The sequence below is a fragment of the Pagrus major genome, chromosome 8, assembly GCF_040436345.1.
Source record: "Pagrus major chromosome 8, Pma_NU_1.0".
Taxonomy (NCBI): Eukaryota; Metazoa; Chordata; class Actinopteri; order Spariformes; family Sparidae; genus Pagrus; species Pagrus major.
In genome coordinates, this window is record NC_133222.1 from 21827147 (window position 1) to 21971325 (window position 144179).

The window sequence follows — 144179 nt, forward strand, 5'->3', positions numbered from 1 at the left end:
GGTTTAGGCACATAAACTACTTGGTCAGGGTTAGTAGAAAGATTATGTTTTGTCACCACAAACGTGCTGGAAAATCTCCTGACATCTGATCAAAAATGTTCGGTTCTGTCACCACAAACACAGTTGGAAAATGTCCCAGCATCTCTTTAAAAATTTCCACTGATTTCAAGCTTACGAATATTGAAACACCACCCCAAACATCGGTCTCTCATCTGGCAGTCGTCTCGCCCAGCTGTCACACCACCGCCGTTCCGTCTCCACCTCCACCACCTCACCTCAACTGTGTGCTCTTCACTGGATAACAACTGAAAAAGTTTTTATCTCTCGTGTGGTTGAACACTGACAGCTGTACCGCTTCACAGAACAAAACTCCTTTGTTCAGATAACTGGCTGATTGTTGTTTCACCACCTGACCAAAATGGGTCCTGTCCTCCCCTACAGAAGTGTTTAAAGTTATGTATCTTTTGTTAATTCACAGACTTGAGAACAAAGACAAGCAGGAAGTACAATGACGTCGAGCTGTCCACTAAATCAACAAGACAACATCCTCTATCCTCTCCAGAAATAAGGCTTTAAAAAAATGTAATTTAATAACGAAAGTGTGAATATTCACTTGGAGCTCAAAGATAACAAGAGCACAATTTGTCCACATCAAGATCGTCAAATAAATACAAGCACTTACAGCACATGACTTTTTGCATTGAAGTAGAAATAATGAGGAAAAAGGCAAAAGAACACCCATCAGAAAGTCCAGATGTCGTGCAGTGATTTCACTGCCACTTGAGTGTGGTTTATTTTAGTCAAAGCTTCCAAAGATAAACAGCCAGGACGGGAGAGTTTAAGAGCTCTTGAAGGCTTCTCATAAACAGTTTAAGACAAGAATGACACAGCTGAGGAAGGTGGAAATGGAGCATACTGAATGCAATAACGGATTTTTTATTTGTAAGAAGAAAAAAAAAAAGAAATGCATCTCATCGCAGTTTGATTATGTTATAAAAACAGCATGTCACAAGGAGCAGGGAGGAGGAGTTCAAAGGGCAAAAACACTTGTCTTTTAAATTTGTAGCTGTTATTTCAACTGTGCTTGAGTAGGTAAGAGAGCGTTTTTACAGTGTATTTACATAGCAAATATCTCATTAAATCAAAATGATCATCTTATAATTATAAAGCATGTTTTGAGGTTGGTTTTCTGACATTTGAAACCAGCCACTTTCCAAAATCTTTGGTGTTTGAGACTCATGTAAATATTTATCAGAGCTGCATAATAAACTGAAACTTCGGACCTGTATCTCTTGTAAAACATCTCGTCACGGGGATACGGATGGTCTAAAAGCCATATGTGTACTTTCCTAAGTTAATAGTGCCTCTTCTTTATTACGCTTATTCCGCTGATGGCCTTGATATGAGCTGTGTTGTTGCGACTCCATCAGTGACGGATCAGCAGATACAGACGCAGCAGCGACTCATTGACTGGCAGTTTTCTTGCCAGTCTGCAGCAGTCACCATTTCCTCTAATGCAGGAGATTATAATCTTTTGATTTCCTTTTTCATTAGGAGTGCCTTTATCAAACACACAGGCAAGGTGACATGGGAGCGCTGATCTGTCTCTCCAGACATGAAAATGTGGAGCGTACCTTTCCAGCATGGAGGTCTGATGACTGGCAGGCTCTGAAAGGTGACAAAAGGTTCAGTGAAGGCAGAAAACAAAGTGAGCATCAGAGAGAAAGACATGCATTAAATGTTTTATGTTAAAAAAACAACATGGCAGATAGTCTTCTATTTTCTGATCATTTATTTCCCTTTTAAAGAAATTATTTGAATAGGCCTGGTCTAAAGCCTGAATGTTAGTATTTATTCATTATGTATCTGTTCAGATATTGGGGTCTTTCCGTCAGAGTGTAATTTAGGTTCTTCGCAGCATGTAAAAGGTCTTAAAAAGGTCAACGTTTGCACTAACAGAAGCTCCTCTCTCCAGCAGAAAACTCTGCTCTTGAAACCTCTCATCAGTAGTCCCGCCTCTAATTCCGTGACTTTGTGACATCACACTACGACACCGTGTCACACATTTGCATAACTTTTGGCTAGTGGGTAGTTTGGCATGAAAGAATTGATTTAGCACAGCTGCTCTGTTGTGAGCAGTGCTGGCTCAGGCATGTGTGAGCTGACCACTCAGAGCAGACTAGGTATTCTAGGGGGGGTCTTAAAGAGACAGGAGCTAAAACAGAGCTTTTCAGACAGAGAGGGAATACAGTGCTGCATCACTGGACAGTAGGAGGAAACTGATGTGTTTTTTTTTGCATTAATACATGTAAACCTATTCTAGTAGTAACCTAACATAAAACATATGAAGCTGAAAATGAGCATAATATGTCTCCTTTAAGCTTTTGTGTTTTATCTAGCTAAGTAGATTTTCACATCACGTGCTGAGGATTTAAGATACAATATGTAAACATCACATTTACGTCAGCCGGGTGAAGGCAATAATTTCAAAAACATCTGGGGATAAAACAGTAGTGTGAAAGACTTTCGTGACCTTTTTTCATTTAAAGGTCAGACTTTGACATCTATTTTTCTATTTGAATCTCGTCATAGGCCTTTGAAAAATCTTCCCATTGTGGGTTTAGTCCAAGTGGTACAAAACAAAACAGAACATTTTCAGAACATACTATATCTAAACCCTCATCCCCCCACCCTCATCCCACTCAGGTTGAAACCCATAAAAAAAAAGAGGCAAAAATGGATTACGTTGAATTCTCTTCTATGTCAGGTGAAATGTTGAGTGGATTAATGGGCTGACATCTTTCTTTCAAGATCAATGAATGAGGGTGTTTCTTTTACATTTTTGGCAGATCAACAAAGCAGGTTTCTACCTTAAGAGTAGCAGAAAATAAACCAGAATGCAATCCTGTCCAGACATTAACTGAATACCCGTCTACACTTCATATTTGTCAGCAATCTCCTTTACAGTAACAGCATCGACTCCTGTAAACACTGAAGTGCTCTCCTGTTAAGGTTTACTGCAGTATAGACAAGAGCATCAACTGAAAATCCTCCCTCGACCGCCTGTTTTCATGTAACCTTTTATGAAGTCGCTCTGTCGTTATCTGTCACGGACTGTAAAGATCCTGCTGAAGAAGCCTGTGTTTGGAGATACAAGGCTGACTGATGAAGGCAGCACACACTTAATCACCGCTGCATCCGTGAGCTAACGGATCCCGAGAAGTTAAAGAGTCCATCCGCAGAATGAAGCAGCCGGGGCCTCTGGTGGGTCAGGAGCATCAATCAGAGTTTACTGTCCTGGTCAGCAGTTAACCAGGGTTTGTATTGACCTGCAGGTGATAAATAACCTCTGTTGGGCCAGGTTTAGGTGCACAGGAAGGGTTGACAGAAACCGTAAAATCAAGACTGAGTGCGGCTCTGCTCCTCCCTGACAATCATTCGCTTTTGTCTGTGAGATTACTCTCCTCACTTTCTATTCGGTAGCTTGGAAATTGGCCTGACCTGACGCTCCCTTCAGCTCTCTGGAGAGCGTAAAAGATGTCTGTTCATCTGGATCACCAGCAGATGGCACCATACTAAGCCAGATGCCTGCAGATGTAGTAGGATTTAAAGGGTCAGTTCACCCAAATGACAAAAAAAAACAAACATATTCTCTCAGTGGTAGTTAGTCATGAAGATACTTTTGGTTTTACTTAACAGGTATGGAGATACAATTCATGGCCAAAAGTATGTGGACACTGATTAATACAATCTTCATCATCATCATCATCACTACAACCTTTATGTGATTGTTGTACATCTCAGTCAAAACCCGCAACAACATTTTTCAAGATGTTAGAGATACTTTTAGCCAGATTTTTAAATTGTTTTTCCCGGCATGTCTTTTCTTCATCTTCTGTAACTGAAAAAACATCTGTCCACTACAGTGGACATTATGCATCAAAGGGTATAATAGCCTTTAGATAAAGTGGGCTTTATAGATTAGGTACAAACACTGTTTAATATTACTCCTGAATTCACTATTCAAGTGTAAATTATTTCATAATTCTAAATAAAACATGCAAAATAATAATGACATCCTCTGGAGTGGACGGACGTTTCCTCAATCACAGAATAGAAAATGTAAAAGAAAAATGTGTGTAAAATCTCAATTTATGTAATTGCATCATTTTTAATTGAAGACTTTTTTTTACCTGTCTGGTTTTCTAAGAATGAGAGGGTTTAACAGTTATTCCAAAGGCACTTGGTGCATCTCATCGTCCCTCCGCCATTTTGAATTTATGATGCCATATCTTAAAATTACAAAAAATAAAAATAAAAAAAACTCCAAGATAATAACTGTATGGACTTATGGACAAGACCTTGGGGATCTGCCACCTGGTTATTGTGACATGGTGCTGCAACTAAAATGGTTAAAAATGCCTTCCAAATATCTTTGGTGGACACTATGCATGAAAGTGTTAAGTGTAAACCCACTGTGTCCATCAGCTCTGCAACCTTGAGTTTGGCATTAAGCCTGTCGCCATCTTCTTTTGTTTTTTTTGGGAGCCAGAAGTGACCATATTTGGATGAGAGGGTTGAGGATTGGATCTGAAAGAGGACCAGCGGACGACTTGTCAGTCACACGGTAGCCAAGCTGTAAGTCACCTTTGTTATTCAAAATGGGACCATAAATTACAATCATGCTTATTAGAAGAAGACTGAGGTAATAAATCAAGTGACAAGTAGCATCAATTTCTCATAAGCTTACATACAATCAGACACATTTTTGAAACCAGTGGAGTTGCCCCCTGCTGGACATTAGAAAGAATGCAGGTTTAAAGCAGCTCTGCATTGGCTTCACTTTTCAGGCCCGGAAGCTCCGTCCATATCTTAAATAGTCAATGATTAATGTGTTTTCTTTCTTCAGTGATGTGAAGCTCTGATGTTCAGCGATAACGCCTGGCTCACAGTCACTGTTCCAGTTCATTTATTTAAAACAATCAACAGACACATTCACTTCCAGTAACTGTGTCCCTAACCCTTCAACACCACTTCACACCATCGCAAACTACACCACCAAATCTTCCCCTTTATGTGTTTATCTCAGCTACCGTGCAGCCGCAACCAAAACACACACAGAAAATAGAAATTGCATAGTTGTTGTGCTGCAGGTGTCGTGGTTGCAGGATGCAGATCATTCCTGCAGCACGCGTCATGTGTGGGGTTTCCACAGTCTGCATGCCAGCAGTGTGAGGTTCACCACCGAACCAAGCTTTTTCTTCTTCTTCTTCTTCTTCTTCTCCTTCTTCTGCTTCTTCTTGTTGCTCCCCGCTAGCACAAGGGCCAGAGCCAAAATGTTTTACTACCACAGGAACCACACAGACACACCCCTCGGGTATACAGTCAGACACACACGCCCTGTGTTGAACACACCCCTTGGCAAACTGCGTCAGAAATGCCCCGAGGTAGGGCAAAACACAGTTCCTCCAACAAGACTACAAACAGTGAAGGAGTGTGTTGTGAAACTTCTGGCTCATCAGTAAGAAGTAACAGCAGAGTGAGCTTCAGACAATGAGCTTTTATAAGAGCACTTCTCTTTTTTTGCAAGAACACACTTGAAGTTAATTACATTTGGGGTATTTTCTTGATGCACTCAGGCAGATTCTTATGCAAATAAATTGGCAGGTCAATTTAATCACAATTATGTAAAGTTTGTGAACTTAAAGGAGGAATTCAACATTTCTTGGGAAAGATGCTTATTCAGAGTCTGCGTTTGTTGACTCAAAGAAGTCACAAAGAATATTCCTGCATATATTCCCCTTCATAACCCTGAATTGTTGTTTTTACTCTTCAGTTTTTGCACAAATTAAACAAAGAAAGATGTACTATATTAATTAGTGATCATTAGAAGGTGCTTTTGGGCAGATTTTGTCACCTTAGAACAGAACTGGGTCAGGAGTTTCTCCCTGTTTTAGAGCCCAAAAATGTCCTCTCTCTTTCTGTTTTGTTTCCTCAGTGTTTCACTTTTAAATTAAACTTATTTATTCATTAACATGTTATTGATATTGTGCTTTTTTGTCACTCACCTTTGGAAGCAAAGACTCCTCTCCAGTGATCCTTTGAGATGAAATAAAGGTTGATGATGCACACTGACAGTTTAAGGGCTCTCTGGTGTGATGTCAGAGGTAACAGTGTTGCCCTCTGGGAAATCAGGGAGTTGAGAGGAGAGAGGTTGATGAATGTGCGGGGTTTGTCCAGAAAACGCCTCTATGTGAAGTCAAAGATGATCAGTTTCAATTCTAATGATGACTGTAGCAGACATTTAAAAACCAGCTGAGCCTTGCTATCTTTAAAACTGGAAAAAGCAGAGAGGAAGCCATTACTCTGTAATGACACTGAAACACTGCACATACAGAGTGATATGTCTAGTTTTACATGGAGGATGTCACAGATTCTATCACATCACTCGTCTACCCACTTGAACACACTCATCCCCTGACTGTCCGTCTCATTAAACCCTCACATGTCACTGCCTCTGTCAGAAAGTGAGTGCGAACAGCCTCTGTGCTGCTCCTCAGCAGCTCTCTACCTATTAATTCTCCATCTACACTCTGTTATCAGGCTCTCCAGTCTTCATTCCAACTGCCCTCCATTCAGGAAGTGGGACAAAGGAATTTTTTTGTGCTGGCCACTGTGATTCATTGCTGAGAGACACACACACACACACACACACACACACACACACACACAGTTGGTTTAGCCTTTATAACTTAGCTCATTATTTATGGCTGAGTGAGCCGTTTAAACATGACAACCAGTAGTCTGACTCACAAGGCTGCTGGAGGAGTCAGGTGGAAGCGAAGGAGAAACAAAGACCTTCCCTGAATTAGCACTTGTGACCTTTTCTGTGGGTTTTGGTTAATTTCGAAGATTTAAGGAGTTGGAATGGACAGCCGAGGGCACATGCGCTGTAAAGTATGCTTTATTTTAGGTTTAAAACTCCTTCTTCAGAGCTTGTTTCAACAAAAAATGTATCTGGTGGATAAATCCCTCCAAAACAGTGTAGTTTTAACTTTATGAATTTGCACCTTTTCTGTATGCTTTAGTACATTAAAGTTTATCTTAAACTAGAAAAGAGATAATCAAAGTATGTTAAGTTCTATGAGGCCCTTTTATATAAAGTAATCCATTAAATCATACGTTAAGAAAAACTTAAAATAGTGCTTCTTTGAAAATCTGACTGATTTTGTTGTAATTGGTGGTTCGGCGCCACATGATAAACACTAACTACTGGAGCTCATAATTTACTATTTGCTCAGTTTTCCATCTCTTCTTTCCTACCAGTGGGTCCGTCTCACCTGAGCTCCACAGACAGGGGAGCCGCAGCAGCACCTGGACGCGTCACAGAGTTTGGCGAGAAAGAGGCGGAGCCTTTACGCGCCACGAGAGGAGCGCGGCGGCAGCGGCAGCGTGTGTGTCCGCTGGATGCAGTCAGTCAGTCTGTGGTGGAGTCTCACAGGTTCCAGGAGCGCAACGAACTCGCGTTTAACTGCTGGAAAACAGCAAAAGTCGGATTGAGAAAAAGGTTTGATTACTTTTTTCTGAGCGTTTTTTAACGGAGAAGCAAAGAAAAAAATCCACAGCGATCACTTTGGACTTGATGAGAAAGTCAAGAAGTCCCGCTCTTGGAGAGACCAGTGGAATATGATTTGAATCAAAGGAGTGTACAGCACTGTTGCTCGCTAACAGGTGAGTGTATGATCCAGAAATGTTCTCCCAGTTTCCTGTCTTTGCTCTTATTTATTTGGACTCGAACTGTATTTTCATGCGTAAAAGCGCAGAGATCCCGACGCTAAAACTCCTCACTCTCTCCTCTCCTCTCCTCCTCTCCTCCTCCTCCTCCTCCTCTGGATATCACAGCCTGTTTTGAAATGTTTTTTCTGGCTCCTAACACCATTTCACCAACTTCCCATTTGTGTTTTCTGAGACCTTTCGCCATGAGTCACTTTCCTCTCAAAATGAAAATATTTTCACTGTTTTCCGCCGCCTTTTGTCCTTTAAAAACACAGCCGTGCGACGAGGCTGTAAATTTATTGTGTTTGGTGCAGGTGCGCGATAATGTGCACACTATTACTCATAATTTTAGACCAAAAACAAGACGATACTCATCTCACCAGAGCCTTAAGAAAAAGAATATTGCCTCTAATACTGTGTTATATTCCATAACAGAAACTTAACATGTGTTTTGGGTTGTAAATCTTTCCTCCTTTTTATCTTTATTTTCTACTATATCATGTTTATCCCCCTAGAGTGCTGCCTCAGTCTCTTGTCGTTGTCTTTGGCACTCATTAGTAATATTTTCTGCTCTCAACTTTCATAGGAGTTTGCCTACAAACACCTGTTGGCTCTGTCTGCCTGTAAATCTTCTCCCTGAGAAACTGATTGCATGAAAAATAGCTTAATCCCTCAGACTTCTAAAAAAAAACAAATGAGTAAGACATCAGTCTTAAATCACTCAAAATATGCACACAATCTCAGTGAGTTTATTCGTCACTGTGGGCATGTTATTGCCGTGTTTTGGTTTACATCTGGAGATCCTGTTAAAACCACATCCAGACAGGGAGCATGCAAATGCACATTTTGCAAATTCTCTGGTGTTGCTCTCCCTCCCTCCACTAAAAGCATCTCCCAGAGGACTACCATTTAGTAGCTGAGGTTATTTATCATTTTGCACGACGGTCCCCCTCGCCTTCTCCCTCCACCCTCTTTTGTTTTAATTGAGTTTATCTCCGCTCCCTTGGGGCCCCTGCTGTCTAAACTTAGGCTCGTGGTTGCGCTGCCCTGCAGAGCGGCCCGCTCTCTGGGTAATTCACCGCTTTGCCTCTCGCTGTGGTCACTCGGGAACGGAGCTGAGCGCCACAGAAGTGCTCACCCAGGTCCCACTGCTGGCCTGTTGAGGGTCAGTGCAGTCAGATGTTGAAGTGCTGATGATCAGGAGGCTGATATTAAAGCTTTGTGTCACCATAAAGCCTCCAGTCACTTCAGTATGAATGGTTTCACTGCTTGTGGTGAAGTGAGTAAACCGTGGTTTTATCCCCTGACACAGTTCTGTTTATGAGTCTGAAAAGGGATTTCGATGTCCCTCTTGTTTCTCCTCAGTGGTCCCTATTCAGCACAGCTTGCGCCTTTTTCCACACATTCACACTTCAGACAATTGAGGCCACCTATTCTAAGATATGATGAATGTTTTGAGTTTTTTCTGTTGGAACATTTTACTAACTCATTTGTCACGTCTCTTATTTCTGGAACAGGATGAATCTTCACTCGTTTCATGCCGCCATGCTGCTGTGGGTCTTGTGCCCCAGTGTGCAAGGCCAGTGTGATAAATCACCGGAGACCAACAAACTCATCCCCTCAGTCACCTACGAGCTCCCAACGTTCACTGCAGACTTCCCAATCCAGAACATGGTGATGCTGGATGGGATCATCTACGTCGGGGCTGTAAACAGAATCTACGCCCTGGCCCCGAACCTCACGAAGCTGTCAGAGTACCACACGGGGCCGCTGTTTGCCAACCAGACTTGCGGCCACAAACCGACCAACACGAGCAGCGGTGGCAGGGTGGACAACCACAACATCGCCTTGGTGGTGGAGAACATTTACGACAAGGGGTTGTACAGCTGTGGCTCGGCAGACAATGGTGTTTGCCGCCGTCACGTCCTGGATGACGGCATTAGCCCAAAAACCGTAGACGAAGATGTCTACTGCTTCACCGACACGGCGAGGCAAGGCAAGGGTCAACCTATCGACTCGGATGTTGTGGTCAGCCCTTCAGGCTCCCAGGTTCTCAATGTGGAGAGCAACGTCATCAAGTTCTTTGTTGGGAACTCTGAGATCCCAGGCTTCGGAAACATAACAGGCAGTGCCACAAATCCCCATACCATTTCTCTGCGGAAGATGAAGACAAGCCAGAACGGCTTCACCTTCTTCTCCAGCCACTCACACATGGATCTGATTCCACCCCTACGTGGAAACTACTACCTGCGATACGTTTACTCCTTCCACAGTGGACCATTCACCTACTTCCTCACAGTGCAGCGGGTGAGCAAAGACTCCCAGGCCTACCACACCCGCATAGTCCGTATGTGCTCCTCGGACCTTGTCATCCGCCGTTACATCGAGATGCCCCTTGAGTGCATCAGCACCGATAAACGGCGACGACGCTCCACGGAAGAGGTGAAGGTATTCAACATCCTCCAGGCGGCCCACATCGCCAAGGTGGGCAGTGACGTTGTACTGCAGAAGCAGCTGAAAGTGGAGGAAGGCGATGACGTGCTGTTCGCCGCCTTCGCCAAGGGAAAGCCGAACTCTCCGGAGCCGACCCCGAACTCGGCCGTCTGCATCATGTCCCTGAAACACATCAACAACATGTTCAAGATGTACATGCAGAAGTGCAACACGGTAGACCCGTATCACTTCACTGGATCAGTCAAGAAGTCCTGCTACAATGTGGTAAGAGCTGGGAGGGGGCAGGGTGTCTGTGGGTGGGGAAGCCATTGAACTCCTACTTTGCATTTGTATTTTTTTGGAGGGAAATGCAAATTCTGCACTTTTCTCAACTGTCGAAAAAAGCACAATGACTTTTTAAACCCACAACTTTACTTAGGAAAGATGGAAATAAGACATTTGTCCTGCAAGTGTCTTCTTTCCAGCTCAAGTCTGATAGATTTTCACCAATTGTTTTGCAAAAACAACTACATTTCTTGAAAAGAAAAAGGGAGGAGATTGGTTTACACACTGATAAGTTCCTGGCTTGTTCTCTTAATTAAAACTTAAATGAATTAAGCCCTATATCTATTCAGTTTTAATTTATGATGTTTGAGGCTGAATAAACTTGGGAGGCTGCATTTATGTGTGATGGCAACCTCTACAACGGCTACTGCTGTATTAGGATGCAAAATGTGACACTTTTTATTACTGAACAGAGCAATTTTTTGAACTACGATGGATTTGACATGGTCTGTCTGCATAAAATAAGTCTCTAATCAGTCATCTCCTGTACATGCATGACTTGGTTTTTTATCTGTAAGAGTTATAGATCTTGGCTGTTTACTTGCTGCAGGCAGGTTGGCTTGTTGGCTGGAGAGAATGTCTCAGTAACTGGGTGGTCTCAGGTTCAGGCAGCCAGTGTGTCTACTGGATTTCTGTCCTTGTGTCACTGTGTTCAAGTGTCCTTGAGCAACACGCTGAAGCATGACCTGCTCCTGACCTCTGACCCCTCTGGTTAAGAGCTTACATGCAAGTCTTAGTGGAGACACAAATTTCTGATTAGTGTGTCTGATATGACGTTTTTATGGATTGATTACAGGAAAGTAGCACATTTTTCACTGTTCTGGCTCTGTGCTGCAGCATGTTGGATTTGAAATGAAACAATGACTGTGAGGTTAAAGAGTAGACTCTGAGCTTTAGTTTTTCTGTTTACACCCATATTTGGTGTGGGACTCATAGCCAAGTATCAGGACAGTGATCCTTAACACACTGGGGGAAAAAACAGTGGAGACATCTCTGATTAGATCGGTCACCTGACCTCAGTTGATCATGGTGTGTGTTACTTGTTGAATACTGAGGGCAAAAAGTCAGTTAAACAGGCAAAAAGTGAGGATGATTGAACTACAGGCCTGGCAGAGCACGACCAGGAAGTATTCCAAGTGCCTGCTGATGTTTTTGGGCTGGAGACTTCAGGCAATTGTTTTATTTTGTCCTATATATTTTGGCCCCCCAAACTGGGCAACAATGCAAAGGTGAGGCTGTTTTCCTTACTAAAGAGAAAAATACAACTGTACGCCTTCAAGTTTCTCTCCTTCACCAAAAGAAAACGAGCTTAACTGCCTTGTAAAGTCATCGTAACACACACTTCATACAAATTCGGCAGAAACAAAATAAAACTGACCAAAACATTCTTGGTGGGTCTTCTGCTCTTCTGACAATCACCAACTTTGGGTTGGCCAAAATAAACACATAATATGCAGAGTCAGATGTTACACTTTCTGGCTCTGAAGCTGTTTTCCCTGCTGCCTCTCTGCTGTTGCTGGCCTCGTTGTGCTGCTGAGTTAACCCACTGAACAAGAGCCTGATGTTCAGTATTGGCTATCGTTCTTTGGAGGCAGACCATTAAATTAGCAAAATCAAACGACAAACTCACCCAAAATATCGCCCCAAAAACAACCACATAGAAAGTTGGCGATAACCAATATCTTCATCTAATCACCCGACCCTACGGTACCTTACGTGCTACACTTCCTTCTGATGTGGATGAAATCACTCTCAAATTAAAGCTGAAAAGCAGCAATTAAGTCGGAAACACAGTCATTCCTTTACAGTAATTGATATGCATTGTGCTGAAGTAACCACCCCCCCACCTATGCTACTGTAAGCCAATATTACCTCCCCTGTACTAACTCACCTCCAATCCATCAACACTGACTCAATCAATCAGTTGAATCACCTGATCAATAACAACATGAAGTTAACTGCCGACCGCCTGGCCAAAGGGTCCGTCAATATGTGTGCTAGTGGAGCACTCGCACCCCCCCCCCCCCTCTGACTTCATCTTTACTTAACCCTCAGCATCAGTCAGTTCTGTATATCTCCAGTCAGGCAGTGGATTACTTTAGTCTCCTGGATATATTATTCACTGAATGCTGTCAAAGGGCAAGCACATACAGGAGTAACACCAGAGTCGTGTGCAAACACCCAGCACACTTCTGAGGGAGACTTCCGTCAAAACACTGGGTGTGTGAGTTTCTATGCAGGTGATTTTTTGTATGATGAACTAGTTTGAACGCTTCACGCGTCTTCGTCAGAAAAAATTTTATTGCTGCTGTAGCTTGGTAGAAAACCACAACCATGCACCACAACGCTGTGGGTGAAAACCATATGAGAATTGGCTGTGTCAGTGTTCTTACATGTTTTATACTATGTATTATGTAAGTATGTACACTTTGTGACCCAGTTGATCATTTCGAAAACTAGGCTGCTATGTTTTTGACATTTGAACTCATTTTGTTCCATTACAGACATCCATTGGTTTCCATTCATTTTTGTATGGTAGAAACATTTACCTTAATTAAGTTGTATAATGCACATCAAGTTTGCAGTAATGTACCCTGTGAAGTTTTATTTTTTACCTCTTGTAAACACATTTATGTTTACATTCACTGTTAAAAGTACAATATGTAAGAACTGGGCACCACCTGAATTCATACTCCAAACAAGTAAGCGGTAGCATATCACAAGAGTAACTGCTAACTGCTGCTAACTGTAGCTAGTTAGCTCAGTTAGATGTACAGCTAGTGGTCCCTTACCAGCTGACTCTGCCTGAGTTTTACTATCAGACTATCACCTCTTGAGGTACAAAGTGGTATTATACAGGACAGGCCGGGGCTAGCTGGTTAGCATGCTAACCTCAGAAGACACAGCATAAATGTGTTTGACATAACGCCAACACTTGTTTCTTCACACTCTGTTAATTATTTAAGTTAAATCTTGAATGTTTTAAACTAAAATGTGTACATATTGAACCTTTAATCATATTTGTGTGTGTCCTTGCAGCCAAACACACAAACTAAATTCATTTTCTTCCTCATGAAACATTTGCAAAGCCAATTTTTGATCTACTGTTCATTTTTTTTTATATCGATGTTTATATCCTTTTTTGACTTCTCCTTACCTGCTTTTTTACACATTCCTTCATTTCTTGGGGTGTAACAACCACTTAATGTCCATAAGTGGAGTAGCATCACCTGTCTCCTCATGTGGTCACTTGTTCAGATACAAAATAAATGTGCCCTGAAATATTGCTCCATAGCACCCCAGGTGGTCAAAATATCCAGAGAATACCTTTAACAAAAGTGGTAACAAAATGAATGCAGATCTGTTCACAATGATGTTGATGGATAATGGATTACACACCAAGTTTCATGCTATACAGAAAATAATGGGAAAAAAATGGTTGCACAGAAGGATAAAAATAATCTAAAACTGTAAAGTGCACATTTCAGAACAGTTGGCAAAAGAGTAAAGAAAACATGATTTGTTGTTAAGGAGTTATAACTTTTAAATCAAGCTGCCTGGTCCTTAAAGTTCAGTTCTGTCTGTAGTGATTTTAAAGACACAAGCTGCAGTGAAGAGATCAGACACACACACACATGAGGAGTGACATGTGGTTAAGTTAAAACAGATTTAAACCAGCTTTGCAGATACATGCAAATACATTGTGGGTGGGTGTTTGGGTACATCGGCACGGCCCTGACAGCCATCAGTGGTGAAGATCCACCGGGGAAAGTGAGGAATGCTGGGCGCTGGGGGGTTCGGGGGCAGCGCATATCTGACTCTCAGCGAGCCGTGATGAATGGCTCGGGGATAACAGGGCATCAGCAGCTGGGCGGAAGATGATCCCCTGACCCGCTGTGGCAGCCGGCTACGCTGGCAAGGCCTCTTCCCTTCTCCCCCCCGACCCCCACCTGTTACCAGCACCTGTGGGAAAGTGGAAGTGTAACACCAAAGAGCCTCTTTATCTGGGACCAATGTTTTCATGGGTGATCATCATTGGGTATGATCTTTCTGAGGCATCATATCTCGATCACATAAGTCTTTCATTATTTTTCTCTGGTTCTGAGTTGAGTTTAGTTTATTTTTTTGTCATGGACACAACAGTAACACTGGTGTTGCAATCATGCACAAGCCCCAGATGCACTGAGTGTTTATAACAATGCTAATTTACAACACCTGTCCACGGGAGGCTATTAAAAGTTAGATATGCAGAGGCTGTGTCCTTGCTGCAGCGGCCCAGGGCTTGAGTCCGACCTGTGGCCCTTTGCTGCATGTCACTCCCCCTCTCTCTTCCCCTGTTTCCTGTCACTCTTCAGCTGTTCTATAAATAAAGCCAAGAAAAGGCCTAAAAAAAAACCCTAAAAAAACAAAAACAAATATAGTACGAGCCAGCAAAAAGGACTGCTAGCTTTGTTGCACGGCTAACTAAGTTTACTACCATACAGTGGGTACATTTAGCGGCAGTTAGCAATCACTTTGGAAAGGCAGCTACCCGTTTAAGTCCATCAAGAAACTCCATGAATCACCTCGTCACTGTAACTGGCCTCCATCCCCGGTCTGGAGGTGTTCATTGGGAGGCTGCCGGTTAGATCACATGATCATGTGATCTCACGCATCACATGAGACGGATGTGGAGCTTGTGCCAAAAAAGAACTGTCTTCAATGCAGAGGTTGTGTTTCAATGATGCAAATGGAGAAGTTCAGATAAATTAAAATTATTTCTAGTCTAGCTGTAGTCTACAGCGCAATTCAGAACTGTGTCACTCGAGTGTCTTTGGCGAACAGCTGTGAGTTGTGTAACCATTTTTGTGGAAAAGTCAGAAGTCTTCCACAGCTACGAACTGATAACTGAGCCTGTCGAGCATCTGTGCACAGGATCAAAGCAAAAATCAACCTGTTACAAATCAAACAACTAATGCCTCGTGCCTCTCCTTCTTCAAACTCTTTAATAAGAGCTGTATTGTACCCGGTGACAGAGGCTGAGAAAACCTTTCTTTCCTGAAACCCCAAACAGTAATTGTCTGTCTCTACCTCTTGACAGTGACTGTCGGTATGAAAACGTCTGTTTTGATCACTGAGTGAGTCTACTATTCTTTTATAAGACATTCTTTCCCCTTGACTCACTTGATTACGGGGTCGACGTGAGGCATGATGACATCAGTTTTGCTTGGGGTACAGGAGCATCTCTGCTGTGTAATTATCATAGGATCGTTCTGTTTCGAACTCTGCATAGTTCTCTGTGTAGTTATGTCAGCAAACAATATGATTTAAAAGTTGAAATTATGCTGACTTCATTCTTTTCGCAGCTGCAATACTGTCCTCGCTCTTTGATCCCTTTTTAGTTCCCCCAACTCATACACACACACACACACACACACACACACTCAGAAGCGGAGTATTGCCTTTTTTTCTCTGCAGGCCTCAGCAGAGACAAATGGCACAAAAATCTGCTGTTTCAAAATGTGTTTGAGCTTGAGCCTCCAAACACGCAGACGCAGCAGGTCAAGTGCTGAATCGCTGCAGCCAAAAGAGCTTTTATCTCAGTGCGACTGAAGCCGTTTTTTCCAACTTCTCTTTTATTGCTGACAGTCTCACTCGAATCCTCTCCTCCCTAGCTGCCAGGTTAGGAAACCAGCTCTAATGACAACAAACCATTGAACAAATGCCCATCTGACACTCGTGCTCCGAACCTGGAGTTGAGTGATCTAATCATAGCGCTGCTTAATTTATTTATGACTTGTATTCAGTGGCATATGGCAGGTAGACTCTCTGTTATCATGAGCTTTAGGGCAGATAAGCGTAGCCCATAAATTCATAAAAGGTGTAAACACTCGGAGGAGGCACAGGAGGTTATTTTTGCAGTTCGCTCCGCCAAACTGTGTGTTTCCTGTGGAAAACTCCCAGTAGGGATCTGGATGAGTTTGAAAGCTCGGTGTAAGAGCATGTTTGAAGTTTTTAAGTGGTGGTTGTCAGCTCAGACGTACCTCTTAACTCCAGTTTAGGCAGCAACATATGATAAATGCTGTAATGACGACTGGCTCTCTTTTCGGCTGTCGACGTGATGGATCGGATCTGTTGTTCTTACTGTTTCTGTCTCCAGGCTGAACTCAGTAACATGAGGAAACTGAGGAAATAATTACTATTCTTCATCATGAGACGTTGAGTATAACTACTGATTACTGTGCTTTAGTACATTTTTTGATTATGCTACCTTTGTAGATGTAGTTATGAATACAACAGTAGTTTCTTTCACAAATGCCTCAGTTGTTGATTTGAGCAGAAGGAGAGCTGATATTAAACAGTTGAACTGATTGCGAGTCCATTCTTTTATTTGCAAAGGCCAAACGGATATGAGTAACCACTTATCTTGGCGCACGCGTTAAATACAAACAAGGTTTTGAGCCAGTAGGATACTTTTAAAGGAACAATTCCCTCGTGCAGATGGAAAGTCGGGCGATGTTTTGTAGTCCACAATTTCTGGAGCGTCACAGTAAAACAGCGTTGCACCATTCTCCTACACAACTGAAGAAGATGGGGACTTGTTTTAAAAGTTAAAAAAACAACCCCAAATATTTTTTAAGAAACATGAATTGGCTCTAAACAGCTTGTCTGGCGCAAACCAAGCTTAAGGAAAGCCCCAAGATCCCAAATTGATTAGAAAAGATTTTGTTTACACCCTTCTTTAAGCTGAAATCATCACTGAAGTTGCTAGCATTAGCACAACCCCACCAGAAGTGGATGCACAAGCTCAACCAGGTCTGGAAGTTGCAATTAATGTCTCTCAAATCACTTTGGCATCTCAGGGCTTGCGGAGACATGCATTACACTGGATGAGCTGTATAGAGCCATTTTTTTGTATAATCCTGTTGTTCCTGTTGTTTGAAACCTTATCTACTACTCATCTATCTAATTACGTTATGTTGGAGAATGTTGCAACAGTGTTTTGCTGTGAAGCTCCAGAAATGTTTCGTGGACTAAGAAACTTCACCTGACTTTCAATCGGCATGGGGATGAGGAGATAATGATTGGATTTTATTTTTGGGTGAATTTTTCCTTTAACCAAAATTTTCCCCAAGCATTTATGCCAAAATGTAATCTTGAGATGCATTTCAGTAGCTCTCCTCTCCACCTCTTATATCAAAAGCACTCTTTAAGCTTCCTCCGACCCCCACAATGTGCTGTTGCCTGACAGTATCGCTTTAAAAAAGCCCATTTTGCTGGGTAATGTAGTGTGCAGAGCCATGGCAGGGACTTGGAGCATCCCCAACATGCCTGACTGACACCCATTCCCATAAGTCTATTGAGGAAGCAGGAACATTTGAGACTAAAAATAAAGAAGCGCCACGGGTCAAAATTATCATCAGATTACTATTGATTCGAGAAAACCCACCAAATGCTGATTGCTTTTAAATTGAATCTTTGCCCTGATTGATTATAGAGCTTGTAATATAATTCCAGCTGGGAGAGACGCTTTTGACCGACAGTCATTTTAATTAGCCCGCCTGTTTTAATGAACACGCTTTAAACGCTGCCTTAAAAAAAAAACCCGCAGCAGCACATCGATTTTATGTTGCTCTGTTTAGGAATTCCTTCTAATTTCTGATTATGAAGTAGAATAAAGATCCAGCTATGTGACTTCCAAGATATATTTGGCTTTGACAATTAGTTATTTGGTCACTAGATAAGATTTCAATTTATTTGCACATAAGAAACTCACATACAGCACTGAGTAAAGAAACGTAGAGATGAGCATGCAGCAGAGGTTTTGATAATTACGGGTCATTGCCAGGACAATAAAGACTTTGTGCTTCGTAATGACAAGATGTACAGCGCGCACATGCAACTCTTAAACAACAAGGAGCTCACGGAGTCTGTAGTTATGTTATAAATCTATAAAAGCCACAGCTGGTGGCTTCTTGGAGGTCTAGTGGGGAATTAAGTATGTCCAAATACTGTCTACTGTTTTCATTTAACTTGTTATTATGTGTCATCATGTACTACAACCACTTGATATATATAGAAGAGTGAGTACGCCTTGCATGTCTGTCAGCCCTTTTCCTGAGGTTGCTCCTGTTTTTACAATTTAGGTTTTTTGTTTTGTGTAGATTTACATTATTCAAATTGAGGCTCTTAAGGAAAGTATGTGTCTTATGTACTGTACATAGGGCAACATAAATAAAATTGACTACCTAAATATATGAGAATGATACTAGAAATAGAAAAAATGGCCAGATTATTGACGTGAGACTCAGGTTTAAAAAAATACTTCCCTCTGGAAAGTGCAAAAAACTGGGCTGTCTAGGCAGTAGAAAGGTCTTCCCTGTTACTCAAAAGGTAGAAAACCTACAACAACCAGAACGCACTGCACCAGACCAATAAACACTCCCGCTGATGGGTGAAGCACTGCGAGTTAGAGATGCTTTGATTTTGGCTCATCGTCCGTGTTAAAACAAAAGACAGTACGGCAGCCAGCTGGTAACAAACACTGTGGTATTCCAACTAAACACTTCCATAAAATATGTTTTTAAAAACATTTTTGGTGAGAAATAGACATGGAACAGGACCACGGGTCATATTTGATCAGCACTGCCTTTACAGTTTTTTACTGTGTGATCTGAGTTTAGTGAGATGACAGCTCGATCCAAGAGACAGAGAGAGAAGGTGGGCTTTCTCTCTTGATCCTGTAATCTTTATGTTCGTGGAAGTGCAGCAGTACAGTACCACCAGATGACGTGTTTATACTTGATTTTCAAACCTTAAAGACCTTGAAACTCAACTTGGAATTGACCCAAAAGCATCTCCGGAAATAGCTGCATTACTTTCCAACTTTAGATTTCGGTGAAATAATTCATATTGCACTTTTCAAAACATTATTCAGAACAGACAAGAGGAAGAAACATCAGCGTAAGAAAAGCACAAAACTACAAAATACATCATATCAAGAAAATACTGCAGGGGAACATTTAACAAACTCTTCAGCCCTATATGCCTCTAATCTGTATTTAACTTTTGTGCTTTGACATGAAGCTGACATATAAAATGTACCATTTACTCTCTCAGACATGTATGAGTTTGCATCAGTTGCCTTACAGCTAAAACACACGCACACCGCATCTGTCAAAGCTTTAAAATCTCCTGCTGTAAGAACTGAAATTACTGATCAATCAGTCATCGGTTCAAGTGTCCCTGATATTTCATGCATTCCGCGTTGTTTTCCAGCGACAGATGATCAGACCTGCAGCAGCCTGACAATAGAAGGACTTAATACTGCCAATCTCTCAGTAATGCTGCTGATTCAATGGGTTCTGCTGTGGATGTCCCTGTTTTTAGCCCCACATGCCCGAGCCTGCTCATGCCCTCACTAAGCTGGTATTTGTTCGCTCAAATTCTCCCTCCGCATGAACCAGATGTACAGAACAGGAGGCTTTATTGGAGCTGGCACACATAACAGCAACGTCACCATCATCTAAATATTCTGGACCTGCCGCAAAACATATCGCACTCCAGAAAAGATGCATGGGATGAATAATGAGATGTTCATGTTGTTCTTTGACCTTTTAATCTTATTTTTGAAAATCTGTCATCAACATGTTGTCCTCAAGTACTTTGACTTTATTTATAAAGCACAAAACTCGCAGTATGTAAACATTTAGCACGATTGGCAGCCAGACATCGCATGACTAATCACTCTAAATCTACTGTTTTTTTTAACTCACTACGGTGGATTAAGCTCTCAAACTATTTTCCATTTCACTTCCAGAGCAGACAGACATGCAATGGGTGGCGCATCTGCAGAGCAGACAGAAGAAGATTAACAGTAAACATAATTATAATATCTAGTAATGAAAGAAAAGAGACTGAATCAGAGAGAAAACCCCCCAAAATTCACAAACTTTGTCACATATGAACTCAACACTTTGAGAAAAAGTTCAAAATCTTGCCCGATGTGGAATCGTGCTCAGTTGTTTTGATTTGTATGATGAGGGGAAATGATCCGTCAGATTTTATGTCTGTTTCATATCACAGGAAACATCAAGTCAGCTTTATGTTTATTGCCCAATACCACAGATCAAAACTTTGCCTCGAGGAGGTTAACAATCTGCACAACACTCCAGCTAATTCTTCCTGAGGTAGGATGAACATAAACATATAAACTCTGAAAATTAGCAAAGAGCCACCACTGCCCTATCCGAGGTTTTTCACCACATATGTCACAGATTACGTACCACATGCCCGAGCCTGCCCATGCCATCGCTGAGCAGGGTGCAGAACCCAGCGGTGCTCTTAGCAAGCGGGCGGGCCTCCAACAGTGTACAGGCATCGACAAAAGACTGAAAATACTACGTTCTTGTTCTGTCCTGTCCTTTGCATTTCACCGCCCGCAAGTCTCCGTTTTGATATGGAAGACCGCATGTGAGTGTTTGTAATGAGAGTGAGATTAGATGTGCTGTAGTTTGCGTCTGTGTCATAACACACACTTTCACACAGATCTTCACATGTGTGCACGCAGGAGCAGCAGCAGCAGCAGCAGCAGAGTTTGTTGCTGATGGATCAGGGTTTTTGTGTCAGATCATCTGGCCACTGACACATTTAAAATTGATAAACAAAAAGACATCGATCACAGCAAAATAATCGGTGTGATCGATGTCACCCTAACCCTAACCCAACCCTAACCCTCAGCTAGAAATGTTCACAGCTGAGGTCATGGTATAAAGTTTTATTTATGTTACTGTATGTTGAGTCACGTTTGCCAACTTCCTTCCTCACTCTCTGACTCTCATCGGGAAGTCATGGTGACAGACCGTTGCCTTGAGTAAAATGACATATTTCTCTGTGTGCACATTGTCAGAAACATGCAAAATAATTACAGTACACAACTCAACAAAATATGCAACAAAGGTCTAGTCATTTTTAGACTTTTTTATTTTTTAGACCTAAAACAATCATTTCACTGTGGAAAAAAGCAACAAAAGAAGTCAAAAAAACAAGATACTAATACAGTAACTGGCAGCTTTCAGTGCAACCGTCACTCATATCAGTGAGTGCAAAACAAGTTCAGGCTGTTATGAGCTACTTTTTCTATGTTACAACATCATGGAAAATGGTCCTGCCCCATCACACTCTGACTGGCCATGTGAAGATGTTTTTCCAGTGAGAGCCGGCAGCTGTGTGTGCCCGCTGCCCCTCCACCCTCAGGTGGGCCGTTGCGTCACCTGGCAGCCATGTCCAGGCAGGTTCCTCTGCATGAGGAGAAACTTGGTCAGCGCCCACCTCCGGCTGCACAGAACACGTACTTGTATCCAATTTCAGGTACAAAACAAAAGTTTATCCTTGAAATGACCCTCCCTTGAAGTTGTGCCAATGTTGATTTGTGCTCCAATGAATCGTTACTCCGCATTGATTTTGTTACCAATGATCACCTCACAGACTACCAGATTTCATAATCTTTGAAAGTAGAAGATAAAACTATCAGGCATGAGTTGCAGCAACTTTATTTCAACACTCAGTCCGCAGTAAATCAATGTGAGCCTGTTCATGTCTGCTGGTATTTCCTGCACGATTTTCTACACGATTTCACATCCACTCAATGTCAGTGTTTAGTTTTCAATCCGCAGAGTTAATGATCAGCCCAGGAGTTTGGTTTCTTGTTTTGCTGGAAAGCTGGAAGTGTGTGTAAATCCCTTTGCATGGGCTTTTGTATGCACATCTTATCTTTGTTCCTTAGATAAAGAGTAGAGTAGTAAATATGCAAACCGTCAGTGCCTGCAAGCTGTCTTCCAGCAAGCAGGGTAGGAAATTACCATCGGCCATAAACTGTTAAATTTAGGCCGTGGCTGATTTTTAGTGAACTACCACTTTAGAACTGCCACTATGTCAGATAAACAACCATCATGTGTTGTTATTCTTTCTCCTCCTCTCGATTGTCACTTGTTCAGCTTCTGAAATGTGAAATTGTGCTGCTTTTCTGTGTTTCATATCGTGAATTGAGCATCTCTGGGTTTTGGAGCACTAGTGGGACGAAAGACGCAATTTTATCAACATCAAGTTAGTCATCTGAAAAGTGGTTCTTCCCTTTTTTTTTTTTTAGGATGTATGGACTAATTGATTAATCATTTGTCCAAAAAACTCTGCTGCTGAATTATCCTTCGCTGTGGTTGGCTGATGGATAAAAATGGCGATCATTATGGCTGAGTCATGTTCTCCGTCCGTTGTGTTGCAAATTAGATGTTTTCTTCAAATACTATCCTGCTGCCAGACTCATCCCTGATTGGATTTTCGTAAATGCTTTGCTTACCAGCATGAGAGCATTTGCCAGCAGTGCCAGAAGCCATTCATGATACACTTGTTCTGTGTCAAATATGGAGGAGCTTTGCTCCGCTGAGCGTATGAGTCAAGGCCCCCGAGCTATTTCCTAATCAGTGGCATGCCTCCTACTCTTCTATTTCACCACATGGTGATATCCTGCTCTCTACTGAAATGAGGCGTGTGGATGCTTATCTGTCAGCCCCCCCACTCTCTACGAAGGACCAAATGCAATCTCCTTTTCTCCTGCCGCCGTCCTGAGCAGCGGCCTCACCTCGACCCCGGATCAGTCTCATTTCCTTGGCTCGGGATCCTTCCAGCTTTGTCATGTGCTCTGTGTCTGGCCCTTTGAAACGCTCATAATCACAGAGGTCATTAGAGCAGCAAATGGTCCCGAATGAAATCTTACCTCATCTCCAAATTTCTTAAACTTCAAAACTTATAACATGGAGTGCATGAAAAAGACAATGTGTGTATTGTTTCAGTTGTAATTATAAGAGATTTTAAAGCCAGGCAGCGTCTCCAAAGTGCTTTAAGAAGAAAACAAGAACAGTAGAGAAGGAGGCACTTGTTTGGCTGATGGAGCAATTTGAGGTTCAGTGTCTTACTCAAAGACACTTTGATATACAGACAGGGGGAGCTGGGGATCAAACCACCAATTAGGGTTGCAACTAAAATGCTCATCACAATAACCCAGAGACCAAAGTGACGTATTTAAATTGCTTGCTTTGTCCAACCAACAGTCCAAAACGCAAAGACTCTGATGAATGACAAAGAAAAGCAGCAAATCAACACATTTAAGAGGAAAGAGGAGGGAATGTTTGGTATTTTTGCTTCAAAAATGACTTAAATGATTAATTGATTGTAAAAAATAGTTGGCAACAATTTTTCTTTGATCAGCTAATCAATTAATCTACTTATTGTGCAGCTCTTCTTCCAACTCCTCCAGCTGCAGTGATTAACGGAATAATGGATTAGTTGTCAACTCTTAAAAGTTTGTTTTATTTCAAATCAAATTTATTTGATTTGAGTAATTCATCAGAGAAAAGGGTCAAAATTAGCTTCCTAAATGTGAATAAATTCTGTTTTGTTGACCAAACTGATTATCTTTGGTTTGTGGACAAAACAAGACATTTTAGGATGTCATGTTGCACTGAAAATAATCATTAGTTGCAGCCTTACCACTGACATACAAACAATTTGGTTTCCCGCCCCCAGATTTAGACATAAAAAATAAAAAGTCGCCATCGTCAGCCCTATGTGCAGTCGAAGACTCGAAATCCTTAGTCAGTTCACACAAGTGACATATTTTCTCACTTCACTAGATGGGTTTTTTTCTGTGTTGTATTACTGCCAGTGGACATAATTGGAATTTGGTTTGTGGTGCATAAAAAAAATGAAACTGTGTCCTTGATTCTTGATGCTTGAGATGTCACAGGGAACATTTATTTTTGAAGGAAAGTGGTTCCAAAGACATGCTGCTTTTTGAATTTTTCAATGCCTTGGGCACCAAAAATGATGGATAGTTTAAGATTTGGACAAATACAACTAAAATCATCTAGATACCAACAGAGGTAAGTGAGAAAGTGTTTGTCATTTGGGTGAACTGACCCTTTCAGTCTGTTTTGATGATGGCAATCTTCTAAATTGGCATTGACCTGTGGCCCCCATCAACCATTTCAACATCCTGAATACACAGATATCAAGTAAACTAGCCCGGATTTCTTGCCCAAATAGAGGTGGACAACACGTCAATCCAGTGGAAGGTCTCACCTCGGATGAGGACTAATCCCCCCCATTCAATTCAACCAGTAATCCCCACACAATGCAAGCAAAGGATTGTGCCTGGATGTGTACTCAAGTAATGGAGGCAAATAGAGAAGAAATCCTCCTCCCCACCTCTCCTTCCCCACACTTGTATGGCTTTTATCACCCTGCTGCGCTCCCAAACAATGCACCACAAACAGAGAAGCTATCAAGTCAATCCCCGGGACAGTGCTGATATTGTCTCCTGCAGGCTTTGATCTTATCGTCCTCATCGGTGATCTGGACTTGAATCATACATAGGAAGGCAAGCTCACACCTGAGAGGGCTGAGCAGTTTTTCTCGGAACTGAGTGATGTGTTTTACGGTTAAAAGACTGATTTGTGTCACCAGCTGGACTCTCTCGGAAGCATGCTTTTCCTATTCCCTTTTTTTAGTTTTACGGTAGCCTACTATAGAATTAGGTTTTGTTAGGTTTGCAAGCCTGACTAAATTGTTGTTTTTATTGTTTTGGGGGAAATGATTACCAGTTTGCTTTCAGGTTGAGAAACCACTGTTATTGTTAGGTTGCATCACACACCTTTCAGCCTGCACATTCTTCAAGTCAGACATGGAACCGAGCCCTCATCGTGAAGTCAGTACACTGAGATCCTCCAGTCCTGAGCATTAAAAATTCTGGCTTCAGGCCTGGTGGCTCAGTAAGTGAGCGCAAGCAGATGCAGCAAAATTATTCAGAGCCCGATCCCTGAAGATCTTTGATATGTGTGTAAAAGTGTGTGAGAAGGAGGTTGAGCAACACTGCAAAGCCAGATGCCAACCTCCAGCAGTTTTACAAGTGTGAAAAAGTAGCACAATGAGGCATTGTTGCAGTCATGGTCAGCTCTCTGAGGACAGAGGTGATGCTGATTTGTCTTCTGTTTGCTTCGTCATGCACGCGAGAGGCTCTGAAGCACCAGATTGGCTGCCACCTGCGAGCTCTCACGACACGCAGTGAAATAGTTTATGGTGAGTTCATAAAGATCAGCTTCTATAAAAAAAAAGTCTGTTTTCTGAAGTGTTTTGATGAGGGTTTGGCTGTTTGTGTTTCCACTGGACTTCACAATTATATTTAGCTCTGTCGGTTTCCATGCAAAGCTGCTGGAATATAACAAATGCTTTTTTGGTGTCACTTGGTAAAAAGGGACAGATATGAAAGGCAGCGCAGCTGAGCAATAAAAGGTTGAATCCCTGTGAAGGACAGTTTCTTCCACGCTGCTACTTTCAGATTCCCACTCTTGCGCTGTTGCTGGCGCTCTGCAGTCGTTTGTTTTTCTTCATCTGGCTCTGATCTGAAATCCACTACGAGTACGAGCGCAGTGTTTTTGCCAGCATGACGCCTGCCAGTGATCTCATCCAGTCCAGGACCTTGCTGAGATGACGAGGCCCGCGTGTTCAGACCTAATGTTGACCCTGGCTTCGATAAGCTGCCTTGCTGCTGAGGCGCAGGCCAGTGCTGTTTACAACCTGAGGTTATCTGGCTGCTCCTCAACGGCTGCTGTTGGGCTGCAGCTCTCCAGCTGCTGTTGCCCTGCTTTTACCTCATGTACGAGCCCCCGCACTTCTCCCAGATAGAAAATTGCCTGTCAGATGTGAAAAAAATGAGAAGCAGAGAGAGCCACTTATAGTCATGAAGGCAGTATGCTTTAAATGGTAGCGAGGAGGCCTGAAGAGCTGTTTTTTTGGCAATTTCTGCTTACAGTGAAATCTTCACTGTGAAGATTCTGCCAAGTGTCTGCACCGGTGGATGGATCTGATTATTCCAGACTGCTAGGAAGAAAGAATTCTGGGAAAAAAAAGAGATTTGGCTGAATAACTTTGAAAACTGTCAGTTTGTATCTTTGAACTTGTGTGCATATACTCGCTTCAAATTGAATATCGCCCTCCTCGACATAAAGGCCCAATCATCTTGACATTTTCAGTGAAGCTGTTATGACTCTGCGCGGCAGAACAGCTGTTCTTCCAAACCCCCCTCCGACTGCAGTAATCAATGGGAGAAGGTAACGCTAAGGCTAATAAAGTCATGCCAGTAGATGATTGGTGCTAACTCTCTGAAGCAGCCTCGACGATAAATCAGCCCTCACTTGCTTTACGTTCATGTGTTTCTATAATTAAGCGCACATGTAGGAATGGCTGCTGCTTTGGACTGATCGCTCCACTTAGCTGTCACATCTGAAATTGATCTGACCCCAGAAAGACATTAATGCTCTAAAATAATGGCCTGAGAGAGTAATACGCAGGCTGAAAAAGCAAGGCATGATGTGGCGCTCATTTGCACCCTTAAAATTACCTCGTGTCATTTCTCATGTAGTTACAGTGCAGTCAGAAAGTATTTAGACAGTGTGTTGGGGGATGTTCACATCCATATTCATCCACGTTGTACCTGTAGCTCTTTTTACCCTTCGGGAATATATATATATATATGTATAAAAAGACCTCTGATACCTCCACCATTCATCTAATGTGAATGTAAACTCCTCCAAATAAAAGGTTTGACCAAAGTATACCTTCTCACGCACATACCCGTGGTGGTATCTAGCTGTCTAAATAGTTTTCGTTATACAGTATATATGTCCAGGTTTTTAGATTTCTGCCTTCTCCCAGTGCAATGGAGGTAAACAAATTACAAGCAGAGTCTTTTTGGGAATACTTTCTACCAGGAAAGGAAAGGATTGTTCTGAGTAACCTGGATGTGTTTTCCTCATTTATTGCGGTGAAGGCAGAAATATAAGAGACATATCCTATAAAACCTGGACCAATCAAACAAGAACTACCAACCTGTAGAGCAGTGGTTCCCAATCCCCAGGCCATGGACTGCCAGTGGGCTAGGGAGCATTTGCAACTGTGTCGTGAGGAAATGATATGACGATGGATACCAATTATAGGAAATATTAGGCTATTTGTGCAGTAACCACCTTAAACTTGGAGTAGTCTCTGTGATGCATCTTTCCTCATTACTCTATATCACACCCACAACAACAGGATTCTGATTTCAAAGTACGAGAGGTCATGAACACACAAGGTGTGATCAGTTCCTCATAAGCTTGTGCTCACGATCTGAGCGAGAGCAAGAGGTAGAGGAGTTAAAGATGAGTGTTTGACTTGCGTTATTACAGTTAAAAGTTCAGTCCTCCCATTCATTTTGAGTGTGGGTCGTGCGTGCAGTAGTTCTGCGGCGAAAAGTTAAAACAGAATCAACTTTTGGAGAAACACAACGTGATGTCATGTGGCCGATCAGACTGGCTGCTGGACAGTTGAAGCTATTTACACTGAATTTATTACTGAATTTATTAAATGACACTTTCAATAATGGTTTCTACTACGATACTGAACAATGGAAGTTTTGTATGTCCTCTCATGACACGTGTTAAGGCGAAGTGGATACTTTCAGAGTGGCCAAAAAAAGACACATGCACAAACATTCAGAGGTCCGCCAAAGTGCTCCAACTTTCTATGGTGTTGCTTGATGCCTCAAACAACATAACGCTGCCAGGGAATGCACCAGTAGGGAAGGAGAAATACTCTTGTTGGAGAAAGCTTGTAGCTCTTAAGTCGGGAGCTGTAAACCGAGTTGCAGGCCTAAACGATGATACTCTCCTAGTTGTGTCCTCCCAAATCACCGCAAAACACTGCATTAATCACTGCAACGCTTGATTTGGTCTATATACAGCCTAAATCTTATTTCAGTGGTGATACCCAGCGTCTGCAACTCTGTTGATATGAAAGCAGCCTACAATGAAAAGAAATGGTTGGGAAGCTGTGTATTAGGAAAAAACACAACACGAGAAAATTCAAATGGTGCTTCTGGTCATCTTAATGTAAGTTTGACCATAGAATAAGCTTACTATCCTGTGTCAGCATCCTCTGAGCAGATGTCACAAACATCGATGTGACCTCAGTCTTTAAGCAAATAAAAGTCAGGGAGAAACGTGTGAGTCCGGTGGGAACATTTTACTGTATGTTTCATGCGGAAAGTGCAAGCCAAGCATGACAAGCTGAGGTTTATATGGTGTAATGTATCTCATATGTCAGGAGTTTTTATGAAACACCTAGGATAAGAGTTAACCTAGTATTAATCATCAATGGAAAAATGACCCATCTGTTATGTAAATACGCCCGAAATTGGCCTTATTGAATAATTTTAGAAACGTTTCCATGTGAAAGATATTCTCTCCTCGTATCTCATCTCAATCTGCGAGTGTAAGAATGTATTAAGGAGCTGACCTTTCTAATTCCCTTTGATCTGCAGACTGTAACTCAAGCTACTGTGTCAGTCTGACCGAAATGTGGATTTTGCAGGGCAACTCTGGAAAGCTCATCTGAAGAATGTGCTGTCGCCTTTAAGTAGAATCAAAGAGGTTCTCAGACAGAGCAGAAATAGTGTCTTTTGGCCCCCGATCACCGAACTCAGCGGTCCATCATTCTGCACCTTGTTTAGAATTGCATAAATCCCCGAACTCCGAGAAGAAGACGAGGAAAATATGTTGAAAAGAAGCCGCTGTGTCAAGCAGTGATGAAAAATCATCCCTAATGCTGTTCTGAGAGATGATATTTTAGTCTCATATTGGAGGCAGAGGATGCAGGATCATCATTCACGCAGCCGGGTTTCATACAGTGAGGGTGATTTAGTGGCGCTGAGAGGCTGGAAGCTGCATTGTTCCTGTGTGGGAGACTGGGGAACACACACAAACATACACACACACACCAGCAGATTATTTGACTATTAGAATGGGCCGTGCATGTGTGTGTTTGTGTGTGTGTGCAGGGAGGTAAAGGAAACAGAAAAAAAAGAGAGGAAGGTGGTCAGCCAGAAGAAGAATTGAAGGGGAGTGATGTGGCAAAATTTAACTCAGGACTGTGTGGAGGACAGAGAGGAGACATCTGTTTAACATTTAACTAGATCCTTCAAATCCACGATACCATTTGACTCTAGATTTTAAGGTCAAGATTCGATTCAGTGTTCGATTTAAACATTTTTTTTTCATTGCTGACAGCTATGCTATTGTTAGACTTGTATCTGGATTTGTAAAGATCCACAGATCATTTGTTTGGGCTCTGTCGACTATCTACTATCAACTATTCTCAAATTCTTCTTTGAAAAGATAGATATTTTACAACAACAGTTTGACTTTATGAATAATAAATAATATGTACCAAAAAATGGAGATTTGAGAGTTCAACAGAAAAAAAACCCCTTTAGATTCAACAGTAAACCACAAAAGATAGGAAATACAAAGTTCCGTTTCTCAAATTTGTCCCGGGTAAACCCTCCTGCCAGGCAAATCAATAAAGGATCTCTGGCAATTTAATAAGTTCTGTTGAGTTCAGTTGAATTTCTCAGTTTATACGCTTCTCAAAGAATTGAATAAAGGATCTTTGAAACTCTAAAAGCTAATTTCAATTGATTTTCAGTTAGAATCCAAATTGCTACACCCCTACCTTTAATAATTATGTATCAGTGTCAGGGCTGAACAAGAGAATATCCCTCTGCTGTTGGTGCGTGAGAATTCCTGGTTTGTTCAAGGAAGAGATTTTGCACAGGATGTGATTTGATTGTTTGAAAAAAAAATGAAAACAATTACACCCTGATCTGTGAGCTATTTTGGATTGTTGTCTTTTGTTGTTTTTTAGTTCTTGCCCATTCTTCTGAACAAGAAATGAAGCAAAGTCAGGCGATTAAAGGGTGTTTCTTCCCTCAGAAACACTTTCCCAACACCGGCTCAAAGATTGTCTTAAAGTAAGCATGGACTCTCAAATTACATGTTGTGAGCATGAATAATGTAAAGGCTGCATTCTTTCAAAGGAGAGGATTCAATATCTCATCATGGACACATAAAATGGTTAAGGATTGGTGACTTGAATATCTTTGGTTAAAATAATGCCCCAGCCATGTTTAATTGCATATCTATGTATTTTGAGGACTCGTGGGAGAAAGTTGTTTTTTTTTCTTTTTCAGAAAAAAGTCTAAATGGATGTAACAGAGCCTGAGTTATTCCCTACAAGTATGGTTAGAATCCAAAAACACTGGATCCAGAAAGTGGATAGTTTGCACATCGTTCACGAGCGGAGCCATGACCTTTCAGTAGTTGCTACGTGCAGCCTTGAACGAGAGCAAAAGACAGTTGCGGACATGAAGGATGTCTTATGGAAACCAGTGATTTAAGAAACCTCCAGTTTGCTGCATTGCTGCACTGAGCCGGCCACACTAAGCGACATAATGATGACTGTCATTTCCAGGACGGTGTCTAGTTTGGAAAATATTCTTCTATGCTAAACGAATCCCAGATCCCATTTGAGTGTCTGTTACCTGTAGATATAACAGTCAGGAAACAGGAAGTTGACAAAATATCATTGTAAAATGTGTCCAACTTGAAAAAAAAGAGCACAGGTTTTGTTTTTTAGCCCGGTCTATTTTTGCAAAGCCAAAGGTCCAATTTTAGAATCAAGTATGTCGGGTTTGTAACAGTGTTTCAGAGACTACAGTGCGTCTGTGGAAAGTTCCCACTGTCTCATCTGAAATCTTCATCTATTAGACTAGACACTGGAGCTGAAAACAATGGTAACAACATTTTCTGCCAGTATAATCAGAACTTCATCACCAGAAACATTAAAACATGCATTAGATGTATAGATTTCTAGAAAATGTGTCCCTACAATCTTCTTTAAGTAAATGTAATTTGCTACCAGTCATTCTATATGATGTTTAATATGTCTAATTTTGCTATAATCTCCACACATTATTCTCACTCCACTTGTTTATGTGTGAGGGCCTCAGAGCCCCGCTGTAAACAAAGCTAGTCCTGCCTGGCGTCTGAGGGGGGCCACTCGAGGGCGAGGCCAGCTGCACTGTGAGCGCCAGGCTCTGTCCTCGGCTTATTGTCAGATTCTCTCCCTCCCTTAACTGTCCCTAACACCCTGACAGTCCCCTACAGCAACACACACGCACATTAACACATGGCTACATATGCTCAGCGCGACCAGCCACCTGTGTACTGTGTAGACGCACACACACGCCACGGTCATTACAGCCTCTGAGGGTCAGGTTGCAGAGTTACGTGCACCCGAAGTCCAGGTGGAGTACTGTAATGTGTGTCCCAACATTACCACAACAATGGACTCCCCCCCCCCCTCAACACACACATACACATGCACAGAGAGAGAGAGTGAGGGGCCTATATGTGCACTCTGCATTCCTTTGCATTTCACTTTCTCTTAAAAATGCATTTCCACACACCCCAACGACAACCAAACCTCTCCGCTGTCTGGAGCGCACAATTGCACATGCAATCCGGAGGTCAAAGGTCTGTTATTCCAGTGCGGGAGCCAGCTGAGCGTCCAGCAACGAGACAGACTTTGTGCATGTGTGCAAGTCTGCTAACTCTGGCTAAGCCTTCGCAACATGATGTGTATTTTTGTACATTAGCAAGAGCGCCTTTACCCTATTTTTGCACGGCATTGACAGTGTTTGTATCCAAACCCTCTTCTGGCAGTAACCCAGTCCATGGTTTATAATTCAGGCATTAGTGTGTCTATTCACACGGGACCCAGGGGCCACAGCGAGAGTATGAAAACGACATTAGACCACGCGGATCACCTTTCACCCCCCTCTTGACTCTCCTGAGCTGTGCCGCGGGGTTTAGGAGCTCCACGACACCGAAACCCTATCGCCGTGCCGTTGTTTTGGGGACAATGGCTGCTGGTTAAGTATGGGGCAAAAGGTGTTCAATATTTCACACATCTGCCCCACGGTGCCTGTTCTACGGCTGAAAGACACGTTCACAAAATGGCCTGAGAGATGTAGAACATCAGGAGCACTTGCCAACGCCGTAAATCTCCCAAAAGATGAATGAAGAGAAGGGTGAAAAGTTTGCTTCAAACTCTCCTGAATTTTTTTTTTTTCTGTCCATCAACTATTGTTTCAATTCTGTGGTTGCCAAGCGACATTGGTTTAAACTTAAACTTTAATGAACAATATACATTTAAGTGCTTTATTGAACTTTATGTAACACTTTCTCGAGGAACCTGTTTGCCTCCATGTGACGTCCTCTAAATCTCTGCCTCGGTGCCAAGAAGCAGCCATGGATAACAGCAGCGGAGCTTCAAACGAAGCTTGTCAAAACAGTCTTTCCACTGTCCAATTTCATTGCCTTGATCCTCAGGAATACCTTAGCCGAGGCAGAGGAATGCCTCCAAGACCCCTCTGGCCCTCCCTCCCATCGTCCTGCTCCGCTTCAACAAACACCCCAAAGTCCTGTTTGTTTGCTCTGAAAATAATCAGCCCACGGTCTGTTTTTTGAGCCGCGTGGCATAATCTCTCCGCAGCGATGACATCTCTGTCTGCCGTAGTTTTGAGAAGTGAGGGGAGTTTTGGAAGATTCCCATGTTTTTCATATGTGTTCAGTGAAAGCTTGGTCTGTTCTAAAGTGCAAACAGGAGACAGGATCACGAACTGAATTTCTGGGTAAAAGTAGATATCGTAAAGGTTAACAAACACACGCAGGGTCACACATCAAAAGCAGCCTGTCCATCATATTTGAAGAAAAGACATTTCGTCTGCTCGCAAACCCTCCTCTCCTGCTACGTGTCCATATCTTTATCCAACTTCAAATCAATTTCAGTCACAAACTGTCATTTCTTGTCCGGACTGCGCTATTTCTCCACTCGTCAACGCTGAGTAATTCAGTGCAGATCAGCTTGCCGCACGAACAACCTGACAGCTGTGCATTTGGCATAAAAACATCCAACCTTTCAGCCAGCTTTCAATTTCCTCCACATTTTCCCTGCGCTTGACTTAACCATTGTCTCTCTAACTGCAGCCACTGGCCTTGAGGACATTTAATTTAACCAAGGTTTGTTTCTGCGTGCTTGTCAGTCAGCCAGGTTTCTCTGCTTTCCTCGGCTTTCCTCTTCGTGCGGTCCCGTTCGTCTCGGCTATGTAATGTCACCAAGAAAGAAACTTTTTTCTGATTTATCGCTCCACCATTGTTCCCCTCATCTTCAAAGCATCTACACTAAACAAATGATGCAGCGGGTTTCACAGAAAACCCACAAATAATGGCCTTATGACCCAGGGAGTGCTTTTGGTAGAGGCAGAAAGAGATCATTAGTCTGCAAATGATTAAAATGAGCTTTGTTTGATGCAACAAGATCAACTATTACCCCTTGAGTCACAATAAAAGGTCAAAACTAAGGTCACAAACATCTCTCTGACGAAAGTTTCCTGCTAAAACTGAATGCATATGTGAGATACGGAAGGGCATCCACATCGTCATAATCGTTCTACCTGCACTCCCTCCCCCCTCCTTGTGACTTCAGTGAAGGGGTGGTCATCCACTGAAGCTGAGAAAACAACAGAAAGCTCAGGCCTGGTCAGGCGGCCAGGTCAAGGACCTTAAGAGCCACAAGAGGCCCGCCACCCTCTGGGTCATTAATAATTAATGAAACCTGAGGCTGGGACAGGAGGCCATGACTAAACACAAAAAGAGCCGGAGCAGCGAGAGAGCAGGGCTGGGCAGTGAGAGGAGAGAGGGAGGGGGTTACTGATAGAGAAAAGGCCCTGAATCCAGCTCTGGCTACAGCACAGTCTGTGCTTTCACTGTATGCTCCAAAGGCTCCAGACACAACAATCTGCACAGCCGAGCGACGCTTGAAAACCAAAGAGGGGAGCTGGAGGGACAGATTGTGGTTAAAACTGTGCGAGGAGACGGAAGTAGAGAAAGAGGAGGGTGGAGAACGGAAAAAAAAAAGTGGGGTTGCCCAGTCGGAGAGAGAAAAAGCAACTCGTGGAATGAAAAACAGCATGAATGTCTCCTCGCTGTTTCCCATGAAATCCTGCCGTCCGCAAACTTCTACCCAACAAAGCGTGCACTTGCCCTGGAGGTACTATCACGCCGAGACCTCCATTACGAGCACAGCCTGATGAAAGAGTAGCTAAGGGGGGCTTAGGAGGTTTGGCTCTTAACCCTCCCCCATCGGGCCAGATATGAAAGGAGATACTTCAACATGATATTATATAATGGGCAGTTTTTAGAGAGCAATCTGTTTGGATAAAGTGATCCAATCTTGCTGAAGATTCCCAGAAAGTATGATTAACAGTTCATCATCGAATATCTGTGGCAATCAGCAGTCTTTATTGCTTGTTACACATTTTTGTTCTTATGCAGTACTACTACTATTAAGTGGCTGTTCTTCAGTGTTAAACATGACCACATTGACATTTCTTGGCTGCGCTTTATGCCATATCAATATCATGCTTGTAACCGCAATGAAAAGCACTCTCTCCACTGTTAGTCTCTCTTTATTTTGTTATTCTTGGAGCACACTGCAGGTTTTTTTTGTCTTACTGATGCCTTTGGTTTCTCTGCAGACTTCATCAGACGACTGCGACCCGCATGAGGGAATCCATGAAGGCAAAGAGGGCAAGTACCGCCTGCAGGTGACCCAGTTTGTCCAAAGGTTGGAGTTCTGGCACAAAGAGTTGACCAACACCTTGGTAACCTCTATCACTGTGGTGCCCGTCCATGGCCGCGCAGTAGCATACCTTGGCACTGCCGACGGACGCCACATCCAGGTAAATCACTCCTTTATTTACACTGAATCTCTTTGAAAGACTGACAAGAACCTCATTTGCATGGAAAATACTAGCAGTTAGGCATAAACAGAGACCCTGAGGCTACAGTGGCCGGTGCGGTTTCCCTCTCTCATTGTTCATGTAAATGCAGCAGGATGTTGGTGCATGACGAGTGAAAGCGCTCTGCTGGAGACACAACACGCAGTCAGCTGCAGGTGCCTCTGCTACAGGCAGGTTGGGGGAAACTACTAGCGCAGCAGCAGGACCTTTTTCTGTTTGCACAATTTGCTTACCTTTGACCTTTGCTTAGTGAGCCTCCAAAAAGCCCACGTTCCAGTCTGCCATCTGAGCAAACACAGGCCATTTTGCCGATCATTGTACAAACCAACAGTTGAGGGAATTAACTGTTTACTGATCGCTGGTTAGCTGCTTTCAGCGTCTCACACAAAAAAACGGCTTATAGGGGATTTTAGTGAGGTGAGAACTTGAGTTAGGGTGTGCCAGTGACTAGAGGGTACTAGTAGTCACATCTTTGCACTTTTGGATATATTATGTATCCTGTTTAGGGAGAGTTTGAGAGAAAACATGACTGCCTCTGCTCACAGGAGGGGGCTTCATTTTGTGAGTTTAAATTATGTGGAGCAATGATTAAATTTCCCTTTGAGCTATTTGTCTTGGATTTGCATGTAAAGACTAAATTAGAATCAGAAAAAATAAATAATAGACACACTTCTGAAGTAGAGGCCACCCCATAACCTTCTTGCTTTCTTCCGTGAGGTTAAGTGACTATGTACTCTTAACCACTCTTCCTTTTAGCAGGCACTTAGTAAGTAAGCACTAATTTTGTAATTTGCATGTCAAAGGTTTCTTGGACAATATACATACAAGTCTTTCAAATATGATCATTATAGTACTTTTCAAACAATGCTTGTAAGCCATTTAAGATATCTGAAAGAAAAACTTTAAACCAAATTTTCTCCAGTTTTACATCTAGACACGCAAATCATCTAATCAGTGTCAAGAATATGTTTGCATGACTTTACAGAGTTAGACCTAATGTCTTTGCTTTTACTGCCAGTGCACCTGCAGTTCTAATGTGGATTTGGCCTCTTTGTGATCTATTAATTACAATATTTTGTTTTGAAGAGTCATTTAAGTGCTGATCGTCAGGGTGAAATATAACATTTTGGCAGTCAACTTAATTAACTCAGTATGACCAGCCTGTGACTCACCGTAGACACTTTCCCACTTTTTTCATGTGGTGTTTAAGTCTTCTTTGGCCCATCCACACATGCATGCAATGGTCACGGCTGCACAGTAAAGTGCATCAAGTGTCGCACCGGCGCATCAGTATGGCGCTGGACCAAAAACTACGACGAGTGGTATGAAACGCATGAAGTAGACGCTGAATTACCTCACGTGTTTTTGAAACACAAGAATGAAAAGACAGGCATGGAAAAAAAATAAAAGGCAAGAGAGACGTGGAAAAAAAGGGTCGACAGCTGCACGGAAAGGGAGGGGAGGGAGGGATGGAGGGAGGGTAGAGACGTTGGTAGTGGGGTGCGAGGGGGCTTACAAGCCGAACAGCACGTTAATGGTGAACGGCGGGCTCCGCTGACACGTTCCCTCGCACGGCATTTTCTACTCGCTGAGCATCCCGTGCAGCTGTTGCTGTGCGTTTGCCCTACCATCAGCCCCCCCTCCACCCAGGCCCTCCTTCAGTTTTTTTTTGTTTTGTTTTGTTTTTTGTGGTTGGCAGCATTGGCTGAAGTTCATTGTTTTAGACGAAGGGTTTTAGAAGGTCTGAAGAGAAGAGCAGCTGTCCTACAGTGCAAGACTTTCCATTTTATCGAGTGTGTTCTGCCCATCATTGAGACAGAGAGGGAGGGGAGACAGAGACTTCTGACGGAGTGAACTGAACACTTCTTAACCTCTATTAGCTATCAGATTAGTAAATGTCATAGAGAGGGAGAATGAGACCAGTTCCAAGAAGCGGAGAGCAAGAAACCAAGAGAAAGGAATAATTACAACGGACAATGACAAGGTAGTCGAGAACCTGGAGAGAAGAATGTGTACAAAGAGACAAAAACGTCGGCAGTGATTGTGTTTTTAATCCTCCTTCTCATGGAGCTTTACATTTTCAAACCATCCAGTACAACTAAAGCTTGCAATATGGTCTTTTTTCATAGCTTTGCCTCTTTAATAATCATATCAAACTCACCAAGATGCAATAATGGCTGAGTCCTGAAAATGTGTGAAATCACCAGATGATAGCACTGGTTTTACACATGCTGTTCCTGCAGGTTAGCCAAACTTAAACAGAAAACAAAAATGAACAGTAAGATTGTGACCCAAAAATCCATCACAGGCTGAATTCCTGGTACAAGTTTCACCTGCTGTTTGTACTTGCTGAAGTTGTGTGGACACGATCGGGCACATGCCTCTCAAACGAGGGATTATTTACCACATTTCAGGTGGGCTCACTTTTGTTTTTTTTGTTTTTTGTCAAAATTGGAAACGTTTCCACCCGAGATTGGTTTGTTTGGGCACATGTGAGCACAAGAATCGGATCGGATTTTGATTTCCCAATGTGGGTCCTGATGATGCAGGATGAAAATCACCAAAACTGTAAAATCAATGAGCTACATTTCTCTGTGTTACTTGTATTTACTCCTCTTGGTTTGCTCAGTGTGAACAGCAACTGGACTAGAACTCCAATTCAACAATGTGTATTTCTTTCCCTTTTTTCAGACCGAATGAACCAAACTACAGTTATGAATACACCCTTAGATAATCTGGCTAAACTTGTTTCGAACCCAAGCTGTACCTTGCCCGAAGATGGTGTGACTGCAAGGTCTCATTCACTTTCCCAGCCCTGATTGCCCAAGGCTTGCATTTGAACTGACGACCCCCCGGCCACCTGCCCTCTCCCAAAGCTGTGCCACAAAAAGAATCTGTGAGAGTGATGGTCTTCTTTGCTCCGGCAGCTCATTTCATTGTTAGAACGATAAAAAGAACTTGTCAACTTTTCATGTATTTCAGTTTCCTGCCCGCTCCCAGTGGAGGGAACAAGAGGGAACATGGAGTTGAGGCAGTGAAAGAAAAAGAGCGTTGTTCCCCCCCAATGGACTTCATTCTGGCTCAGGAAGTGTTTCCCTCGGCTTCACTCGGGCCACTGTGGGAATAACACAGTGGCCGTGTTTATAGGCCAAACTTCCCCCCGCCTGCTTAATACAATAAGCTGTAATTTACACCGCTATTACCTCCAGAGAGATGCCTGTTGTATGGCCTCGTCCCCAGCGGAAAGCCACCCATTATACTCGCCGTTACAAAGCGAACGTTGATCATGAGGCTCAAACAGAGGGAGGAATGACGCTGGAAAACAAGGAGTATGTGAGGGTGAGGCGAGGGCGAGCAGTGTATCAGCCAGCCGACTAAATCACATTTAAAATGTACAATGCAGAGATATTTACTGGACGCTCTGACGCTCTGGATGCTGTTTAGTAATAGATCACACACACATGCCATAACTCCCATCCCTGCAGTGTCTCATCAGTGTGTGTCACAGCCAGGTGTGTGCTGTACTGCATGTGTGCTTTGTTTTTGGAGGATACATGGAATTGTAACTCCATCTTGACATGGCAGAAAGATTGTGTGTGTTCATTGATTGTATCTTTTTGTGTGTGTTGGTGTGTGTGTGTGTGTGTGCGCGTGTATGTGTGTGTTTAATAGGTTGAATGGTATAATTTAGAGGACTTCATGTAACTGGAGCAACCACACACCCCATTAGAGGCTCTGTTCGGTTCTGTTTGCTCCCAGGCCTGTAATTGCAGCGTAACCGCAAATGATAAATGCTGTTCCAGGTGTGTGTGTGTGTGTGTGTGTGCGTGTGTGTGAGAGAGAGTGAGTGTGTGTGTTTATGTTTGAATATGTGTGTATATGACTTGCGTATTTATAACATATGACGTGTGTGTTATTGAAAGTGTTTGTGTGAGTCCTGCATGTGTGTGGTTGTCTGCAGAGATAGGGTTATGATAGTGTGTGTGAGTGAGAGAAAAAGTATATTTGTGCGTAACGAGGAGTGTGTGTTGTATATGTGCCGACTTGTGTGTCTGAAACACCTCCCAACATGTCAGAGAACACCATGTTTCCTCTGCCAGCTACATCTTTTTCTTCTGCGCCCCAAAACCAGGCTGCTTCTCTCTCAACGCCGTCGACTATGTAAGAAGTTAACAGCTAGTTTGAAGGTCTCTTTGTTACCTTTTACTAAAGATATTTAGTAAAGAGAGAATGAAGTGAAGTGTTTTGTAACCTAGTTTAGTACAAAGACTGGCAGCAGCTGCAGGGCTGGCCTCTGCCAAAACACAAAATAAGTTCCTTCCAACAGCCCCGGAATGGTTTTATTTGCATGATGCATCTTGTTAGCTAGAAAGGTAGTCACAAGCACATCCAACAGTCACATGAGTGTTTTTTTGGCACAGTTGGAAAAGTTTTGTGAATCAGCCAACTTCATGAAAACTCCAGATATCCAACTGCTGTTTGTCAAGAGATGAGTGCTACTTGTTACATCACATTTCTTTTTCTACATACGTTAAATACATATGGAAGTTGTTTGAAGTCACTTTTGACTGCTTTTGACTTACTTTACTCGACCTGGACCAGTTTGTTTACTGAACACTCAAGAGATGAAACTGATATTGTTCTTTTCATCAAACTCTCAAAAACAGGGAGTGTAAGGGTGTTTACTTGACTTTGTTTACCCATTGTAAGGGGCAGAACTCACATTAAACAAATAACAAATACTTTACTATTCCTTTGAAAGCACTAGAAGATGAAAAACACGATGTAATCGAGTTCAGTTTTCCAAGCTACTGTAAAATCAGATCATTCCTGATAAGGTTGCTTCTAACCAACCCAAGACCTTAGGCAGGGCGGCCATTTTGACTTGCCAAACATGGCAAGAGCCTTGATGTTGGATATGCAGGCTGACTTTAATGGTGTTAGTTACAGTGCTTTTCCTGCTATGACAATCCAAAATGTCTGAAAAACGTTGATGTCTTCTTCTACTTTTTCATCCTGAAGGCTTGTTTTGTCCTCAGGTGATGGTGTGGATCTATTGTTGTCTATTCCAGACTCCGTATAATGTTTCCCTCCTATTTGATTAACGATGTGTATCAGTGTACAACATTATGAAGCGTTCCAGATACACACAGCAACAATGAAAAACGCCACCTCCTAACCAGGTGTCCTCAGATGACCTGTGTGCTGGTAGATTTAAAAAAATACAGGTCCTTTTCATGGGTACATGTAACACATCTCTTTGATTGGATTAAAGCAACATTATGTAACTTTTACACCTTAAAATTACATCTTCGAACTCATTTCGATGGTACAGTGTCTTGTAATAGGATGAATGGTGTCTTGGTCTCTATCACTTGTTTCTGCACTATGTAACTTCAGTGAGAGGGTAGGATCACAGCGTTACATACATGGTTACTGGGACCTGGGATTTGTGATGGTGCACTCAGAAACTGTAGAGGGGTGCCAAATTGTACAAAAAGCTAATTTCTACATAATGTTGCTTTAAAAGAAATTGCAATAATGTGTCCTCTGTCTTTTAGGTGCTGTTCTCCAGATTCGTCTCTCCGCATGTAAACATCCGTCTGGACTCCAGACCGGTCTCCACCAGTGTAGCACTGCTGGATGGTCACCCCTCAGAAGGAGCTCTGCTTATGGCCACAGGAAACAAGGTGGGCTTGGCACCATAAAAACGCAACTCTAGCCCTAGCAAAGTTTGATGAGGTTTAAGAAGAAAGTTGAGCTATGTAGGGTACAGATTGCTATTCTACAGATGAGACTGTCCTGTGTTCATCTCTGTAGCATAATATTAACATAATCCTGACACACCATATAAACAGCAACAGATAAAAGAGAACAATGTTCCTTGAGCAAGGGCGTAGGTTTGGTCTCAGCTTTGGTAGTGACATTACCAGGGGTGGACTGGGACAAAAATTCAGCTCTGGCATTTTCTGTCCAGACCAGCCCACTATATTATCAGCGGACACCACGAAGAAGTCCACAAATCTCGTGGCGTCCTTTCTCACACATACTACAAAGGAGAGTCATATTCCTTGATAGCAGTTAACAAATAAAGCACGTAGCTATGAACTCAAGGACTAAAACTGACAGCTATAGCAATCAACCAATCAATCTTTGTTCATTATAGTGTCAAATCACAACAGAAGTTATGTTATGACCAGGGGTGGGACGAGACTAACGGGAAGAACCCAAAACCAGAGACGGGGTGGAGTTTTTCTCACATCATTACTTACATTTGCACAACAGTTGGTGCATTTCTCAAAACAATTAGTACAAACTGCAAAACCTTGTTGATAACCTGCAAAAGCATGTCACATGCTCAAAATAGAGGTCATTCCTCAAAACCAAGTATTCCTATCAATGAAAGTGTGTGTGTCATAAAAAAAAGTCCTGACACCATCATTTATGAACAAGGTAGTCAAATGGCTTTGTCGTGTTTTCATTAGGACACTTTACTAGTGTTTCCCAATGCAAAAAAGCCAGATCTTTGTGACCTGAAAATGCTCAAGACTATACACTAACACTATACACAGCCATTTGAAAACTACAGTAAAAGTAACACATTTACACACAAATTATACCTATTAGATAGTTATCACCTCAGTAAACAATAAATGAATTGAAAGATTACAATAAATTCAATGGTAAATATTGCAAATTAAATTTATTATTTGCTATAGGTTTACTTGTGTTTTGTATCTCTGTTTACAGCTCATCAGGCCACGTGAATGTTTACTGTTGCTATGGCAACAAGAGACCGCTGACGTTAGCATCTGTTAGCTAGCTTAGCTAAATCATCTGAACAATAATAACCCATAATATCACAATTCGGCGTATTTGAACAAAATCAACCACAACTACCAACAGTCACAGCCCTTTAACTCTGGGCTGATGTGCTGCCACATGTTAGATTGTCAAAGTTAGAAAATAACGACTTCAGTCCCTGAGGAGCTACGTTAGCATTAGCGGCAGCTACGTTAGCATTAGCGGCAGCTGCGTTCATCAGTATGCAGTTAGTGAGGTCGCATCACATTCAATGTAAAAACGTTTTTTTACTTTGTTTTGGACGTGTCTCAAACATTTAGCCGAGCCAGCCCCAGGCTGACGTTACTGACCCTGTCTGCCTCCACTCGCTCATCATCGTCAGGTCCTCCTCCCTCGTCTCCCGGCGCAGCAGCACCTGTGGCTGCTGGCGGGTCGGTGTCACTGGTCCCGGCACCAAAAAGCTCCGTCAACTTCGCACATTTAGCAGCCTCCACCTCCAGAGACTTCAACTTTTTAATCGCTGTTTCTCAGCTGTTTCTTCCTCTTATCCATTTCAAGTAGCGGACACAGTTTGGAAGATGCTCACTACTACCACTCACTAACGTTACTACTGGCTCAGCAGCAGACAAATATTGGTAGTGACTATTTTGCAATCCTCGAACATTGGTTGTGACATGTCACGACCATCTATATAGAAACCTACGCCCATGTCCTTGAGGCATACTGCCAGCATTACATGATGCTTTCTGTCCTCTTCCTAGATTACTAAAATCCCTCTGATTGGCCCCGGCTGTGGTCAGCTGACCACCTGTACTTCCTGTTTGCTGTTGTCACGGGTGACAGAATGCGGCTGGTGTGATGGACGCTGCACCAGAGCCAGCCAATGTCCCTCCCCCTCTGTCTGGAACCAGGACTACTGCACACCTGTCATCACTAAGGTAAGTGAGTTAGTTTGCTGCGACACCCATCATGCAATGTTCAAACTCTCTCTCACTCCTCTCTTCCCAAAAACATCTCATATAACCTGTCTGTTGAGCCTGTGCATCTGTATGTTTGCACTGTATTTGTCTCTACAGTGTGGCTTTTGTGAAGGTCATGGTCCTCCCTGAAATTGTCGTCCTTTTACAGCAGCACTGTCCTACTTAACACAGCTCCGACATTGTGAGACTTTACTGAGCTCCGTGTGGGTGGTATACATTCTTTCTGACTTTAATGCAGCACCCCATGCTGTTAGGTTGTCTCCAAATAAAAAAAACCCACAATAAGCTAGCTCCACTGTCCTGAATGCAACAAAATGGATTAATAGTAGCAGAGCCTGTAAAAACACCTCTTTCTCTGGGACTGTTTTTACAGGCAGTATATTGAAAAGAGCAATGAAAGGTGGCATGCATGTGTCTTCGTTTTCTTTTCTTAAATCTGAAGTCGGTATACATCTTTATCACTTACTTGCAGTGCTGTTGATCCTCAATTAACGTGAAATAAAGCCTCTTAATTTAAGTATATATTTAAAATAAGATGGCTATGAGAATCATTGTTTTTACTTTTTAAGTCTCAGAATGTATGTTTGAAGAAAAAATGAAGAGAGCGCTTTAGGTTCAAAGATCAAACGGCAGATGGTGGAGGGAGTTAGAAGCTAAGGGAAAAGTTGTAATGTTTAACCTGTCAGTAAAGACGAGCCAACAAACACACCTGGAACAACAGCAGGCAGGTGGAGCTGCAACAATATCCTCTTCGAAACAGGAAGCAAAGAATGTATGGAAAACAATGTTATAACCTTGAGAATCATTCGTTCTGCCCCAATAGTGCAAGTTAGAGACCAGAAGGTTCACTCCCAAAAGGTTCCTGCAACTGAGGTTGTACTTGCTGGAGAACAATTTGTCACTAGTATCAATATTAATCCATTTTATAATAACGATGAATTTTAAGGGGCTTTAGGCACCTTTCAAAGCCCTTAAATTAGACCTCTTATGCTTTTTTGTTTTTTTCTTTTCCTTCTTGTCGAAGTAAAAGATCTTAAAAGTTAAAAAGGTCAGATTCTGTGACTTTGTGACATCACACTACGTCATCATGTCACACATTTGCAGTTTGGCACGTAAGAATTGATTAGGCACAACTGCTCTTTTGTTGTAAGCTGGTTCAGGCGTGTGTGGGTTGACCAATCAGAGGAGACTGGGTATAAAGGAGGGTAATGTGATGTGATGTGAGCATTTCAGCTTGTAAACCTATTCTATGAGTGGCCCAAAATAAAATTCTGAACCTGAAAATGAGCATTTTATGTCTCCTTTAAGGACACTTTACAAGACACAGTTTAAAAAACAAGCAGCGATGTACTGAGAGGACTTAAAATCAAACAAAGCAGTTATAAACAATATTAAGTTTAAGGGACAAATTGTAAGATATGGCCAGAATTTTATTTTAACATATCAACAAATGAACTAACATGCACGGAAGCTGAAGAAACAACAGTGATGAAGTTGTGTCAAAGACATCTGTGTACTGTAGTTATGATGATGGTCATGGTCTTAATCGACACCACGATGCTGATTCTGTAAAAGGTTACACATACAGCATGAAAGTAGAAGGAGCAGGTCACCACTGATTCTTTATTTATTATCATGCTCTCAGACTGGGTAAATGCTTACACTGTACATTTTCCTTGTGTGTGCATTAGATTTTTCCAACATCTGGACCCATACGAGGTTCCACAGTGGTGACGATGTGTGGGGACAACTTTGGCTTCGACAAGACGGAGAGCTTCAAGGCTTCAGCTGTAACGGTGGAGGTGGCCGGAGCTCCCTGCAAACTGGCCAGACAAGACATCAACAGGTATGTGTGGGTGTGTTTGTTTATTTCAGGGAGCATACGGCTTCTACGTCTTGCTCCCATGCCTGTGTGTGCTTTGTGGAAAGTTGTTGATGCACTAGTTATTGTGCCAGTCAGTGTGCGCGTTGGGCTGGTGTTCTTGCATTTTGCAGTGAGCACTGTTCCTAGACGGTATCTGAAAAGCCACCTTTGAGAGGCAGAGAGAGACAGAGTGTGTGTTAAGTGGTGGGTGTTTACAAGATAAAGGCACCAGTACACTGGCGTCCTATAGGGGCAGAGCAGGTTTAATGGAGGTTATTGTGTTGAAGAAAGAATGTTAAGAAGCCCCCCTCCCTCCACCCCACCCCCCCTCTCCCTCAGCCCGCCACATTCAACACATGACTCCTCTAACTGAAAAATTGCTGGGAAAAATCGCTGCATCCAGACTTTCCACTCGCCCAAATCCACTGGGACCATTTCCCATTACAAACTCCCTCTCGCTACAAACAACCTCATTACAAACTGGGAAAAAAATAAAAAAACACTGCCCTCCAAATCCCAGATGAAGATGGCCTCTTTGTGTGTTACTGCAGGGCAGTAGATGATCATTGAATTAAGATAAATGCTGGGTGGCTCGTGGTATAATGCCTGGTCTGTGTGTTGTTTGGGGGGGTTGTGTTTAGGTGGACTGAGATCCAGTGTTCCCCGGTGTTCAGCGGGAACTTCACCCCATCAGGTCACACAGTGAAGGTCACCAGTGGCCACAAGGTAGCCACGATGGAGGGCTTCACCTTTGTGGTAAGAACGGCACTTTGTTTTCGATTGCACTTTTTTTAAACAAAAGAAACAAACATAACGTGAAAGATGGTCTTTATGTTTAGGACCCCGTCATTCACGAAATCTTCCCGACATTCGGGCCAAAGTCCGGTAACACCATGCTGACCATCAGAGGAGCCTTCCTGGACACTGGGAACAAGCGAGAGGTGACGATAGGGAAGTCAGCCTGTAAGATCCAGAGGTCAGTTCAGTCACATTTTTATCCCTTCTCTTCTTCTTTTTTGTTTTCTCCTCATCTTTTCCTCACCCACTGCATATCAGAGAAAGCTTTTCAAAAGTGTGTACGTCAAGACTGCCTTTTTCTTTCTTGCTTGAAAGGGCTTGGGGGGACTGGGGGATTGGTTAATGGTTCCAGTATTCTCGATCTTTTCCTTATTCTGTCTCATTTCCCGCTCAAGCAGGAATCAGAACCAATTCAAGAGAAATGCATGAATAGGGGCCTGAACAATGGCTACCACTGTATACTAACTCAACAGTATGTGTGTTTACTCATCCCCCTCACCCCCTCTGCCATCAGCTTGTCATCGAGCATGCTGACCTGTAAGACGCCTCCGAACACCTTTGCCTCCAAGCAGTCCGTGAAGCTCACGGTGGATTCGGTGGAGCGCCTCGCCCCTGTGGAGTTCACCTACAACCAAGACCCCATCATCAACAGCATCCAGCCCTCACGCTCTTTTGTCAGGTTAGAGTTATATTCACTCTGAATGGGGTTTACAGTCTAGTTATAGATTTATTCACCACATCTGTATGGTGGCCAGCACTGCTTTCCAGAAATGGTTTTGATATCACTCTTTGTCAATGTCAGCTCGACTAATTTCCTTCAAACTTGAGCCCTTTAATGTTTCTTCACCCAGATGGAGGTACACGAGAGAGGAAAGCGAGGGCGAGTTTGACTGAGAATATCTGCGAATGAGCAGAGACAGATTAATGCTTCACTTTTACAGCAGGAGGAAATGAGTAGGAGGTGACGAGTGGCTAAACTGCTAACGCTAACAGCAGGTCCCTCCCAGTGGGGCTCTACTGTGTCTACTCTGTCTGACGCTGACGCTGACATCCGTTCTCATCCCCCTCACTGTAGCGGAGGCTGCACGGTGGCTGCTCACGGCTTCTTCCTCCAGTCCGGCCTCCAGCCCCAGATGGTCCTCACCACCGGTCAGGATGCTGAGGTGTTTCATGTGGTGAGTACAACAAGGGTTTCATATCTGAAATGATGGCAATCTGAGTTAATTTTAAGCTTTGGCTTAGCAATAAAGCCACCCATCAACAGAGTAGAGAAATAATTCTCTTCAGGAGCATTTTAAGGTACTTTCCATACATTACATTTTACATTACATCACATTTATTAACCTGCTTTTATCCAGCGAGACTTACAATAAGTGCATTTTGACGTCAACAACTTCTCCTGCGTCCAAATAACATTCCTGCTACTGACGTGGTACTCTCATCTCTTTTAGAAGCATATATCGTAATACTGTATCAATATTAGCACCAGTATGGCACTTGGGATGGAAATTTCTTTTTTGTTAAAGAGAATTTGCTGTATTTTTATACCTGGCCATTATGTCTACATATTTTGTTGCATAAATGACTTACAGGTTCAGAACATTTTAGAAGTGGTCCAGTCAATAGCCTGAGCCCGCAGCTGCAACATGGCTGTAATGGTTGCAACGAGAGTAACCGCTATCGTGTCATTTTATGCCAAATCCATTTACAATAAAAAATTTTGTGCACATAAAACACACTTCCATCCATCCAAACTCGACAGAAACAAAAATAAAACTCACTGAAACCATCGTGGTGCATCTTTCCACTTTTCTGGTTTGGTTGAAGTTAACCCCTTGATTCACAAGAGTGAGAGCAAGGGTGGATATCAGAGAAACAGCAGGGACAAAAAGCGTGTAGAGCTAAACATTTTCACATTTAACGGGGTGAAATAAGGGAATCAAAGGAACTTTTTGTTCCTGATGTAGTTCCCCCGTTTAGTTCCTGCGTCTTCTTATATTCTGAGTCGACAGGTTAAAAAAAAACACTAGAAATATCACAAGATGAGGAGCAGGCAAAATGTAATAATTCTTTTTCAAATACCTCGCTCTCATATATATGGTTTTGTCATTATACATACTGACGCCCCCCCCCCCCCCCCCCCAAAAAAAAAATCTAGAAGAAAAAAGAGTTCTCAACAATGGAAAAGAGCTAAAGTGTCAGACAAACATGAGAAGAAAGGAAATGGAAAATCCACAGTCTGATGTGTAGGATCCAGCTGTCACCTCTGACTCTTGCACGGTAGCTGAGCGAAGACTTTAGGATGCTTTGGCTCTCTTCACCTCCGTCAGACTTTATTCTACTTACTGTAGTAAATTGATACACACACTCGCACACACACAAATGCTTGTAGCACTTCATCGCTCCATTAGACTGGCTGGCCTTTACAGCGACGGCCCGGAGGTGTTTTAAATTATCCGACCCTAACACTCGGCAGGCTTTCACCACGCTGTCTGTAAGCCCTTAAAATGTCTCAAACTGATGTAGCTTCATTATAAAGCCCTTAAAAAGGTGTTAAATGTTTAGAACATGCCATTTATGAGTCTGTGCAGCTTCTCAGTCATCTGGTCATAAGTTAAGGGCAACAGGACTTGTTGCTCTTAGCCATGAAGACATTTTGAGGTTTCATCAGGGATACTGACAGATTCAAGTCAGTAGGAGCCTTTAACTGCTCTATTATATAACCTGAGCAGGAGGATCATAGGTGAACAGAAGAAGGCCTGCAAAATGATATCTTTCCTGATAGATTTGCTTGTTTCCACCAGTCACTCATTGCAAAAACATATCAAATCATTTGTTGTTAAGATTTTTTTAAGAATTAAGCGAACAGGATCTTCCAGGGCAAAATTTACAGTAGGGACACACAAATATTTTCCCTTTAGGGGCTAAAGGAAATTTAATGGTGGGCCACGGGCCAATTCAAACACAGATTGTATAGTATTGTGTAGTATTGTATTGTTAAAATGCAAAATGGTCCCAAGATCCCAAGTTCCCTTAATCGACTTACTTCCTGTGCGTCACTCTGTGCCTGGAGCTCAGATTATGAAAATTAATTCATACTAATTCAAAAAAAATGTTTTAATCTCAAAAAAACAAAACTGCATAAGCAACGATATTATAATCTATTTGACTTTTTATTGATTTAGTTTTTTAGAAACATCTGGTGAGCCAAAATGAACTTTGGTCAGCCCTGTTTTAAAGTGTTTCAAGTTGTATTTTTCTTGATTCTAAAGAAAACTCTCATTCTTTCATGTTTCAACATACTGAAGATACTCATTTCAAGAAAGAAATGTTCACACATTCTATTAATTTTAGGTTTGCATATCCTTAATGTGTTAGCAGATTTCTTAACTTGTAAGAAAATAGTTCTTTTATGACTCAATGATAGCCGGAGATGACCTGATAATATGCCGTGCTTCTCTCTGTCTCTGTTTTTTGGATCATCTTTAATAACCCAACATGAAATTCCATGAGAAGACCCCCACTTCATAACGCAGACACAACATTCAGCAAGAATAACAGTATTCCTTTTGTCCAGTGTTGCGCCGAATGACGTTTTCATGTTGTAGCCAGAAAAGAGCCGGCGCTGTCTGAAGAAATAATACTGACCACAGAAACTTCCCACCTCTGTGTGAACTTTTTGACCTTCTGATCCACTGTTATAGTGCTCTTGGATAACAGCCTCACAGCTTGGGTTTCATTGCAGTTGTTGCTGAAATGATACCCCATCCTTTGAAAGAAAAGAGAGTAACAGAGTGCCTTTTTATTGGTTGAACTGCACAAAATTCTCCAATTCTTTTGAAACTAATGATTATTTCGTTTGGTCTATGACATGACAGAAATCAGTGTTTCCAAGTCCAAACTGACTGCCTCATGTGTTTTGTTCAGAACTCAAAGATATTCAGTCTGCTGTCATAAAATAGTAAGGAAACCTGAAAATATTCACATTTAAGAGGAAAAAATGACTTTTTTGATCGATTATCAAAATAGTTTGTGATTCATTTAATAGTTGACAATTAACAGATTAAATGATCAAATGTTGCAGCTCTAATTTAACCTCAAGTCATCTCCTACATTAGCTGGACTGAAACAGAAAATATATGGCAAGAGAGTTGCTAGAAATGTGGTAAAATCTTTCAAATCTTCTAACAGAATTCATGATTTTTACAATTTTCGAGGAGTTTTAACAACATGTGTCTTATTTGACGTTACAAGTAGCTTTTTTGAAAACATAGTCTTTCGGAGTGAAGGTGACATATTTCTCCGTGAGTCATAACAAAGAGCCCTTTTTCAAAGGTGTGTTGTTCTCCGAGTGTGTGTGATGTTTGCCTTTGGGAGGCGGTTTGAGGACAAGCAGTGCTTTGTAATGATGTTATCTGTCATCCTGTGGCACACGCTTCTGCAGGTTCAGTCAGGAGGTTGTTATGCACTCCGTAAACACACACACCGATAGCAACGCACACGGAATAAGACCTCCATCTCAAACCTTAGTGACTCACTATCCTTTTAGCTCTCATCTATGTTTCTTCCTCTGTTTGTCTCCCTCTCTTTTTCTCACACACACTCTCCCTGCAGTGTCTCATCTTTCAGTTTCCCTTTCCCTGGTCATTGACCTGTGTTCAGGTCAGCGGCTGATGGCTCTCTGGGGAGCTCAGGCTTCGTTACACACAAGCAGCGTGAAGAGACACAGCTCGAGGGCGCTGAAATTAGGCTTACGATCCAGAAATTGCTCGATCGAATCCCTTATTCACCTGACAAGAATCTGAACTTACATCCAACGCTGCCCCTCCTCCCTCTGCAGTTTCTATCAAGGCACCTTTGAGCACTTTACTTCCAACTGCTTCAGTGAAAGTGCTGTGAGGGTCAACACAGAGATGATTGTTGCAGCACGTTAATGTGTGTAGTCTGTGTGAGGTAAACCAGGATGTTTGGTCATCTCCCTCTTGATGAATAAAACAAAAAAAAACATTGAAAAGTCAAAAAGGCAGGAAAACTGGTCATTTTAAGGCTATAAATACGGCTACATGATACAGAAAAGAATATAATTTATTTTGATCTTGTAAATAAATATGTAAGGCGATAAAAACAGCAACATCAACCAATCACATTGACAGCTAACACCAAATTCATGTCCAAAAAGGAGTAGGAAGAAATAAAATACTCCATCCAACCCAGTTTCCGTCATACACATCTTATCCAATAAATATCTCTGTGTTCATCCTCTTTACACAAACATAACATCCAATGCCCTGAGTGTGACAACAAAGTGTCCTGATATACAAAAAATAAGACATTACATTTTTCTTAAAACCATGACCACCTTCAGTTGAACTCATGATCACGTCTGTTTCACCTGAAGTGCTGTTGCTATGGTCACCTGCAGTTTAATTTGCTTCGCTCACTGATTTAGAAAAACTAGTTAACAGACTGGAACTGTGTTTCAACCAGCCAGCCAGTCAGAAACATTCTCTGTGGCCAAGATATCATCTCATTTAACACCTTTCTTATGGATAGGCTCTGAACAAAATACAAGAATCAGAAATTCTACAGCCAAATAATAAACGACTACAGATGTTAAAAGGTTTTAAATGTACTAGAAGAAGTTTCTCACTTTGTATGAAACAGTCTCAACTTAATACCTACATAAGTAAACCATCAGCAAGAAGAGTGGCTACTACGATATAGTGATTTTAGTTATTCTTAATGCTTGTCACCGGGTCAGTTGATAACTTCTTCTCTCTCTGGCTTTTCTCAACAAAATTACTCGTAACAAGCGACTGAATCTGTTAACTGTAGGCTAACCTAGATGTTAAAATGGCACTGAAACTGAAAGTTTGTTTTACCATCATCATATTACACAGTATTAATCTAACACAGCTTCAAATAGATAAATTGCCTCATCGCCATGCATCCTGCAAACAGTGGTGCTTATTGAAAAGACATTTCACCTTTCTTTCACTCACTTCATCTTTATATCCAGATGCGGCGGTGCTCATACCGCTTTTGTCCACAGGGGCCACCAGAAACAACACAAATTTGAAGTTCCCCGTAGCTGCTTTATATTTCGGTTTATCCGAGTTTATGTTTTCACCCGTGTCCAATGGTTGGTTGGTTTGTCAGCAGGATTATACATAAACAACTGAAGGGATTTCCGTGAAACTTGGATGGAGGATGGGTGGATAACTTTTGCTGCGGATCCGGATAAAGGGATGAATCCAGGAATTGTTCTCACTTTCTTGAACATTACGAGAACCTGGCCTCAGAGGAGGTATTCACTCTAGTGCCATTCTAGTTCTGAAATGTTGCTTTAAAGTTTCAGCCAAATTTACCGCGTGTAATTTCACCAGTTATCTTAGATGAACAGGGTCATTGAGTGTGTTAAAGAGCTCTTTATGTCAACTGAGTTCACTTGCCTTTCAAGCGTAAAACACATGCTGACTGTCTTTTATTTTAAAAACCTTTTAAAACCCTTTCTGTTTAGATCTGAAGAATAAATAGCTATGGGATGACTGAAAGACAGTGTGTTGTAGCAAATCCTTTCCCTGATGGTTTATTGTTCATTTTAAACTGGAATAACAGACCGGAGGGAGAGGATTGATTCAAAACAAATTTCTAGCTTCCTAGAGAGAGAGAAAGAGAGCAGCCTGTATAAAATAAGGCTATCATTACTAATGATTTAGGATGGGATCATGCCCCGTAGGGCCCCAGCTGTCGCCTGTTAAATTCCTTCCAGTAAACGGGATGAGTTAAGGCTCAGCCTGGGAAGGGACAGTATAAGTGTCTTATTGTCTTAACCCCGCAAAATAAAGGCGAACGGACATCCCAGAGGTTTCCATCGCCAGTGGAACGGCGCTGTGGGTAATGTGAGCCAGTCTGTCATGCCTCCAGAGCTGCGTTCATAAACTTAAACGTCGGCCGTGTGATCGGTTTTGTCTCCAAAAAGAAGCCACAGCAGTTGAATGATGTTCTTTTCGGTCGGTGAAATCTGTTTTCCAGTCGAACAAGAATCTAAGAGTTCTTCACACCAGAGCAGGTTGGAGGGAGGAAGCAACCAAGACTTGCTAACAGGCAGCAGCAGAGGTTCAGGGTTCTCAGCTGGAGCCGGAGCATGAAATAGGAAGAAAAAACGTCCACTGTTGACTTGATATCTGTTTCTCAGATCTCCAGTAAAGCCTGGTCTCAGCCAATCTCAGCTTTCCCACAACATGAAAGAGATTTTTTTTTAACGATCCGTCGTGAAAAGCTGGCATGGCCACAAAGCCAACGGGGGCTGCACATACACAAAAAAACAGCAAAAAAAGTGATCCGTGAACACACACAGATCACTCACAAAGCTCAGGGAGTAAAGTTTTTCATGCCAGCGCTGCTTTGCCAGGCTGCACCATCTCAGATAGTTAGTGGTCTAACAGGAGGCTTCACCATGGCCAGACACCTGTCGCCTGCTCTCACAAACTGGCTTGTTTCGTGTCCGACTCCTCTTCCTATCTCGTCCCAGCGGAGCTAAATCCCTCCAGCTGACACCTGAATGCCTCATGAAGCCTCTTTCCTTTCCCATACCCCCCACAGCTGGAGGGTGTCCGAGAGACGGAAGTGAATGAAAGTGAATGAGCTTTGCCCTCTGTCAGCGGTTAAAGGTGCTTCAAAGCTCCAACTGCTTCCAGCTTGTTGGCAATCAAAAGACTAGACTGTTGTTGTGCAGTGCTGGTGTGAATGTGTGCCAATTTATTAATGTAAAACAGGATATGAAAAACGATATCTATTGCATATAAACACATCAAACAGTGTTGTCATGTTTTGGCCTCAGTTGAAGTATTTCTCATCGCTCTGTCGGATAAGAAGTTATTCTTTCTTCCAGACGTAAAAACCTTACAAACCATAGACTAAGCAATGGATGTAACCTTGTCTCTTTGACGTCACCAATATGTTTCTGAAGAGCCATTGTGAAGCTCAGTGTGGTGGCTCTGGCCGTCACAATCTATCCACCTCTGCCCAAAAGTGGGCCAAATGCAGCCTGGTTGCTGACAGCTAGCTTGAGAGCTAGTGGCTAGCTGTCACTCAATGCAGCGTTGTTCTAATTATGTAAAATAAGTAGGTTATCTAAAAATGTACCCTCTCACAGTTGACATGAATAGGGAGATTAGCTATAGAGGTCAAAATCATTGCGCGAACCAGGCTGTAACCGTGTTAATTTCTGTTTGTTGAGCATTTTAACATGCCGTCTTCTGGAGACTGACTCAAGCCAGCCTCAAGTGGCCATATGAGGAACTGCAGTTTTTGGCACTTCTACATTAGCTTCATTTGTCTGCCTCAGAGGTTGCCGCTTGTTTCAAACCTGTTGGATAAATATTGCATTGAAGCATTAAAGGTCCAATTCGTAAGATAGTTAAGCAAGTCAAATACTGATGCTTTGGGTTGGTAGGTCAGGCTGGCCACCAACCCAAAGCTTCAGTATTTGATGAGTTGGGAATGAGACTCAACAATCAGCTATCTTTCAAATTGGACCTTTAATTCCAAAAACAAAATGTATGTCAGAATTTTTTTTAACTTATGTGCAACAAAAAGAGGCACTCCTTTTGTTCTTGTGTGTGCTTTTTTGTATTTGAACAAATATGTTCTGTGTGCCATTGAATATCTGAATATCACAGTATCATTGTGATATAGTACATTTTCTGGAATGATGTGAATCACATAAACATTTAGTGTTTTGGCGACTCTAGATAAATTAAAAATCTAGATTCTGAATCCGATACTGGCATCAATATATCGTACTAACTGATTTGCAACATTGACCGCAATGGCAAAAGAGAGCAATCTCTTATTGTTGACAGATCTTCTCTTATTCTCTTATACTGCAATCTAGTATTTTGTGTGTGTGTGTGTGTGTGTGTGTGTGTGTGTGTGTGTGTGTGTGTGTGTGTGTGTGTGTGTGTGCTATTACTACCCAGGTGTCCATGATCATTTTGTAAATGCAACCAAAATGCAACATAATACTGAAAAGAAAAAGCTAAGTGTTGATCTTTGGTTTCACACATGACTCAAACCCCAGTCTCCTGGGTGAAAGACCTGGGTTTGGCCCATTCATCAACACAACCTCATCTCAGCATGGACTCGCTCTTTATATTTATCATAGAAGTCCTTTTGGGACATCATTCCAAAAAGTTGGGTTTTGGTTTGTGGTCACTCAAACTTAAGTCAAGGAAAGATTTTGCAGATTTTGAATTACCACCGGGCAATCTGTAACTCAGAAAGTATCCACAAATGATTAATGATTGTAGTTTAGTATTGGTCCTTTGCAGAATGGTTAAACACACCAGCGAAAAACAAACAGAAGAAGCAGTCAGTTTCAATAAAAGTGTAGGATGCAAAACACATTATGTCTAGTTACAAAAACATCTGATGCAGAAGAGGAAAGAGTGAAATTTACACCTAAAAAATCAACGTAACAAGCAAAGACACATCTGAACCACAGACCCTTAAATCCAAAGTATATGATAGCAGAAAACAGCATGGTAGGAAACAGCAGAAAACTCCACTGGTATAAATCACTCTAGATTTGACAAGCACTTCTGTACGTGGGAGCTCCGTTATGACTTGGCTTTTTCGCAGGCTGTTACACTAATGATCCTTCGGGGACGGCGGAGGTTTTCGGGATCGCTGGTTCTCTCATCACCCCACAGTAAACCTCTCGGCCCGCTCGCTGCCCGGCTCTCTGACCGATTGTATTTACAGCTGCTCCCAACATACAGCCCCTTCACCTCCTCTGCCTTAAATAAGAGGAGACAGCGCCTGAACAATGAAACTGACTGAGGTTTCCACTAATTCACAGGATATTTTTCCTTTCGCTGCCCCTGGGAGAGTGGTGGAGAGGGGGTTTACCCTACAGTCCTTCGACTCGCTCCTTATTGGTGTGTGGAGGAGGAAGGTTAATTGGATTGCTTTTGTTAGGTGACCCAACGCTACCTTCACACACATGCATTCTGCATGCCTGCATGTGTGTGTGTTTAAAATGTGTTCAAGCGCTTACGGATGCCTGCGACTTTGTGTTCGTGTGTCCATCTGGGCTTCTATCGCTCACTGGGGAGTCAGACTGGGAAGTGTATGAGGAAGTTTCAGCGATACTTGGACGGGGCTGCTGCTACTGCAGTCGGAGCGACTCTCCAGGGAGTCAGATATCAGTCAATGTGTTGGAAGTCAGATTTCAGCCAGTTCGTTGAGCTTTATTTGGAGCGTAACAAACTTTATGGGCCATGGTCCCTAATGCAGTGGTTCCCAACCAGTCAAGCTTCAGTTTCTTCTTTTTCATCAAGTCTTAGTTCACAGTAGTGTCCTGGTCCCCCTCTTTTTCTGGGTTTTACTGTGTCTTTTGCTCTGTTCCCTTCCTGTGTTCCTCCCCAGTCTGCTCTCCCTCCACACCTACACTGCATCATCTTCATTCCCAGTATTTTTCCCAGCCTATCAGCTCCTTCCCTGCTCTCTTGTTTCCCCTACTCGTTCCCCTCACCTGTGTTTCTCCACCTCGCTCCACCTGCACCTCATTCCCTTATTTAGTTTAGTTTGTATTTAAGTCCAGTCTTTCGTTCGGTCTTTGTCGCGTCGTCTGTTGTGTTTTCCTGATCCTGCTCCTGTGGTTTATTTTAAATTAAAAGCGCTGCAGCTGACCTGCCAGCCTTCCATCACTTGCACCTTCTTCTGCTCTCAGCTTTTTTATTTCAAATTAGAGCTGCAATAATTAATCGATTAGCTGCCAACATTTAAAGTAATCAACTATTTTGATAGATTAATCAGTTTGAGCATTAAGAATCTTTAAGAAAGATTTTCATATTTCAGTTTCTTAAATGTGAATACTTTCTTGTTTTTTTTCTCCGTAAACTGAATATCTTTGAGTAATGGACAAAACAAGACATTTGAGGGCATCATCTTGGGCTTTAGGGAAAACTGATAAACATTTTCACAATTTTTTGACATTGTATAGACTAAACAACTTATCTATTAATTAAGAAAATAATCAACAGAATGATCAACAGTTAAAATAGCCATCAGATTCAGCCCCATTTTCAGTTTTTCTTTTTTTATATAAAGCACTAACAAACAAAATTGTGATTTTAAATGTTGCTGCTTGTGCATGTCTTGGTGTTGTTGGTGCTTTTGTACCAAGTACACATGGCTTAAAACTTGAAAAACATTAGGGTCATTAGGGGTCAAAAACTATACACACTATACAGAGGTCATGTTTTCACCCGTGTCCGTTCATTCGTTGGCAGATTTACACAAAAACTACTGAACAGATTTCCACCAAACTTGAGAGGAGGATGGGTCTCGACCCAGAGTAGACCCAAGGAACCTTTGGTGCAGATCTGAATTGCTTTAACATTGTGAGATTCCGGGCATTTTTCAACATTTTCAATTATTTATTGATATTGCATGGATCTTGATGAGAGAAATCAGGCAAATTTAGGTGATTGGTATATATAAGTCAGTACAAAAGGGGACTGTAGGGCATTGGTGGAGGTATGCGCTCCACAGAGTGCCATTCTAGTTAATCTATACCATGGCCAGTATGTTCAAAAGGACCTAAAACACCAAACCCTTCCCTCTCTGCTCTCTCAGCACAAATTACTCTTTGTAAATGAGTCAATCAAATGTCCAAAACAACAATCATCCTCTCACTAAAGAGCGGTGTGAAGGTGGCATTTGTTGTGTTCAAAGGTCACAAAAGGGTGTGTTGATCTGAGCGACTCAAGGACACATGTCCCATTGCAGCCCAAAAGACAAACACACACTATCGTGAGGCGACCACAACGCAAATATCAACATTGATCTGTCAGCGTGCAGCCAAACGAGTCTGGTTTGTTCACCTGTGTGCACCTGTGAAGAGGAACATCGTGCCATCACACTTTTTAACAGCTTTTGTAACTCTCACGTCCCACTGATATTTGCATTGCTTAATGAATAAACCACAATCTCTTTGATGATCAAACACATCATCATCTCAGCTTAATCACAGAAGTCACAGAGTGTAGACATAAACAAGAGGTGTCTGCTGTGATCCAGGGATAATAGATCATTTTATTATCACTATTGGCGTCTTAAACTGCTCCTTTTATTGTTGCTTGTCGAAGTCATATGAACAACAGCTTTCAGATTAGCGTGCCCATTTATTTTCCACATCCCCATTACTCTGTCCATTAATTTCTCCTTTCTGGGAACGTTGCCCCAGATCTGGATCCCAGTAACACCCTGCTTTGGACGCTGTTCCCTTCCAAGACGCCTCCCGACCCAAATGTCTTCTAAGTCTCTGTTTGGACGGTTCAGTAACTTTACTGTTTACTACACTGTGTAATAGTGTGAGTTTTACAACACTTGCTGCTGTTGAATTTCAAGCCTTTAGCAATGCTGTACTTTTCGCTTGTGTAGTCATGTGTGTCTTTATGAAGCTGTGGCGGAGAACAGGGAAAGATGAGCCATATTCTCTAATCTTGATTAACAGCAAATGTTTCTTCCTAACTGGAAATCCTTGAAAACACTTTAATTTAAATGCTGTGTTTTCAAGGTTTGAAAGTGCTTGAATTTTGGATAGCGCTTTAACTCCTACAAATTGTAATTGCCTTATTTTCATGATACATTGTTGTATAGTGACTCAGCCAGCTCATATAAGATGCCAAGTCTTCTTAAAGACAGGCGAGACATTTTGAAACATGAAGCTTTTGGGGTTTTTCTTTAACTTGTCACCCTTCTGTTGAATGCTATCACAAAACATACATCAGTGTACATTTAAAATGTTGACTTTACTTTCTAAAAAAAACAATTACCTCATAATTACCAAGTGAAGTAAAGTAAATGTAAAGTAAATGTATGTAAATATTTATTTTACTACAGATGTTAGCTGCTGTTAAACTTGAAAATGCTTGAAAGTGCTTGAATTTGACTGGAAAAGGTATAGCTGAAACTGTAACTGAAAAATATGACAAAGTGACTTTACTTAAAGAAATCTAGAAAAACTGATTTAGTAGAATTTGAAGTTGTTAAAACTAATTAGCTCGTAACTTAACTTAAATGAAATAGTCTACTTTACTTGGTAATTCTGAGGTAATCAGTTTCCTGACTCTTTCAAAGTAAAGTCCACTTATTTTAAAACTTAGATTTACTGTGTGTATAGTGCATCAGGGAAAATACCTTAAAGGAACAAAATGCAGATAAATTCAAAGATATTTGCCGATGAGCCAGCAGATGAAACTGCAGCCATCATAATAAACTTCAAAGAGGACATTTAAAAAGAATCAAGGAGCTATTTTGAGTTACAGTATACTGAACATCTGGTATCTGAGTGCACACCAGCCTATATTTGGTTAGTGCTTATCTAACCTCTGACTGGCATACTTTCTTCTGCACAAGCTAACTTTCCTAATGTGAGTCTGTGGCTCGGTGCCACCTGAATAATGCGTGCTGTATTTCCCCTCATAACTGCATGACTAGCAAACACGTTTGCACACAAACAAATAAGGAAACACAGAACTAAAGTCCAGCTTTCAAAGAGATATTCCTCTTGATCAGCCAATAGAAGAGATGTCAACCTCATCGCGTCTATCTTTGTTGTTATCGATACTCTCTCCAGACAAGATGAAAATCTGCCACACCTCAATAAAAAAGGGCTTAGGGTGTTTTCCAGGTTTCTATCTCTCACCGGGCGGTCTTAATCAGCACAAAAGCTGGGAGGCTCATGTGGGTTGAATCCAATGTGGGATGAAATATTGTTGTGCCCTCGGGCCACGCGTGTAAACACAGCAGTGGCTGAAAACAAGTGGTGTCTCATACAGAGTGTTGAGTATAAAAGAAGCTGCCAAACTGAGGATTAGTACACGGTTGTTCTACATTGTGACGGAGATAAGACCAGGAGGGAACTGATTTTACTCTGAGTAGTAGGAAAGTTCAGAGGTGGAGGTGTTTAATCTCTTTGTGCATGTATATACAGAGTATGAGGGCCAGATTGTATAACCAGGAGATGTAGATGCACATCGTGTGATGTCAGAACTAAAGGTGGGGCTACTGATGAGGCGTTTCAGCAGCAGTGTTTTCTGTGGGAGAGAGGAGCTTCTGTAGGTGCTGACTTTGACCTTTTTAACTGTCAAAATCTTTTTACATGCGGAAGAACTGATATAAAACACTGAAGGAAAGGAAAAAGAGAAAAAGCTTAATAGGTCTCCTTTAAAGTACCAAAATGTAGGAAAGGAACATTTTTTATTCAAGTGACTTGTTTAGATGTAGGACCAGGTTAATATAAGATATGAATCAGGATCACATGGATGATGGTTGAATTTAGGCTGAGGTCACTAGTTCTCTAGTACAGCAATGAAAATGAAATGTCTTTGTGTCTTTTACAATGATTGTCTTGTCCCAATCTCAATAGAATCTAAATCGGGTCTTATGAATGCTTCTTCCCAGCCCCGGATACACACCATTAAATTAAACCCAAATCGGTCACGCCTCATTTTACAGTACACTAATAAGACATCACAAGCCGTACTTTGAGTCGTAAAACTAGAATGAATATGTTCTTTATTAGATGGTAAAACAGTTTTATCCTAATAAGACCCCATAGACCTAAAATATGCTGTAACTATAACCTGAATTAGACCTTAAATTCCAGGTTTTGTCTACTTTTACTCAAAGTAAGGCATAATCCATCTTATTTTCCATAAAATAAAGTGTGACCCCAAGCTGGTCGGAAATCAGTTCTACTTGACTTGTGATATTGTTTGTTCACAGTCAAAATGCAGTACATACTCCCACAGGAAGAACGTTTGTGTGCACATACAGTACATGTCATTATATGTGATATTTCTGTTTTGTTAGCAAGAAAACAGGAAAGATACAATACTTCACTGAGGTATGAGTAAAAAAATAACATTCAGTAGTAGAAAATAGGAGCTTTCTGTAGCTGTGCTCATGTGGCTGTGACCCACCAAACATTACTCTCCAACTTCCGTGAATACATCAAAACATGTGCCAACATCGTTTCCTAAAAAGGGTGCAAACACCTGAGCTTTAATGAGGAAAGTGTTCCTGAACACGCCACAGATCTGAACAATAGCTAAGAAGTGTGAAAGTGCACAAGTGGACAAAAAAACGACAACAACTTGGACAGTGTACAGTTTTTCTGACCTACAACCAACATTTTGTCTCACTGTGTAGAGCTGTGTGTACGGGGAGAACCGGACCTCCATCCAGTGCACCACACCCTCTCTGGCCAAACTGGGTCTGCAGCCTCCCGTCTTCACCAAGGTGGCGTTCGTCCTGGACGGCTACTCCACGGATCAGTGGGACCTGATCTACGTGGAGGACCCCCTCTTCCAGGACCCCAAGCTCACGTCTAAGGACAACAAGAGCATCGTGGAGCTCAAGGTAAATGCCACAACAGTTGGTTCATACCTGCCAACACTCCTAATTTTCATGGAAGTCTCCCGTATTCTCAACCTTTCCTCCCGCTGGGCTCCCGATGGGTAATTTCTCATGTTAATCTCCTGATTTTATAGTGATACAAATAAAATATCAGTTTGCCAGTGAAAATGGATGAAAAGGGTCCAAGAAGAGTTAGTTATTTTGCTGTAAGTTAAGCATTTAAGACTAATTGAAAGTCATTTTACTTTCACATTCTTGTGTCTATTCTTGTAATCTGTGGCGTTGAGGGTAGGTCATTTATCAATATCCCAGAAAATCTTGCTTTTTTCACAACCTAATCTTAGCAGGTATGTTTGCTCAATTTTGTTGTTTGTAGTGGAGTTGACTTGTTTGCTTTCATTGCCTTTCATTTACTGTAATGTTTGAAAAAATATCACATAACAGCAAAAGGTTAGAGCTCAGAGGTGTGAGCCTGCTACAAAACTGCGCCGTTGGTAAAGATTTCTTGTTAAAGAGAACTCCAGCAGGGAAGGCACCTGCAGAAACAGGTGCAGAAACTCAAGACACCTGCAGAAACTCCAGTTGAGTTGAGTTCAAGGTTTTCTATTTATGTGCTGTAGCGAATTTCAAACGCTTAGAAGCAGAAACATATCAAAACTGGAACCGGAATACAAGAAATACTAACCCCCTGCACCAGTCTGCTAACTGACAAACACACAATACTGGTTCAGGTCTGCAGAGTTTGATATTTGAGATTTGTTTGACTTCTTTATTCAGAGATGCAGTTTCCAGGACTTTAATGAATGGGATGTATTCACAATATGAACCCAGGTTGATGTTCATCCTGCTGTTCGCCGCACTTTGCCTCCCAATCGACACATTCACACGTACAACCCTCAATGGTCCAGGTCAAGTTGGGAAGGAAACAATACTGAAAGAAAAACAGGAAGTGGAGTCTGTTTCCCATCGTTTGCACCCCCCACCCCGTCCTCCCCATCCCTTCTCAGATGCTATACGTCTCTACATATTCTCTCTGTTGACTTGCATTGTTCTGGCTGCCGAGGTCAAAGCTCTTGACATATTAATGCTGCTTTTCAAACAAGCCACCACATTCCCCTGAGCCTGTTTTAGGAACACAATGAAATACATATTTCTCCTCTTTTCTTTCTTTCATTTTTTTGTTGACTGCAGCTCGACGGTTTGTGGCAGCTGTGCTGAACCTCTCGCAGGGTATCCTGGCTGCTTTTTTTCTTCTTTCTCTCTTTTCCCAGACGTGACCTTGGCCCCGATGCTAAATCCACCACCAACCAGACCTCTATCCCCCCTTCATCCCTCCCTTCAGCCCCAGACAAACCCCCAGTTTTTACCCAGGGGGGATGGTACCAAGCATTGCACCGAAACAGGTCCACATTTAACGCCATCTGATAACCCTGCCCTGCAATGGTCTCCAGTAAAGGGCGAATTCTGGGCTCATTTAGCACCATCTGATAACTCTAGCTTCAAACTGGCAGCCAATAACAGACAAATAAAGGAATATTTAGCTCTGAGTGACAGCTATGCACCAGTACGACGGCTCATGCAGGAACCAATTTGCTGACTTTGGCATGCGGCCAGGTTCTTATCGCTGCCAATCACATCACGGGAGACTGGGAAGCATCTCACTTTTAATCATCATCGTAAGAGTTTATTTAGAGTGACTGGTATTACGGTGATGGCTTGTTAATAACTTTAATAACTGGTCTCTGCTGTGTGTGCAGTATTGTGACGCCTTCAGCCGGGAAACACACTGAATAAGAAGTGTATTGGATGATCTTGTTACGAAATCTTGTCTTTGTGCGTAAGCTAATTGCAAATTAGTGGTTCATGTTGCTTTGTAGACCGCGAAAGTGCAGTGTGTGTGTATGTGAGTGTGTGTGTGTGTGTGTGTGTGCGAGAGAGAGAGAGAGAGAGAGAGAGAGAGAGAGAGAGAGGGTGCAGGAACAGGTGCGAGCCTCCACTCTGTGTCAAATTGGAAAATCCCAAGCTGTCACGCAAGGAATGTGATCATTCTCTTTATTGCCTTCTGCTGCACTCAAACAAGTGTGTTTATGTGTGTGTGAGAGAGAGCGAGGGAGGGAGGGAGACGGAATCACAGAAACAAAAGTGAACTAGAAGAGAAAGCAAGGGAACAAGAGCGAGTCAGAGAACAAATTATGCTGCGTTGTTCTTTCGCAGCTTCCCGTCAAACAGCGCACACACACGCGCTCACTAACTCGGTTACACACACTCACGTGGTTAATTGCTGTGTGTGCTTCCAGTCAGATCTCAGAGGGGGTGTTTGTTGTCATCCCGCTAGAGGTCACGCGAACAGAATAAGTTGCTCTGTCTCACTCATTTTCTGCAGCGGCAGGCTCGGTTCATGCTTTCAATCACTGTGAATCATGACAAGCTCTGCCAAGAAGACAGACCTGCACCTCATTTACTGCCGTATACTTCACGTCTCTGAGGACCATCTTTCCAACACAATTGAAGCCCTCTGTTTCCAAATTCCAGTATTTCCTAAACAAGCCATGGCTTCAGGCTTTTTGAAGATTTCAAGATGTGTATTGTCAATTGTGTTATAAATTAACAAAAAAAAAAACAGAGTATGCAGAATAAAAATATAGGACAGCAGGGATAAGGTGCATGTGGATATACTATCTATACATGTATATAATATAACGATAATAGAGACGATAATATAATTACAGAATGTAAAGATAACAACCGTACACTCATGTCACATATTCACACTCTTCAAGCTTCTGTGTGCAGCTTTTAAACTATCTATTAAAGGCAAATTTGTAGACCCAGTTTTGAGGTTGGTAAATCGATTAATAAATTGATAAATTGATTTATACCAAAGCAGAAAGCCAAATCCCAGGACAACCTTGGGGAAAAAAATCCTTACCTCCCCCTCAACCATCCTCACCAGCAAGAGAGCCCTCATTACGCTGACATAATGCCGCCCCACTGTGTGATTTTGGATAGCATGCCAGCTTTCTGGAAGCAAAAAAGGGCAAAACAGGAGGGAGGGCAAAACAGGGTTGGCGTCCAGTGTGATGAGTAACATACATATCGAGCAGCAACATTGCTTTCTGAACAATAACACTGCCGCAAAGTTGCTGTGCATTATATACAACATGATGCAAAATACAGTGGATTTGTTCAGGCAACGTGTTTATGCAGAAATGGAATAATTAAATGAATTGGCTGTTTCTCGTCTTCTTTGAGTTAGCTGCTAACTGCTGCTAACTGCCTTTTTAAATCTCCCAGTGCTAGGCTGCACTCATAACACCTCTCCAAAATATCACACCCCTCTCCCGCCCTCCCAGGGGTTCTGAACTCAGGGCCCAAAAATGAATAAATTGCCCTGTGATGGAACTGGGCTCAGTTTTATCTTGTGCCAATCAATTTGTGTTAATTTGATTAAATACAAATCTTTTTAGGAATGTGCACCATACAGGCAGGCATAATAGCTATATCATGTATAAGGACCTTGCCAATTCATCTTTAAATAGACTTGCTTTACATAGCAGGGACTCAAGGCTGGCCAGTAATACTCCTCAGGCTCTTCTCATTGTGTTTTAATTGTTTCTATTCCCTAACGGGGAAAAAAATCATATTTCTGTCCACTAGTTTATGATGGTCAAGCTTGCTCTTTGATTTGTACTCATCCTTCCTGTAGGCAGTGAACAGAGCTTACCTGAGAGGAAAGAGGTTTAATGTGAAATATCCGTGATGCTAATTCTTTGACTGACAGATATCATTTCATCTAAAAATCATAAACAAGCTTTTTGGTGTTTTAGTTTGCATTTTTGTGTGTTTCCAGTTTATTTTGACAAGATACATTTGTCTCACTGTCTGGCCTCACTGACCTTTGACCTCAGTAATAGTAGCTTGTTATGTTGCTGAGCTGGAAGTGTTGACCTCCACCCTTTTGCAAACTGTTGACCTCTTATGTCTCTTCCCTTGCTCCCTCCTTCCCTTTTGCTGTCTTTCCTCCCATCTCCCTTTTTTCCTCTCCATCTCTCTCTATTTCCTCCAGGGTGACCGGATGGACAGGGAGGCGATGAAGTGCCAGGTTTTGACTGTTTCCAACCACAGCTGTGAGAGTCTGACTCTGGTTGGAAACACTCTGGAGTGCACCGTTCCCACCGAGCTGCAGGCCGTCCCCCCCAGGGAGCTGCAGGTGGAGGTGAGACACACCTGCAGTTTACACTCTCACATAACCACCTCAACATTTTAAACATTTTGTTCTGCCTTTTAGGCCCTTTGTTGCCTTTGTTATTATTTTCTCTTCTTTTTAAACTTTGTTTAACTGCTCACTGACAGAAACACACAACTTACTGCTGTATAGAGATAGACAGGTGCTCACACCTCCAGTTGGTCAACAACTATTTAATTAAAAATACAGCCTTTTGTTTGTAGAACCACCCAGCCCACCACAAATACACATCCACACCCAACACACACAGAGATATAAACACGCACACTGACTGAAAGGGCTTCTTGTTCCGGTTTTCCTGCATGAGGAAAGCTTCAGTGATTGGTTGAAGTTGTATTTGGATGGCAGTGCGTGTGTGTGTGTGTGTGTGTGTGTGTGTGTGTGTGTGTGTGTGTGTGTGTGTGTGTGTGTGTGTGTGTGTGTGTGTGTCAGGGTGTGTTCAACAGTTTGTTGACAATCAGGTTAATTTCATTTGCATGTTATTGAATTAGCTCATTGTCCTTTTGAAGTTTAGACCACAAGACGATGCTAACAGTTTTATTTCTCAGTCGTATGTTTTAAAGACTCACCTGAATGGACAAAAAGTAATTTTCTCCTCTAAGTCTGTATTATCAAAATCTTATTTTCTTTTTTAAAATCAACTTGAAACAAGTAAAACTAACTACCAAAGTGGTGAGAACATTTTGACCTGCATCCAATTCAGATTGGCTTGTTTCAAACGTTGAATAGACAGTGTTAATTATATTAAAACAAGTGCACAGATCAGCCTCATCCTGTCTCAACATAGACAATTCCTGACAATGAAACGAAGGAACAACTGGGAACGAGTGGACTGAAAGAACTAATCATGTTTGATTACCCCTTACAAATATGTCACTGGTAGAAAACTCCTGCGTCACATAGCATAGATACAATTCAGTGGTCCTTTTTTGATGATGTTACTTCGAAGCGTATTCATTTCAAAATCTTTTGAAATGCATGTTTGATGCTTTCATATGATAACAACACTTTGATGTTTAATCAGATATTCTGTATCAGATATTTGCTGGATCCAACACAGCAGAGATCCATAAAGCCTCTTATAATGCATTTATATGAAAATTCCCCTCTGTTTGTATTATCGGGCTCACAGGAAGAATTTTAGCAATAAAAGGTATCATATTGTATCACAGCACCTGCTTCTGAGGAGGAAGAGGCTGACTCACCACATAGCAACAACATAACACAGTGAGGACAGACGGATAGAGTCTGTGCAAGAAGAGTTCATTTTTTTAATAGTCATGGTTATTTTTAATGGTGTTTGATTAAATTTGACTTAGTTACACATTAATAACATCTCATTACTTGAGACTTTATTCAAAATGTTGCCTGTTTTTTATTAATTTGATTCCAGGTTGACAGTAATAAAACAAAAAGTGAAGACTAACTTCACTGTGTGAGTTCTCTTGAAGCAGAAACAGGATCGTTCTGCCATCGGCCACTCTGAGCTCTTCATTCTGCGCTGTGGGAAATTCATGGAAAACACCACATTCCTTCAGCGTTCCAGATCGTTTACTGGAGACTTCAATAACTCTCCTGTCCTAATGCAGTCCCTTATAAAATCGGCTCAGGGAGAATTTATTACACAGCGCGTTGAGTGAGAGGGCTCAGCATCCAGCTGTCTTGTCACTTGAATATAAGTCAAGCATCCTCTGAGTCGTGAGAAGTGGACGTACAGTATAGATTTGTCAGAGGAAAAACACACACGCACACTGTCTTTTATTAATCAGGAAAGTTTAGACAGGATATAATTTATTTGGTTTAACTGCTGTAACTCTGATTGTTGAAAAAAAAAACCTCAGTAATTATATGTTATTATAGATAGTGAAAACATCCCAAAAAAGCTCTTTTTTAAAGGGTGTTTATTAACTTAACACCTCCTGAAAATCTTGTTTCACTGACCTCCGCTGGTTTAATTTCTTGCCTCAGTCAAGGCAGCAGTCGTGTAGCGTTGTATTGCAGGAGCTTTTGACAGAGCCATCCAACCTATTATAACCTTTATTTTAATCAGTAAATGCATATAAACTCACTGAAGGTTGTGATTACTTGTGCCCCATAGAAAAAAATCCATTTGGAACAAAAAGGAATGAAAACCTGCTAGATTATTGCTTTTTATTTCCAATCCCTTCGTTCACTGTATTTCAGTTCTTTTTGTGGATATCTGGCCAAAACGTACATACCACAGCCCCATGTCAACACGTTTCCAGCAGCTAAAGTGGAGTCTGACAGCAGGAAATTTTTCAGTGAATGTCAGGTTTTGGTGTCAAAGAGAGAGCTTCAAGAAAAACATATTGGACCAATATTTAGCAATAATACAGAGAGAACGAGGTGGAAAAGCCAAGTTCTATACCCAAAATAGACCAGGATACTAGAATTTAAGTTCTTGATCAATTTTGTGGAGTTTGAAAAGGCATTCATGCAAACTGACCTACTGTAAAGATAGTTGGCTCATTTATGCTCAGTGTTAGATACAGATATGGACAGAGGGCTCTGTCCGTACTCTGCATTCATTTCGTATTTGTGCACGTTTTCTGGAAGCTCATGTATGAATCATCAATAGACATCCAAAAGTATGCTAAAGTGCGTAAAAGAGACATAAATGAGCCTTAAGGGAAAGAGAAGTGCATTGAACATCCCACATTATAATGAAACTTATGTTTTGTGCTCTGTCAACAAACAGCCTCCAAACAAGTTAAATGAGTTTTGATAAGACCTTTATGATACAAACTAATACGACATGCCGAGCCTCAGACGTCCTCATGTCATCCTTAAAGATAACATCGGCCGCCTTCTGGTGAAGCAGCGTTGTGCTTCAGACCCGACGTTATCAGCCCCATCACTGTTGACTTGTGAACTGTCCTTCAGAGGAGAGCCTTTATCTCAGGGGATGGTCAGCCAATATCCCTTACACACACACTCATATATCCCCTATCTCTAGACATGCCAGCATACACACTCATACACACACAGACACACACAAGCACCATCCCATCTGCAGTAGAAACCTCATTTCCACTAAACCTAATAATGGCAAAAGCAATATCACTGATGTAATCTGCCTCCAGACTGAGGCAACAGTCCGTGTGTGTGTGTGTGTGGCTGTGTGTGCATGTGTTATTGCATACCATATGTCTGAATGCCAGTTGGATGCCTTTTAAATGCTTGTATGTGCACCACCATGTATGCCATGCATGACATACTATATGTGTCATGTATACAGTGGTAGCCTCTGTTTATCCAGTAGATGCCTTTGTGCAGTCTGTAAAAGTTCAGACAGAGACACACTTTTTCAAATGATACAATTAGGAAAACAGGCAATATTTAGGTGAACACATTGACATAAACTTATATTAAGTCTTCGTCTTTGATATTAAGTGTCAGATGATTTACAGTCAGTGACTTCCTGAAGTCTGTAACCGGAGACATCGACAGACATTTGCCTTGTCAGGCTTGTGCTGCTGCAATCATTGCTTCATGCTCTTTTCAGGGTTGATTTCACTTCATGCCTTCAGTCAACTCTTCAGAGACACTTAGTAAGAAACTAGAATGGAAGTCAGTAGAGCACAAAGCTCTACTGACTTCAATTAAAATTAAAAAGGTGCTACTCTGATGCAGCATGCAATCTGCAAAGTAACTCGTAACTTAAGTTATCACAAAGAAAGAGGTCCAGTAAAAGTACAGTATTTTCCTCCGAGATGTAGTGGAGTGGAAGAAAATGGAGATGCTGAAATACCTCAAAATTAACTGAAGTACAGTACTTGAGTAAATGTGCTTAGTTACATACATTACTGATTTTAGGTAATACTTAAAATCACAAAAACGTGCCTAAACCCACCCAGATGAATTAATGACATTGGTCCTGTTGAGCTGAGATTCAGACCTCTACACTAAATCTTTACCAGCTCTTCAGTAACTGAATCTGACCTCTGACCTCTGTATGGATGGAGGACTGTTCAATAGTAATTACTGGTGTTATTAAAATTCCCTTCCTTCACTCTGTCACATCCCTTCACTTCTTTCAGTGGCGCCAGGCGGACTCCATCAGGCATCTGGGCAAGGTGACGCTGGCTCAGGAGCAGGACTACACAGGCCTCATCGTGGGCTGTGTGTGTGTCAGCCTGCTGCTGCTCGGGCTGGGAACGCTGCTCATGTGGAGGAGGAACAAACACATCGATGGTAAGAGCAGAGATGTTGGGTTGTGGTGTGGTCATGGGGTCAAAGGTCAGTTCATTCCTGCAGTCCACACATTCAGAGACTTGTGACATCCAAAACTCAGACAGTGACCGACTGGCATTGATTTCCCAAGACTTTGTAATGTTATCTGCTCTGAAATGTGTTCATCAGATTCTAAAGTCAGGTCAAGTATGGTTAGTTTTATGAAATGTTTGGCAGGATATTTGCAAATTGAGTAAATTTTGAATGCAAAAAAGAGAAAAATTCTAAAAGTCTACCAAAAAGACATTTAACTTATATAACATACATTATGTATGTGTACAGTATGTACAGTATATATCAGTCATAGTTTCAAGAAGATTTTTTATATTTTGAAGAAGTAGAACTAAACATTTAATTGACGCTGGTGTGTTCGCCGTCTGTGTGTGTGTGTGTGTGTGTGTGTGCGTGTGTGTGTGTTCATCCATTTGCACACCTGCAAAAGGAGTCCAGTGTGTCTTTTGTGACCTGTGTGCATGTGTGTCTGCTGGGTTTTGTTTGGTGGGTTTACAGGATGTTTGTGCGTGGGGCGCACTGGTGAACTGCTTTGCCTTTCTTAGTAATGCTCTTATCTCCCCCCCTCCCCCTTTATCTCAATCTCCCTCATTCTCTTTCTCTCTATCTCATCATCCTGCCCCTCCCTCTCACCTTTCCTTCTACGCACTCCTCATCCCTTTATGTCTCTATCATTCCTTCTTCACCCCCCTCTCTCTTCCCTCTAGATCTGTCTGAGGTGTGGTATGATGGCCGGGGTCACATCCAGCATCTGGACAGGCTGGCTAACGCAAGGAGCGTCAGCCCCACTAACGAAATGGTCTCCCACGAGTCAGTCGACTATAGAACAACCCTGCTGGAGGGTACGTCAACCAGATAAGGCCCTCCCCTTCCCCACAACCCCCCCTTCCCTCCCTCCCATCTACCTGCTTCCCTCCCTGTGGGGCTGAACGCTGTGCTAGCGGTGCATGCCTTAGATGATATGAACTAACACCTGTAGACTTCAGGAAACTTAAGGGGTTTTTTTAGATTTTGAATCATTTTGGTGTTTTTTGAATCAGCTGATCAGAATCATCCATGTAGCCAGTGTAGATCATCATAACTCCAGTGTTAGCGCTGCTTGCCAACTCCAGGGTCATGATTTCTATTCATGTCAAAACTCACACTCCCTCTCAGAGTTATATGTCAGTCAAATTAATAAACACAGCCATAATATACATACTGATGGAACCATTGAAACTTTCTCTTTCCTTCGCGGTCGTATCCCTGATCTTCAGAACACATAAACATCTGTAAATTTGCTTGAAATTCATGTTAGGAATAACTTCAGATATTTCCCACTAATCATCATTATGAGACTGAACTGAAAAAGGAGGCTCCGCTTCAACAAGTCTTAGTGGAGATCTGGACCCAAAATATCCAGTGAGCCAATTCCAAAAAACATGAAAGGGCAGCACATCTCAAATTTCCAAGTCAGGGAGGACAAAATACTCACATTTCTCTTGGTTATTTGGCTCACTTCACATCTGACAAACAGAGCCTTCTTCAGAGTGTTTGAAATTTACAGGTTCAATTCAGTAATATACACAAGGGCAGAGTGAGGACGCAGGTGGGAGCCAATCACCTTTCTCGACTTCTTCAGATGTATCCAAGAGCAGAATTAGTGAGCATTAAATCAAAACAATATAAAAGGCTTTAAAAGACACCGTAGAGCTGCAGAATAAATGTAACCTTTTATTCTAGTAACCTTTTGGTGTTGTTGCCTGTTGCTTCAGACACGTTAATATTGAATATCATGCCCTGCCTTCTCTCCAGACAATCTTCTGTCACTTTACTTCCAGTGGAAAGGAAATAAGGAAAAGCATTCCTGCTCGTTCAACTGTCATATCTAAGCAATTTGGACCAGTTCAGCACAGCAAAAAATCCGCCAGTGAGACATGGATTTTGGAGCCTGTGTTCAGAGTCACCTGTGGTTTTGGTTTTTCTAAGCTTGAATCCTGAGGGCGATAAAGGGGCTCCATGTATTCTGATCCTGAGTATGATGGGCAAAGCAATTTTCCTGCTGCTAAAAAGTGTCTTGAAGGCTTCAAATCTGAGAAGGTAGACTTACTAATGAACTAATGCTTGTCCTCAGGGAGAGTTGCGGTGTAGATCAGTGGCTGTAAATGTCTGTTTGTAAGATTTAGATATTTTTGCCTGCATTTATTTTCACATCAGCAGAGAAATCAGAAACTTTGTTTTTTCCAGCTCAGCTCCCCTCCACCACAGTGTCAAGTTGCTCTCTGCCTTTGTAGCTGTCCCTTTCTGATCATGTAACACACCTTGACCTCTGGGGGCCCCGCTGATACAGTCGCTGACCTTTGACCCCCTCCATCACCTTTGCTTCTGCAGATCAGGGCACCGACAGGCCCGAGACATGCAGGGGGGCTCCTCCCATCTACGGCGGCAACGGGGAGCTGCTGTCTCCCAGACTGGGGGCACTGGGAGCTGGGATGGGTTTGGGGATGGAGGGCGAGTTGGTGTCACCCCTACTGATGGCCCCGGTCCACATCGACCCATCCTGCCTCCACCCAGACCTGCTGACTGAGGTGCAACATGTTGTGATCGCCAGGGAGCAGCTGCTGCTCCACCTCAACCAGGTCATCGGCAGAGGTCAGTCACAGAAATACTACATTTACTGTTAAAATAGATTATTTTTGAATATGAAACAATACTGGGTCTCTCTTTTGGTAATGTAGTAGTAATGGCTTATATTTTTTATATATATATTCCTGGTAGTTGGACATTACTGTAGTGTTTCCACATTGCTTTCATCATATTTTCTGTTGATGAAGTAATTTATTTTATTGTAGGTGTATTTTTTGTCTATTCATCAATACTACTATGAGCTCTAAACATGGCAGATGTAAAAAAAAAATCATCATTCCCTGTGCATTTCCAGGCAAAAAAAAACATTTTTTCCAAGAAATAGCTAATGGCTGGTTAATGTGCAAAATAAAGCAGCAAAGCAGACATTTATGTATTTGAAAATGTTATATATGAAGATCCAGTCAATACAAACTGCTGTAACCAAGCATTTAAAGCATTTATGCAGAGCTGTTCAATCATTAATCCAAGTGCCAGTGTAGCCAAAAATGCCAGAGCCTATTGAGGGCATGCAGTGCTTTTGATGCTCTATTATCACTGAAGAATGCATTAAAGAGCCTCATGAGGGGGATTAAATCTCTTTATAGCAGCTACAAATGGATGAGCACGATCATAAATGAGGGGGAAATAAAATAAAAGAGAGACATAATTCAGTAAAGCATTAAATATTGTCTGACCAATCACTGTCCGGATAAAAACAATTATTCTATGAACGCTGATGTACTGTAAACCATCAGTGTGTTCATGTACATTTGCAGCTACCGAAACGCTCCACAGACTCATCTACACTCTGGACAACCTTGGTCAGGTCGCCTGGGCAAGGGTGTATGGTGTTTGAAAGACCCAAAGCACTGAAGTCACCAAGTCTGTTTCTAGTGTTTTATGTTTTATTTGATTCTCGGCCTTACTTACTCTACATTTAGCATCAAGCATCTTAAAAATTCATGTTTGTTACTTCTGACTTTAGGTGCTAAGTACATTGTTTCTTTGCAAACAATTTATGATGGGATTGCAGCTGATGTGGAGCGATACTATCATCTCAGATTAAATTTGGGATTTATGTAAAGCTATACAAAAGCTTGAGTCACCCACAAAGAGCTTAATTGCCTGCTTTATCAAACCGCAAGCTTGACATGCAGACACAAAATCACCTCATATAGTGGTGCTTAAGTAGGCGGGTCAGACCCACAGATCAAATTTAACGTCAAGAGGAGAAAGACCCCAAAACCCCTTCATGTCACAGAGAACAGCCCTCTGCCCCCTCAGCTGAATTATCCCCTGAAGAAAAGAGCCTGGATTTCGAGGCAGGATTTTTTTTAAGTGGCGTAGGATGATTTGTTCACAGCTAGTATTCCCAGGGTCCATTGTTGGGAGCCGTAATCCAACACCGACAGCCATCTGCGGGGACGTGATAGGAGAACGCCGCGCTCATTTTATTCCTGCACCCCTTCCAGACTTGGGCAAGCCCTCGTGTCTTAAGAGATATAATTCAATAAAATGCACAATAACTCAAGGGGGTTTGGCATAGCCTATTAGCTTGTGGGGGTATTAATGAATAAAGCTCCATACTGGGTTTCTTGAGGGGGCAGATTTAGTGCGAGGGTGATGGTAATTTAAGATAATCAGAATTAGCTGTTAAAGGTGTGAAAACTGGCAAAACACACACACAAGAGTCAGATATACTTGTTTTATAACCCAGCCAGAAAATGTGCATAAAAAGATGCATGCACTAAATGCATGAAATCGCCTTAATACTTCTGCTCCAAACTTTAAATTTTATGTGTCAGCAGTGGAGAGATTTTTATCTGATCGGGAACTGTTGTGATCATGGAGCCAACTGGCTGAAGGCATGATCGTAATCATAATGGCTGTGTCGAGAAGACGGCTGCAAGATATAAAATGAACAATACTATTAGCACAACATCCCCAAATGGCCTGCAGTGTCTTGCAAGTGTAGTTGGTTAATTCAGATGGTGCCATTTACTGGCAAGATGTAGAAACTGTTTACTTACTCATCTGACAGTATATTAAACAACAAGTCATGGTCGATATGATCAGAAACAGATTCAAGTTGATTGGCCAAGTATGTTCACACAAAAAGGAATGTGGTCGTCAGTCGCTCTCAGTCTGCGTCTGTGCCGCGCCAAAATAAAAGTACATGCTCTAGTGCTGATTACTGACAGACTAAGATGTTACCTCCCCAAAGACCTAAAAGCTCAAAAACAAGCAAGACCCAACAAAACAAGAAGTCACTGATTTAACATCCTGGAATACCAACTGATTCCTGCCAACTGACACGGCCCTGGCTGTAACTCGACCTCGTTGTCATCGGGCCTGAAAGTAGTGCATCTCATGTATCGCTAAATTAGACCTCTTTCAAGGAAGCTTATTTTGTGTGGAGTTTATGTAGGGGTTCTAACAGGTTTGAACATAAGGTTTTGAAGTCACTGATGCTGACTAACTGTGATTAATACACCGTGTTGTAACCCGCAGGTCACTTCGGTTGCGTTTTCCACGGAACTCTGCTGGAGCCAGACGGGCAGAAGCAGCACTGTGCCGTCAAGTCCCTGAACCGTGAGTGCAAACTCCTTCACATGTTAACTGTTTAGAAAAAAGATCATTTTACCACATGACCGATGCCGCCGATTTACTGGAGAAGTTTGGAGGTGAAATGTGCCGCAGAAGTGATACAGATTTTTTAACAAATTCATAGATTGTTACGGCTTTCATTTATGTTTTGAAATTGATAATTGGCAGTAGATTATTTCTGATGAGCGAATATTTTTGCCTGTTGAAGCCATGTTATCTTTTTAATGAGCTGCGGTTTAACAAAAATCCACCGAACAACCAATTAAAAGTGACATTTGATGTTTTATATTGTTTCTTATCAGGACTTCCTGAGTCATGACTTACAATCAAATGCAGTTCTTGCTTTTCCCTCAGAACACACACACACACACACACACACACACACACACTCAGCACACTCTCCCCTTGTCCGAACGTATTCACATCCAGTCACAATTATTCCCTCCTACGTCTGCTTATATTGCATACTTATTGTATGATATCATGAGGCTCCAATAGCATTAAGGATCTCATCTCATCAGAGCCCTGATTTCTTTTTCGGCTGAGTTGATGGTGATGAATGAGCGTCCGATGGTGAGGACGGCATTAGGGTCCCCCCTAATCGTGTAACCTGTCAGTTGGAGGAGGGAGATTGATGCTGGAGTAATGTGGAGGAAAGCTCAGTGCAGAACCACAGCGGGGTGGGATGAACTCGGCCTGCCGGGGTTTTGTCCTCAGGGATTTGGACCTTTTATAAGTTTAGTGATTTCTCTGGACGCCATGTCATTGTTTTTTGCCTTCTTTTGTTATGTTTGAGACAGATATTTAAGACAAGTAGTTGACAGTAGAAGAGCCAAAGACACATACTGTATTTCTAGAATGATGAGTGTATGACAGAGAGAGGAATATCCACCCTCCACACAACAATAATGTAATTTTCCTCCTTAACTTTCACATTGAGGCTCTGAAATCAAATGTCAGCTCTTTCTATCTTTGGGGTCTAACCTCAGCTGTAGGCCAATCAGCTGTTTTCTCGAGACATAAAGAGCTTCCATCTCTAACCAGATTACAGCAGAGTCAGTGGGGCCAAAGTGCGGGACATCAGAGGCAGGGATGCAATTGGCAAATGGGAGTTTGGCGTGGGTCAGGCCTGGGTGAGGATATTCAGGGAGTTTCATCATCATCCTTTTTCCCTGAAGATATATAAGGAATAACCTTCTGGATGATGTCACTTCTCCAGAGTTTCTGCCGGTCTCCCTGTGGAATTAATCTTTCTTCATCTCCAAAATGTTCATGTCTTGGGTTTTTTTTTCTTTAAAGGCATCACAGATCTGGAGGAGGTGTCCCAGTTCCTGAAGGAGGGGATCATCATGAAGGACTTCAGCCACCCCAACGTTCTCTCTCTGCTGGGAATCTGCCTGCCGCCAGAGGGTTCGCCACTGGTGGTCCTGCCCTACATGAAGCATGGCGACCTGCGCAACTTCATCCGCGATGAGGGACACGTATGTACACAAACAAAATAACTGCATGTAATTTGTGATTTATTCACAGGCTTTTTACAATACATATTGTTACAGTTCACGGACCCCTGTTCAAATATTGTATTAAGATCATGTGCAAAACAGTGACTGCAGCTGAGATGGACAGTGCGTCCTGCACAGATCAGTCATTGCATCACAAGTTGAAATAAAAATGATTTCAAACCAAGTCAGCGGTTTGGTCTCACAGTCCTCTGATGGTTCTGTTTCCTACAGAACCCGACAGTAAAGGACCTGATGGGCTTCGGACTGCAGGTGGCCAGAGGGATGGAGTATCTCGCCAGCAAGAAGTTTGTCCACAGAGACCTAGCTGCCAGGAACTGCATGTGAGTTCACATTCATACAGTCAATATCTCTTGAGTATGTACAGCAAGGTACAATAGATGAGACCAAAACAGAAATAGATACAGGAAGGAAAGAAAGGGGAACAAAGGAGAACAGAAAAAGAATATACAAGCTAAAATTGAAGGGCAGGACCAAAGTGAGAAAAAGAGATTATGGTTAAAATGAAAAAAGACAAAGAATAGAGGAGAGTGTAATTTCTTCTTTGTCCTGACAGGCTGGATGAGAGCTACACGGTGAAGGTGGCAGACTTCGGCCTGGCCAGAGACGTTTATGATAAAGAATATTACAGCGTCCACAACAAGAGTGGAGTCAAGCTGCCCGTCAAATGGATGGCTCTGGAGAGTCTGCAGACACACAAGTTCACCACCAAGTCAGACGTGGTGAGGACTGTAATAGAAAAATTTTGATTTAAGACCACTTTCTTCATTTCATGCTTTCTTCACTCAGATAACTTCATAAAAGTGTGCTTTAAGGGGTTCATTTTCTTGTTTTTCCCATAGTGGTCGTTTGGCGTGTTGCTATGGGAACTGATGACCCGTGGAGCCCCACCATATTCTGATGTGAACTCCTTCGACATCACCGTGTTCCTCCTGCAGGGGAGGAGGCTGCTGCAGCCCGAGTTCTGCCCTGACGCCCTGTAAGTACACACACACACGTAAAAAATTAACATACTTTACACCTGTCATTCACGTCCTCGAGCAAAGTGCCACGGCTCAGTTAGTGTGAGTGAGGAGAGCTGCACTTAAATACAACATGAAGAAAGAGGTCTGAGAGTCTGAAATCAGGGAGAGAGCAGCGGGGGAAACGAGTGGAGGAGGTGAAAGAGCTGCATGAGCATTCAAAGGCATAAATAAGAGCCACTCAAGTTTAGACCATCCATCATCCACCTCAGCAAGAGTCTGAAACACACTCACAGCTCTTCAGTCTCCTCAGTCGAGCGTTACATCTCGTCACAGCCTGGGTTAAATAAAAGTCACTTTTCTTACTTCACCATGAAACACAAAGCAAGTTTTGAAATGGAAATCCAATGCCAGTGTAGTATTTCTTTTTTATTTGTCTCTTTTTGTTGCTAAGCACTTGTTGCTAGTGCTCCCAAAAAAGCAGCCATCATACAGAACAGAGCCGTCTTGGCAAGGCTGAGCGTTCCTTTCTTCTCCTGAAGTTTCTGTCAACAGAGTTGGACTTTTTCAGTTTTCTTTGGATCTGCTTAAAGGCAAGTTTGCCAGGCAAAATCTGATGACATGCCGTGTTGAAACCAGACCGTTTAACTGTTGAAACTTAGTTGCTCTTTACTGAACTTCAGTCAGTTAGAAAAACGGATCTTTCCTGCTGATAAAATACTGGCTCTACCTGACGCAGCTTGAACAAGAGCAGCCTCGATTGTGTGAGTAATGAGTGATAGAGAAAAGCATGAAGTTATTTATATAAAAATGTCACATCAAATCACAGGAAAGTGTTTCAGTGTCAATACAGAGCACACATCAACTCACTTAGCACCACGGTATCTGAGTTGTCCTTATCCATTAAACTCTGACCCAGTGGTTCTGTGAAACGAATGCCAAGTGTGATCTCATAGGGTGCAGATAACGTCATGAGGTACACTGCATGTCTATGGAGTGTGTGTGGAAATTAAAAGGGGAGTGGGAGTGTTCAGGTGAGGGAGGCAGAGGCCCAAAGTTCCCAAGCTGTAAATTAAACAGAGACATCAGGAGGTGATGCACGTCTGCAAACATTCCCGCAATTCTTCACTCCTGATCGTTCACTGGTTGTTTCAGTGATAGCAGTCGCTGGCAGATACTTTGGACGTGTGGTAATGAAGCCATTTTTCTTAATTTCTAACAATGATAGGGTGGCTCTGACTAGTCAGGGAAAGAAAAAAGAATAATAGAAATATCTGAGAGGTGTCAGCTTCAGCTGTAGTCAGAAGACTTTATCATTTCATGTGCATAACACCAGCGAGGGACAAATAACATACGGTGTGTTTGTGAACTACTAAATGATAAGATGAACAATTAATATCTATTGTGCTGTAGCATTTTAGCGTGAAGCCTTACTGATACAGTTGAAAACATAAAGGTTCTTTCAAGTTTCCAGGTTCAAATGGTGGCTAACAGATGATTTATTGTGACATGGAAAAAACTCCTGCTTCAGGAGTCTAAGAAGTCAAAATGTATTACAACTGAAATAGCAAATGAAAATAAGAGAAACTTTTGGAAAACAAAAAAAATGTTTATTTTATTCATTAGAGCAACATCTGCGAGCTAGTTCAGTCCGGCAACTCGAGCTGCACTGATATACACATGACATTCCCCACTCTCCAAACTCATCTAGCAAACACACCCTGTAAATTTGGCAGTCTATTTAAACTGCAAGAATCTTCCGTCTCCCCCTTTGCCTGTCAATGCCACCACTGCCCTGCGTCAGTATTGCTGCACGTTCTTTGAGCCCCACCTCCCTGGCATCCACTTGTAGGCCCCGACTTGGGGGGTTCAAGATGTTTTGCTCATCACTCTCCAACATCTCTATGTAAACATATCTTTGGCGAGTGACGAGGTCTGAGCCTAGACGCCAAACTCTAACTATGTTTTGCTGCTCTAATAAAAGTTTCAAACATGAGTTGTCTGACTGAAATGATGTAGTGAGAAGTCCAAGGTGATGTCATTTAATGACTAGTTTGTTCAACTACAAGTCCAAAAGCAGGACATATTTAAATATAAATCTGAAAAAAAGCAGTAAACATTCAAAATTGAGAAGCTGGGAAAAGTAAATGTTCATCATTTTTGCTTGATAAAATTCTTGAATGAGCTGATTGATTATTAAAATAATTGATGGTAAATTTCTGTTGATCAATTAATCATTTAACTTAAAGGTGCAATATGTAAGAATTTTAGTTTAAAGGAGACATATTAGCTCTGTTTTCCCCCTCCGTCTGAGGCGCTCTGTTTTAGCTCCTGTCTCTTTAAGGTCCCCCCTCCTGAATACCCAGTCTCCTCTGATTGGACAGCTCACACATGCCTGACCCAGCTCCTCTAACAACAACAGAGCAGCTGTGCTAAATTAATTTTCCCGTGTGGCTCTGTGACGTAGTGTGATGTCACAAAATCACAGAATAAAAAACGGGACTACTGCCGAGGCGTTTCAGGAACAGGGTTTTCTGTGGGAGAGAAGAGCTTCTGTTAGATTTTAAAGATCTTTTACATACACAATAACCTGTACAACACACTGAAGGACATGGAGAAAAGAATCACAATAGGTCTCCTTCATGAAACAAAACTTATCAACAGAATGTGAAGACATAACAGTTTTGACATTATGACAGAGACATCTATATACTGTGTTGCAGAGATAGCTACTTAAGTTAGCATGCTAAAAAGCTAGCCCAGTGCCTGATAACCTCTTAATCCCAGTTTATATTGAGTCTAATTTTACTCTTACACTTGTAATTTTAAAAACAATATTGCCAAAGTGCTTCACAAGAAGTAAGATTTCCCAATAACCCATATAAGTACAGTTAATACTTCTTTATCTGAAATATGCAAAAGAAAATATCTTGGTTCTGACTCCTCTCTCCTCCTCCCCCTCCAGCTACACGGTGATGATCGAGTGCTGGCACCCAAAGCCGGAGCGGCGGCCCTCGTTCTCTGAGCTGGTGTCTCGCATCTCCGCCATCTTCTCCAGCTTCAGCGGCGAGCACTACGTCCTGCTCAACACCACCTACGTCAACATCGACAAGATGAGCCCTTACCCCTCCCTCCTCGCCTCCTCAAACACCACCGCTTCCTCCACTTCGTCTTCCCTGTCCGACCCCTCCACCTCCACATCCCTGCCGACCCAGTCCCACCTCTTTTGCCACGTGGAGCGAGACTGCTGCACCTGAGAGAGGAATTTTGAGGGAAGAACGACAGGTGGAAAAAGACTCAGAAACTGAGAAAGAGAGCGAGGAAGAAAGCAGTGAGGTGATGAAGAACTACTGTATGTACTTGCCAAACACTGGACACTGTATGCTGAGGGAAAAACCACAGTTGTTGCAGCTTGTACTGTTCACTCAATGTACATAGACCATCAACCTTTGACGTTCTCAAGCATCCCCGAATGACCTTATCGACCTCGGCCAACCTTTCTGACCTTTCTTCGACCCCGGGGGAGCATGAGGTCAGCCTTCCTGCGTCCTCTACAAGACAATTACCAGGCCCAGGAACTCCTCTTCGAAGCACAACACTATTCGTCAAACACCCACTAAGTCTCATCGACTGCTGTACCCACGCAGGAGGAGGATGGATTTTCTGTTTCCGCTCTCCTCTGGGTGGCATGTGCTTCGATACGCGGATGTGGCTCGGACCTTCTTCGCTGTCTGTAATGTGAATGTTTGACAAATGGCCATGTATTGTGTCACACCTCCACACGCCATAAACAAGACTATATGCCACCCTTGCATGCCCCTCACCTGAGAGAATGAAGCCTGTTTTTGATAGATGGCGTTGCCTCGGGTGAGTAAACCAAGGCTCTCTGGAGGTCGGTAACATGGGAAGGACAGTGTAGGTGTGAGGTGGGATGTGAAAAAAAACCTGCTGCCTGTGTGCAGTTCACTGGATGCTTTATTTGTATAACTATCTTTGGGCGATTAGCTTTTGATGTGCTTGGGGAAAAAAACGTCTTGCAGCCTCGCAGTGACTCACCTGTGTGAAAGACCCAGATGTTTCCAATGAAAATGATTAGGAGCGCCTTTTATTTTCCTTTTTATCTTTAAATCTGAAACGTCTCGTCATGTCACAACAGAACCACTCTTACAACGTGCACACACTTGAGAGCTTTGAGGTTTCCTTGGAAAGAAGAAAGAAAACAAATGAGAACTATGTCCTGGGGATTTTCTGTCAGTTGATGAACTTCGTATAACTTGCATTTATTGACAGAGAACATGCTGTAACTGATAAAATAATACCTAGACAAATATGAGGGTTTGCAGCCAAACCCTTAGACAGCTAAAAGTTAATCTACAACATTTTATAAATGATATAACCTTTGGTCAAATTTTCATCAAAGAGCTTTGTGTTCCCTGAAGCTTTCACTGAGAGCCTCAACTAAAAGTTTTACCTCAAAAGGCCCCTGTGTTCATCTGGCTTCACACCAGAAGTATGTTATTATGTTACTATCAATGAGAGCTGAACACAAAAAAGTTGGGACGCTGTGCAAAATGTGAATTAAAACAGAATGCAATCATTTGCAAATAAACTTTGTTTACTGAAGAAGCCCATTTAGTAATCTCCTTTATTCAGTCATGTGTTTCACAAAGCGTTGAACCTCACCCCGTCCTTGCTTGTGAACGACAGAACCTTTCGAGGATGCTCCTTTCATGCCCAATCATGATACTTTCACCTGTTACCAGTGAACCTGTTTACCTGTTGAACGTTCCAAACAGGTGTTTCTGGAGCGTTACATGTCTTTTGTTGCTCCTGTCCCAACTTATTTGAATAAGGTGAAGAACTAATAATATTGTCTTTGCACTGTTTTCAATTGAGTATATGTCAAAAAGCAAATGAGCAAATGATCATCTTCTGTTTATTTATATTTTACACAGTGTCCCAACTTTTTTGGAATCAGGGCTGAGTCATTATGAAGAATATTCTCATGTTAAAAGAATATACCAGTGTGTTAGCACATTTTAGTTTCTTTGCCACAAATACTTTGCAACTTATACTTCAGTTTACCATTTTTAAAGCAGCCACTGGCCTCCATTTTTTCTGTACAGTAAGCAAATCAGATTTTGAAACTTGCTTGACTTGTGTAATCCATCACATTCTACATAAAGTATATGTCTGTAAGTGATGATACAAGAACAGTGACAGTACATTTTGGCATTGAAAACAAACCTAAACTGAAAAATGAAAGACTGGCATTGAACCAAATGTGTATTCATAATAAATTGGATAAAAACCCATACTAATTTCCACACAGAGTTTTTACATATTTGACGAAAATATGATGATAGCCAAACCTTTTCTTCCCTCAGCACATTTTTTATGTGATATACTATAATGGATTACACAAATGAAGTTTCAAGAGTCTGATTAACATATTGTATAGAAATAAATGGAAACTAATGGCTAAAAACATCATATTCTCTAAAATACATAAGCCTCATTAACTGTGATGCAAAGTAAACAATATGTTGCTAATCGGCTAAAAGTTGCAAACCACTGACGTGCTCAACGCCCCGATAAATAGTTTTATCTATTTTTTGTGTAGCAGATTATGTTTTGTTTTTTTTATCTGAATGGCTGCTGATGTGACTGGGCCATTGACGGACAGGTATGAATGTTTGCTATGACAAGAAAATTGCTGTACTATATTTTTGTATTGATGATGAGCCTGAGACCGGTGGTGAGGGAACAGTGCCACAAACAATGAACAAAGCCACCGTATCGACCCTTTGTTTTCAAGACGAACCACTGCCATTTTGTAAATACAGAGAGGGGATCGTAGGAATGTGTGTGGGAGCTGCACATCTGTCTGCTTAACATGTGGGTGGAGGCTCATTCGACTTCTGATCATTACTGCGAGATCTGCTGTCACTTTGGTCATGTGATTCTCCACCAATTTGTCTGTGCTTTACACTGTCTGTTCTGTGTGTTGGTGTTTGTATGATTTTGTTGTCCATAAAGAAATCCTGAAGGTACATGTTCCTATGTAATGTCAAATCAACTTTGTCAGTGTAATAAAGCTATACAATCAGAGTTAGCTCCTGCTTCTTCGCGTCCTTTGTTTTAGCAGCTATGACAGCCATGTTAATGTCATGGAACAAACCTGCCCCTGAGGCAAACATAAAGCACAGCTGTATGGAGCTGTAAATACAAGTACCTGTTGTTTAAATTACTACCTGCCCACATAGTTTATACCCGCATCATACTTTCCATAGGTCGGTGTTTTGCAGTTGCTGTACTGTATGTTTCCATACCGTATCATTGTGCAATCATCAGAAGTTGGTTTATATATTATATATATGTATATATATATATATATATATATATATATATTGCAGAGGAAGATGGTATGTAATATTGTAAACTGATCTGGAGTAGTTTACTGATGGGAGGAGAGCTCAAAGACTACTTTTTAACTTTTGGGATCAAAAAGTTGTCTAACCAAAGTGAAGAGGGTAGACTACCTCAACCCTGACTGAACCCAGGGGATTATTCTGCCCCTGTTTCAAGGGTTAGTTTCTATACTAGAATGACACTCTGAGCAGGTAGTTTTTTTGTCTAACCAAGGGGAAGAAGGTAGACTACCTCAATCCCCGACTGAACTCAGGAGATTAAGCTGCCCCAATTTCAAGGGTTAGTCTCTTGACTACAATAACACTCTGAGTAGGTGGTTTCTTTCTTTTGCGCATTAAACAGGTGAATAGAAATCCAATCGATGTCACGCTGAAGTATTTTTTGGGGAAACCTCTCAATGCCGTTAAACCATCAACCTCTAAAAGGTTTAAAGGGCCAAAAAAAAAACCCTCATCATTTCGACAAAGATAGATGATTATTTGTCCTCACACTGGGTCAACACGCTCACATGCTTGCACAACATTTTGAGGACCCAGTGCCTTGCCTTTTGTGCCTACCTTTGTTCACAGAAATTCACCCTTTTTTGTTCCCATGTGTTGGTGGTGACCTCTGACCCTTCACCTCCAGCTCCCCTCTTTTCTTTTGAACCCTAGACGCACTGTGGTCTAGACTTTCCCCCTCCCTCTGTTGCACTGAGCCGTGACCGTGGCTTTCAGGACAGGTTGTCCTTTTTGCAGTTGCTTGGCGACCCTGGAGTTAAAGTGGCACTGTGCAGTATATGGTCTCACTTACAAGAGCCTCGTCTATGAAGAAACAAGGCCCCTCTCTGGTCCTGTTCAGAAAAACAACCACATAGGTCGACTGTTAAAAGAGCTAAACTCATATTTTCGTTTCTTGTTAGGACATGACCTCTAGTGGCCATAGTAATTATTATGGCAGCAAAGGAGTAAGTCAGGTGAAATAGAATAAAGAGTGGCAAAGTCCACATAGAGAGCAGGTCAGGGTGGACAGTTGGGTTAAACCAGCTCAGGACTTTAACCTAGGAGACTGATGTTTGTGCCCAGTGTGAAACCAGAAGTCAAGGGTGAGTTAACCAAACTTACTAATGTAGTTTAACTTTTTTGCTGTAACTTGTCATTCAGAAGTAAATACTGATTGCACCGTTTACTACATCATTGCTATACTGTTTGTTCTGACACTGGGCTGGATTTTTTACCGGCAAGATGAAGGTCAAACTACAGCACAAAGGACGTCTGCCATTGCGCAACCAAACACGACGAGGCTTTTCTCTGGTCGCTATCCCTAGGGTTCAGCAGAGAAACTGAAACAACTGATGGGGGAGGCAAAGAAGGTGAAGAGGGAGAGTGATAGAAACCAAGGTAAAGCAAGAGTGAAAGGACGGGCATTCACTCAATGGAGATCGCTCCGGCGTTGTGTCGAAATCTGTTCCCCTATTGATGTGTGTTTCTTCTTACCACCGGGACTTAGGGCGGTTCAAAACCAGCATTTTCTCTTCTAGATCAGTAAATAACAAAACCTGCCTACTTACCGGCTGTTTCATGCTGTGCATTTTAAAAGCACTGAGATCAGGATTTATAAGTCAAATTGGGATTCTTACGGTTGTTGTTGTTTTGCTTTGAACAGTAGCCTGCTGGTGTAATTTTTCCTCAACCTAACCCCTTATTTTATGGGAATGAATAGAATGTAAAATATGAAGCCTGAAGCCTTTACAAATTGGGTGCCAGTGAGCTATATGGTTTCTTTACTGCACAAAGGCTAATTAATTATGGCACAAATCAGAATTCTGTTGTTCTGGATATGTATGAATAAAGGTTGAAAATCATACCAAGTGAACATTCGAATGGATACTGTTTTTTTAAACATGTTTTTAGCTGCTTTTAATCGACGTGAAATTGAAGTAACTGTTGATTATGATGAAAATACAAACAAAATATCAGCTTTAAGAGTGCAAAGCTCAGTATTTAAGTGTACAGAGAAATATGATGCTGAAGGAAAAGATACAAAGTGGACATTACTTTTTAAGAAAAACTGAGCAAGAAGGCAAGAAAATAACTCAAACTCAGTGCAGCAGTTGCTTCATCGCCACTGAACGCAAAGATTGCAGAATCTTTAGTGAAATGACTGCCCAGTGGCTGTTGAAACCTCAACTGTACACAATCAAAACTATGTGTGTGTGACTAAGAGGATTTGAATAATATCTTAAATCCAGAGAAACTTTTTGAAAGCCTGCGGCGATGTATAAGGAGTGGCCAACAGTTTACTAGGTGAGTCAAAGAATCTTCTGCAGTAACGTCTGTATTTCATTGTAATTCTTTGTAGTAACGTCTGTAGTTTCCAAAAAACAAAGGCAGGAACAAAGGTGGCCTGAGGTCATAAAAGACCAGGAATCCCCTCATGTATCTTATCTATTGGGTGAATCTTAATTATAATCAACAGGTTGACATCATCTGCTGACTGTTTTTGCATTAAGACTTCATCAGAGTTTGTCACATCATGGATTTACCAATCAACAGAAGGCAACAGCATACGTGAGAAAATGCTCCATTATGCACTCTGCAAACTATATGTTTATAGTCAGTCTGGATACGGATGTTGTTGTCATTGTCTCTTAACTTTTAAAATTGTTTTCCTCAGACTTGGAGGTTGTGTAAGTGCGACGATAACGAGGCTGAGAGAAGCAGACACAGGTAAGAAGGCTGTGGTGGAATTTTCCAGGCCATCAGGACAACACGGACTATCAGACGTAGTTATCTTCCACCTCGCTGAAGCATCTTTGTCCAAAGGATTAAATTATTCCCGTAAAATCCATGTTAAGCCCCAGCTAACATGAGCATGAGGCACGTCTGTCTTTGTATCTCACTCCAAGCATCCATCTCGCCTGCCACACCAGGCTTGTCTTGTCTTTCATCTCCCTTCACTCTCAGTCCTTCACTCAGCTGCATGCCGTGCTACTGCTCTCGTCTGATCATGACTTTAAGACTCTGTTATGACACATTAAAACCTTGTGTATGCTCTGAGGTGTGCACAGAAGACATATTACATTACTTCACCAACTTAAGTATACCTATGCTGCAAAGAAAAAAGCAATGCAATGCAGTCTTTTCTCAAATTATTCAAAAACACAAGTCACACTTAAAGAATTAACACAATATTATAATTATTAAGAGACTTAATGAATGTGTAAAGTTAATGTATTCTGGGTATAAATTACTGTACATGGTAACACAAGCATAAATATATAAACACTCTACTCCCTGTTCCTAATCCCCTCAAAAGTCAACATCTGCAGCCTTTAATTCTTCTCCCTGTGTTTTCTACCTGTGTCTGTTTGTGTATTTGTGTCTCTGTGTGTTTGCCTGTCTCCTCTTGTAAGTGATACAGACTAAAAACATGACCACACACGTGTTCAAAGAGAGGACAGGTGCGGCTGTTGACAGAATCTCAGGAAAAAGTTCAACGGGATGCAGGGTTTTTGTACGGTAGTCATCAGGTGATTCAGCAGCACTGGCATGCATGTCAGAGGGGCTGCTGAACCCGAACACACACCTCTTGTACACTCACATCACACACTTGTGAGCACACACACATATGTGCAAGCATGTAGTTGTGCTGTTAAAGTGATAGTCCATCTAAAAGCGTCCTCTAGTGGCTGTAGTCAGTATTACGGCTGCAAAGGTGGTCGTTTTAGGAGATCCTGGCAATCAACCTATTCAGTCATTTGGGTATGAGGATGTGTAGTATTATCAAAGATCCTTAAGTATGGGTCAAGCTCCACAAACATCATCCTACATTTCCCATAATGCCACTCAATAGCATCTATAGTTATATTATAGTCTATAGTAAAGGCTGAATACATGACTAAACTGTTCCCGTTTAATTAGTTTAAAAAAATTGCTTTAGCTCGACCAGCAACAACAGCAAAAAGCTCTTTATGCATTAATTAATCAACAATAATGACCTAATGTCACAATATAACTTACTTAAAAGGAAATGTTCTGACTATATTTCTGTACTGACTGCAGGATATTTACTTGTAATGAAGCAGTTACAAGTTAAAAGTTACCACATTGCGGTATTGTCATTTTTACTTGTAAAAAAAAATCTCTTCCTCTGCTGCATACTGAGCTTACAGATCAGCTGTGGAGCCTGCGTCAGGAGTGAGTATATTCTACAGGCATCGAGATATCATCAGCCACCTTTTAAGGCTACAGGAGGTGAGTGTGTGATACCTGAAAGATCTTGGGTGAGTATCATTGAAACATACAGGCACACACCCACACACACACACTCACACACACACACACACACACACACACTCAACCTTATCTGATGAAGTCAGTCAGTACCATTCTGACCTGCTGAGTCAACTCGCACTCATTAAACTGTTAATGAGGTTTGGCCCATGAAAAACCAGGGAGGTAGATGGCACCGGGTGGTAAAGTACACACACACATACAGAGAGAGAGAGAGAGAGAGAGAGAGAGAGAGAGAGACACACCTTGTCTGCCTTCATTAAAGCTTCTCATCAGATATTATGTTGTTCAGTCACCACTGAATCTAAAAAGGATTAAACTTTAACACAAGAGGAGGAACTTGATTTTTTGGATTGCTGGCGCCCCCTATTGATACTGAACTCTTTCTGCACTTCATCCAACATATGGGTGCTGGACAAAATAATGAGAACCCCACATGAAAGAGAAGTGCTTGAACTTTGAAGTATTGTTGCACTGCAGCTGCATCAGTGACTCATAGATTGGCTGCAGACGAGTAGCACTTATCAGTTATAAGGAATTACAATTAGTACTTGACTTGATACATGGGTTATAAAACAACTGGCAAATTACAGAGTAGAAAGGCAAAAGAGATTGTTCAAAGCCAAGGAAGACAAATCTTATTCCCTCGCTTGTAGATGTTGTTCATGCACCTGCTTTCTTATTTTGCGTACGGCACCTTTTCTACATTGTTTTAAATTAGCTGAATTGCTGACATCAATGTATCAAAATCTATTTTCTAGGACTGGAAAAGCTTTGTCTACCTCCAGGTGCATCGAGCACATGAACTGCAAAATGATTAAATATACAAGATCAACATTCTCACATCAGTCACATAAACTGCACCAGCAAGAACAAACAAGTAGTTACACATCAAAGCTGACAGGGATACGATAGACAGCGAACAAGGTTATTTCTAAATGCAACAAAAGCCTCTGTGATCATGACAGAACTGGATCAGCACCTCTGTGAATCACAAAGACCCCATAAAAACTTAACATCGTGAACACGGAGCTTGAATTTATGGCACGGCTGCATTTTGGAAACCACTTCTATTCAAGTACATCACACAGAGACACGTAAGCTGGTGTAAAGAGGACAAAAGAAAAAGCAGAGCCTTGAGCAATGTAGAAAAGACTCATGATTCATCCTGCACCCTCTTTATGGACAGGTTTACCCAAGCATAAGGTCTATAGATGTGCTCGGCTCATAATGTCTGTCAACTGTTAAATAATTGCAAAGACTCTTCCATAATTATGTTTCCATATTCCAGGCTAGTAATACGCCTCATAAATGATTTAAGATTTGTTGCATGGATACTAGGATTAAATCAAATGCCATAAATTATCAGATCTGAATGCTGTTGAACTGTTTGGGGGAAAAAAGTGAGCAACAAGTGTAGATTCCCATGTCCCCATGACAAGTGGAAAACTGTTCTCTCTGAAGATCCATGCAGTACTGCAAGTAAAGCAAGTAATGGCTTGTTGGCACCCAAAAATGCAAACACTGGTGCTGTTTCTATCCACCTTTATCATCCGATAAAGTATTTTGCCCTCCGGTGTTATTTAACTGAATTATACACGTTTTTTTGTCCACAGGTCCCTCAAAAATCAACATGTGTGTTTATATATGTGTATTTTGCCTGTATTAAATAAATGTACAGTATGATAACATGCCTTTCTGAAGGCTCAGTGGTATTTTCCTTTGTGACATCCTTCAAGTGAAGAAGAAGAAAAACAAAGGATCCAGTTGTGACCCTTGACCCGTTAATCCAGACTGTTTTCTCCAGTGTGATCAGGATGTCCTCTGAGCATTTTCTATTAAAACAAATGGAGTTTTATGTCATACATTTTGTTTGAAATCATTCCCTTTATGTCAATATTTTTAAAATGAGAAAGGTCAAGTGGATTTAAGCGCTACAACCAGGCCCATCTGTTAAAACTTTATGATTTCTGTGTTTTCCTTCACAGTGAATCATCACAATGTGTGTCTACAGTTGATGAACATCTACTTCGGCCACATTTCTTCTTCCCTTGCGAGACGCTATTTATCACAGACCGGCTTGTTTCTTCTTTCTCAAATGTGCAGCTACTTCTCACATTTTTCCCCTTCAGCTGCAGCGTGTGTGTGTGTGTGTGTGTGTGTGTGTGTGTGTGTGTGTGTGTGTGTGTGTGTGTGTGTGTGTGTGTGTGTGTGTGTGCGTGTGTGTGTGAGGCCTAAATCCATAATTCAGGATGTGGTTCAGGCACTCATCTTAAAGTCAGACCTACAGGCTTGTTGGCTGAGGATGTTCATTCCAGCCTCCAATTTCCTCCAAGGTCAGCAGATCTTGCTGTGTGACCGTGTGGATGAGTTGAGAAAAGTTTTCTGTTGCACTTGCTGAGACTGTTTGTCTGCTGCAATGTCACGTTCTTAAAATTGAGAGAAGAAATCTATTACATACAGTATTTGACCAAGGGGGAATTTAACATCGAACAGTGATCTCATCACAAGTTTCAGAGACGTTAATCTGGAAATGTAAACTTGAATTCTCAAATGTCTCACTGACTAACCAGTTTGGTTTGAAGAAAAATAACTCCGCAATCACTCAGACAGAAATGTAATCACTGTGAAAGGACCAATTATCAGGACTGGGAGAGCTGGTGTACCGAGGAATTCCAGGGGAGTGCGATCACAGCCAGACTGGCGTTGAAAGCTCATATCTGTGGCTTAGTGGGGCACCAAAGTCCCAGAAGGGCCTGTGGAGGACTGGAAGTGGAGGTGGTAATTTTTGAAAACCAGTGTGTCTCAACATTTTCAGACAGAAAAAGAAGTCCTTTTTGTATCTGCACATGGCAGGTGACATCAACATCCTCAAATGCAAAACAATAAGATGCAAAGAAATAACAAAGACATTAAAAAAGAAGAGGAAAAGTCATAAACCAAAGGAAAGATACCCATTTTTCTGTTTCTATTCATATGACTTTGAAGGATGTTAACACAAGTAAGATTTTTACCCAATCATGACACCCAATACCCAATCATGATACTATCACCTGTCACCACCACTGAACCCATTTAACAGGTGTTTTTTGAGCATTCCACAACTTTCCCAGGCTTTTCTTGCTCCTGTCCCAACTTGTTTAAAACCTGTTGCCGTCACATTCACAATAAGTATACATTTATAAAAATCAATAAAGTTGATGAGGTAAAACCTCATATATTATCAAAAGATTATCAGATTATCACAAGGTGTTTTATTTATGTTTTACACAGCGTCCCAACTGTTTTTAAAATCATGGTTGTTTGTTCAAAAGGTCCAGAACCAGCAAGTAATTGGACCTTAAATTGAGATTATTTTGCCAAATGCTAATGCAATGAGTCAAGAATGAACTGCAGAGCTCAAGCACTATGATAGGTCTGGCTATGCTCGGATGTTGAACATCCCAATATTATTTTTAGGTTACCGTTTAAGCACACTCAAGGTAAACACAATGTACAGCTCAGACTGATGTGAATAAAAGTATTATACATAAATCCAAGTATTAGGAAAAATAGAAATGTGAACCTAAAGATGACAAAAGAGTAAAAGTTAAGGGATTTCCAAAGTTGTTTCCATTAAACCTTGGGGGGGACTGCAAAAGGGGGCAGCTGTAGCTCAGTGGGTAGAGCAGGTGACCCCGGCTCCCCTGGGCGTAACTGAGCTACATGCCGAAGTATCCTTGAGCAGGATACTGAACCCCAAAATTGCTCCTGACGCGCAGTTGGCACCTTGTGTGGCAGCCTCTGCCGTCAGAAAAGGGCCCTGCGACGAGCTGGCGACTCATCCAGGGATATACCCTGGCCTCCGCCCATATGAAAAACTGGGGTTGGCTCCAGTAACCCCCCGCAACCCCCTGAAAGGGGGGAATAAAGCGGTAACATCCCCGCAACGCTCACGGATAAAGCGGTTAAGAAGATGAGATGAGGGGGACTGCAAAATGCATAGTACTTGAATAGTGAACAAAATTTCATCGAAAGCCCTACAATAATTTTCAATTTTATTTAAAGCCACACATTTGGCTTTGCTGGGAACCATGCATGTCTGTACAAAAAAACTTTGTGCCAATCCATCATGTAGATGTTACCATTTTTCTCGGATAAGTGAAACCTTTGACCTGCTGGTGTTCCTGCAGAAAAAGTTAGACGATTACAAAAATCTCAAGGATTCATCCTCTGGGCACCATAGATATCTGGACCCATTTCAATCGATCCAAAGCTGTTGAGACATATCACCAGTAAAGACAACAAAAAACATAAATGGCAGAAAAGTGGATCATGGGGATCATGAATGTCTGCGCAAAAAACTTCATAGCAATCATCCAGTAGTTGTTGAGATATTTTAGTCTGGACCACAGTAGTTGACCAACATTGCTTTACCTACGTGTGATACCTCCAGCATAGCTAAAAAGAAAAAAACTCACATATATCATCTCACAATTAGCCCAAACCACTTCCTGGCCATCCCTGCAGGTTCAAACCCCCGCTTTAGCTCAACTGTACAAACCCTCATCTATCTGCATTTCTGCTGCCTGCATTTCAACACAGCAGCTATTGAACTGGCACAAAACAGACTACACCAGATACTGTCAGGAGGTGTGGAAATACAGTCTCACTCGTCCCCATGGCACTGCCTCCTTCCACTTTGATGCACTGCCAAGAAGACATTTCTCACACTGATACTCAGATGGCTACAGAACAGAGGGGGCCACAATCACTCAGCGTGGTGTAACCAAAATGATACTCGCACATAAAAGTTGTGCTACTTTCTTTTTCTTTTCTTTTTTTTATCTCAACACTTCATCATTCCTCATCTTCAATACCTCAGCGTTTTGGTGCCTTTTGAGTCTTCTGGGTGATTATTGTCCAAGCGAGAACAGTGTAATGAGTATCTGAGGTGACTAACCGGTGGCTGCCTGTGAGTCATAGAGCGACCCTCTTTTCAGATGCAGAGAGCTCTCAATGCCCCCTTTGGTCCCCAGAGGTGATGAGTGGCTCCAGTGTCGAGACAATGGCGGCACTGCGGGCCATTCAAGTTCTGGGCAGATTACAGGGCTTTTAAAACCTCCTGGTTTGATCCTCCAGCATGCCTCATCATCTCAAATCTGAAGCAGCACAATTATTCAGCCACTTGTGCTGATGGCAGGGCCTCACTAGGGAGGGAGATAAAGACTGTGATAATTTTGGGCTCCATCAATCATAATTTGTTTCACTGGGAAAAGTACAATAACAATGAGACTATCAAGACCAGTATTTGATGGGATTTTGTTTGAAATGAAATTAAAAGAGTTAGAAACAACTTGATGCAACAAATAATGCAAAAAAAGACTCAATTTGCCATTGTAGGTCTGTAATGATTGATACAATAATGGTTTATCAAATGACTTGTGGATAAAAGAGAAGGTGAAAGATGGACAGAGTCAGGCTTGTTAAGATTACAATCATCATTTCAGCACTGTCACCCTGTAGGAATGGTATAATACAGTGGCAACATGAGCACTGAAGTGACCCCGCCTAGACAAACACTGAGCTGCAGCGCTGGCATCACACGAAGACTGAGCCTTTTCAAAGGAGGTTTAAATTACAGTCTTGGAGGGAGAGGGAAAGGGCAAGGCATTGGGGAACAACTTAGCCATGAGGCAGTAGTTTAGTTTGAAGTGTTCATTTTATAGCTCAATAGAGGCTTAATAGTTACCTCACAGATATACCTGTTGTTGTGATGCAGCTGCAGGCGTTTTAGTAATGTTACAGTAGAGGTGGGTCGTCTCATAAGCTAGATTTTGTGAAAAGGTTACTGAGTTACAGCAGTGTGTTGTCTTTAGCGCCATCAATTGTAGCTGGACAGAATTCAACTCAGGTAACAAGCAATTTAAACAGTACTACTCAATTACTTTATGTAATATTTCTATTTTATGTGATTTCATTTTCTATTTCTCTAGGTTATATGTCTGTCACTACATTACTTTTACTGAGTATGTAAAGAATGAGCGAATAAAGTATTTTTACCTACATAAAAGTTCTGAAAATGTCTCATATGACTGAAGGCAACAAATACAGATTAACATCCAACTTCATCTCAACTGGTATTGTAAAAGTACCCAAAAGTCATACTTGAGTAAAAGTAAAGATATAATGCTAAAACATTACTTTGGTAAAGTCTGTTTGGTGAGTCACACATGTGAAAAGAATTTGAAGTATCTAATATTAAATGTATTTAAGTATCAAAAGTAATTTCCTGGCAATAAATGTAACGAAGTATCAAAAGTAGGCTGCAAGTACAAATAAATTATACATATATTTACATGTATATGCTGTGTAATATGGGTCGATTGATTATTGTCCTGGCCGATTATCGGATCCGATATTTTTCTTTTGATTGCCGATAAAATAAAGTAATTAAAAAATGTGCTGTTTTGAAGAGTAACTTGTGACTAAAGTTATCAAATAAATGTAATGGAGTAAAAAGAACAATATTTCCCCCAGAAAAATGTAGTGGAGTGGAAGGATAAAGTAGCAGAAAATGGAAATATACAGGTAAAGTACAAGTAGGCCTAATTTACCATTGTACTTAAGTACAGTCCTTGAGCAAACGTATTTAGTTAGATTCCATCACTGGATTTGTAATTTGAGTTTTTGTTGTCAGGACCTCAGGGAGATTAGTGACCACCTTGTGGCAGCTAATGTGGATCCTAATTAAGACAGAAAGACCTCAGGTAACAAATAGCCAGTAAACTGACCGACTAACTAGCCAGTACATTACAACTTAGTTCATTACTCAGTTACTGTATTTAATATTTCTATTTTATGTTACTTCATTTTCTATTTCATAACATGACTCTCACCAAATTACTATTACTAAGTTTGTAAAGTATGCTCATGTAGAGTATGCAGGACTTTTTTCTTGTAATGGAGTATTTTTACCTAAAGGATCTGACGACTGAAGGCAGCAAATAACTGATTGACATCCAACTACAATGGAACGAGGTTTGGGTCACATACTGCATGTACGTGTCATACTGCATGTAGACGTGTCATACTTCATGTACGTGTCATACTGCATGCATCAGGAAGATGAAATGAAAAGACCTCAGTGACTAAAAGGATCCTTTCAATCAGACTTCCTTCTCCTCAGTGCTCAAACAACCATCTGTGATAATATTTAGCAAACCTCTCCCTCTGTTTCTCTCTGTCTCACTCCCTCAGCCCCGTCTCTGCGTTGCTGTAGGCTTTTTGTATTCAGTGTTAAGTTACATGTTATCTTTTTGTTGCTGGCAGCGTGAAAGAGAATGAGTCAGACACTGAAACTGATCTCATTCCTCTTACAAGCAGACGAGTCTTGAACAGAACCCTGTTAGCTTTAGATATTTGTCTTAGCTCGCCATCTAGTGGTGGAACACACAGCATACACAATGTGACAGCATCTCTGGGTAATCACAGGGCTTCCCCAGAATGTTTTGATGATGAAGAAGACATACTTATACAAAAAAACATTACAGTTTTTTAATGGATGGGAGAGCTATGTTTTTTTCCCAATATCTCTTGCCAACTACTCACTACTGTAAAAGAAAGATTAGTTGTTTCACTGATTATTCTGTAAATCCGAGTGTTAGGGGGGTACTTTTCTTAGGTCACGACCACTCATTTATAGAACAACGGACAGCATATCTTCTCAGAAATGAGTTCCTTGCCTAGATGGGGTTCAGAGGTTAAAACTGTATCTGTTGGGGTTCATAACATGAGAGATTGAAACCCTACACGCTCTGAAATTCTAATAGACTGACAATTAACTAAATATTTCAAATGAGAAGCAAACAGAAGAAAATATTTCTTGTTTTATATCCAAAAGCTACACAAAAATGATTCAAGATTCATGATTCAAGATCAATTTAATTATTATCATACAACAAGGACTGTACAACAAAATGATAGTTGAAGTCCTTCTATGTTACTTATAAAGACAAAATTATATACATGATGATTAAATAGCCTAATAAATTTCTCACCCATAGATACCAGCCACCTAAAACCACCTGATTTATTTTTCATCAAGATCCATGCATTATTCCCTGAGAAATTCACAAAAATGTCAAACACCACCCACACTGTTAAAGAAAACGAGGATTAAGATCCTGGATCTGTCTCTTGATCAGGATCCACACCAAAAGTTAATGGGGTCTATTCTGAGCTGAGACCAATCCTCCGTCAAAGTTTCGTGGAAATCCATTCAGAAGTTTTGTCTCACAGCCTGAGGAAATAAGCTGCTCTGTAGTCTGGTGGTATGGTGGTGGATACTCCTGTATCTTTTGCCACTGATGCTCCTGTATCGTTAACCTTCTTATAAACTTCTAAGCTGTTTCTGAGCATTTTTTTACCCAGATTATGATTATATATTTAATGATCCCAGAAGGCCGATTTTGCATTACAGCAGCCCAGGATATAAGGATATAAATGAGCCAGTGTGTATAAATTAAATATATGTGCAACGCCAATAGTATAGTTATTATTATAGTTATTTTGCAGTTGACATATTTAAATTATTGTTTTAAATTGGTAAATACCCAGGCTTCATGTGACTACTCCTTCCACAGGGCTGAAGACACAGACAGTGACAGAGCATCAATCACCACTCTTAACACCGAGCTGAGCTCAGCCGAGCTGGGAATCCACCCATGTGATGACGTCACGGGGCTCTGACAAGCTGGTGGTGCCGGAAGAAAAGATGGCGGATCATGAGGAGCAGCTATCCGACGAGGAAAAGGTAAGATGCCAAATTAATCACTAGATAAACTCCAGCTGGGAACGTTAGCGCTCGTTTTTGAGTTGCATTTGAGTGTGTCTGTCGGTGCATCCCGGCGTCGACCGGCGCAATTGATTTTGGAGAAAACCCAGGCCTCAGCACAACCGCTGCTGCTTCTGCTCTTATTATTTTTAGCTCAACTTCCGCTCATTTGCGAATCTCAAACGGAGGCTCCTTGTACGGTCCTGACTCAAAATAGGAGCCGTGTTCAAATTATAAATTCACCTAAGCTTACCTCCCGCACCGTTTTCGTTGTGTGGACATGTCGTTTCCCCCCTGTGTCTCTGGCTGCTTGTGTTATGGAAGTTTTCATACACCAAACATCGCTAGCTAGTTAGTTTAGCATAGCCGCAGCCTGCTAGCATAGAGCTACACTTACTAACACGCCCTTTTCGCTGTTTGATACCGCTTTTCTGTCGGTACACAGAAAATACTGGAAGTGGTGGATTGTCCGATTATTTTATGTAGAGCAGGATTTAATTCGTCGTATGACATCAACTGTGGGCATTATACAAGCTAGCTTGCTAACCGCTGTACCTCTAATAAATAGCGTTTCACTCAGTAAAAAGATGTATGGACTGACGTTAGGCTACGAGCTCCACTTGATCAACGACGTGATGTTTTATTGAATATTCGCAATGTGTCTTTATATATGCTCTTCATATTTAAAAGTCAGCTCTAAAGGTCTCCCACCAACATTTATTCTTTTAAAATAACACTGCTTTGCAAATTATGTAATCAAGCTCATACAGTAGGCAGGCTTTACACCCCTGCTAGTGTCTGCACTGTTCATTTTCTCATTTCCTTAAAAGTGCATACACACACGCACTCACAGCCAATACCCTGACAACTGTTCAGCTGCATGTGTCTGAACTGTCTGCACTTAAGTGTAATTTCCTGCTCAAGGGGTTGACTTTATTTTGCAACCACATTTTGGTCTGTGTTGAGCTGTGTTTGCATTTTAGTTAGGTGATTTGAGAGAGCCATATCAGTGTGATTTCTGCTGCTTGAAACGCTATTGGTGAAACTATTTATCAATTAATTGACAATTTAGGAATTGCTTGTATTGTCTCAGCTGGTCAATATGTCATGAATTAAAAGAGTGCAGCTGTGAAGATTTACTTTTGAGTTCAGTGTTGCCAAAAGTACACAAAAGTCATACTTGAGTAAGAAGTAAAGATATTGTGATAAAATGTTATTTTGATAAAAGTGACAGAGAAAACGTCTTTAAGCATCTAATATTAAATGTACTTGAGTATCAGAAGTACACTACTCAGAATTAGTTTGGGATATTGGGGTGTTTTAGTGTTTCTCTTGATTGTTTATTCTGTGATATATCTGAATTTTTATTTTGTGTTTGCCATAGTTGCAGCCTTGATCAGCAGTCTTGATGATGACATACATAGAAGTATGTGTTTACTTGTTTACTTGATACCTCGTGTGTATCTATCTTGACCCTGCAGTCAAAATTCCCACCATGCTTGTTAATATCACAGTTAAACCATTATGAGCATTCTTCTGTATAAATGGGCGTGAACTCTTCAGTTGCCAGGTTATATAATACGCCATTCAGAGATAAAACAAGGCCTGGTTTTATTTTGTTCTGTTCCACAGCAGCCTGAGTCAGAAGTTTTTTAGAGTTTAGGCAGCTCATTGACCCGCGGGTGTGACTGCGTCATGCTCATCAACACACAGGCATCAGCTGTTAGCTAAGCATTTCATTACAGGACTAGGGCGTGATTGTGACTGTGGCCACCTTGTGACTTTGTAAATACAAGGCTCACCATGGATGATGTTTTCCGGTCTGTGCTGTGGCATGAAGCTGCGGTAAAAAAAGTTAACAAATTTAGATGGTGGTGTGAAGAGGATGGGCGCTCTTTTCATCTCTTAACCATATTGGTTTCCACAACAGTCAGGCCACTCTCACTAGTTGACCAGACAGCTTTATTTCCCAGAGCTGAAAGAATGATGGTTGGAGACATGCCAGGCTGACTGATACACAGTTTATAACCAGCATTTAGCTGGTTGAAGCTGTTCATTTCCCTCTCTGAATATGATTGGTGTGGGACAAATATGGTTACATTATGCACCCATCCACTGTATGTTGTGCTGTTAAGAACAGCATTTCCACGAAAACATCACAGTTGCATTTTGTAATTTTAAGGCCGTCTCTCCGATGCATTAGCTCAGAGCAATCAGCCATCTGCTCCGGCCCCTCAGCCTGTTTTGAGCACCTCAGAGAAAAGCCGCAAAGGGAGGAAATGAGCATTTTCATCTGCCTAACACTGTGACACTGGGTAATGGTTACCTAAATTCACTAGTTAAATTGAATGTTACTGGCCAGTCATAATTTGCAGAATAACATGAAGTTTGGTGACCAGCCACAGCCAGAGTCTCCTTGCACTCCTAGCTGAGGGTACTTTCCTCTTCCACTTGCCTCTAACTTGCTCTGACCTGACATTACTGTGATGACTGTTTCATCTATTTTAAAAGAGGCAGCTTGGAGGCACTGTTTTAGTAGTTAGCTTTAGAAAAGTTAACCAAAGACATTTGTTTTTGATAGGAGGACTGCATCTGTGTTGAATAAAATAAACAATTTTTGATCTTGTCCCTGTGAAATGCTTCCAAAAAGTTTCCCAGGGGATTGATAGAATTTCTGTCCTGTTGCTGTTGTGGTTGTCAAAGTCACTTTGCTATTCCAAAAAAAGACCTAAAAGCTCCCTATTTGGGAATTACTAGAGTCTCTTCCATTCGTAAATGATTAAACAGGAAGAAGAGCTTGTCTCTGCCACAGACACCGAGTTCTGGTCATAGTCTTTTTGAGTCATTTGGGAACTGTCCTGCCAAGCTTCCTGATTACAGCACAGAAACCTCACATGGTATTACAGGAAACCACTATTACTCAATGTGTTTGCAGTCAGTTTCTTAATCTGAGAGCTCTGGCAGGTAGCGGCAACAGAAACCAAGCAATTTACCTGTTAGTTGAATTGTTTGTCACTGTAAGAGAAGACCTAAAATAAATTGATTGACAGAATATACAACCCCACTACCCACAACCTAAATTTTGGAGCCAGCATCAGCTGCCCACCTTGTTTTGCTGTCACTTACAACATTGTATCTTTACCCGAGAGGTATAATTTTTGCTAGTCTTTTTGAAGCTGCAGTATGTTTAAAGAAAAAACTGAGATGTGGTGGTTCCTGTTTCAGACATGGGCAGACCTTTCTGCCAGCAAAAAGTGGTTTGGTGAGAATACATAATGTTGTCAAAAAGGCTTATATTTGAGAGAGGAAGTAAGGTGGTATATTTATAGTCTTAGTTCTCCCAAGCTTTGGTGATATGATGGTGCTGAGGGGCTGTTAATGATATCCATTCAAATTCAAACTCATGCCAATGTACTCAGTTCTAGATTGGGTAGTTGTCTATTCACAATAGATATGTCGACTTGTTTCAGAGTTTCACCTTTTGTGTGTAACAGTACTTTGTTGGAAAAATAGATTTTTATACAGTAATATGATGCCTGGTGGAGTTTAAGTTAGAGTTAGACGAATTATCAGCCTGGCTGATATTCAGCATTTTTCCTTTTGTCATTATTGATGTTTTTCATGTCCGATTGCCAATAAAATAAATTAATTAAAAAAATAGCTACTTTGGCTCTGATGCAGCATCCTCTCTCTGTTTGTAGTAACCAATCTGTGGTCTCCATTTATGTCCTGCCCACGACACTGTCTGATTGGTTACACATCACAAGTAATAACCTGTTAACACAAAGGTTCGGTAGGTTTCCAGTTTTGTCTTGTCAGGTGTACAAGCTTCAACCAGTTTGATTTGTCAGTTGTAACATTAGGTGGAAAGAATTTATCAGCCTGATAATGGTGAATTTATGTTGTTGGCTAGATATCGGTATCTTTAAAATTATAGCAGATAAATTGAGCCAATAATGTGAAGCCAAATTGCTTTCACTGCCTTAACAAGCGCAGCGTTTACACATGCCGACCCAGTAGGTGGCAGCGTGCTCTTTGAAAGTTGGGAGCCAATGAATGAGTCATTGAAGTCAATGAGTTTTAATACAACATTTTTTTATTAGAGCTATGGAATATTAAATCATCCATCTTTGCTCACAACATCTTAGTCTTTCTTGCCCTCAGGTGCGTTTAAACTGCAAGTTGTAAGCTTATCTTATCAATATTAGCCATGAAAAGCAGCAGGGAATTATCGGTTGTCTGTAGTGGCCGAAAAAAAATAATTTTGTGCATCCCTACAAGTAATTGCTCTCAGTTTCCGCCCCAAAATGACCATGTCAGTTGAATCCTAGTTTTAGCACTGCACTTAGAAATGGTCTATCAGTATATCACTTGTTGATCAACAGCATTTCGAGGGATAAATAATTAGCTTTTTTTGTATGTGTGCATGTTTGTCTGATCTAGCTGATGCAGTTGATTTGATGTGGTATTTTTTCAGGAAAAACAACAGTGGAGGTCTATGTGTTGACAACGATGCCCTAATACATATGTTGAGGCAGCTGCTAAAGAGAGAGTGAAGACAACTCCTCGAAGCAAGCTGTACATAACGTTCTTCACTGAAGCATTTGAAAGTAATAAATGTTAGAGCAGAGTTGTTTCTTTTTCACTGTAAGAAGAGCACTGCTGTAGATAAAGTTTAGTAAAAATGGTCAGTTAACTAATTTAACTGTCAGAGAAGGTAAACACAGAGCAAAGTGCTGACAATACCAGGGATGAATGCTACCAAGGCACCAATGTAAATAATGCATAAACACAGTCACGGTACAGTAAAGCATTATAGATGAAAGCATTCACAAAATCCCATGTATAGAATCTGTGTGTGTGTATATATATATATATATATATATATATATATATATATATATATATACATATATATATATACATATATATATATACATATATATATATACATATATATATATATAAAATCACCTTTTGATGCACAATTGGAATACGGTGTGATTTCCATATGACAATAAAGAACAAAAAGAATTTGACGGGAGATAGAAAAACATATGTTCTGTTATGGTAAGTTTCTTAATGACTGTTGAGACCACAGCACCTTATTTGATAAAGGGTTTTTCTCAAATTTTCCAGTTTAAAAAGTTTTATTGCTGTCTGGGCAAGAGAGGTCATAAAGAAACCTCCCTTCTCGGAAACTCCCAACAGCTCTATATGTGTCGCTCACCCCGTGAACAGCCGTCTTAGACCATAGGAATATAACATAGTTTAATGCTGAAAAATTAGTGGAGTCCTACCTTTTAACTGAAGAATGTACAGACAGAGGAGTTTTGTCTGTACGTGCCTGAGATGAGGAAAGAACTATGCATGTTTTTCTGTCTGAACACACAAGTACAACGCCCCGAGGGACCCAAACTGGTGCTCTGTTCAAGGGTTAGAACAAGCTCAACTCACCTTTTTCCCCTGAAGACTGTTTTAGGAGCTTTTACTTTTGTTGATGTGTTGATTCTGACCCAGAAGTTACCTAATAAACTTCTGAATGTTGATTTGTTAAGACTGATGGCTTTACACTGTTGTATACGCATACCGTTGCAGGTAATGCAAGCCAGTGATATTCCATATATTGCATAGCTGGCTGCTTGAGGTAAAGTGACACTACCGCTTTCGGCACAGTCTAAGGAGAAGTCATTGGGGTGTAGGCTGAAGGTGAAAAATGGCACACAGTTTCCGAAATTAACTTTTTGTTATTATTATTATTTTGTTATTAGCCAAGTTGACTGCTAAATTATGAAATCCAAAAATGTACTTATTTTGTCACATTTTTGTTTCAGTTCATGTAATTTAATTGAGATAATGAGAAAATAATAAAGATAATATAAAAATGATGTTCATGGTTAATCAGTTTGTGCCTGTATACAACTCAAGTCTTGATCTCAAAAATCTACTCAAGTATTTGCTATTAAATGTAATTAGGGTTTCACATAAAAGTAAATTAGAAGGTTTCTAAATCGGTCTCAAGGGTTGGGCCGACATTACCTGCTGATATTCATTGACTACTGCACTCTGTACTATCGTAACAACCAGATTTAGAAGGCCCCCCACCAAAGAGCACAAAATTAGTGTGTCCTCTCAGAGTTGTTGTAAGGCAAGAGTTTCCTGCATTTGTGACCTGCAGGAGAGAAATTAAAAGGATTGTTGCTGCTCTATGTACTAATGTTATGTCTCCGTGATCAGTTCATTTTTTTCAGAAATCTGCCCAGTTACTTGAACGTGGAACATAGGTGGTGGCGGTGTTTATTTTCTGTGGACTGCTGCTAGTGTGTGTCTCTCAATCGTGCCGTTGTCTTGGCTTCCTCAGTATAGCTAGCTGGCTAACTTTGTTTCAAGCTTCTGAGGCTGAACGCAGCTAAGTTATGGACTTGATGTGAATACAGTTTTCTCTGCTGGTTGAGATTGGTGGGTCAGAGCGACAGTGGTAAACTGTGGTGAATATAGTGATGTGCTAATGTGCAACGATAGAGTACCTCAAATTCAGAAACTTTGTAACATATAACAGATATTTTTTAACTCTAACATCTTTTCAGTGATGCTTTTCTGCTCACTGATATTCTTCCGGAGCTGGTGTCACATGCATCCTCCTGGTTTTTATGTGCATGGATTTTGAGACTTAATTAAATAGCTTATAGGAGCTCCATTTCAGCACGTCTGCTTTCTCTTTTAAAAAACAAAGAAAGCATAGCTTTTTTCAAGCAAAGCCCCCGAAGCATTAAAATACTGATTTGGATGTCAATTACCATGGCAATAGCAGGAGTTTTGTAGCACTCAGGTCAATCACTAGTCCAACATCACAGGCGTTACTTCTTCAATTTAATCTTGAGCCGACCAGCCGCCACCTCCTCATTTTGATTAGCAGAAGTACATTTCTACCTAGCCTACGGCTGCATGATGGTCTTCTTCCTCTCTCTGCCATCATGCTATAGACCTTTTATTCAGATATTATTGTATCCACACCCCAGCCCATCGCCCAACCCCCTAAAATTCAGCCACATCAAACTAGTTTTGCTCTAAACTTCGCCTTGTCTCTGCTGTAGCATTTCAAGGCGCCAGGACCCGCTTTTCCCCTTCTATCTAGGATATTGAAATGGAGGCATGCCAGGGAAGGGGATCAAACTCAGGGAGATGATGCAGCTTAAAATGCCCACGGGCCAAAATATTGCCTCAGTCTATTCCTGCTGTGCTTTTTTACTATTATCATTATTTTCACGGATCTGGATTGGCATGATAAGGCGATTTTGATGCCTGGATTAGGATATAAATGTGGTTTCAGTGTCAGTGGGTGTCGTTTGGGATTAAAAACGGGTGCTTTCAAAGAGGGTAGAGGGTGGAGTAAGTGTTGGGATTGTCCAGTGGAAGTGTCTGTTGCAAGGAAAGGAGGGGCTGCTGGGTAATATGAGGATGAATATACAGTGAGCAAGTTGAAAGAAAAGAGACCAGCTGGTGTCTAGGCCAAGATTGCACAAAGACGCAAAGATCCCACACTAAGGGGGGGTGCCTACTGCCTATGTCCCACGTTCTTTGTGTTTGTCTCTGTTAATATTATTCCAGCTCCTTGGTTAGCTCACGCCTGCATGCCAACTCCTCAGACTACAGCCTCTAAGAATCCTTAGAAAGATAAGCCAATTGACTATGGGAGATAAAAACCCCTTACTCTTAGCAAAAGAAAGACTTTGTCCAAGATCATGATGACTTCCATTGACTCATATTTAACTAGCACACACAGAAACACGGACAGCAACAATTGTCAGCTTCGCCTGCTGTCAATTCTGTTTCCACCCAGCTGCACAAAGCTATGTGGATGTTCATGTGTGGCAATGGAAATAGATCTCAACAGCAATGCAATTTTCTAAAGCTGCACCCTCCATAAGATGTGGTTAATTATTTCTCTTCCAGGGCTGAAAATTGCCCCAAAACGCAAAACTCATCAGCTCACATGAAAGTCCCAGATACTCATTTTAGACTTTACCTACCAGCACTGAAACAACCCAACCGCTGTGGCAAAAAAATACAACTGCTGCCAATTGCCAATTATTTTTCAAATTATTTGATTAGTTTATTCTATAAAATGTTGAAAACTGACTGCAACAGAGCGCATATTTTCATGCTGTTACTTTAGTTATGGTCTTGCATAGCCATATGCCTTCTCCACAGTGTCGGCGCTAGTTACTATCACTGGCAGGCTACTCAACGCGAGATGAGATTGTGACATGTTAAAATCCAAAAAGGCACAGTATACTCGGTATCAACGGGAATGCACAGTAGTTTTTCCTTGATAATGCTATATTTTGAAGAACAAATCCGTGTTGAAATCGGCACAGGGAGTGCTGTTAACTGTTAGCAGACCTGTGGTGTGTTTGGCTAAGGGAGCTAACGGCTAAACTCACACAGCAGGACTTAGAGTTTCTGTTCGGATGAACATAAAGCATTCAACAGTACACTGCAGTTTAAAGTGATAATGTTACAAAAAGTTTTATGATTGTTTGGCAGTTTTCCCATTATAAATCACTTAAAATATATTAAAGTTGCTGTCCATCAATTTACAATGGCTTGTCTATTCAGTTAGCTGCTAATCATGTCAGCATAATCCTGAAACTTAGATTGTCACAAAATTTTCATTAACTGATCAGAGGAACTGTGTCTCATTCAAATCTGTAATGTTTTGAGATCTTCCAAAAAAAACGAGGTAAAAATAAGCATTCAGCTACAGTGGAGTAAAATTGTCAAGTTGTAGAACATTTTTATTAAATGTAAAAAATGTTTTGGGGCTTGATAAGGGGCATCAGCATTAGCAAAGTCTGGGTAAGTTTATCTGATAGCACAGCAAGCATGAAGAACTTTGAGTTAGTTAATAAAATTCCCACCAGAGACTTTTTGCCTCAAGCTCGGCCTTTCATGTACCGTGGTGGCAGTCGGTGCTCAAAATTAGGTCTCAGAGCTCTAAATTGTCCCAGTAGCCTCTGTCCCAGCGTAGCATACTGTCATCGGAAGGAACACTTAACCTTGCGGCTCAGCATTCGAACTGCTGCTCCACAGTAATTACCTCTGCAAAGTGAGCCATGACTTTGGTTCATTTTGTCTGCAAGGTAAAAGGTATCTCAAAGTTTAACAGGCTTAAGTCAAGTTTGGCCTAAAGTTATTAGGTTTTTTTTTGCTGGGGTTTCTCAAAAGAAAATTGGAACATTTATATTCATTTACTGTCTCTGGTAGGCTCTGCAGAGGTTACTTTGTGGTTGAAAGCTGGTAAAGTAGTGCATGAAGCAGACTACTTCCTCCTGTCTGCACTTGGGGTTTCGCTACTTGCTGTACCATCTTGCTATCTAGCAACATCTTACAATCACTTCAGCACTAGAATGATATGTAATTCTTCATTCGACAACAGGACAGGCAACCAGGAAGAAATAATAATTGGTTAAATGACAACTCTCATGGCATCAAGTGCTACATAAGCGAACACCAAACAAACTCTTAAACACAAAAACCAAAAACAAAGAGTTACCAGATAGCAGAAGGGTACTTTATACAATAGCTTGAGTTTCCACACCTGATAAACTCATGCTTTTGCTGCATATGTGTGTGTAGCAGCACATACATGCTGCAAGTGTTGTTTTTGTTTTGTTCAGACACGAGCCAGATGTGTGCAAATAAACGAACAAAAAACAATTTTCAATATAGAATTGAAATTGCGACAACCCTAATCATCACTTTACATATAGAGGGATAGTGATTAAAATGAAAATAATGTGAATGTATTTGATTTATTCAATGTTTCATCCTTGTTTTGACATAGGAGGATGTGGGCTGTTGTCTTAGTGCATGAGTGGAACTGGTTCAAGGTACTAAGAGGAAGAGGAAGTATTACGCTGTTCTTAACTAGCTTTTAACAGTCAATGCCTCTCTCATAATCTGCTAATGGAGTATCCCTCTCCTCCTCCTCCTGTCAGTGATTCATTTTAAACCACATCACATTCCCTTGGCTTCAGCTCCTCTCCGCTCAGTGCACCTTAAAACAGTTAGCATGGCTCTGCTGTCAGATGGGATTGTAAAAACATCCCTGTCCATTCCTTTGCAGTCTTTTCTGGTCTCTCCCTAGCTGTAGGCGCTGCACAATTAATTGTGCAAGTTCACAGTTTTTTGCACTAGGATTAAAATATTTGCAGTCAGCATTATTTAAGCCAATCTCCATTGTGCTGAAGTCAGTTTTCATGCCAAACACTCAGACTAAGGGTATATGGGAATTCAGTGTTTTACCCAGACTTTTTTTTCTTGCCAGGGTGGACAAAAATATCTGAAATGTCATTACAGTGGCCTGCTCAGATTTCTTCACTGACCTGCCTGTCTTGAGGCAGGTGAACTGGAAACTAAATTCCCTTTAGATGTGAATGTATTTGTCTGTCTGTCTGAGTTAGCCCATTAATAGACAGGCTATCTCTACAGGGTGTACGCTGCCTCCTACCAAGGCATGCTGGGTCAGCCCTCATTGACCCTGATTCGAATAAGAGGTTCAGAAAATGGATTTATTGATATCATGAAAGTGTTACATTACATTCAGACGGCAAGATGAGACGCATGGAAAAGAATAGTGTAATGTTGTTATTTCTGACTATGAGACTGTACAGCCAATGTCCAACAGTGATTCAGTGGTCCTGCTGAACTTAAACTCTATTATTAGACTTAAACCAGATCCAGGCAGAGATAGATTTCAGTTTTTTGTCAGATATTTAAACTAGTCCTCTAAGCTTATCTTGTCATTTCTACACTCTTGTAAATGAACATGAAAGTGGCGTAGCAGTTCTCAAAGTTATCAACATTCACATATTTCATATGTCTATAACTGCCAGACTATACGTTTATTACCAGATAGTGTTGTGTATAAAAATGCAGTTCATTATAATGAAGATGCATCTGATAATGAACACAATTTATTTCCATTTTTAAAAAAAATATTTGACTGGCATTTTCACATTTTTCCTTAAGACTGCAAATGATTATTATTTTATCACCTTCTTACTTTCTCAAATAAATAATTGTTTAATTCATGAAATGTCAAAAAAATGAAGAAGCATATATCATAGTAAAATCAACAAATAAAAAACCCAAAGATATTTTAGTTTACAATGTTAAAGAACGTGGAAAAATGGCAAATATCACATTTGACATATTGGAACTTGGAATTGGACGCAATTTTCTGGCATTTTGCTTGATTAATAACTTAAATTGTTGAATTGTTATCAAACAAGTAATTCATCAAATTATCATTTTAGCATAAACTTAGCCCATTAATGGTGAACAACCATTTTTAGTATGTTAAGAAAAAGTCCCACAGAATTTTTTCTATCACAGGTGGAAATGCCAAATTACCTGTGAGAATGGTCAAGACATGTAGCTACACATATGTGATGTCACATACTTATCATGTATTGAATGGTAGAGAAAGATGATTGTCAACGCCAATCACAAAAATAATTTTTAAGTTCATTCAAAATTCTGAGTGAAAAAATGTTAAGAACAACTTGAGCTGTAGCCTCATTCTTTGACCACTTTCAAAAATGTATTTATTTATTTGTGCATAGCTCAGCTAGTACTCTAAGTGCTGTAAAGGTAATTATTGGATTAAACTGTGGACATTAATAGGTTTTAAAAGAGAGATAACAGATCCATGCCTGGTGTGGATAAGAGACCAAAACAAGAGAACTTTGAAAATAATTTAGTGTTTTATTTTTTTGGTTGACATGGCCAAAGATGGACTTACTGGCATGTATAGACATGGTTGATCCAAATTGAGATGTATACACTGTTCTGAGTCCTCTCAGTTCAGATCACAAGAAAGCCAGCTTACCAGCTGATGTAGAAACATTTACCTTAACTAATGACAGTTTTGAAATTCTTTTTCTGGATTGAAAATAGCAAAGAGCTTATTGCACTTGGGCCTCAGTCATCAGGACCTGTTTCAGTAGAGGCTGAATGAAACCCAGACCAGAACTTCTTACATCAGTCTATGTCACAGATGTGAGGAGGTTTTCACTCAGCAACTGATCAGATAACTGATCAGGTAATTTTGGTTAACTAATATGTAAACATACTTCCTGGAACAGGCCTGGGAAATGCACTCTGTATATGGAAAGCATGTTTACACTGCCGTCCAGTGTATCGAGGGAGACCCAATGCAAATGACTCTTCCCACAGGGATTTCAAGACTCAAACACAAACAAACACAAATTTCCACCAGCTGTTTAACAATGTGTGTGTGTGTGTGTTGTGCACTCACACAAACACACACACACCTTTATTGTATTATGAATTGCAGATCATTCAACATAAGTGGGTCATGATGATGTGACGACACATGGATTAGACTAACGCAGATAAACTTTGATCTCAACATCACACGCACACAAACAGACACACGTGTTCCTCCCCAAGTGTCTTCCTTTCTCTCAGCGTCGCTCATTAGCAAGAATCAATCTGCAGCTCTGCGCCAGTGCCAGAGCACTTGTGTACACACAGTGCTAATAAGGGCCCGAGGGACAGACACGCATACGCTGTCACACACACACACACATACATATTTAGGAACACCTTTCGTGATCTACCAGCTTGTCAGACCGGGGGGAACCTGGCTGGGACACCAGACCCTGCCAGTGATAGAGAGAGGTAGAGAAATATAGAGGTAGGGCAAGAGGGAGAATGTGTACTAGAGTCCTCAGCACATTTTTATGTCCTTATATGGTTGTAAACCATGCGGGGGAGGGAGGGGCCGTTGTCTCACTGTCAGTTTGACATGTGACCTGGAAACAGGAAGTGTTGTGGTGCAGCAGCAGAAGAGAAGTGAGGAAGGGGAAAAATGACTGTTCAGATGCGCTGTAGACTGAGAGAAGCATTGAACCGCGTCACTCCACCCTCCAAACCGATGACACAGTAACATTACACCCTCTGTTGGCCACATGGCATACATGTATTCACTGTTTACACTGTGGATTTTAGGCATTAAACGGGTGTACTTGCATGGAGTGCAGCGCCAGGGTGAGCTAAAACTTCAGCAAACTAAAAAACGGAGTCAGAAAAACATGTAAAAAAACGTCATCTTTCTTAGTAGTAATGCTGACGATTGTCAAAATAAATAAAAATTACATATTAAACAAATGTAATGTGGCTTTTCAGATTTCACAAAGTGGGTAAAACTGATGTTAACCTGTATCCTTTCTGTTTGCAGGTACGCATAGCAGCTAACTTTGTCATCCATGCCCCGCCAGGAGAGTTCAACGAAGTCTTCAATGGTGAGTATTCTGTCTTCTTCTGTAGACTCTGTTGTTGTTACCCCTCCTCCTCTTCCCTTCATCACCTGCTAACTCTACTGTCAATTATCAACAAGCAAAGTGCTTGGAAGTAGCTAATGCCTTAGCCACACTACACCACTTTCAATGTTGTTAATCTCTGTGCTGTTCACACTTCACAGTTTTCCGTCTTGCAATCTTGCAGTCGATGTGCGTTGCACACTGCATCACTGATCAGTGACAGGGGGTCACACATTACAACGATCAGGCATGATGTGACACGGGAATGACATGGTCCAAACAGTCCAGTCGAAACAAACAAGCAAAATTTATAATGAATATGTGTTAGGGAATGGATGAGGTGGATGCGTGGAAAGCAAGGATTAAATTTGGCATGAAAAAATTAACTTGTCTGCTCTTATTGTGGTTCAGCAAGAACAACACGATTACAAATATGGAAAAGCTTATGTATATGTATTCTGATAGAAACTATATGCGATTGTTGTGCCCGCTTCATACGAAGAGATGCATGATAAGACTGGATTGCATGGATGACAGCAGAGGAGAGAAGGAGAACGGAGAAGAGTGTCTGCTTTCATTGACTGAAGCTCGATCCTGGCTCCCTGATTCGTCTGCCACTCAGCAGTCGTTGTTGACACGCTGGCGAGCTGTCTCCTGAGCACAGGAGCGCGCACTGATCTGCCTTTGATCTGGAGCTTTTCATCTGCAATGTCCAAACAAAATCAGCGATTGGAAGATCAGGGTTAAAATCCTGTAGTGAGAACTTGGCATAATGAGTGAGCCTTCCACTTCCTTCTTCTCATCTCTTTTGGGGTTGCACATGGCGTGTTACCGATCAAACGAACATTGCAATTATCCTTGAAAGAGGAGTTTAGTTGGGTGGCGTTAGAGGATGTGGGTGCAAATCCAAATGTAAAACAATTTGTAGAAAGGCTAGTAAAGATTGATTTTGTGCAATTAGATTTCTGAAAAAACATGAAAGTTGACTCATGCACACGAATATAGGGGTGTACTCTCCAAGCCTCCCTTTTGTGTCGTAGTTTTCGACCTGTCAAAACCCCAAAATAGTGTTTAATTTAGACTAGAGTTTTGAATGTTAAATCAAATGTCAACAGAGCAAACAGCCTGACACTAGTACAGCAAATTTAATCGGTGGAATAGACAGTTTACTTGTCAAACATTGCTGTAACTAATAATGTTGATAGTGGCTGCATTCCATTTCAGTTCCAGTGCCAGGAACCTGATATCATACATACCAACTCATGGCACGGCTCACTGAAACACCTAAATGGGATGAAGCCATTGTCTGTAGTATTACTTACATCAGTGCTTTTCCTGCAATGACAAGTCAAAATCCTTCTCACGCGAGCCCACAGGCTGTGAACATTTAAATCAGAAAAAAGAAAAATTAAACTAAAGTGAGACATTTTTTAAATAATAAGGTACTTGATTATACATGTAAAGCATTAGGTAAACTGGGTAGGTCTTGGTTATTTTGTCTTTGCAAGTTCAGTGACCGTTCTGCAGTCAAACCATAAGTTTATTTTTGTCAGTGGAGGCGTGTGGAAATAGACGTACTGACGGCTGCGGTTTTTGAAGACAAAAGAGGTTATAGGGTGAAGTTGACTCATAGTGATCCCACTTCTGCCATGTGGAAGCAAATTATCAAATTTCTGAGCTGAAATAAAATAAGCAAGGATGAATTATCCTGACTGCTAATTAGTGAAAGAAATTGAATTTTACACTGTACTGCATTATACAGCACTTATTTCCAACTACTATAGTGTCTTATTTAATACTGCCAAAGGGTGGTGCCAAAGTCAAAGATTATAAAAACTAGAAAAAAAAAACATGTACTTTGTTTATCTTAAATTGCTTGTTAGATACAGTTCTATTATCAAACTGTCTCTAAAATAATTTGTGCTGTTCATAAACAGGAGCTGAAATGATAACCGTTTCTGTTCATGTGCTGCTAATGACACCGCTGTGGCCAATCAAGGAGCAAAATGAGACTATGACATTTTGGCCAAAGTGTAGCTCGCCCTGCAGTGCCAGTGTTGACACCACACTGTTAGAGGAGCGCCCCTTGAGAGAGTGTGTGTATGTGTTTTGGCATCGTTAAAGCCTCGTCCTGCCTCAATAAATGTCGTCACCTCAGAGCAGCGCCGGCGGGCTGTCTGTCTGCCTCTTATCACAACCTGACAGCCACACACACTAAAACACAGTCCCCTCTTGCCACTTTGTCCCCTTTCATCTCCGTGTGATTTTACAGCCTCTACCACTGAGATAATTTACCATGTCTGCTTCACTCCTCTCTGGCATTAATGCTGCAAAGACTGACTGCAGGCAGCTCTGTCTTTTGTGTTGGTGTGTGTGTCATGGTGCTAATCTGCTGTACCTGTCTTTTTTCCGCTCTCCTCTACATTTTCCTCTCTCATTATCTCGCCTTTTTTCCCCCTCAGATGTGCGATTGCTGCTCAACAATGACAATCTTCTCAGGGAAGGTGCTGCAAAGTGAGTCAATTGTATTTCCAGGTTTTTGATGGATATTTTTGAAATGCATTAAAGCATTTAAACTATAAAAAGAGAAACATTTGTCAACAAATGATATATTATATTTCATTCTGCATATGGCTTTTCTTTTGTTTTTACAAATGTACAAATGTTTTTACTTGCACTCAGTGAAAATTAAAGAGAAAATGAGTCCTCAGTTGTAGACTTATTATGGCTTTAGTCTACATTTTTCATTTGGTTACCTGACCCAAACCTGTCGCTACCCCACAGGCCAGGCTGGGCCAGGCCGGGTTGGGACATATTTTTTTTTTAGAAATGATGTCAGGTCAGGATTGATCACGTATTGACATGGTGCTCTGAAGTTCTTTTTAGTAAAACTATATTTTAATAAGAGGCTAAGTTGACATTGTTCTTTCAAGTTGTTTTAGTGAAAATATAGCCTAAAATTAAATTAATATAGTATAAAAATAAGTGATAATTGATGACGGACCTGCCGTCTGTGTTTGGGCTATTTACAGTATCCTGTTAAGTTCTTTGGTTTGTTAGTAACATGATGTCTTTTTAGCGCAACACAGAGGCAACTTGTTACTTTCCAGGTAGCAAATATTAATGTGTGACAGGGTAGCACATACTCGGAGCTTCAGCTTACATTGAACTGTGTCAGGCGGTTCAATGGGGTACAACGTAAAAAACAGAATGCCTGTTGAATTCAGGTCAGGCTTGGTTACTACTGTCGTGGACTCGGTCAGGCTTGGACAGAAAAATGCAGCACTTTAGTCTACAGCCATTTTGCCCGACAGTGTCAGCATATATCATGTAGACAGAAACTTTAATTCAGAGTTTGGAGTGCATGTAATAACTGTTTCTCTCTCTCTGCAGTGCATTTGCACAGTACAACTTGGACCAGTTTACCCCAGTGAAAGTCGAGGGCTACGAAGAACAGGTGAGTCACATCAACTGATGTCTGCAGCTCAGAGGCTAAATGAAATGGTATGACATCATTGGTGTGAATCTGCTAACTGTTTAATTTCTCCCGCTTTACCGTTGCTGCCCTCACTGTCCACCCCATTCAGCAGTCTCGTCTCGGACATGTTGCTCACTCAATTCATGTCACATGAAGATTTGTTGCTGTTGCACCGTATGCCTTACTTCTCAGTTGACACTCCTCAATTAAAAATGTTACATTTTATAGTGAGCATATTCCTTACTCAAGTAAAAGTACAAAATAAGACTGGTAGAAGTCGACGTACTGATTCAACTTCTTTACTCAAGTAAAAATAATGGAGTACAGGCTCTGAAATGTACCCAGTAAAAAGTAACTCTCCGACGGATGTTTCTACCAGCCATTTCTGTGCGAAGTTACTACTACTACTACTACTACTGAAGCTCACGTCATATTAATGATTCAAAGTCTATTAAACTTAAAGGTAGAATCAGTAGGATTTGTCCGAGCTGTTCGTAAAGGCAACACAAAGATAGTTGATTGAGTCTCATTCCCAGTATTTCAAATAGTCATTTTGGGTTGGTAAAGCGTTGCCACAACATGAAAACTAACGTGAAAAATAATAAAAAGTCAAGATTATTACACCATTATTGAAATTGAACAATAGGTCAAGCCCAAAGAGATATTCATACAGAGCAGAATATCATTCAAACATAGCACATTTCCTAGTGTAACATAATGTGCTTTTACAAACGATAAAAACCGCAGAAAGAAAAGCCAATAACTTAAAAAAAGATAACCAGCATCATAATGGGACACTGAAGCAGGAAGAGCAACAGGCTTATTCGGTTGTCATTAATATTTCATTAACATGATGGTCTCCTGGGCTTTTCATCGGAGAAAGGAGGTTGGGTTAAAGGATCAAACGTAAAGTGTTCTTTGCTTCAACAGGATATTCGATCACAAACTTGCATTAATTTTTATGTTATTGCGCTTGCTGTCTGTGAGTTTCTGTGAATGTTGAACATGCTGCTGAATGAATGTGGCTGTGTGTAATGATTGCAATGTCTTATGTAAAGATGTCATCATGTCCCTCTGTTCCCACATCACGGGTTGAAATTCCCCTGTCTGATACCCAACAGGCTGAGCTGAGTGTTGATGAGGAAGACAGTAGATGGAAAGTTGAGGCTGACATCTGTGTTCCTGTCGTCCTTTGTCCTCACCCCCCTTTTCTTTTGTTTTTCTTTCTCTCTTTGCATCCTTTTAATTAATCTCTTGATTTTTCTCTCCCTTTACACACAAAATCTCCTGCCTTCTGCCATCTGCTCTGCCATTCCCGTCTTTTCCACTTCTTTATGTGTTACTGTCTCTGTTGCTCCTTCATGTCCTTTTGTTTTCTTTTTCTTTCTGCCCAACTGTCTTTCATTCTGGCTTGCTCTATTCCATTTTCCATTACCTCCTCTCTTGCTCTTTCACTCTCTTCCTTCTGTCTCACACTCTTCATTCCTCCCAGGTCTTAATCACAGAGCATGGTGACCTTGGGAACGGCCGGGTCCTGGACCCCAAGAACAAGATCTCCTTCAAGTTCGACCACCTGAGGAAGGAGGCCAGTGACCCCCGGCCCCATGACGTTGACGGCTCCCTGGAGGGCTGGAGGAGCGCTGTGGACTCTGCCGTCAGGGCCTACGTCAAGGAGCACTATCCCAATGGAGTCTGCACCGTATGTCATGATCTACCCTATAACCACAATGATGTACCTTTAGTCACTTCAAGGAACTTAAGAAGGAATTTGTCAATTAAAATAATTTTAATTTTAAAGGTGCTATATGTAAAAAATGGCATCCTTTTGAATTCATACTCAAAACAGATACTATTCAGCGTATCACCAGAATAACCACTAACTGCCGGTAACTGTAGCTACCATTAGCTAGATTAGCCATGCGGTTAGCAGTCCATGCTGGAAGTTCGAAACACCGGGACAGTATTTGTGCTTAAACCGCTAACACAGGAGCTTTGGAGCAGAACGGGCCAGAGCTAGCTGGTTAGCATGATAACTTCAGTTGATACCTGCAACACAGAACCTAGACGTCATATAGTTAAAAACTGTTGTTTTTTTTTCTTACATATTGCACCTTTAAGGTCTTAATTGCAACAAACATTTTATCTAATTTCACATACTCATCTTTTTCTTTTGGTCAAAATGAGTCGAGTGCTTCTGATTGAAAAGTCCACATATCTCATGTTACAAACCTTTAAACCTACCACTGAAATTATATTGTCTTTTTACTATGTACTGTCACTTACCTGTCGGCAAAATTTAGATTTACCTATTTTTTTTCTTTGATTTAAGTGTCTTGATACTTGTAGATACCCTAAATAAAACCCCTCACATTCAAGTATTTTAAAATTAATTAGGTTAAATCTGTATATCTCCACTATTAAACCATTGACAGATCGAGGTTGACGAAGTTGTTCTTAGTTGTTGCTATACTAGACTGATATGTTCATACAACCATAAGTTGTAAAGTATTAATGCAAAAAACAGAACTCATCTGGATCTGATTCCCCTGTAAAGACAATTCCCACCAAGCATCCACCAACAGTCAATAAAGACAATCAATCCCTCAATCCAGATTGCTTTTCTGTAGATGATCTTGACTTCTTTAGCAAAAGGAGATTTAAGTGCCTGAAATCTTTTATAATATACCACAAAATGTTACAAGGACATGCTTAGTTAAAATGGAGGTTTGTTATCTATAAAAAGAAGTTATTAGATTGTGTTATATGCAATGCAAAGACTGGCTGACCTTTAGCTTTCTTTCTTTTGACCGACACCTCAACAAACAGTATTCATTTAGTCATTTTATTTATCTAATGTGGTCATTCACAGTTGGCAAACACAAACAGACAACAAGAAGGAGGAATTAGAGCAGGAAGTAATGGTATTTACAGATGATTGCATGGCTGCTTTATAAAGCTTCTCTTGTGCTACTTATTTTATTAATGCAGAGTGAACAGTAGAGTTCTGTTGCAGACACGGAAGATTTCACAACAGTGAATTTGTTGCATGTGTTCAGCCAGTGAACACGTTTTGTGTGTTTATAACAGTCTCTCTGATGCAGGTCAGCTTGAGCTTAAATGTGAAGCTGTTAACCACAAACCACTGTCTCATTCTTTTGCTTCATGTGTACAGCTGTAAAGTAGAACATAGAAAAGTGGCCTTTAACAAGTAGAGAAATGTGAGAAGAAAAGTTCCTAGAATGTGAAATGTTTTTTCTTCTCATTTCAGATTTATGGGAAAACCATCGACGGACATCAAACCATCATCGTGTGCATTGAGTGCCATCAGTTTCAACCAAAAAACTTCTGGTACGGTTTCTCAATTTCAGTTTGATTCTTATTTCTCTCTCTTTCCATTTTGCACCAGATGACAGGCTAGCTTGTCATTTTTACTTAAAAGCAAGATTTTTGACCAACAGGGTTTATAGAATTGCCAGCGATGGTTTGATCAAACCCCTTTTTAAAAAGATGTAGAAAGACTGGATAAGCCTGAAAAGCCTGAAATGTTGTTTGATGTGAACAAGACGCTTCAAAGGCATTACTTTAATTGGCACTTAACTCTAGAGCGTTAAAAGGTTGGTCCTCATAAGCGTTGCTGAGCTGTTTCTGATCGGGTTAATCTAATTGGATAAGAACTGCACCAATCCTCTTTGCTGCTGGGTTTTACTGGGCTTATGGGTTGTTAGGTGTAATGATCCCACAGCTCCTGTATGTGACTGCCACTGTTAGCTGCCATGTTAAAGTAAAGAGGAACCTATAGGGCAGATTTGGGATAAGATAAAACTGAAATAGAGACATCATATATGTATCATCTTCTTCAGTCTTCAACTCAGTGACATTGTGATAAAGAAAGCAGCTTTTCATGAAACACCTTTTTGCTTTTAAAGAGCACTTTTGAGGTTTTATAAATTTGACAACTGGTCTGTCTACCCTTTCTGTGATAAAAGAAGACAACCTAACTCCATGTTAAGATTATTATTTCTTTTAATTATCATTTGATGTTGAGGCATTTAATTGTACATTTCTTTTAGCATGAGTGCCCTTTAGAGGTCTGATTTGATATTATTCCACTGCTTTGTGATTGTAGATGAGTGACAAATTAAAGGAGAAACTAAATAAAACACTAACATCTCTATTTTTTGAAAGGGTACAATTGGCAATCATTCCCAGGTCAAATGACTCTGCAGTAGTCATGGATATCAATTGGCTCCATTAGCAGTGATGGAAACATAAAGCCCAGGTGGACATGATCTTTTTTGCCCCTTTTTGGCGCAATGCTCCGAAGCACCTTGAAGTTTCAGACGCTAGTGTAAAAAGGTTCATCCGTCTCCAGTCAAACAGCACTAGAACCTCATTCAGTCAGAGTTGAGTTTGAAATAGAGACTGACGTACAAGATATTTTTAAAAGAGTGAGCACCGTAACGATGTCACTGGCCTCCATGCTGGCTTACACTCTTCCCTTTTTCTGGTGAGTTCATGATGTCAAACGTGACTTACCAGGAAAGAAAAAAACAGAAGGCCGAACTTGTCTACTGGCAATGGGAAAGGAGTCAGTCACTTGCATTTAGTGGGTTTTCATACACCTGCTAATTTTAGTGTAGAAATGGTTTCAGTGAGGTTTGGGCCAAAACCAGCCCCCAGAAGAGCTTTTGAGGCTCTGTGCTATCAATTCTGAAAGACGCCATTCAGCCAAAAGATATAAATTAATTTTGGGTTCCTATTGGTATTAAGTTGGGGGTGAGATCTAGTGCTTGTGCTTCACCCCATTTTTATATTCATCAAACCATGCAGTGACCACTTTATCCCTGTACAGATGCATCTCCTTTTATTAGTGTTTCTCCACTCATTTATTCAGGTTTTTCATTTAAGTTTTCACCTGTCGGTTATGTTGGAATAAATAAAATAAAATAAAATATAACTGTCAGTGTTGAATATATCATTATGCAACATAAGGCAGCTGAAATGAGAACACCCTGTAAGTGTGTCTTATCTCTCTTTGCCCCTGGCTTGTCTTTTAGTTCTTTTCAACTGTGGTTATTACTTGTTTCCTGAAACAGACATGTGGCTTTTTAGCAAGACACACAGTACAGCTGCAAGTTCACTTTGATTTTACATGATAGGATATCCCTGTAAAGCAAACAGACTTAGAGAAGTTTATAACTAACTCCCCTAGTGTAGGTGTGTGATATTGTCATAAGTAATGATATTAAGAGATTAAATGAATGAGTAATTAAAGTCTTGTTTTCATCTTCCTCTCTGCACAGGAATGGACGCTGGAGGTCAGAATGGAAATTTACCACCTCTCCCTCCACCACTCAGGTGGCAGGAATCATGAAAATCCAGGTATTCTTCTGTTCTGTGATGTAACAGACAGGCTCACTTTGTAACACCAAGACATTTTTGTTCTGCCGTTCACAGAGCGTGTTGCTGCTTTTTGTTTTGAATTTATTGTTTTGAATTTTATGCTCACAACAAAGAGAAACTAAACATTTAATTGCCTGCAGGTTCATTACTATGAAGATGGCAACGTTCAGCTGGTGAGCCACAAAGAGGTCAAGGAGTCCATGTCAATTTCTGTGAGTATAACTGGACACATTTGTTTATGTGCATACAGACAGATAAGGAAATTGAATGTGCATTGACCTCCGCCTCCCTTGGATGTGGGTTTTTAAGGTTTTATTATTTGCACTGTGGAGGTGTTAGGTGGTGTATTCACTGAACTACTTCTTGAAATAAATTGCGTCTTGTCATCTTTCAGAACGAGGCTTCAACTGCAAAGGAGTTTGTGAAGATCATGGAGGCTGCAGAGAACGACTATCAGGTATGTCAACATGTGAAATGGATATTCTGTGTTAAATATGCCAATTACAGGCTGGTTGTTGCAGGGAAGCTCAACTATTGCCTGACAACATGTGTTTACTGTCAGGGTTCTCACTTGAAACATTATTTGACTAATTTATTAATAGAAATGTTTGTTGTGGGGTATGGAAGTCTCTAAAACTGAGACATCATGAAGAGCTCATGTTTTACTCTTGACAGGATTAAATGTTGAAATCCTTGACTTCCCCACTGCAAACTTCCATCACAGGATTTTCCTCGGGATGTCAATTTTTTATGCTATGACGGATAGAAAGCTGAGTCATACCGATGAATTTAGATGTTGGATTTTAATAGCCATCCATTAATTTGAAGAAACTTAAGACCTTTGAAAACACTTTCATACATAAATCTTGGCTAAAATATTATCCACAAAACCTAGGCTGCATCAATTAGTCGATTAATCGATTTGTCAATTCAAAGAAAATTAACACCCAATTAACGACTAACCGTTTCAGTCACTTTTCAAGCAAGTTCAAGACTCTTTAATGTGAGGATTTGCTGCATTTCTTTGACATTAATGACACTCAATGAAGTCTTGGACTGTTTGTTGGACAAAAGAAGCAACTTTAAGATTTTATGGAATTAACGATTAATCATGAAAATAATTGGCCAATTAATTGAAAACTGGAAATCACTGTTCATTGCAGCGCTACTGAAAAACCAAATTAAGTAAAAAACATTCATAGAAAGAAAAATTAAATATTTTAGATCAGCATCCTGCACATTCGGCCTCTGGTAGTGGAAAGGTTTTTCTACTGATCACTCAAACTTTTCATACTTGGAAATAATTTAAATTGATTTAAGTTGATTTTTAATACCCTCTTATCTCCTCTCCTCTCTCCCCTCTTTCTCCAAATTTCCGTTTTTCCTTCCAGACGGCCATCAATGAGAATTACCAGACCATGTCGGACACTACCTTCAAAGCCTTACGCCGCCAGCTTCCTGTGACACGCACCAAGATCGATTGGAACAAGATCCTGAGCTACAAGATTGGCAAGGAGATGCAGAATGCTTAAAAAAAATAAAAATAAAATAAAACATCGGAGAACATAACAGACAACTCCCCCCACCCCACCCCACCCTCCCACCCAAACAACGTTGCATGACTGGATAGTTGTATCGTCTTTGTACAGAAATTAGAGAAACAGGGACAAAGAAAGGTTTGGTCTCACAACCAGATGTCACATTACACATTGGATGTCTACTTTTAGCGATGTTATTTTGTTTTTATACAGACACTGTTAACTCCTCTGTATATTGAATCTAAGATAAAGATAATCGTATTTGGGAAAAATATAACTTGAGGAAATATTTCAAGACATAGGAAAGGGGGCCGACACTTGTATGCAAAAACATCCTTATAAAATACAGTATCACGTGTGCAATATTTATTGTGTCAGTGAGACCACACCTTTTATTTGACCTGCTGAAAAATGGTTTGAATTTGCGATGATGGTGAAACAATCATTTTTGGGAGAGTTATGTCCGCATTTACAAAAGAGCTCAGATATTTGGCAGAAAGGAACGCCTCCCTCCACTTCACGGTTAATGTCCCATACGGTCAACGAAAAAAAAAGTTCTTTGTGTTCATTGACTGGTATCTTTGGCACAAGCAGTCACCACTGTCAGCCACTCAATGTTCTTGTTCCCTCATTTTGGTACTTCCCTCACCGTATGTCCTGTATGTGAGCTCTCAAGCTCACAGTGCTCCTGGCTAAATTGCCTTTTTGACTTGACATCATCTGAACTCTCACTCAGCGCGGGGAGTTCTGTGACCACTTAACAAGCTTAATTAACAAGTCATCAGTCGCTAAGTAATGTGCATAATGTCCAATTTACAATAAAATCAAAACGTATCACTTTCTCCTCCAGTGCTTATTTTTATTAAAAAACAGAACCTGACTGTATTATATAACAAGGCACATTGTAATATATACCTGTATGAAACATCCTGTCTGTTAGTTTGGTGATTTATTTCCATGAGATTAATTGTAATTCAGTCACAATTATGTTGCATTAAATGACAAATTTTCTATTTGCTGACTCACTCATAATTTCTGATACTCATTATTGCGATACAGAGTTCCTCCTAAACCTTCTCACACCTGCATTACATTATTTAACTGCACTTATTGCTAAAAAGACTATTTTACAGATGATTTTTTTAAAAATATGACTACACAGAATCATTGAGCTAACATCATTAGAGGGCATCATAAGTCTCCATGTGATGGATGACACTGAAAGGTCCTGAACCACATTTTGGGAACTAATTAGGATGATTACATTTTATACTTTGACTCTCATAGTAGACATCAAATCCACTGACTGATCTTATGAGGTCTTTTTATTGAAGCTTTTAGGGGCATCAAAGTACCATAGCTCTCAAAATTAAATGATAGTTTTTGTGTCATAAATCCAGCTGATGAAAAACTTTGTAAAACTTGCCTTTTGACACACCTTAGTATGAATAAGATTTTAGAAATACTCATTACTGATAAACTGCTTGTACCTTTTACCCCTTGGTAGTACAGTATGGCTCTGTGAATGATTTTAAGTCAGCCAGATAGCCTTTCATTTAGTGTGGCACCACATGTTCCCTAAAGCCCTCTTTATCTGCAATATCAAACTTTTTGATTTATCATTCAGGTTTATATAAAACGGTCCACCAGTTTGTTTCATGGGTGATTTACCTGTTTTATTCTTTGTTTAAGTACCTGTGTGACATGACATCTACACAGAAATCAAAATTGTATGTGCTTAGGTGCACAGAATAGCAGCGCATGCGCAGTAGAATGACGTTTGGACAGATTTTAGAGTTGCCCACTCGCTAATGTTCAGAAACCCTCATCTCGGCCTGCGTGTTAAGCGTGTATTTATGCATTTGTGTCACTTTTTATATGTCTAAAAATGATAATATTATATTTTATGATCCATTTTGAGCGGCTGTTTGTTCAGCTTGCCTTTAGAGATACAGGTAAATCAGTGACAGCGACATCTCGAGGCGGCGGGAGCTAACTGTCCAGGTTAGCGAGCCGGTGGCTAGCTGGTAACTGTTAGCTGACGTTAGCCGCAGTTTGCAGACACGTCTACACACAGTCCGCCGCCGCTGCTGCTGCTGCTGCTGGATACTAGACACATGTTGAACTACTGGTGGAAGAAATGCTCGCTACGAGTGAGGACTTAACTTGCTTCCTCATATTCACAAATTAAGGTAAGCTCTCACACACACGTCGCCTTAACGATCCCCCCGGACGCTGCCATTCACGGTGCCTCCACTTTTTAAAAGTTTGTATGTTTTGCAAACGTTAGCCAGTTAGCTGTTAGCTAGCAGGACGTGTGGCTAACGCTTAGCCAGGTTTAAATGGAAATCCTCATGTTTGGAAACGTGCGTGGCCAACCTTAACTACATAGTAGAGTATGAATAGGATGTTCCGAGCTGTGATGTTATTAGATTTCCTTGCCAAGCACTTTGAGCACACTCAAGAGAGCTGAGCGTTGTCTTGTTTTTAATGGTCTCCATCATGAGTCCATGCAATATCTCTTATTTGGTCCTCTAGAGTTTACTATGTCAACCGTGTCCTGGTGTTATTACACCATGCTGCCTGTTTGCCAAGTTTTCTCTCTTCTAACATGAGGGAAATCCCCTCTGTTGGGGATGCATTTAAAGCAAGCTCAACGTTAGTGACTTTAAAAGAAATGTAAGCCCTAAGTCATGTCAAGTTTACCAGTGCTTGTTAGCCTTGTGGACCTCAAGTGTTTACCTCTGCTGGACATTCAATGTCGGCTCAGTGGTTGAGTTGGCATTATGTGTCTCCCTGCTCTCACAGCAGCCACTGATGACTCTCCAGTGACTGTGTGCTGAGCAGCAGATGGAAGAATGTGCTCTTTCAGAAAGCCAGCTGGCTCCAACTAGAGAGGGCAGGAGAGCCTTCAGGCACTCATAGGCTGGTTGAGGAGTCTTAATAGCAGTGTATGTGAAATGTATGTGTTGGAACTGAACAGTTCTAGCCAGAAGCAGAAGCAGGAGCAGGTTTATGTGTCAGAGATAACGCTGCTGACTCTCACCTTGGCACTTCTTGCACAGAGGTGTTAATGCACAGTCAGTGTGTATGCTACCATTGCCTTTTCAACTGGCAGTCTTGCAAACCTCCAGACCTCCTACTTAAAAGCATGGAAGATGATTTTGATCATTTTATTTTATTGAAAGTTATTAGAAATCGCTCTAAACCCTGATGAATATCGTTGCTGAGTTCTTGAGCTATGATTTTATTGACTAACCTTGAACAACATGCATCATTATTATCAACAGCCATTTCCAGGTAATAGACAAGTTTGTGAGGGGAAAAAACAGCATTTCTAAGTGGAAAATAAGTATAGTCCCTGGAGTCATTATAATAACCTCTATTTTTTTGTATTACTTTTGCTTGATTATGGCTAAATTATCTTTTAAACTTCAACTTTGGATGATGCCACCAGATGAAATTGTTTGTGTCGTGTGGCATAAAGGGCAGGTCCCCAGACTAACTTTTTACTCTGGTTGCATTAGTGCGCCCAACTTTTCATTCAGGTGAACCAGCACATTATTTAGGTGCACCCAATAACACATTTTTAATTAAATTTTATAACACATTATGTCTCACTTCCTCTACCTTTCCTCCCATGAGCTGCCCTGGTAAAACACAACCAGAGCAAACACTGCGGATTAGGCATTATAGGACTGGTGACAGGTTAACTTCAGTGATGACGTAAGGTTGGCAGCTGACAAAATAATCTACAGAAAATATGTTAATAGCCAAAAATACGTTCAGTGGCAACTGTCTTCACATCCAGTTGCTGTTTGTTAAAAAATGCCTTGTCCATTTTTTTTAATCTGACCTGCTGCAACCCTGTCTTGTAGCCTGATAAATGAACCTGGATTGTGACCACTACAAATATCTCTTTTAAATTACCCCTTTACTGTATTTGTGGCATCCTGTAGCCAAGTCTTAATAATGTCTACACAACTAAGCGAGGTCTGAAATCACTTTCCTTTCTCTTCAGCACCAAATGCTAGATGTACTGTATGTGAGCCAAAAAATAAGCTATGGTCACCTGAAACACAGGCTGGAAAGTTGTTGAGGCAGTCATGTGAATTAGAGCTTCAAACAACGATTATTTGCTCTAATAGTCGATTAGTGTTGGTCTATAAAATGTCATGAAAGGGTGATGGTGTTTTCCAAATCCCAAGATCATGGCATCCTCGAAAGTCTTCTTTGTCCACAAATCCAAATTGCCAGATTCTGTGCAAAATATAGCAATGAAAACTAAGCAGGATGTCAAAGTTCAAACACACATAATGATGTATTTTAGCTGGTAGAGTTTTTCTCCACGGTCAGAAGCTGGTGAGTCAGAATGTAAATTTTGACACTACGTGCCACAACATCAGATTTTCATAGTAAAATGAACACTTTAGCGCTGCTGATATGCAAAATTATGCACCTCTAAACTGTGTAATGTGTATGTAGATAAGGATGGACAAATGCACATTACTAGATGTTCTGCATTATTTCTATGCTGCCACGCCATTTAAGCAAAATAGTTTTTGACCTTGGTTGTGTTTAGTTGCAGCATGGCCTCTCTTTTCACATTTGACTAATGACATGCAGGCATCAGTCTCTGCTGCGAGTATTACTTCAGCTAACTTCATAGTGGGATACTCCTGTACGCCAATTGACCTTACACACCTTAAACTCAAGACTAACTTCACTTCCTCTTCCTCATTAACACCTTTAGTTCCCCTTTTCTCCTTTATCTCGACAAAGGTGATCTGAACTCTGGGATTCCCCCCCCCTGAACTATCAGCAGTGTATGTCATTAGCTACTTTCTCTCAACTTGCCTCCTCTAATTTTGATCTGGATCATGGCTTCTTGGCTTTCTCAATAATGACTTGCATGGTCTTGTTGCAGGCAAACACCTGTGCACCTATAGCAATAGCTTGAGTAACAGCAGGATTGAGACAGATCCCCCTTGGGTCATAAAGCAGGCTCGTGTCCCTTACTTAGAACATGTTGTGTGGCTTCTTTGTGTTATGTGTCATAATGAGGCTACAGCACCAGCAGCTTATGAGCCATGGAGTTACCTACCAAACAGCTTGACAGATGATACCCTTTCACACTGAAGTTTTGACCTGGATAAATCTGTCGTCAGTCTGAATGGGTCACCTTGTATTATCTGAACCGGATCTGTGACCAACCTCAGTTTGATATGAAAGGATAAAAACACATTTAGGATGATGATTCTCATATATGCAGTCACTTCCCAACTCTCTCTACCATAATTTGAGTTGTTGCATTAACCTTCCATAAGATCAGTTCACCTACTCAACAAATGAATAGATTATGTCAAGTCTGAGGACTTTGCCTTCACTGTCATGCCAAATTTCCTGTGTAAATATTGCAGAGATCAGTTCATGAGCTAATAAGTTTTACAGCTTTGTTTCACAGTGGATTTACGAGTGTATGTGAAAAGACAAGTCGCCAAAGTTAGCATGTGGGTGAAAATCATGTCCCTTTTTCAAAACTGTACTGTGGTGTGTCTGTGTGTGCGTCAAAACTGTTTGCTCTTTGACTCTGATAAGCTATGAGCCTACCAAAAACTGATGCTCACTGCTGTTGTTTCAGTCAGCTAAAAATGCTTCTGCTCAGTTTGATGTTATCTATGTTTGGCTAGTTAATTATGGTAATATGCATATCCATCCTCTGTTTTTACTCCTCAGACACAAGTCATTTGAATATTCATCAAAATTGCACTATGGCCAAGTACAATTTCAATTTCAAGGTAAAATGTGTGACAAAACAGCATTATAATGTAGTACTCTAGTGCTTTAAAGATGCCCTAACCAACAGATCTTGTTCTCCTCCAGGTGCAAGGAAACATGTTTTTTTGGTACAGACAAAACAGATGTCACACATCATCAATCAAGACTATATACATTTTTTGAGTTTAAATGAAAATTGTGATGCAAAAATAAAAAATTCCCACAAATCATGAATAATTTACAATTGTCAAAATAATTGCAAAATAATTGTTTTACCATATGCTGCAGCCCTAAGCCATATGGAGGGCTTTACAGAGTGGATGTCTGGTGTATCGCCTTTTTTTTATTTACAAAATAGTGTGAAATGCATATTGTCATGTAGTTTTAGCAGATATAAGATATCATAGCAATGCATTTTTGATTGCACCGGACAAAAATTGTGGCACAAGTCTTATCCAGCACTACGTGCTGTATTCGGGGTTTTCAGCTATCTTGCCTTCATGTGTGTCTGAGTGTTGTCTAAGACTGTTCCAGTTTCCCTTTATACAGTCCATCGATGAGTCATGGGACTTACAGACACAGCGATGCATTTATTATTTTTTGTGACTTTTTGATTCTATGACTAATTGCTGGTCCGCATAAAAGATTACTTCAGTCACTACTCTGATAAAGGTGACTGCATCTTGCTGTATGTGTTTTCAATGTTTAAAAAAGCACCATCATACACTATCATCAAGCAACAGATTTGCTAATCAAGATATAGATTTGCTTCAACAATACATCCACATCCTGTATGCTTACAGTGCAGAGTTTGTTTTGCATTAGTGATCATCCATCAAGCAAATTCTCACACCAGCATTTGCATCTCTTTTTGGTCACTTGAAGATCACAGTGAATGGAGGTTGAGCTTAGCTGAGCTCGGTTGCTGAAAATAAATGGTCCTGGATGCTGGAATAAGCATTATAATTTGATGCTCAGCCACAGGACTGAAAAGGTCAGAGCGTAAAGAGAGATTTACGGACCATTGTGTGATTGCATATCAGCTGCTAGTAGCCCTCAGTGACCATTGGAGCCGTGCTGTAATCGAAGAAATGGCATATGATTTGTCTTTCTGTTTTTCTGGAGAATGCTGGCAGGCTCTGCCTTGAAGACCACTGATGATAACTTGTATCTGGGTTTAGACAGATTCTTCAGGGCATTTTTCCCAGGCTTTATATTCCCTAGAGAATGAATTCATGTTTCAGAAATAAAATCTCTTTGAAGACTGGATATTTTTCCTACTGACTTGTTACTGCAAAAAGATTCCAACATTGTCAGCCTTGGATGTGGTTAGTGAAGCTCTGTACTATAAACAAGACCATTTCACAGCTCTGGAAACAAGGAATGTTCTTTGAAAATATATAATAACCTTGGAAAAGGCACACGATTTTTATAGTAAGACATCACACTGAACACTGACCTAAGTGTTAAATCCAATCCAAAAAGGTGCAGTACAACAGTCTGGGATTTAAAAAATTTTAATTTAAAGAAACCCCCTGAGTTAGCTCAGTGATGTGACACACAGAGACACGCAGCCAGATCAGACTGGTAGGGAACCTTTATTTAGAACCTGTGCACCGCTTTGGTAACTTGATCTCAGCCAGAAATGTTTGCCCTACCTTTGAGAGGGCAGCCTGCCCTGCCCTGCCCTGCCTGGAAAAAAGTCCATAATCAAGGTCTGTTTTTCATCCATGTTTCTGTCTGCATTCAATCAGCTGTACCCGTAGAGAACATCCACACCAGAAAGCCTGGATCACCCTTTAGACTTTTGCACCTTGAAGCATCCAGAGTGGTAATTCAAGGCAAACACTCCAAAGTCCTCACAGCTGGCTCTTTAATATCTGACCCACCATGCCAGTGAGGGCTCTGGCCAAGTGAGGGAAAGGTCACGGCTGCTACGCAGGCAACCCTGACTGTACGAAGCGTCAAAGATACTCTGCCAGATGTACAGTGATCAGGTGAATCCAGGTAAAAGCCACTATCCAATATGGTTTCCCTTCACTAAATCTAAAAGGATGAGAGGTCAAAAAACTGCCAGGATTGGATCAAGCTGTTGTAGAAGAAGAATTTGAAATGTAAATGACAGTTGTCAGGGCAAAAAAACAATGATCTGTTGATCTTTACAAATCGATACTGGAGTCTAACAAAGGAATAACCATGAGTGCTGAAAAAATAATTATTTAATCAAAAACTGAATCGAATTGTGACCTTATCAGAAGTGAAATCAAATTGTTGATTTGGAGAATCATGAGACTCCTTATTGCTAACAGCATACAAGTTACATTTAACCGTTTGCCTTTGTGGCTATTTAACCATTTTTAAGTTACTATGTGACTTTTGGCAAAGAAAGTGGAGGTTGTTAATGCTGTTTCTAATATGGAATGCAATTTTGCAGCAAGACTGGCTAAATAATGAAAGCATTACCTTTTAGTTCCACCCAAACAAAACACTGACTTCGGGTGCTCGCCCCAGTAACAAAATGGAAAATAAACTCTGCACACTGGTTGGTTACAGGCCAGAGAGATTAGTTAATCAGACAAGGCTAACAGCCACAGTCGGGTGGTTGTTATTTCCCCACCCTCTGTTCCTCATTGTGGCTCCCTACTTTGCATACTGAGACAGTTTGATGAATGACACATGAAATGGCTCGTATTTAAATGCACAAGATTCTCCAGATTTGACTGCATGCACATATTTGAATCTATTCAAACTGTATGATAAAATTAACAAGAGTCTGTGTGATGTCAGACACAGTCTGCTTGTATCACTCAGCAGGTATGTTCTGTTACATTTCATGGCAATTTAGGACAAAATACCTTTTTTTTTATAGCATTAGCTTACATCTTTGACTTGATGCGTGGTAGCTGGTGGTTTAAACTTCAAACTTAGACTCATTGTCACCATTTGCAATATTGGAAAGTCTTTTGTATAGAGCTGCAACGGTTAATCAAATAGTTGTCAATTATTAAATAACTATTTTGCTGATCAATTTTTTAAGGAAAAAGAAAATTCTCTGATCCCAGCTTCTTAAATGTGAATATTTTCTGGTTGCTTTACTTCTCTTCAACAGTAAATTGAGTATCTTTGGGTTGTGGACGAAACAAGACATTTGAGGATGTTATCTTGGGCTTCAGAAAACTATGACTGACAATTTTCACACTTTTCTGACATTTAATGATCCGATCAACCTGAATCGTTGCAGTAAATTGCAGCTGCACTTTTGTGTCTGTAATTTCATGTCCATTTTTAGTTAAATTCTGCGACACCTCTAATCCAGAGTAGTTGGCATTCCCCTAGACTCTATGCAGTTAAACCTGAGCAACAGTGCAGTCCAATATACTGGTCCAGTATATCACATCACTAGTCTTTTGGTTCAAGAGTGCACTCTAGTACACTACGTTTTTCATAATGGGACAGACAGAGAAATATACAGAGGCAAAGGGAAAGGAAAATTCAGCTGTTAGAAGTGCAAAATACAGCACAACAGGTATTAAACTTGGACAAATCAGTCTGTGCTTTTTTTTTTTTTTAGATACAAGATCAGGTATCAAGTATTATGTTTGTTTTCCTAATAGCTAAATTTAAGGTGGTATTGTATCAGAAAGTATCCCAGTGGGTAGAAAAGTGTCCTTTTGACTTCTTTCAATTGCTATGTGGTGCAATGGGGAGACTACAAAGCATCAAAAACCATAGTTATGCAAGTGGAACTGGTGAGTAGCAGCAGGGAAACACTGGTTGTACTGGGCACTCAGGTGTAAACAGGTGTAAGGACAGTCTTTATGAAGTTAAACGTGGCATGTTGTCAGAGGCTGTTAAATATGGCGCTTGGTGAAAATGCCAGTATGCTCACGGCTGCTGCAGTTTGGTCCTTCTGTACCAGAGGGTGGACTTCAGGCATGCAGTGTTAAAAGACAACACAAGCTCTGGCTGTGCCAATGGCTGAAAGCTACAGCTAATAAACTAGGAGGAAGAGGATTTAGAATAGAAGGGATGGTATGTTAGTTTTAGGGCTGCAAAGTTAATCGAAATATTATCGAAAACGAAATATGGCCAAGTGCAGTATCCAAATTGCAGAAGCTGCTATTTTGTGTGACAAAACAACGTTATAATGAAGTACTGTAGTGCTGCAGAGATGCCGTGTCTTACAAATCTTATTCTCCAGCTGTAAGAAAACATGTTTGTTTGGTACAGGCAGTGTTTTCCCTAGGTTTGTGGAAGACTTGGGTGCAAGTATTTGGTGGGGGGGTTTCCCTCCACAAGAGGCAGTATTACGTTTTTCAATAGAAAAGTGTAATTTCACATCATTTTGGACCAGTATTAGCACCGTATTTGTCCAGAAAAAGTAGGAAAAGCTGGAGCAGATAATAAAAGGCACCCCAAAAACTTGCTAAAGAAGTCCACTGGGGACTAACTACAACTATTAGTTTTGGGAAAAGTCATTAAGTTAGTTTTGATGCTCTCCACATTGACTTTCCATTCAGTTGGCTTAGGTGGTACCCAAAATGGCTTGGGTGCTGCACCTAAAGCTTAAATGGTATAGGAAAACCCTGGTTACATAACTCCGCTATTATTTTCACTAATCGTGAATCATATTTGGCAAAATAATCACTATGATTTTTTTCGTGCAGCCCTAGTTATTTCCCTAAACTTAACTAGTAGACAGAATGGATTACTCAATGTTCAGATAAGATTTTTAGTATACTACCTCCTAAACTTGAGCTCAGCTTGTCTGGACCCATTCAGATTAGTTCTGCCATTCAAATGAGCTGCTGAAGAAGCAGTGACAGCCCACTGCTCCTGTCTCTTATCAAGTGTTTTCTTTGTGCATTAACTTCAGTGGGTTTTTGTCGAAGACGGTTTTTGGTGGTGAAGGAAATATTGGTCAGGCCTCGGCATACACAAATGCAATTCTATTGCTGTAAAAGCACATTTTTTATAAAGCAAAAAAATGTCTTTCTATCAGACCAGTATACTGTAATTAATTTGATTTCAGTGGTTGTCCATCCATCAGTGGACTAATAATAGCAGCTCTGTGTGGCTGGAGACACACAGTTCCCCATTTTGACCAGTTGGTGTCAGCAGTGGCAGTCAAAGCGCTCCTGACCCAGTTAGCTGAATGATGCCGCTGCGTTTGAATTGTGACCCAGTGGAGGTAATCAAAGCCTCACCGACCTTCCTTTTGTGGTAGACTCTGGTTCCTCTGAAAGAGAAACAGGGGGGGATGATTGTTTGGTTTTCAAAAGACTGCCAAATCCTGCTGTTGTCTACACGGTGGATGTGTTGGGCACAATCCATTTTCCACACCAGCTGGCTTTGAGTGCTGTAAATTCATTCTCATCAGATCAGGAAATGACCACCAGTTAAATGCCAAATTGGCCCACTAGCACATATGCCTCTGGCTGGGTGGTTTGTCGACTCTTAACAGATAAACTGATGGGAAAAGCTGCCATGATTCTGAGATCCTGGACTTCTCCTAAAATCTTTGGAGGTGTAAGACACAATGGCTTCAGGACAACAGGGCTTTTCTTCCCCGATGCTTTGAATATGTTGGCATACGCATGTGCTCAATTGTTATCTCTTCCTTAGAATATGATGCCAAACAGTGCTCAGTCTCTGTAACATGAGTCAAGGATGGGATGACATGAAGCTAGCAAATTTAGCAAATTTCAAAGAGCAATTTTCAATGTTGCATATAGGGCTGGGCAACATAGCCTTAAAATAATGTCACAATAACGGTAACATGTTATTCGGTTGTGTAAGTAGAATATCCCAAATGTTCCCAACAATGTTCAAACCCAGGGAAAACCTCAAGTTTACTCAAGGTAATGGTGTGTTTTAATATGTCCCCGCCGCTACTTCCGAGTTAGGAATCAAACGAGACAAAACATGAATAAAACTTCAAAAACAATCTTGTGTTTGAATAGATTACTGTATTGGCCGTGAGCTAACGTTAGCCAGCAATGGCACACAAGGAGAAAGTGTGTGTCTGTGTGTTTTAAATTCAGGTATATGCTTACTATTTGACACTGACCAGGGACTGCGATTCTTCCCCTCTCTCCGTTAAGTAAAGTAGTTTTCCCATTCAGCTCCAGTCAGCAGTCAACATTATAGTAACATGACATAAACATTGACAACGGAGGTCTCCTCTACAGACTGCTGCTGCAGTCAGGCTGATAAATAGGAGAGAAGAAAAATCCACTTTTGTATTACATATGTTAAAAAGTAATAACTGAGCTCTCCTCTTGTCAGTAAATGGCTCCAGATTCGAGCAGAAGCTGATGTAACTGTTTTTTATTTTTTTTGACCAAATACCTCGATCAGTATTGCAACATTATTGAAGGGATGACTTTTGATGCATTCACATATTAAAACAAGTGTAACAGTCTGGTTAGTTCAGAAAATTACATCACTTTACTAATGCAGTCTTTAAAACCAGGAAAAGTCCAAAATCTAAGACAATATCTAGTATCGTACCATGATAACAATATAAAATTGACATATTTCCCAGCCCTAATTAGTTTAGTTCTTTATGATGTTCTGCTTTTATAGCTCATCTCTTCTCTTTCCTCATTATTAACTCACTTTTGTCAACATCAATTCTCAGTTCAGTTTGGCCTTTCCTAAGTGACTGTCCCTCTCCTTCTTCCTCCTTCTCTTTTATCCCTCTCCTCATTTTTCCTCCTGCCGAAGGATAGCCACACTCCTCTCACGCTTATTTTCAGTTTCCTAGCAACCAGGAGGAGATGCTTTTTCGGGGTGGTACTTTGTGATGGAAGCGGGGGCGGGGTGAGGTGTGCATTGTTCAGGAATAAATGGCTCATGAATGCAGTTCCACTGGAGAGAGGCCTTGAGGAGCACTGTTTTAAGTAAAGCATTCATTGAACGACAGCATTGTTCCATTACTCAGTGTCTGACTCAATTAGCAGAGCCATTCACCTGGGCTTCACTGCTGTTATGGCAATAGGTTTGCATCCTAATTATCAGTGTGGCAGCGAGAGCAAGGCCCAGTGCCAGAGTGTGTAACCACCATAGGCCATGTGTGACTCAAACACACTTGGACTGAAGAGAAAGAGGCTGAAGTTGACAGTGAGGAGCTCTTCACTCTGTTCAGTCTGTAGCAAGATGCTTTCTGTGGTAACACTCTGTAGCATTTCATGACAGACCTTTGTCTGTTTTATGAAACAAATACAGCAAATATACATGGAATTTTAGATTACAGGGATGTGGATTATGTGATTCCTCTGTCAAAAAAAGAAATGTTAAAAGTGTATGGTGGTCTTGCATGTTCCAACCTTTGAATGCTCTGAATCTGGAAGCACACTCTGTACTGCCAGATGTCCAATTAGTTTATTAAGTTAGTCAATTAGTTTAGATCCGAATAAGACTTCTGTCAAACTGTGATGCTGTGTGGGAGCTTGTTCAGCCTTAAAATGTATTAATTAAAGTGATTTGAGCACAGGTTGTTACTGCATGTTTTTTCTCAGTGAAGCCTGTAGTGTTTCGGCAGAAGCTGCCTTGACAGGCAGTGTAGCAACAGTACAAACATAGACTAATACCTTTTAGGTGTGTTATTCGGTTGATTGATCAAGTTGCTTGTAATATTTTCAAGGACAGACCGTTGCATTCAGTGGTTAAAACAACAAGCAGTAGCAGATCATGACAGCTGTCACTGAATAATGTTAAAGTGATAGATCAGCCCAAAATGAAAAATACATATTTTCCCTCATACCTGTAGTGCTGTTTATCCATCTAGATTGTTTTGGAGATATCAGTCGTGGAGATGTCTTGCTTTTCTGAAATATAATGTAACTATATGGCACTCGGCTTGTGTTGCAAACTTTTTCCCTTGGATGGCCAAAACTGAAAGCCCTGAAAGGCTGTGTTTATGACTTAATAAATATATATATTTTTGCCAGGATAATGTTTGTAATTTCCTTTTTTTTTCACTTGCCCCTTAGGGCTTCTGTAGGATTTGCAGTTTCATGTTGGAACATTATTCCTTACACATCACCAAGCAAAAAGAAGCAAGCATTTTTTCATAGACAAGAGGCGAGCTAGCAAATTTGTAATGTAACAGCTCAGCTGAGGAGGATGCCGTTAATCTTTACGTCTCACGCTGCACAAGTACAAGCCTCTGGTCGATAAGCATGTTTCCTTCTTCGAGGTGGTACAGTTGGCAAATTTAGTTTGGTAGAAAGAAAATAGTTCCTACATGAAACTCACAACAAGGTCTGTGGATTATCTTGAGTTACCAGGTCGTGATTTCTCAGAAGCAACGATACTGTTGATTTTTTTTTCTGGTAATATAAGAACCACAAGCATCTAGCCATCCAGTTCCATTATATTTCAGAGAAGAGAGAAGGCAGACATCTCAATGGCTGATAACTCCTAAACTCTGCAACTCACACCCGAGTAACTTTGTAGGCCAAAATGCAACTTGTCTGTTGTTTGGTTTAAGTGCCCTCTGCAACCAGAGATTATTTGTGAGGGAAGACAACATGTAACATCACTGTACAATCCCGAAGGGTTTTTGTAATCCCCACAACTCCAACAGAGTGAGACGTTTTCTCTGTAGCTGATCGCATCATGCCGATTTCAGGAGTTGCATTCTCCCAGTGAATCTTGAATTCATATCATATCAATAATTTAAGCTTATAAATTTAAGATTTTTGAACTAGGACCTTAAGTTTTTGGATCAAGTAACTTGTGAAAAATATGGTGTGTCAGATTAAGTAGGCCACGGCTTTTATTTTAATGTATCGGATACATATTTAATCAATATTTAAGTTAATGTAAGATCAGGGGATTGGGGCCAAAACATCCTTAATTTGTATATTTGAAATATTTTTTAAAAATCCGTTTTTTGCAGTGTAGCAGGAGTAGAGAAGGGGTGTCTTGCCTGTGCCTGAAGGACAAAGACGTGGGGAGAAGAGGAGGAGGGCGACTGGGTATGAGACACAAAAGAACAGAGGCCTCCGTCAGTACACACTCCTCTATTCAGCAGCTGGGCTAATCCACATGCTAGCTAGCTTCAACCTATTCACAGTGGGGGACACAAGGACGTCCGGCTGACCTCCCATGTATTTAGGTTAGCAGGCTGTTATAAAGACTCACCACTGTACCCATTCATATGCCCAAAGCAGGCCCAGTCTGCACCAGTATGGCACAGTTACTGGGTTATGTGTGCACTTTACTACATTTAAAGGCTCCATACTCCAGGCTTCATTAAAGTTTTACAGTATGCATCAATAATGAGACTTATCACTTGCAGCATGCTCACTTCTGGTTATCCATGCATCCTGAAAAAGGCAGAAAAACTTGAATCATTTAGATTTAGAGCTCTGAAAAGGATTCAGATGTCCTAAATACAGTGCCCTCGCAACATACCATGATTTGTGTACAGTAGTAGAGCTGCAATGATTTATAGATTAGAAGATTAATCTGCAGCTATTTTGATAATCGATAAGTTTAATTTTTAAAGCAAAAATGCCAAATATTCTCTGGCTCAAGGTTGTCAAATGTGATGGTTTGTTGTTCATAAGAGCCTGACCGATACTCAATATTTGGGGCTCATGCTGATATTAGAGAGTATAGAAATTCCGATATTGATATATCAGCCAATATACACACATTCACACATTGATATTACATCTATTCCAATGAAAATGGTAACGGGAATTTGATAATTCTAAATTGTTCCAGGCATCTTTTCCTGCATTCTAATTTCTAAAAGAAAGTTTCTTATCAGCGCATATCTGACTACTCAACTAAAAGTTTAATCAAGAAAATGCTCACTCTGAGCTTAGTGCAGTGCAACTTGTACTAAAAGCTTTCTTCATTTCCTGGTTGATTATTGTGATTTGCATTTGGTGGAGGGGTCATATACGCGTGATGGAATGAACTCCTGGATTTTGCTCTCTGAAACCTGCAGATTCAGAATGGTGAATGTATGGTTGAGGAAGCGGTCACAAATACTTTAATTCTATATGCATCCTTTGTGTGGAAACATTCAAATACAGTGCAGTACATTAGGTATATTTTGCTTATTTACAAGGTATTAAAATATTTGAAGGTTGCAGTCTGGGATGCATGTTTTGTAAAATCAATTTGGTGAGTTTAATGCACCTCACATTTTCAAGGATTTTGCTATGATATTTGCAAATGGTCTCAGTATATTGTAGAGCAAGGATGAGATATATGATATATGGGATTTCATGTGAATCCATATTTTACTTAGTATTCTTGCAGGTTAATGCAGGTTTGATTGATGATGCTGTGATTACAACAGAAAATTTGTTGCATGGTTCCCTGATGGCCAGGTGTGTGTGTTTCGTTAACAGCAGTTAAACACACAGCAGTCTCCAGTGCGCCGCTTCATACTCGTTTCAATTTGTCGAACTGACAGACTGCAGCCCCCTGCCCCCCTCATCGCTCCTTCCAGTGTGTGTGTGTGTGTGTGTGTGTGTGTGTGTGTGTGTGTGTGTGTGTGTGTGTGTGTGTGTGTGTGTGTGTGTGTGTGTGTGTGTGTCCCGTTGTATCTCAGTTTCTTTTTAGCTCCAAAGTAGACAAACCATTTTGATTGGCCTGCGTCCCTCTCTTTTTTTCAGCCCCAGCTGCCTTCCTCCTCCCCCTCTGTATCTCTAAACTGCACCCCCTCTTCTCCATCTTGTCCTCCCTCCTTCTCTCTATCTTTCATTCCCTCTCTTTTGTCACCTTTGCTTTCACCTCCTCCTTCCTTTCCTTACTGTATCTCCTCTCCTCCTTGTCCTCTTCCTTCCTTTGTTTAATTTAGCCCTTCCATCTCTCCTTCTCTACTCTCTTGCACTCCCCCTCTTCTCCATCTTCCCCTCCCTTTTATCTCCTGTTCTTCCTTGTTTCTTTCCCCTTCTCCCTCCTTGCCTCCCTCCCTCTCTCTCTCCATCTGCCAGCAGTAGTCAGTCAGTCTTTTAACAGCCCCCCCCCCCCCCCCCCCCCCCGTGACGTCACTCTCTGTTTGCATAGCTATTGTCTTACAGCGGCTGCAGCGGCAGCGGCTCTTCACCAGATTTTTAGTTTTTCACTCCCCCCTTCTCTCTCCTCTCCCCGGGAAAGCCTCTCTCTCTCTCCCCCCTCCCCTCTCTCTCCCTCTCCGTTAGTAAATCCTACAGTGGAATGAGAAGTGAGAGAGTGTCGGAGAGGAGAGGATGAGAAGCAGGACACAGACTGCAGAAAGAGGAGAGATGCGATAGCTAGCCACGTTTCTGGATTAGACCACAGTTTGCCTTGGCCGTGAAGGATTTCTGCTTGTTTTTATTTTTTAAATTTATTTATTTACTTATTTAATCCTCCACAAGGCCTCGTGTTTTTTTCTCGTGCGGCCAGACTGTGTGTGTGTGGAGGAGGGCTTTTAAAGCAGCGACGGATAGCGGAGCTGGGGCATCTGGCCGTCTGGGAGGCAGCGACGGCCGGCTGGCTGCATTGTGTTGCTTTGATGACCCCCGCTGTGTAGCTGCCTGCTCATCAACCTCCCCTCTCTCTCTCCCTCTCTATCACCCTCCCCTTTCTCTCTCCTCTCTTTCCTCCTTCTCCTCCTCCTCCTCCTCCTCTCCATCACAGCTCCCGGCCCAGCCATGTTCGGCACAGAGTCCTCATGTAAGTAACACCAACATCCTCCCGCCTCCTCTGTTTGTCTATGTTTATGAACCTTTTTTATGTTTATGTCTGGGTTTTATCAGAGGGAGAGGAGGAAAAGGAAATGGCTAGGTTTCCTCTGTTCCTGCATCCCTCCTCTCCTGTCCTCTCTTCTTCCTGTTTTGCCTCCATGGTTGCTGGTGGCAGATTGCATGGGGAGAAATCTGGGATCTACCATTTTAGCACGGAGGGTCGGCACTACAAGCTAGCTGGTCACGCTGAGCTCACCGCCTGCCTTGCATTCTCTTACACTTAGCCTCACTGTGTGTCTATATGAGAACACCACCTCTCTGTATGTATTTCAGCCCTCTTAAGTGTAACGGCTTGCCGGTTGAATGCTGTTTCAGCGTGTCTTTGTGCATGTTTGCGTGTGTGTGAGTGAGCATGTCAGAAGATGGATGCTTTTGCTGGAGTTGCATCGTTTCCAGAAGCCTCCTCTGTCTTGTTTCTCCAGCTCAGTCAGATTCCAGAGCAGAGCATTCCCAGCCATAGATGCTACTGAAGCTAACATAGCATACGGCTGTGTACATTTGTGTGCACGTGTGTCTTTGGGCACTGTGCTGAACCTCACCTCCCTCAGAAGAGTTGTAGTGTTGATCTGTTGGTGGGCCGATGTCTCCAGGCAAATCCCTTTCTCCCCCTCTCACCCCACCCTCTCAAGAAAACCTTTCACTTTGATCAATACCATGATGCCTCACTCCACTACCTGCTCAATACTTCAAGGAAGTCTGAGCTGATCTAATTGATTCTGTCATGGCTGCACAGTCAGCGCCAAAAGTAACTTATTTTTTTACGTCGGATCAGAGCTAGCATGCACACCGGCAGCAGCACACTCTGTGGTGTGTTAGCATCCTGGCTGTTCCAGTGATGGAAAGCTGTCATGCACCACTTCTCCTCTGAGCAGTAATCTTTGTTTATGTAATGCACAGCTGAGTGGATGACACCGTGAAGTATTCTGAAAGTACAGCCTGGTACAGATCACATCTTATATTTCACCACTGAGGTTGTCGTGCCCTTGTGGTTTGAGATTCTGAATTCTAGCCAAAATTTGAGGTCATTTGAGGGTCAAACTCAATGCACTCGCTAAGTTCGTTTGACAATAGCATGTCCTCAGAGTTTTTAGCTTGTTTGGTCTGTATTCCTCAAAAGATACTTTTTTTTGATTAAATGTTGTAACTGTAGGGATCATGTTGTGTTTCAAGTTTATTCAAGTTTCTTTATTTATCAGTCCAGAATTGATGACCGTTGTCTTGTGGCGTGTAGGTTGAGCTCTCCAAAATTTATGTTCATGCTTATATTTTAAGTTGGCTCAGATGTTTCTGTTTTGGCTGACACTTTATTTTGTATAGAATAAAAGGTTCAATATAGAAAGTTTCACCTTGATGTCGTGCTGACAACAACAATAGTCACTTATGGGCAGACAACTGGCAATTGATTTGCATTTTGGAAATGTGTGAACTCTGCAAACGTTTTTTATTCTCACTTTCAGCTGTAACTGTTACGACATCTTCCCAGCCGATACATCTCAGACTAACTGCTAGTTTGGGGTAAACTCAAGCTGTCATTTTCGTTCGTAAAACAAAAGTGTTATTAATGAGAAGTTAAAGCATCAAACATGCTTTTTAGATTGATGACATGTATACACTTTGAAATAACATAATAAAAAAGAATTGTAGTTGTATGTAAGCTAGTGAGTGATGCAGGGGTTTTCTACGCAGAAATTATTCTAAGCAAACATCTTGATTGGTTCTATTAATGAAGATGGAATAGGATAATAAAATGAATGGAAGATAAATATAAGAAGAAATGCTCACCCCACAAACTCATTATATCATGGGATTCTGTTCCTAAAGCATTTAAAGGGATCTATACTTAAAGTGGAAGAGTGGAACCCCTTCTCAAATTTTATTTATTAGATATTTTCTGTAATTTTCACTTGTGTTTAAATTCTAGTTTTCAAGAAATGTGAAATTTATTTACAGGATGTGTAGTTGTTAATTGATGCATCAGCTGCCTGTGACCTTTTTAATCATTTGGGAGTTTGGTGAGGCCTATAGGCTCTTCCATGTTGGCAGAGTGCTGTAATTTCTCAATTTTTTTCATGTGTGCAGTTTGATACAGGTATGCTAGTAATTCATATCAGTGCACAATTTTTTTATTTTACAAAACTAAATGGTAGTGCTGCTGTACCATGGCCCCAGTGCATGCATACACTACATGCAAAGATGATTGTTCAAAAACAGAAACAATACTATTCACAACACATTCAAACCCTCAGTTTCATTCAAATAGATGACTAGTTGGTGCTGCCACAAACCAATCCTGCCCCTATGCCTATTTGATGTAGGATTTTTCACACAGCTTTGTGCAAATTCATTCCTAGCTTTGTGAGATTTCACAGATACAGACAAAATGGATCAAAAACGTCATACCCCTTAAACTGTTTAGGTTTAGATAATGAACTCACCAGTATTTGTTGAAACACTCAGAGGTAAGTTGAGGCCCCTTTATAGGCTATTTCATTGGAATTACTTTGCTAGAAACAGCTTGGGTCCAAGTTTATTTCCAAGCAGCAAACAGTTTATTAGCAAACTTGGCAAAAGGAAATTCATTTGGACACATTTAGAAAGTTTTTTGTATGAGACAGTGAAGTTTTCTCCTGAAATTGAGCCAAAGATAAAGATTAGTTTTGAAAGTGAAACATTGATATTGTACGAGCTCCAATCATCCAGCTCGTATGTGAGACTTTTACCATTTTATGATGAACTATTCCATTGCGATGATCCAAATCAGTCAAGCTAGTCATCTAGTCACCTGGCTTTGTCACAGACTCTTGTAGTTAGATCACAAGTCTACCACATCAGACAATGTTTCATTGAGGATTACCTCAGGGTTGTCAGATTCGTATGTTTTAATAAACTAACTCTGGTCTCAGGTATATCCAGCTCCAGAGTCAAAATATCTGGCAACCACTCACACCCTCAGCTGGTATTTCCAAGCACTATCTTTCTGCTCGGCCTCACTCTACAGCGCTCTAGATAACAGAATCATCTTAACAGCCAAACTGTAAAAGCTTTTAAATGTTTGCTTATATCATAATGTCTTAAATAAGCCATAACCACATTTATTTCAAGACATTAGCATAATTACTGTCAATGGTACATTGCCAGACTGTCACTGGAGGGAAAAAAAGGCAGCCTCTATCAACCTCTTTGGTGTGTTTGACATTGTGGGTCAGTGTTCAGGTTTGGTGGGAAATGTGCCGAATTACTTTCTGGCAACAAACAGGGACCACTCTGTTCCCTGTTTCTCATAATGGCAGATGGTAGAGAGAGTGGGAAGCAAAGAAAATCACTTCCAACATGTTTATCCTCTCCACTACAGCAAAAGACTAAACAATGCAAATCCTATTATTTTAGTCTTGCTATATCTCCTATATATTTGACAATACACATAAGATAGTTTGATCTACACTTCAGCAACAATTACCCAAACATATCTGCTGATTAGAGTCAAACAACAGACCCCTGCCTGTTTTTTTTTACCATTAGAACAAAATGAAACAAATGTAAAGAAACGTGTGGTTCTTGCAAATTCCAGAAGTCATCCATAGATAATGGCAGAAATTGAACCTAGCCTAGTTCCAGCTTTTATTAAGGCCTTTTGAAAGGGATTTCTTCCTCTGCGTTATTAAGTGTTAGACAGTTAAAAATGACTCTTCATAAGCCATTTCCCTCAGTTTTCAACAGCCAGCAGCACCTTATTGACACCAGTGTGAGCAGAAACATCATCCTTTGCACAGTTTTGGGTAAATGCAATTACCTTTTCACCCACACAGACTGAGCTCATTTGAAGACATTTGACCTCATCAGCTGTCACCTCCCTGCCCCCAATCCAACACAGGTTTGGCTTAATAGCGTCTGCATTCTATCTTGCTTTCTCTCCTTTGGCCTGTGTGTTATAGGATGTTCATAATAGAAAGTGGATGATTCAGTAGTTGTACAATAAGTCTGTGCTTAATCAAAATGGAGGTCAGTACTTGCAGGTGGTACAAGATTTTATTCTTGCCTGAAGGGGCATTGATTTTTTTTCTTTTAAAGTCATTTAAACTTCATCATTAGTACACAGCTAACAGTGACAGGAAGTGAGAGAGAGAGAGGGGAAGTGAATAACTTATTACAAAAACTTGAGGTCGGATTCAAACCAGTGTCTTGTAGTTAAATTAAATGCACCTCAGCCCATTCAGTCAGTACTGCAGCCTGGGGGCTATTGATTGTCTGATGTCAAATTGTCTTGGAGGAGCACAGATCTTATTATCATTGATGTGAACTGAAGAGACCAACAGTGACATAGCACTCCTTTGTTCGTATTACTATCAGTTTAATAAGTTCTCAGATGCTCAGGTGGAGGGGTCCATTGAGGTTTTAGTTCTATGACATGGAACGAAAATGTAGCTTGTAGTTCATTCCTGTCGGGATCGACAAACGTTTTTTTCAGGGTTGATACCAATTACTAGCAATCAAGGAGATGATAACTGATATTTGAAGCTTATATATTTTTGCAGTAAAAACAAAAATCTTAGTTACATTCCATTATGTTTATATTTAATTTTGATAGTAAGTACAGATTACCTAAGTACAATTTTGAGGTACTTTACTTGATTATTTCCATTTTCTGCCACTTAATACTTTTACTCCTCTACATTTATTTGATGACACAAGTTACTAGTTCCTGAAAGAATGCCGGGTCAAAGTCTTGCATTTGTAAATTCATTAATTTTGTTGCCACATAGACACAAAAAACACTGAAACCAATAATCAGAAACAAGTTTGAGAACATCTCGTTTGTAATAGCTTTTAGTGGTTACAGTAGTACTGCTATATTGGCCTCATTCCTCCTCCACCCCTGTTCTATACAATATTGAACAGTTTTTCTTCTTTTTTCAAAGTTCATGTTGGATTGACATGGTGCTGATCTACATTGGTTTGTGTGTCTCCCTGTGTGATTACAGTTCCTGACGTCAGCAGGATTATATCAGTTACATCATTATGTGTATGTGAAACCTTTATTTCCTGATCATCTACTGTGATGATTTTTACAGTTTGGAGCCAAAATGATCTGTAATTTGCACCGTTACTCGTGTGATGCAATGCATTTTCAGAATCGATGAGAACTTTGAGAGTCTTCTAGGGTGTCCTCAACCTAAAAATAGATTGACGCTGGTCCATGAACCCTGGCAGAAACCTGAACACTACACCAACTGGAGACCAGGCTATTTCTGTTAGATCACCAACAGTATGCCAGCTGATAAGGATGAGCTTGGGGAAAATGCAATTGGCAAATGGAGGCATGTTTTGATTGTGGGAGGATTGCTGTAGGCCATACCTTATTCATATCACTCAGCCGTTGTATAAGTGCTATTTCATCAGTGGCCATTATGTTTTTTTTAAAGCTGGATATTATTTTCCCTATTGCCTGGAGAAGATCACATCTTTCATCAGTGATAAGCCACTAATGGTTTTTGAACTGTCTTGCTGAGCTAGCTCCAGGTTGTGTGTTGTTGCACTGTCGGTGCCCATGAGAAGAATAAGGTGCTTACTGAAAATGGCCATTTGATGAAAGCCAAACAGCCCTCTGACGGCAACCAGTTGTCTCTGTTGCTGTGGTAACCTCCATAAGAACGGCAAAACGGCAGAGCGATCGGGTTTCTGTGGTAACTGCTGACTTCTGCTATTTTTGTCTCTTGAGCTCATATAGTGGCTGGAAGTCGAGCAAGCCAAAAAGGAGGCTTAATTTAGATAAAGGATCTTCTGTAAGGACTTTATCTCATATCCCATGAAACAGAGAGACAGTAATGTATTCTCATGGATCAGGACCTCTGACCTTAAATCGTCACCCAACAGAGATCAATGCAAGATCTGGAAACCTTTCTCCAAAAAGCTTGTACACTCTGTTATACACCCAATATTGAATTTTAGGAATGGG

The 144179-nt window shown here is 41.1% G+C and overlaps 3 protein-coding genes across 5 annotated transcripts in view; all 3 read left to right on the forward strand.

Annotated features, from left to right (window-relative positions):
- The first annotated feature begins 7493 nt into the window (after nt 1-7493).
- met (MET proto-oncogene, receptor tyrosine kinase) lies at nt 7494-83530 on the forward strand. The gene is made up of 21 exons (XM_073471280.1): nt 7494-7731; nt 9294-10494; nt 35063-35266; nt 40888-41016; nt 42892-43068; nt 44802-44956; nt 45616-45730; nt 45814-45950; nt 46287-46451; nt 46848-46947; nt 61001-61210; nt 65274-65423; nt 69515-69668; nt 70427-70561; nt 72090-72350; nt 74838-74918; nt 76233-76414; nt 76667-76776; nt 77010-77175; nt 77296-77432; nt 80381-83530. Exons 2-21 carry the CDS (start codon nt 9295-9297, stop codon nt 80670-80672), a joined length of 4260 nt encoding a protein of 1419 aa, XP_073327381.1. The 5' UTR covers nt 7494-7731; nt 9294; the 3' UTR covers nt 80673-83530.
- A 13303-nt stretch (nt 83531-96833) lies between these two features.
- LOC141001039 (F-actin-capping protein subunit alpha-2) lies at nt 96834-121720 on the forward strand. Its single transcript, XM_073471969.1, has 10 exons — nt 96834-96915; nt 110207-110270; nt 112751-112802; nt 113682-113745; nt 115259-115465; nt 117035-117114; nt 119070-119148; nt 119310-119381; nt 119564-119626; nt 120561-121720. The coding sequence occupies exons 1-10, from the start codon at nt 96877-96879 to the stop codon at nt 120699-120701; spliced, it is 861 nt and encodes a 286-aa protein (XP_073328070.1). The 5' UTR covers nt 96834-96876; the 3' UTR covers nt 120702-121720.
- A 1046-nt stretch (nt 121721-122766) lies between these two features.
- The window catches only part of LOC141001120 (suppressor of tumorigenicity 7 protein homolog), a 56964-nt gene continuing 35551 nt past the window's right edge, over nt 122767-144179 (forward strand). Inside the window, exons 1-2 of one of the 3 annotated variants that reach the window (XM_073472088.1) lie at nt 122767-122899; nt 138120-138155. In XM_073472088.1, coding sequence (XP_073328189.1) covers nt 138134-138155 — 22 coding nt within the window. In that variant the 5' untranslated portion in view covers nt 122767-122899; nt 138120-138133. The remainder of the gene's footprint in view (nt 122900-138119; nt 138156-144179) is intronic. The other 2 variants (XM_073472089.1, XM_073472091.1) reach the window with 2 other exon arrangements.

What these genes read in the sequence shown, in the direction of transcription:
- met (XM_073471280.1), top strand. Translation starts at nt 9,295, where the DNA reads ATGAATCTTCACTCGTTTCATGCCGCCATGCTGCTGTGGGTCTTGTGC. An exon ending in TTATGGCCACAGGAAACAAG is followed by an intron (nt 41,017 to 42,891) that starts GTGGGCTTGGCA and finishes TCCTCTTCCTAG; the next exon opens with ATTACTAAAATCCCTCTGAT. An exon ending in CTAGCTGCCAGGAACTGCAT is followed by an intron (nt 76,777 to 77,009) that starts GTGAGTTCACAT and finishes TTGTCCTGACAG; the next exon opens with GCTGGATGAGAGCTACACGG.
- LOC141001039 (XM_073471969.1), top strand. Translation starts at nt 96,877, where the DNA reads ATGGCGGATCATGAGGAGCAGCTATCCGACGAGGAAAAG. An exon ending in GTTCAACGAAGTCTTCAATG is followed by an intron (nt 110,271 to 112,750) that starts GTGAGTATTCTG and finishes TTTCCCCCTCAG; the next exon opens with ATGTGCGATTGCTGCTCAAC. An exon ending in CTCAGGGAAGGTGCTGCAAA is followed by an intron (nt 112,803 to 113,681) that starts GTGAGTCAATTG and finishes CTCTCTCTGCAG; the next exon opens with TGCATTTGCACAGTACAACT.